General features: G+C 41.2%; 2 protein-coding genes across 16 annotated transcripts; both read left to right on the top strand.

The window, feature by feature from the left end:
- The first annotated feature begins 26,111 nt into the window (after positions 1-26,111).
- On the top strand, positions 26,112-129,266 carry col13a1 (collagen, type XIII, alpha 1). Of its 14 annotated transcripts, none has more exons than XM_040033816.1 (38): positions 26,112-28,788; positions 37,342-37,411; positions 65,985-65,992; positions 70,785-70,811; positions 73,072-73,107; positions 76,605-76,631; positions 83,299-83,349; positions 84,352-84,387; positions 84,800-84,826; positions 84,997-85,017; positions 87,151-87,177; positions 87,286-87,312; positions 87,822-87,848; positions 90,662-90,724; positions 91,500-91,592; positions 91,839-91,880; positions 91,974-91,991; positions 92,290-92,316; positions 92,697-92,732; positions 93,613-93,639; positions 97,361-97,447; positions 97,698-97,733; positions 97,811-97,864; positions 97,956-97,979; positions 98,050-98,103; positions 99,667-99,711; positions 99,895-100,029; positions 100,236-100,277; positions 100,370-100,411; positions 104,827-104,853; positions 104,995-105,081; positions 111,514-111,549; positions 115,146-115,199; positions 115,289-115,342; positions 115,996-116,031; positions 118,369-118,455; positions 123,544-123,582; positions 128,918-129,266. In XM_040033816.1, the coding sequence occupies exons 1-38, from the start codon at positions 28,504-28,506 to the stop codon at positions 128,948-128,950; spliced, it is 1,947 nt and encodes a 648-aa protein (XP_039889750.1). In that variant the 5' UTR covers positions 26,112-28,503; the 3' UTR covers positions 128,951-129,266. The 14 variants fall into 14 exon arrangements, with proteins under 14 accessions (XP_039889750.1, XP_039889755.1, XP_039889760.1 ...); XM_040033817.1 differs by lacking the exon at positions 118,369-118,455 and adding an exon at positions 119,544-119,621 and having other exon boundaries at positions 26,260-28,788; positions 84,991-85,017; XM_040033825.1 differs by lacking the exons at positions 118,369-118,455; positions 128,918-129,266 and adding exons at positions 119,544-119,621; positions 123,685-127,704 and having other exon boundaries at positions 26,262-28,788; positions 84,991-85,017.
- Positions 129,267-132,800: 3,534 nt separating this feature from the next.
- calhm3 (calcium homeostasis modulator 3) lies at positions 132,801-140,183 on the top strand. 2 transcript variants are annotated; one of them, XM_040034186.1, is made up of 5 exons: positions 132,801-134,644; positions 134,741-135,163; positions 135,521-135,648; positions 135,736-135,863; positions 138,313-140,183. In XM_040034186.1, exons 2-5 carry the CDS (start codon positions 134,877-134,879, stop codon positions 138,754-138,756), a joined length of 987 nt encoding a protein of 328 aa, XP_039890120.1. In that variant the 5' UTR covers positions 132,801-134,644; positions 134,741-134,876; the 3' UTR covers positions 138,757-140,183. The 2 variants fall into 2 exon arrangements, with proteins under 2 accessions (XP_039890120.1, XP_039890121.1); XM_040034187.1 differs by lacking the exon at positions 132,801-134,644 and having other exon boundaries at positions 134,646-135,163.
- Positions 140,184-144,179: the final 3,996 nt, after the last annotated feature.

The following is a 144,179-nucleotide window of genomic DNA, read 5'->3' as shown; positions in this document are numbered from 1 at the left end:
GATGACTGGGGAACTATGAGTGATCCAACACAAAAATGATTTCATTTACAAAGTCACCAATAAATATACAGACATATAAAAAATAATGTTTTAGAAGACTTAATGAAGTCCTTTTGTTTCCAGCAACTTGTACAACCCCACATCAGAAAAAGTTGGGATGGTATGTTAAATTAAAATCAAACTGAAAACAGCACTTTGTTAAACTATCTTTGACCTGTATTACATTGAAAAAACATACAACAGCTGCCAGGGACCTGGGTCTGGGCGACCCAAGGTCCATGAGCAGTTACGGACTCATATAATATATAATGTATGTTTGCTGCGCTGTGCTGCTGTGTTCACCATGCTTGTATGTATAGGCAAGTGGGTGTGTCTGTGGTTGTGTCCCAATCCAGCGACCGCACGCTTCAGAGTATGCGCAGTTCGCGAAGTACGAGAAGTGTGGAAGTGAGAGGCTTGTGAAATGGGACGGTCTGGCCTTTGTTGCACTGCTCAGGTTGCCCAGCAACCATGATACTAACGACGAGGAACGTTTCATACAGCTTTGTTTGACAGAAATGAAGCATTTTTGTTCATTCATTTTTGTCATGACATCACTTTGATTAGTTGAGTATCTGAGGCTGAGACCACCGGACTGTAAAACATGATTATTGGGCTTGAAGCTGGAGAACAGGCGACTGGACTGACTGGACTGGGGAGGCTAATGGCTGAGCAGAGGACTGGGTTAGTGAAGGAGACAAAGTTGCAGCCTTTGCTAGCAAACCTGGTGCTTGAGCTGGAAATACAGTGGGGCAAAAAAGTATTTAGTCAGCCACCGATTGTGCAAGTTCCCCCACTTAAAATGATGACAGAGGTCAGTAATTTGCACCAGAGGTACACTTCAACTGTGAGAGACAGAATGTGAAAAAAAAATCCATGAATTCACATGGTAGGATTTGTAAGGAATTTATTCGTAAATTAGGGTGGAAAATAAGTATTTGGTCACCTCAAACAAGGAAAATCTCTGGCTCTCACAGACCTGTAACGTCTTCTGTAAGAAGCTTTTCTGTCCCCCACTCGTTACCTGTATGAATGGCACCTGTTTGAACTCATCATCTGTATAAAAGACACCTGTCCACAGCCTCAAACAGTCAGACTCCAAACTCCGCCATGGCCAAGACCAAAGAGCTTTCGAAGGACACCAGGAAAAGTATTGTAGACCTGCACCAGACTGGGAAGAGTGAATCTACAATAGGCAAGCAGCTTGGTGTGAAAAAAATCAACTGTGGGAGCAATCATCAGAAAATGGAAGACATACAAGACCACTGATAATCTCCCTCGATCTGGGGCTCCACGCAAGATCTCATCCCGTGGGGTCAAAATGATCATGAGAACGGTGAGCAAAGATCCCAGAACCACACGGGGGGACCTGGTGAATGACCTGCAGAGAGCTGGGACCAAAGTAACAAAGGTCACCATCAGTAACACACTACAACGGCAGGGAATCAAATCCCGCAGTGCCAGACGTGTTCCGCTGCTGAAGCCAGTGCATGTCCAGGCCCGTCTGAAGTTTGCCAGAGAGCACATGGATGATACAGCAGAGGATTGGGAGAATGTCATGTGGTCAGATGAAACCAAAGTAGAACTTTTTGGTATAAACTCAACTCGTCGTGTTTGGAGGAAGAAGAATACTGAGTTGCATCCCAAGAACACCATACCTACTGTGAAGCATGGGGGTGGAAACATCATGCTATGGGGCTGTTTTTCTGCCAAGGGGACAGGACGACTGATCCGTGTTAAGGACAGAATGAATGGGGCCATGTATCGTGAGATTTTGAGCCAAAACCTCCTTCCATCAGTGAGAACTTTGAAGATGAAACGAGGCTGGGTCTTCCAACATGACAATGATCCAAAACACACCGCCCCGGCAACAAAGGAGTGGCTCCGTAAGAAGCATTTGAAAGTCCTGGAGTGGCCTAGCCAGTCTCCAGACCTCAACCCCATAGAAAATCTGTGGCGGGAGTTGAAAGTCTGTGTTGCTCGGCGACAGCCCCAAAATATCACTGCTCTCGAGAAGATCTGCATGGAGGAATGGGCCAAAATACCAGCTACTGTGTGTGCAAACCTGGTAAAGACCTATAGTAAACGTTTGACCTCTGTTATTGCCAACAAAGGTTATGTTACAAAGTATTGAGTTGTATTTTTGTTATTGACCAAATACTTATTTTCCACCCTAATTTACGAATAAATTCTTTACAAATCCTACCATGTGCATTCATGGATTTTTTTTTCACATTCTGTCTCTCACAGTTGAAGTGTACCTCTGGTGCAAATTACTGACCTCTGTCATCATTTTAGGTGGGGGGACTTGCACAATCGGTGGCTGACTAAATACTTTTTTGCCCCACTGTAGGTTGACTAGCCTAACCAGAGATAATGCTAGGCCATGGAAAGCTGGATCAAGAGGTGGATAAGGTGGTAGACTGACAGGTGAACAGGCTAGCTCTTCCGAGCCTCCAGAGCATGAGGACAATGGTTGGAGAGCCTCAGCTGAGCGTCTAGGGGGGTTGGGTTGGATTCTGGTTGCGCCCACCCTGGGTGCTGTGACAGGCATGGGAGGTGGCTGGACACCAGTCAGCCCCACCCGAGGAACAGGAACAGGTGTGGGGGTAGACTGGGTCACAGCTGCCCTCGTCCTGGGAGCTGGCACGGGGGGGTGCTACAGGGACAGGCTGAGCCTTAGCTGCCTTCACCTGAGAAGGTGAAACAGGTGAAGGGGAAGGCCGAATCTGAGCCGCCCTGCTAGCAGGAAATGGCTGAGTAATGGGTGAGGAAATAATGAGTGAATGGGAGAAATTATCAGGTTTAGCGGTGATAGTGTCTTTAGCAGTGGCCTGTGATGGTGGAACAGTCTCTTCGGAGGCAGGATGGTGAGTATTACTAGGGTAGTCTAGAATATAATCACAGTAAACAGTCTTTGGTTTAGGAGAATGGTGAACAGTCTCTGACTTGCAGTGTGGAGAAAGAAAAAAGTCAGTTTCGCTCACCATCGGATGCTGCTGCTCCAAGCAGGAAGAGCGATGGTGGCGCAAGCCTTACTTCGTCGTCGTGGAAACAGCTGAGCCGCTGAGCGCGGGAGCCTCCGTTGAGCTGAGGTGGGAGGCAGAGCCGCTGTGCCAGGGCGAAGTCGGGAGGCTGGTGAGTGAAGCTGCTGGCTGGAGGGCGAGCGAGGAGCGGAGCGGCGAGAGAGCGAGCGGCCGAAGCTTGGCCAGTGACGCCCACTCTCTGCGGCGAAAGCTCCGAAGCAGGTGAGGCAGCAGGTGGAGGACCACAACATCTCTGAGGCCCACCCAGAGCCAGACGAGACCCCTCAAAAATGTGCTCCCTCTCTGAGAAGAGCTGCTCTTTCCACCGGAGCTTCTCCGCCCATAGGGAGAGCGCTGCCTCCTGCCGCTCAAAAAGGTCAGAGTCCGCTGGGTCGTATGCGTGTCTTCGCGGCACGGGTCGTGTCATTCTGTCAGGGGTTGTGTGGAGGTGAGGAAGAGATTACCCAAACGCAGGACTCACGGTGCAGGGTGATGATGATTTATTGGAACGAATGGATAGACAGAGCAGGAACGAAAGGATTGACTGACTGAAAGACTGAATGGCTGGCTGAACTGAACACAGGCGGGAACGACAACATAACATCAATGACACGACAGTGAACGAGTGGAAACTGTCATGGTCCTGAGCCTGCCGACTCAGTGTTTTGTGTTTCCTTATGCTTTTGTTCATTCCGAGTATGTATTCTATTGCGATTTGCCATTTGTTAGATTTCTGTTTTTTGCCTGCCTGCTCCCACTTCTCTGTGTTCCCTCCGTCTGTCTATGGTGTCACACTGTCTGCTTGTGAATCTGTCTGTTTAGTTCTGTGTCTTGTCTGGTTCTGTGTCTGTGAGTTTCCTGTTTTATTGTGAAGGTCTCTGTCTGATGTGAGTGTGTTCAGTTTACGTTTCCCCTGTCCCGTCAGCTCTGATTTCTCCCAGCTGTGTTGCCCTCCTGTCTCTCATCCCCTGATTACCGGTGTGTGTATTTAAGCCCTGTGTGTTCTCCTGCCTGTTGCCGGTTTGTCTGCGTTACACTGTGGTCCTCGGTGTCCTGCTCTTCGTCTGCCGCTCATCCCTTTGTCGTATGCTCCCAGGTCTGTTATTTTAGTTCTCCCAGTTTAGGTGTCTTCAGTTATTTGTCATGCCCCACTGCTTGTTTGCCACTACACCTTGTAAATAAACTTCACTAGCATTTTCATCCACTGCTTGCATCTTGGGTCCTCCTTCCTCCACACCACACGGCTCGCCTTCCCAGCCGTGACAGAAACTGAAGACTTAAATACACAGACTGAGGATGATAATGCGAGACCGGTGAGTACGCAGCTGAACATAATCTGGCTAATGACCCATGAGACGAGCTGACGCAGGAAAAACAGGAAGTGAGAACAAGTGAAAAATATACTGAACATGAATGAACAGACCCCGGAACCCAGACACTGTGGGGTCAAAGTTTGCAGAACTACAAACACAGCTGGAATCCACAGCTGTGCGTGTTCATGGAGCTGCATGTTCACCTGCTGGACATCACTACCTGACACGTTTAACTGTCTTCAGAACATTGCAGAGGCCTTATTGACAGTGTTTGGCCCTAATATCTGTGTGAGCAGGTTCTCTCTCACATGAGTCCTCAGGTAGCTTCTGAATGCTGGACACTCGGAGACCTGTGTCTCTGAGTGGGAGACCAGAGATCACATTAACATGTGCGTCTCTGTATTAACAAACATGCCATGTTGGCCCAGTTTATTTTTCTTATCATTGTTGGGAGGAGACCATAAATAGCATTTGTATTTTCTGTTGTACAGTTCATTTGCTGTTATGGATAAAAAAGTCTTTTTTTGTTTCTAAATAGCTGATAACTATTTGCTGATAGCTGCCAACATCTGCGAACAAATATAATTCTGTAAAGTTGATCTATATAGTGAGTAACTGTTCATATAGAGCGTTATTAGATTTATTGCTAATGCAGTCATATTGCACATTGACTTTTAGAAATTTTAGATGGCACACATCATCAGAAAGGTTGCCGACCCCTGCTCTAAACTCATTTGTCACCCCGGAGTTGTTCAAACAATCTCCTTATGATCTTACTTACAAAGTGTTTTGGAATTTGATCTACCTTGGCAAGCTACTAAAACTCCTTTGTATCTTGTGTAGTTTTAATGATTAGTTTTACTGTCTGTGCATGTTTATTTACTGTGTTGCCACCATGTGTTTTTGCAACACTTCTTGCCTTCCTGATATTTGTGGAGACTGTATGACTAAAAGATCTCCAAGTGGAAAACCTATGCAATCTCTCAACTCTATAACAATTGTGCTAAAGGTTGTTGCTTCAGGAAGAACCTCTGGATCCATATCATGATGTACCAGCAGGCTTCAGTCTGAGAACAGACATGGCAGTCAGTGCAGTCTGACATTTGGATAAAAATGATGGTCCAGTAAACCACTTGGTGCTTTAGAGAGGTGCAGCAGTTGCTGGTTCAAGTTCCATGGTCTACTGGTTTTTCTTCATTGCTAATGTCTGGTTGAGAAGACTTTCTCAAATATGTTTTCCTGTTTGACACATTCAGTTTATGTCAAGGCACATGCCTCCATGACGTATTGTATTTGTAACCCAGTACTATTTTATGTCTTTATGGTACACCACAGAATGAATGTCAATATCCATTTCATCAACTCTGCTATCTCAGTTGCCAAGACCCCTACACAAAGATGAAGGCAGGGCACAGTATGAGATGGGTGTGAAGAAACTTTTGTCTTTGCCGTAACTAATCCCACATGGCTCTCTCCTGTTGCAGTGTTCAAACAGCAGCACGGCCTATGATTGATGCATTTGAAAAAAACTCATAACTCTCTGTGGTGTGCCTATGTAGACAAAGAAACCGGAGCATATGGTTTTGGAATCAGGAGCTTTTCTAAGTATTCTCCAGTTTCTCCAGAGTTTCCAGTGTTCGTGTCTCAGTGATGGTATTAGTTTGCCCCAGTCATACTGTTCAGTAGAGAGTTTCTTCCTCCCACTGTGACTGGCATTATAAAACCTAAGGGGTCAAACAAACTGTTAACTTCAGAAAAAATGCTTCCCTTGGTCAAAGACTTATTTACAACAAAGAAGCTGAAGTATTCTGTCTCAAGGTCCCAAATTAGATCTCATTTGAAGAAGTAATGATTCCACTTCTATATACAGTTTAACTGGGTCCACTTTGTTCTTGTTTGTGGGGCTGTTTGGGCCAGCTCCTTCAACACTTAAAATCTCTGTCCTTTTAACAGATTCAAGAAATGATATCTCCATTTTACTGATCTCTTCATTTTAGGGCTGACGGTGTTGCTGCCTATGACCAGAGATCAGCAGTAATGTGTTACAAGTAACGCGATTACTTTTTTCGAGTAACGAGTAATGTAAGGAATTACTATTGCAAAAAAGTAATTAGATGTTACTTTCCCGTAAGCACACTGCCTTACTGCATTCCTAAACTGAGATTTTGTCTGTGAGAGTGTCTCATGAGTGACAATGACATAAGCACGTGCGACGTTTGTCGTAACAGACGTGTGCAGATCAATAATGGATACTATGGAGTGCGGGAGAGAGTATGACCATGAAACGCTTAGAGGGTGGAAGCACTCACTTTACTTCAAGTTTGATTCTGTAAAAAGCAGTGTTGGGTGTAACACGTTACTAAGTAACGCATTACTGTAATTAAATTACTTTTCCACTGAAAGTAGAGTAACTGATTACTGTTCATTTTTAGGTATTTTAGTTACAGTTACTTACAATGTACTTGCGTTACATTGTAAAATAATTAAACTCGCTGAATATCATTATTTAATTTCAATAATTTATCTTCTAAAGGTAGAAGTAAACTCTGCCGCTTTAACATCGCTGTAGTGCAGCTGCGCGTCTTTCGTGCCAGTTTGCTGCACAGTCGTCGGACTCGGCTGAAGCGAGTGGCTGTTTTATGAAATGGAAATATTCCCGTCTCTTCACTTTTCTGAAACAAGCAGACACATTACAGTAATATGTAAGCTATGTGCTGGGGAGAAAAAACTATCGGCTGCTGTTAATAGCAGGAGTAATCTACTGAAGCACCTGACACGAGAGCATAGACGAACACTTCTGAGCGATCCTTGTTCATCATCCATGGATAACAGCGCGGCAACTCCTCCAAAACCTGATTTTACTTCAGCAGCACAGAAAGCGTCTGAAGGTGAGCTTAAAAAATGATTGCAGGCTACATTGTGGAAGAGATGCTACCGCTGCATACTGTAGAGTCTCCGGCTTTTAAAAAATGTATTTATTATTTAAAGAGTTTAATTTTTATTGTTTGTCCACTCAAGGTTTATAGGGATTTTAAAAAGTATTTAGTTAAATTACTTATTGAGTAATTAAGTTACTTTTCAGACACAGTAATTAGATAAGTATTTTAAATACAATATTGAGTTAAGTAATTAGTAATTAGTAATTAATTACTTTTTAAAAGTAACTTACCCAACACTGGTAAAAAGTGACAAAAACATTAGCGTCTGCCGTATGGGAAGAACCCCCCCCCCCCCCCCAACATCTGAACGTGAAATTCACAGAGAAACCCCCGGATCCACTGACATGACTGCTGTGGGCAAACCTCCACCCGCCCCACTCCTGCTAAACAGGTGACAATAGATTTATGAATAACAGGACTCAGTGCCACTGAGTCTTTGATTTTATTTATTTCTGTTGTGTTTTACTTGCATCTATTTGAAAGAGTGAGTGCAAACACAAAAATTATTTGATTTTATATGCTGGAATATACAAAAAAATAGGTTTAAATGTTAAACACATTTCTGCAAATCAAAGACTGTTGAATATATATTTTTTTCTTGATGCAATGTGCATAAAGTTAAAAGATTAAAATGAATAAAACAAGTTTTAAAAAGAGACTTTTTCATTTGATTCAATTTTATATGATGGATGAGCTACTTACTTTTTAAAATAAGTAATCAGTAAAATAATGGAATTACCTTTTTGAAGAAGTATTCAGTAAATAGTTACTAATTAGTTTTTTCAAGTAACTTGACCAACACTGCCTGACACAGGAAAAACTTGAGTCATTACAAATTTTGACTTCCTAAGCTCAACAAAATTAAAAACGAGGACAGGACACTGAATTATCTCTTGAATAACTCTTGAACTCGTTTCTCCTGAAGATGGTATGAAAGCTTTTCCAGAATTGGACTGACTCTGTGAAAGATGTGAAAGGCCTGGGAGATGTTTTAGCAACACGAAGTTCTAGTAGAGTCCCAAATTCTCTGAAATGCTGATTATCTCTGTCTATCACCTTTGGAAAATCTTTACTTTTTTAAAATTAAAAGTACGTGTTCAATAATTTGTTGATCATCAGCAGACCAGAACTGACCATTCTTTTCATATCAGATATTTTGTCTGATGTAAATGGACTGATTCTTATACAGCACTTTTCTACTCTACCTGGTCACACCCATTCTCACAAGCACTGACTCTAAACTGAGTGCTGTCTAACGACATTCACACTCCGATGGATGCATCGGAGAGCAACTTGGGGTTAGTATCTTGCCCAAGGATACTTGGCATGCAGACTGGAAGAGCCAGGGATCGAACCATCAACCTTCCAGTCAGTAGCTCCACCTCCTGAGCTACAGCCACCTGAAGTGTCAGCATTACTGCTCCTTACAGGTCTGGGTGTCAATACCTCAGACTGAGGATGGTGAACTTGATCATTTACTGACTATCCTCCATACAGGTGTCAATACTAATCACTGCTTTCTAACTGTTGTCTGCATGTTGTCCAGCTGGGACTGCTGTAGGTGCACACTTTCATGTGTGGATACTTACCAAGCTTGAGCCTCAGCTATTGTGGCTGGAGCTGCTTCTGCTGCTTTCTGTGATTTGAGTATGTGTAGCTCCGTATCCAGATCTGCTGTCTTTTTAAACTGATCGCCTTGTTGCTTCAGGATGTTTTCATCCTGCTTGGCAAAGGATACTTGGGCAAGGTCAGCTTCTCTCCGTGCTCTGCCAACAGCAGTAGATGATGTTGTAAGATGGCTGTAGTGTAAAGAACTACTCATTTTCATCATTTTGTCCATCATTTCTCTTACAAATCTCACTATGACTGATGAGAATGGTGTCTTTTTTCTATTCTGCTGTCAGGTAACAAGTATTTGTTAACGGATCTCTGAAAACCTGGCCCCAGCCAGCACTGAAGGAACCAAAGATTCTGGTGGTGGAGAGTAGCTGCTGATCATCTTCTACCGTTGCTCCATTGAAAGTGTGCTGACATACTGTATCTGTCTGGTTCTCCAGCTGCACCATGGCATACAAAAAGGCAATTCAGAAGTTTCATTAATATGGCCTAAAAAAATCATTGGACATCCTCTTCCCTCCCTAACTGATCTGTACAGCACTCGCTGTCTCAAAAGGGCACGCAGCATCTTACTGGACTGTACACACCCTGGACACCAGGTGTTTAAGCTGCTGCCATCTGGCAGGAGATTCAGGCTGCTGAGGTCCGGGACAAACCGACTCAAGGACAGCGTTTACAACAGGGCAATAGCCCTAATCAATGCTAAAAGCTGACCTGATTGGAGAGCAGCAAAGAGGGCTGATGCGAAGAACCGGCATTACTGGAATGTGTATGATCAGCTGGACATGCCAGAAGGGGTCAACATGGTTTATCGCCTGTCCAAAGCATGCAACTGATCCACGCAAGACATTGGCCACGTTATGCAAGTTAGGGAGCAGACAGCCAGGTCCTCAGTGACCCGACAGCCCTCCTGAAACGTTGGTCCAAATATTTTGCTGGCATCTCCAATCAGGAATTCCCACACCCGCCAATCCAAAGCCCATCCCCGGCCCAGTACCCATGATCACGACCATGGAAGTGTGGAAGGCAGAAGATGAAGAACAGAAAGGCAACGGGACCAGACGAGCTACCAGCCCCTCTGTCAAACCATCACCAAGACTCTATCTTGTTACTCTGAGATCTGCTGGTTGTTTTCCCTGCCTTGTTGCCAGTGTCCCGTTCAGTCTGATGGGCGGTGTCTCCTCTTGTGCCACCGGCCGCCTGCCAGATTCCCTGATGGGCTCTTTCTTCGCCCCTCCTGGAGTCCTTTCCAGCTACACAATGAGTGGCTTCTTCTCCTTCATCAATGCAAGCCTTTGGGCTTGCCTTCAGAGGGTCACCTTTGCAACCAAAGGCCACTTGCCAAATCACCAAAATCACAGACTCACCTGGCCTTTCGAGAGCTACTTTCATCACCGACCCCGAGAAGTTCTCTGTCGATGCTGATGGCCTCCATCCAAGCCAACTGAGGGTCTTCGTCGCCACCATTTGCACTCCAGGGGTGGGGCTGTTTTATCTTCAAGTATATTATTTCATAATGCTTCTGAGTTTGGTTCTTAGGTGTCTCTTTGTTTTGCCTATCTGTTAGTCATTTCCTGTTTTATTTAAGGGACGTTTTGCCTCGTGTGCTTTGTATTCAGTTCTACTTCCCCTCTCTAATTATATGTGATTAGTTTCAGCTGTCCTCCCACCTGTTGCCTCTTCCCTCTTGTGTATATATCGTCTCAGTCCTCACTTGCCCTTTGGTGTATCCTCCCACATGCTTATGTCTCTCCTCACTGTACGTTTCCTGTAAGATGCATTTTAGTTGCCTTGTTGGGGGGTTTTTTTTGTACTCAGTTTCGGTTAATAAAGCCACTTTTTAGTTTATGCCCCTTGACCCTGATTCTTGCATTCATGCAAGTTTATATTAGCCATATATACTTATAGTAAAATTACTTATATAGTATTTAACATACTGTTCTGCAAGTTGACTTTCATATTTTAATATACTTAAGTTTGAGAACTAACAACTATGAGGTCACACATATTAATCTTTGCGCTGTAAGATTAATAATCGCTATTACAAACGTCTCAGCAGACTGATGAACAGTAGTTGGGGGATAGAAAAGCTGAGGCTTTTATATAAGTTTTGTACTCTCCGTAAATATTAACAACCTATCAAACCTATAATTGTATGGGTTAAGTTTAGTGTGAATGCTATTAGACTTGACTGTCTCTCAATAAATCATCGCCTCCTGCAGGGGTATCCAAACCAGAAATTTCAGGAACTCTGCTGCAAATAACTTCCAACCAAACGTCTCTTTGTAAAACGCTCCAGCCAAACATCTATAAATACCCTGTCCAGCCCCTGTGTTTGACGCCAAGCCTCCAAGTTTAATCAATAGTCAATTTTTGAAGTTGCAAAGTAAGCCTACATTATCCAGCGAGGGTTTACATTTGAGAAAATGAGGGGGGAAATAGTTGAAATTAGTTACTTTAACTTTGCATTTGAACTAGTTAGGTTTTTAAGCCTCTTTAAATTTCATTCGTGTTTGTCTCATCTCAAAAACTCACCTGTGTTAGTCAGGTATTTTCTGTATGAATTTCAAAATGACTAAATATGTGGTTTCTAGAGTAGAGAGTCTTAGTGAAGGGCAGTTTAAATACAAAGGGGAACAAGTTACATGTCTTCTAACATAGCCAGTGTTCACATTACAGGGAGGGATAGCAGAAAAGATAACAGTTTCTAGTTTCAAGTATCTGCTGTTTCTGCTGGACTACTGAGTAGCATATTCAGTGAGTCCAAAGAGATTAGGTATTTCACTTGGTTTCATTTATATCCCCCAGTCAGGCATTTGCTCTCCTAGCCTCCAGCAGCTGGTAGGGCAGACAGTGTTGCAGGGTTAGGCTGTCCCGCTTCTTTTAACACTCTCTAGCATCATCTCAAGTGTTCGGCTGCACTAACATTCCCAGGATCCCTCAAGGGACATTCCCTCTAAGCTGACATGAGAACACTAAATTTGCCAGAGGACTCACAAAGTTACTCCTACTTAAAGATGTAATGAAAAAAAAAAAAACTCCTCAGAAGTCTTACATTGATACCCCATAGCAGCAAAATGCTCCCAAGAGTTATCAAATACACTCACCGTAGGTTTTGAGGATTCAGGTGTTTCATCACTTATCTGCGGCCCACACATGGGCCAGCGCAGGACCACCAGTGTGACTGGCCTTGTGCTGGCCCATGTGTGGGCCACCTCTGGCAAACCAGATCTGGGCCATTCTTTGCGGTATGTGGGCCATGTGTAAGCACCCTGTGTGGGCCAGATCTGGGCCATACCAATTTTGCTATGTGGTATGCAGCAGGACAATGTTTTTTTTTTTTTTTTGTGTCGATTAAAAAAATATCACAGTAAAATCATCAATCATAATCACAATCAATCATAATAATCAATTAAAAATGTCTCAGTTTGGGGTTTTGTTCAGGAGTGGAGGAAAGTTCATGTTGGAGATGTTGTTAGAGGCCTGTACTATAAAAGCATGATTTTGTCTTATCCAGGTAACTCCCACTAGGTTTTCTATACCAAGGAGGAGGTCCACTTCTTACAATCACTATGGTAATTTATGCTGCAGACCACACTGCTCTACAGCAGGTTAGGTTTCAGATTAGATCAACAGGTAGGAAATTACTTATAATTAATAATAATTAATTATAAAAAAACTATTTTTGTTCTGTAAGCATTAAAATAAGATCCTAAAAACAGGATAGATAACCTGTATTTGCTGACCTTATATCAAATTTGTATGTAGACAAATATGTTTTAATTCTGTTTTAAGTATAATCTTTATTCTTAAACCCCACATTCCCGTCTGTCAGCTGGAACATCATTTTTTAAAGTGCAGTACAAAGTCTCTGCTGGGGGAGAGACTAAATGAAGCACAAGCTGTGACACTCAGATGTGTGTGTGTGTGTATTAATCTGGTGATGATGTTTCTTTTACTGGAATTGAAGCTCCTAGAACACATTAAGAATACCTTTAAAGACCACTCAAAGTAATTTCATTTTGTTCTTCAGATAAACAAAAGCAGTTTTCATGTCGTCTTTGTGAGGCTACAACACAGCATGCTTTCATGTTCAAATAATCCTCAGAGAACCTGCAGTTGTGTTTTTTCAAATCAGTAATGACTGAACCGCAAATAGTGACATGTAATAAATTTAGACAGATTTCTAGAAATGAGAGCTGCTCCATCCAAAGTGGGATGTAATCTCTCCTAATAAGATCAAGGTTGTCCGCACAAAGTTTCCCGATGATCTATAAAGCCCGCATCATTTTTTTTGACACCACTCAGACGGGCAAATAATGATGTATTAATCAGTGACTCGACTAGGAGCTAAGCTAATTCAATTCAATTCAAACTGTATTTGTATAGCACATTTAAAAACAGCAGAGTTGATCAAAGTGCTTCACAATTGGTTAAAAACAAGAGAAAACAATATAGAAACAAATATAGATAAATTAGAAACAAATACAGATAAATGAGAAGATAATGTATTAACAATTTAAAAACATCATAAAACAGGCCTGATAGTACTCATACTGAACTCGAATTAAAAGCCAAAGTAAAAAAAAGTGAGTTTCAAGATGCGATTTAAGCTAGAGAATCACTCAAAGCAGAATGGGTAAATACTGTTTGACTTTGAGTAGTGGGAAATTCAGCGGAGAGTGATGTGGATAATGCATTTGAAGATTACACTATGTTAATATGTTGTTATAGCAAGGGTTTTAATTCAGTTAATTAAATAGAAAATACAATACAGCATTGAGAACCAAATTAAAAGTGTCCTGAATCTAAGTGAGTTACAGGCAGGTGCATTTCACAGGTATTTATTTAAAGACCTTTGCTGAACTCTTCCTGTTGAGTAGCTGCACTCGGGGATCATGTTTCTGAGGAAGAAGACTCAACTGACATGTGAAGACCACATCCTGCCAAGACCACTGCTTTCATGTCAATGGGCGGGACTTAACTTCGCTACTTTAACTTTGTGTAACAGTTTCTCTTGGTCACCAGTGTCAGACCTCATTAACAGTGTAGACGTAATGATAAAAACAGTTTGTATACATTTTCCTTTTTTGTTTTTAGAACTGCTAATTCATAACGGTAAAACAAATACAACCAGGCAACATTTTAATTTTGTTTAGGTTTTTCTTAAAAAAGGAAAATTAAAGGAAATTAAAAGTTTTAATGGTCAAACTATGGTCTGACCTGTTGAGTCAAATTCTCTCTACTCGGCTGATTTTTAAAAAAAGCTCACAACCTTTTTGATTCTCATGTAAAAAAAAAAAACTCCCCTATACCTTCTTCATAGTCCCTTAACAATATAACTAGGCTTACATATTTTATAGACCAAGATTACTTCTCAAAGTGTCATTTGGAAGGTTAGTTATGTAGTTCACGTGTGGTTGGAACTGAATCATTTTAGCTGGTTCAGAGCAGGTTCAGAGCGGGCCAAACCCCAACCACTGGTGCTGCAGCCAGTACCCCGTGGTCAAGACTGAAAAAAGTGTTTGCAAACTTAATGAGTAGGACCCGATTCCAGCAGCAATTTCCATGATGTGTCTCAAAATAGATCTCAGTCAAATGGGCTCACTCATAGTGATTTGGTCAGTGAAACCATGAAACTGTGGTTTATTCATCCTTCCAGAAATACCATGTGCAATAACTTCTCATTAATGATAATGACAAACGATAGATGGGTGGGGCTGTTTTCACTCTAGTTTTCTTTGTGGATTAGTCTCAGAAATCTAGGGTAGATTAAGGCTCGTAAACATCATCAGCTACTAGTCCCCAAACACTGAATATGTGTTCTGTTTATCTGATTTGTACAAAAATGTGTTACAGGCAGGATGGTCTGCCCATGCCTTCTTATTAACCTACCTACAGAGCTCATTCCCATCTGTAATCACATGTTCTGTGTCCACCAAAACAAACATATGCTGGATATACACTACCGTACAAACGTCTTGAGCCACCGCTCATTTATTCATACTTTGTTACTATAAACTTCCCACTTTTAGGAAAGTGGGAAGTGTCTCAGGGAAGCTTTCTTCTAATTTCTGTAGGCAGGTCTCTAAAAGTCTTAAAGGACACTACAACAGCCAGTCTTCTTTTGATTTTGGCTGACTTTGTTCCTTCTACAGTGCAGATATTTTAGGAATATGCTTTCCCCATGAATCTGTTGCAGCTGAGTTTTTGGTCCACTTCTTTGGCTCTGCTTTTTCTTGAGCATACCTTCTTGACAGCCACCCTACCATTTCTAGCTTGCATGAACAGTAAATGGATTCACTGAAGGGTCGGACACATATCCTGGGTCCTGTGCCAGCTTTTTGAAATACTGATTTTCTTTCCTATTTATAAAAGGATGGGCTGTGGCACTCCTGCAAGCACCGTCATTATATGTACTGCAAATTAAAACTTTTTGCCGCTCATCTGGAGTTATGTTTAGATTAATGGAAGTCTGAAAATCAATTTATCAAATAACTGACTGAGAAACAGCATCCACATGTCATCTCTACACACACATTGTTTTTGCCTTCATAGTGACTGACAAAGGACAACATGCAGTAACATGAAGAGCCGTGGACCAACTGTGAAAAATTCTGATGTGGAAGTGAGCAGTAAGTTGTTAACATGTTGCTAACAAATACACTGTTCATTTCAATGGCACGCTTTTACAGCAGATGAATCACACACACAGTTTTAGCTTCTCTCTGCAGTGTCCATATGCCTCTCCTTCTGTCTGCATGATCTTGTTTTTCCTCTTTTCATTAAAAAGGTCTTTGCTCAACATGTTCCTTTAACAGCAAAACCTCAAGCTAGCTGGTTCTAATTTGTCATCACTTACACATTATTATCCCAACCAGCTTCTGATCTCATAAGATTACACAGAGTGGGATGAAGAAGAGGGTGGAGGGGTTGTACTGGGAGGCAGAAGACATCAAAAGCATAATAAGCACTTCGCTTGCTATGCATGTGGTAACACTTAGTGAGACGGCCACATGTTTGCTAAGTCATCCCTTAAAAGGCTAAGCCAAGTTCATGGAGTTTGTTGTACAAATCAGCTGTTAAAGAAGCAATCAAGGGCACGGACACTTTACTAACATGTAATAGCAAACAGCAGAAAGTACAATACAGCAGACCACAAACCTTTACAGGGCAATCAGAAGGACAGCAGCCACGAAGCACTGCCAGCCTGTCTGGGAACAGACATTAATAACATATATATCATATGTTAATAACATATATATCACTGTTTCCCAGCCTTTTGGAGCCATGGCACATATTTCACATTAGAAACAACAATGTCACAAACAGCATATTGATCATTTTCCCTGAGCAGACTTAGCTGTTTGTCCCCAGTATAGTTTTGTTGCTTTCTTCTCATGCTATAGCATACCCTATAGGGCCTTCACCTGGGTCGGAGTTTTCTCCAGGACCAGGTCACACTGACTGCTTTTCAAATATTTATCTATTGCTATTACGCACTGCATCGTCTCACAGCATGATGATTATGTCATTTCTTCTTCTGTTTTACTGGCAGTTGGCAACCCATTTAATTAGAACAGGTACAGTGGGGCAAAAAAGTATTTAGTCAGCCACCGATTGTGCAAGTTCCCCCACCTAAAATGATGACAGAGGTCAGTAATTTGCACCAGAGGTACACTTCAACTGTGAGAGACAGAATGTGAAAAAAAAATCCATGAATTCACATGGTAGGATTTGTAAAGAATTTATTCGTAAATTAGGGTGGAAAATAAGTATTTGGTCACCTCAAACAATGAAAATCTCTGGCTCTCACAGACCTGTAACGTCTTCTGTAAGAAGCTTTTCTGTCCCCCACTCGTTACCTGTATGAATGGCACCTGTTTGAACTCATCATCTGTATAAAAGACACCTGTCCACAGCCTCAAACAGTCAGACTCCAAACTCCGCCATGGCCAAGACCAAAGAGCTTTCGAAGGACACCAGGAAAAGTATTGTAGACCTGCACCAGACTGGGAAGAGTGAATCTACAATAGGCAAGCAGCTTGGTGTGAAAAAATCAACTGTGGGAGCAATCATCAGAAAATGGAAGACATACAAGACCACTGATAATCTCCCTCGATCTGGGGCTCCACGCAAGATCTCATCCCGTGGGGTCAAAATGATCATGAGAACGGTGAGCAAAGATCCCAGAACCACACGGGGGGACCTGGTGAATGACCTGCAGAGAGCTGGGACCAAAGTAACAAAGGTCACCATCAGTAACACACTACAACGGCAGGGAATCAAATCCCGCAGTGCCAGACGTGTTCCGCTGCTGAAGCCAGTGCATGTCCAGGCCCGTCTGAAGTTTGCCAGAGAGCACATGGATGATACAGCAGAGGATTGGGAGAATGTCATGTGGTCAGATGAAACCAAAGTAGAACTTTTTGGTATAAACTCAACTCGTCGTGTTTGGAGGAAGAAGAATACTGAGTTGCATCCCAAGAACACCATACCTACTGTGAAGCATGGGGGTGGAAACATCATGCTATGGGGCTGTTTTTCTGCCAAGGGGACAGGACGACTGATCCGTGTTAAGGACAGAATGAATGGGGCCATGTATCGTGAGATTTTGAGCCAAAACCTCCTTCCATCAGTGAGAACTTTGAAGATGAAACGAGGCTGGGTCTTCCAACATGACAATGATCCAAAACACAACCGCCCGGGCAACAAAGGAGTGGCTCCGCAAGAAGCATTTGAAAGTCCTGGAGTGGCCTAGCCAGTCTCCAGACCTCAACCCCATAGAAAATCTGTGGCGGGAGTTGAAAGTCCGTGTTGCTCGGCGACAGCCCCAAAACATCACTGCTCTCGAGAAGATCTGCATGGAGGAATGGGCCAAAATACCAGCTACTGTGTGTGCAAACCTGGTACAGACCTATAGTAAACGTTTGACCTCTGTTATTGCCAACAAAGGTTATGTTACAAAGTATTGAGTTGTATTTTTGTTATTGACCAAATACTTATTTTCCACCCTGATTTACGAATAAATTCTTTACAAATCCTACCATGTGGATTCATGGATTTTTTTTCACATTCTGTCTCTCACAGTTGAAGTGTACCTCTGGTGCAAATTACAGACCTCTGTCATCATTTTAGGTGGGGGAACTTGCACAATCGGTGGCTGACTAAATACTTTTTTGCCCCACTGTATGTGACCTTTTCTCTGAGCTTGCAGAAGCCGTTCATCTGTTCTGCTGCTTTGCATAATATTTCCATTTTCCTCTGCGCTGCTGCCAATAGTGGCTATCTGAAGCAAACAACAATGAAGCAAAAATTGCTTTGTCTTTAATCAGTTGCTCACAGGTTCTTGCATTTTCCATTATGCACAAAGGTTAACAGTTTTTTTCGTTGTTGTTTTGTCTCTTTTGTGAAACATTACATAAACATTTAAAGCATTTCAAAAACAATTTGACTTAAAAAGTGAACTGATTGCAATGAATTTAATGGTGAAGTAAAAACTTGCTGTACGATTTGCAAGCCTTCAAAGGATCAACAGACTGCTCTTATTTTAGTGCTTTAATTAAAAAAATATTTCTTTCATCTAATAAAGCTCCACCTTTTCACCCTGCATGAAATGTGAAGGCCATAGTACTGACATGACGCATTTTTTTGTTAAATTTAACAGCACATACTGATTTTCTTTCCTATTTATAAAAGGATGGGCTGTGGCACTCCTGCAAGCACCGTCATTATAGTACTGCAAATTAAAACTTTTTGCCGCTCATCTGGAGTTATGTTAGATTAATGGAAGTCTGAAAATCAATTTATCAAATAACTGACTGAGAAAACAGCATCCACATGTCATCTCTACACACACATTGTTTTTGCCTTCATAGTGACTGACAAAGGACAACATGCAGTAACATGAAGAGCCGTGGACCAACTGTGAAAAATTCTGATGTGGAAGTGAGCAGTAAGTTGTTAACATGTTGCTAACAAATACACTGTTCATTTCAATGGCACGCTTTACAGCAGATGAATCACACACACAGTTTTAGCTTCTCTCTGCAGTGTCCATATGCCTCTCCTTCTGTCTGCATGATCTTGTTTTCCTCTTTTCATTAAAAAGGTCTTTGCTCAACATGTTCCTTTAACAGCAAAACCTCAAGCTAGCTGGTTCTAATTTGTCATCACCTTACACATTATTATCCCAACCAGCTTCTGATCTCATAAGATTACACAGAGTGGGATGAAGAAGAGAGGTGGAGGGGTTGTACTGGGAGGCAGAAGACATCAAACGCATAATAAGCACTTCGCTTGCTATGCATGTGGTAACACTTAGTGAGACGGCCACCTGTTTGCTAAGTCATCCCTTAAAAGGCTAAGCCAAGTTCATGGAGTTTTGTTGTACAAATCAGCTGTTTAAAGAAGCAATCAAGGGCACGGACACTTTACTAACATGTAATAGCAACAGCAGAAAGTACAATACAGCAGACCACAAAACCTTTACAGGGCAATCAGAAGGGACAGCAGCCACGAAGCACGGCCAGCCTGTCTGGGACACAGACATAATAACATATATATCATATGTTAATAACATATATATCACTGTTTCCCAGCCTTTTGGAGCCATGGCACATATTTCACATTAGAAACAACAATGTCACAAACAGCATATTGATCATTTTCCCTGAGCAGACTTAGCTGTTTGTCCCCAGTATAGTTTTGTTGCTTTCTTCTCATGCTATAGCATACCCTATAGGGCCTTCACCTGGGTCGGAGTTTTCTCCAGGACCAGGTCACACTGACTGCTTTTCAAATATTTATCTATTGCTATTACGCGCTGCATCGTCTCACAGCATGATGATTATGTCATTTCTTCTTCTGTTTTACTGGCAGTTGGCAACCCATTTAATTAGAACAGGTACAGTGGGGCAAAAAAGTATTTAGTCAGCCACCGATTGTGCAAGTTCCCCCACTTAAAATGATGACAGAGGTCAGTAATTTGCACCAGAGGTACACTTCAACTGTGAGAGACAGAATGTGAAAAAAAAATCCATGAATTCACATGGTAGGATTTGTAAAGAATTTATTCGTAAATTAGGGTGGAAAATAAGTATTTGGTCACCTCAAACAAGGAAAATCTCTGGCTCTCACAGACCTGTAACATCTTCTGTAAGAAGCTTTTCTGTCCCCCACTTGTTACCTGTATGAATGGCACCTGTTTGAACTCATCATCTGTATAAAAGACACCTGTCCACAGCCTCAAACAGTCAGACTCCAAACTCCGCCATGGCCAAGACCAAAGAGCTTTCGAAGGACACCAGGAAAAGTATTGTAGACCTGCACCAGACTGGGAAGAGTGAATCTACAATAGGCAAGCAGCTTGGTGTGGAAAAAATCAACTGTGGGAGCAATCATCAGAAAATGGAAGACATACAAGACCACTGATAATCTCCCTCGATCTGGGGCTCCACGCAAGATCTCATCCCGTGGGGTCAAAATGATCATGAGAACGGTGAGCAAAGATCCCAGAACCACACGGGGGGACCTGGTGAATGACCTGCAGAGAGCTGGGACCAAAGTAACAAAGGTCACCATCAGTAACACACTACAACGGCAGGGAATCAAATCCCGCAGTGCCAGACGTGTTCCGCTGCTGAAGCCAGTGCATGTCCAGGCCCGTCTGAAGTTTGCCAGAGAGCACATGGATGATACAGCAGAGGATTGGGAGAATGTCATGTGGTCAGATGAAACCAAAGTAGAACTTTGTGGTATAAACTCAACTCGTCGTGTTTGGAGGAAGAAGAATACTGAGTTGCATCCCAAGAACACCATACCTACTGTGAAGCATGGGGGTGGAAACATCATGCTATGGGGCTGTTTTTCTGCCAAGGGGACAGGACGACTGATCCGTGTTAAGGACAGAATGAATGGGGCCATGTATCGTGAGATTTTGAGCCAAAACCTCCTTCCATCAGTGAGAACTTTGAAGATGAAACGAGGCTGGGTCTTCCAACATGACAATGATCCAAAACACACCGCCCGGGCAACAAAGGAGTGGCTCCGCAAGAAGCATTTGAAAGTCCTGGAGTGGCCTAGCCAGTCTCCAGACCTCAACCCCATAGAAAATCTGTGGCGGGAGTTGAAAGTCCGTGTTGCTCGGCGACAGCCCCAAAACATCACTGCTCTCGAGAAGATCTGCATGGAGGAATGGGCCAAAATACCAGCTACTGTGTGTGCAAACCTGGTACAGACCTATAGTAAACGTTTGACCTCTGTTATTGCCAACAAAGGTTATGTTACAAAGTATTGAGTTGTATTTTTGTTATTGACCAAATACTTATTTTCCACCCTGATTTACGAATAAATTCTTTACAAATCCTACCATGTGGATTCATGGATTTTTTTTCACATTCTGTCTCTCACAGTTGAAGTGTACCTCTGGTGCAAATTACAGACCTCTGTCATCATTTTAGGTGGGGGAACTTGCACAATCGGTGGCTGACTAAATACTTTTTTGCCCCACTGTATGTGACCTTTTCTCTGAGCTTGCAGAAGCCGTTCATCTGTTCTGCTGCTTTGCAGTAATATTTCCATTTTCCTCTGCCGCTGCTGCCATAGTGGCTATCTGAAGCAAACAACAATGAAGCAAAATTGCTTTGTCTTTAATCAGTTGCTCACAGGTTCTTGCATTTCCATTATGCACAAAGGTTAACAGTTTTTTCGTTGTTGTTTTTGTCTCTTTTGTGAAACATTACATAAACATTTAAAGCATTTCAAAAACAATTTGACTTAAAAGTGAACTTATTGCAATGAATTTACTGGTGAATTAAAAACTTGCTGTACTATTTGCAAGCCTTCAAAGGATCAACAGACTGCTCTTATTTTAGTGCTTTAATTAAAAAAATATTTCTTTCATCTAATAAAAGCTCCACCTTTTCACCCTGCATGAAATGTGAAGGCCATAGTACTGACATGACGACAGTTATCACTCAGTGGCACCCAACAGTTCATGAGCTAACACAGCCTTCACCAACTTTTTTCACTACTGCAGACGGTAGCTGAGACAGACTACTAAACTTTAAAACTCAAGCCAAATTGTTATTCAGAGGTGTCAGAATGATTTCATTATTTTAATTAAGTGCTGCTAATTGTATACAGACATTATAATAAAATATAATCTTTTAACGTCAAGGGGAAGGAGGCTGAACAAAGTTCTTTGTTTGCTATGTTTGAAAAAGTCTTTTGAAAGGCAGAAATCTTGTTTTAGACACTTTGATGATGAACAGTTTGGGTTGTTGTTCTCACCATTTCGAAGATGCTGGCAGGTCAAAATGTTGAGTGTCTCTTAAACTTGCATGGAGGAACAAATACCACTGTGTTTAGAAGAGCCATAGCTTTCACTTTATTATAGTTTAATGAATTTTCAACTGACTAAAATGGTTTTGCCATAATGAAAGTATGTGTGCAGGGACTGAGTGGGTCCTAGCTTTCCTCGGCACCAGTGCTTGCTTTGCATTTTGGCTGTAGCTCAGGAGGTAGAGCAGGTCATCTAATCAAAGGTTAGTGGTTTGCATCTTTGGCTAGTTGCTCATTCCCTTTACCAAATCTAAAAATGGAACATACCAAAGAAAGCAGTCGCTCTCCTTTTATCCCACACAGCGCTGTCATAAAGCTCCTCGTCTGTCAATTAATATGTGCATACATCCTTTACATGACTGGTAGCTGTCTCCACTGTGTGAGTATTTCTGTTTCCTGCTAACAGTGACTGAATTAGACGGACAAAGCTGAGCAGCATTTTTTCTGGTGGTTTGCCCACGTGCATTGCAGCCTTTCATGGCAAACCGATGGGAGAAGTGTGATGTAGAGAAGAGTGTGAAAATGTTGTTAATAACTTCCTTTTTATCAAGGAAAGCTCTGATAATGATGGAGAGGAGAAGGCAGTTCTGACATGTCCTGTCTAATAAACAGGCTGACCAGGTCGCCACATGTATTTTTACATTCCCTGTAAAGAACTTTGTAATAGATTCCTGACTTTAACAGTACTATATAAATAAATGTTACGTTTTTACTTTACTAGGTGCAGGCTCACCGAGCACTTTCAGATTAGCATCTATGAAACATGTAAACTGCTTTGCCAACAGTCCTTTTTCATTCAGAGTGGAAGAAACTACAAGCAGAGGAACAACCTTTGAGGTAGGCTCGAGCGGGGCAACAGTCTTTAAAAACTGGGGCCATTTCTCAATATGCATACTCGTGTGTACTTGTGTGTACCTGCACTATAGTGGACTTGTGATACATCATCATTTATAGACAAAGTACTAACCTTCTTCACTGTTTTGTTTGTGTGTACTGACCATGTAAGATCCTCAGCCAGATGTACACCAAGGAACCGGAAGCTGCTCACTCTCTCCACAGCAGCGCCGTTGATGGTGATGGGGGTGTGTACTTCTCTGCACCTCCGGAAGTCCACTATCAACTCCTTTGTCTTTGCGACACTGAGGGTGAGATGGTTGTCTTGACACCAGTGGGTCAGGGCGCTGACCTCCTCCCTATAAGCCGTCTCATCACCGTTGGTGATAAGACCCACCACTGTAGTGTCGTCCGCAAACTTCACAATGATGTTGGAGCTGTTAGTGGCCGTGCAGTCGTAGGTGTAGAGTGAGTATAGGAGAGGGCTCAGTACACACCCCTGTGGAGCACCAGTGTTCAGTGTGATGGGGGATGAGGTGATGCTGCCCAGTCTGACCACTTGGCGTCTGTCAGACAGGAAGCTAAGGATCCAGCTGCAGAGGGAGCTGCTCAGTTCTAGATCCTGCAGTTTCCTGTCCAGCTTCGAGGGAACGATGGTATTGAATGCTGAGCTGTAATCTACAAACAGCATCCTCACATACGTGTCTCTCTTCTCCAGGTGTGACAGGGCAGTGTGTAGTGTCAGGGCTATGGCATCATCAGTGGACCTGTTGTGGCGGTATGTGAACTGTAGAGGGTCCAGTGAGTCGGGTAGTGCAGAGCAGATGAAGTCCCTGACCAGCTTCTCGAAGCATTTGCTTACGATGGGGGTCAGGGCTACAGGTCGCCAGTCGTTCAGTGAGGAGATGGTGGAGGATTTGGGTACAGGGACGATGGTGGCCATTTTGAAGCAGGCTGGGACTACAGACAGAGAGAGGGAAAGGTTGAAGATGTGCGTGAACACTCCAGCCAGCTGAGCCGCGCATGACTTGAGGACGCGGCCGGGAATCCCGTCCGGACCAGTAGCTTTGCGTGCGTTCACCTTCCTGAAGCACTTCTGCACATCCTCCTCAGACACAGTGTGCGCACTGACGTCATCCGCGGTGCGCACACTGTCCGGTCTCATGGTGTTCGCTGTGTCGAATCTAGCGTAGAATACGTTTAGATCCTCACACAGATCCTCACACACAATAAGCAGCGTGAGCTGTGCATACATATATGCTATTTTTAATAAGAGAGATTAAGTTTGTGTTTCTGTCATGTAGTTATGGTACTTGACTGTGTGAAGCTTATTAGACATTATGACAGAGATCATATGTAAAAGCCAATTTTAACAGTGCTTAAAATACATTTTCAAATTTTTTTCTTCTTAAAGAAATCTACAACATCATGTGTAACTTTAATTTAATTAGGGTTAAATTAAGGGCAGTAAAAACTCTGAAGCCGTGATGTCATCGAGTACGCTTGAATGTAGAATGATCGCGATGCGTTCTCGGGAATTTCAGAGTCCCGTGTAAACTTATAAAGTACAGACTAGCAAGAAGGCAAGTACTTGTGTTTAGCTTTTCAGAGTTGCTAGGTCAGGTATTTGGCCAGCAGGTTCAGAATGAAGCACACAATGAGCAGTTTCAATATGAAGTACACGTAGAAAAAGTTCAGGTTGTATTAAAGAAGCAACAAAAAACTCAGTCAATAACTTTACAAGCTGGTAACCAAAAAACTCTGTTTCACATTTCATATGCTGAAAAACACAAGGATTAGTGTTTGAACAAGCAAGTTGGGGAGAAAAGCAAATTCCGTCTTACTCACTGAGGAGGATGTCATAGAGGTGTCTGAAAAGGGCTGGGAAAATCATCAAAGACCCCAGTCACCCATCACATGGACTCTTCACCCTCCTGCCCTCTGGGAGGCGCCACAGGAGCCTCCGGACTAAGACCACCAGGTACCGGAACAGCTTCTTCCCCACAGCTGTCAGACTCCTGAACTCTGCCTCCTGACATCTGACCCACGTTAACTCATGGACTGGACATACACACACACACACAACCACCTACACACACAATGGACAACTGTACCCTCAAACACACAATAATAACATGGACTGAACCACCACTCACAACCACTAGCACTTTATATAGCCTCTGTAGGAATTATATCTCACTTATCTTAACTGCACTACTGTATAGCTCTGTGTAAATAATCATTCTGTACATTCGATAATTTTTAATCCTACAACTGTTTACAACTTGCATAGTTCACATTTCTGTATAGCTGTATATCTCAGATTCTGTAAAGTTATTTATTTCATATTCTGTAGTTTTTCATATTTATATCCTGTTCATAGCCTGTACATAGCTTGTACTCACTACAGCCTGTACATACTTATAGTTATAGAATATTCACAACATACTTCATACCGTGTACATTATAACATACCATAATAGACCCATTTCTGTAATATACTCACATATCTATACTATTGCTAATATATATTGTAATATATCTATATCACTAAAGCACTTCTGGATGGATGCAAACTGCATTTCGTTGCCCTGTACCTGTGCATGTGCAATGACAATAAAGTTGAATTCTATTCTATTCTATTCTATTGAGACCCGACAAACACGAATGTGGAAACCAGCTTAGGTGGAGGCAGGGATGGAAGCTCTGGCTGGTGCTGCTTCTTTTGTGTTGGATATCCCACCTTCATGAGTAGGACAGTTAAACACTGGCTAGCAGGGAGACAGGTGAGTCTGAGGTGGAGCAGCAAGGAGCTGGCTGATGAGGAGTAGTCGGGCAGAAAGAGTGAGAATTATGAAATTTCAATTCAATTTTATTTATACAGCGTCAAATCACAACAACAGTCACCTCAAAGTGCTTTGTACTGTAAGGTAGACCCTACAATAATACATACAGAGAAAAAAAACAACACTCATATGACCCCAACAAGCAAGCACTTTGGTGACAATGGGAAGGAAAAACTCCCTTTTAACAGGAAGAAACCTGCAGCAGAAAGCCTGCAGACTGCAGAGGTGTGGAGTTCAGGACAGAAGCCGTGAGAGGACAATGACTAGGTCCCTTAGCCATGTGTGCAGCACCTCCAATAGTCTGGGATTCTCTGGGCACATGTCAGAAAGAGTCTTTTGGAGTCTCACATTCTCACAGTGCAGAAACTGCTCCAGCAGGCTGATGTCTGATGATGATGGTCATCATGTAGCTCTGTATTGCAAGCAGGTTGCAGACCCAAATGCAGAACTCAAGACCCAGAAGTGGACCAAAAAACTAGAGGTTCATGAGATAACATGGGAATAGAAACAGGTGGGAACACAACTGAAACTTGTGGTGGAAACAGGACAAATGAAGCAAAAGTAAACACAGCTCCCATGAGACAAATGACTAATAGAATACAGTAGAAAGTAACTAAATGTGGAATCAAAGATGACAACCTGACAAACCACGGGAAACACAGAGGAACCACGATAACTTAAACATGGGATAGAATACAGTCAATGTCATGGTTTCTTGTATTTGGTGTCATTTTGTATTATGGTTTATGTTTAAGCTTCATTTTTCATTCTTGGGTTTATTCTGTGTTTTAGTTTCTTGCCCGTTTAGGTTCCCCTTGTCTCTTTGTTCTCTGTGTCCTTCTCTTGTGCGTGTCTTTGCCTGGGTCTCACAGTGTGTGTCATTTCCTGTTTTATTTTGAAGCTACCTCGTCTCATGTGTGACATTCAGTTTTGCTTCTATCCCATTAGTCAGATTTGTTCCTGGTGTTTCCACCTGCTGCCCATCCTCTCGTTATCCCGTGTATTTAAGTCTTCAGTTTGTCTCTGTTGTCACGTCATCAGTCTTCCTGCCATGTTTCCCCCCTGTGCTGTGTGCTTCATGTTCTGTGGCTTAGTTTCCACACCAGGGGTTTATTGGCCAGTACTTTCAGTTTGTAGCTTTCAGCAATAAAGCTGTTTGAGTTCATGTTCCATCTCTGCATTTTGGTCCGCCCAAAAAGCAGAACCACAATAAGTAAAACCAAGAAGGCCCAAACACTAAACACATGTGAAAACCAACAAATCATCACTATCTAGAATAATTGCTTAACACTGAGAAATTCACATAACTCAACATAAAGTGAAACAAGACAAAACACAGATACTGGAACAGACAAAGCCTTTGAATATGGATATAAAGAGAAACAGTATAACCTAATGATGGCCTCCTTTACTCTTTGGACCTTTTATTATTCTAGCACAAACACCTTTTTTCCCCCAAGTCTGTGTCATTTATCACGAAACACTGAGGGGAGAGTTCCCACATGGCACTGCTTGTCAGTCAATTGTCCAATTACGGTACTGTTGAGCCTCTGAAAATTGTGGACTTTCTATAAAAATGGTGGTTACTCCTAAAGGCTTAATGGTTTGTTTAACCTCTTGAATTAAAGCAGAAACTCTCCACTTAAAAAACCCCAAACAGAAATGATGTTGCTCTTTGAGGGAAAAGAAAGAAATAAAAGTTCATAGATGATATTGTCCTGGCTCATGTTTGGTGTAAACTTGGATTCTGTTGTTATTTAAAGTTGTGGGTTGTGCAGCTTGAACTACTCTTATGTGGACTGTGTCAGAAAACAGTTTGAGAACCACAGGTTTAAAACAGAGTTTCTGTTTTTCTCATAGTTCACAGGCGACTGAGCGGGCACCATGGAGCTTATTGTGAACTGTAAATCACTCCAAACTACTCTAGTGTGTTGCTATATAATCTATCCTGGTGTGGCGAACTTGAATCTGCACAGAACAAGTTCACAGAAGCTAGCAGATCCTCTAAACGAGATCATTGTGGTGCGTTGTTTTGAGCAGCAGTCAGCGGGCACTCAGTATACCCGCTGTGTGACTTTGCGTCCTGGCTTTGCGCACCTAAAAATACCCCTGTCCAAGTACACGGATCAAAGGGGGTAGCAACACTGGCGAATCCCGCCCCGCCATTTAACCTAAAACCTCTCAGAGGAGGAGCATGCAGTGTGAGCAAAGAGCCGGCGACTTCCAGAGTTGTACAGAGGAGCGGGAGACTGGTTCGGGTTACAGGGACTGGCCTGTAGCACATAGTGGGATCGCTCTGAAGTAGCGAATGGGACAAACGGAGCCGAACACAAAGGAGTAAGACAGCGGAAGACTCGGACACGGAATGTTTCGGTTTTGAAGGTTTATGTAATTACTCATATGAGTGCAGCCAGATTGGTAAAGAACGGCAGAGTTTACTCAGTATAAACAGCCTCCTGCAAAGTTACAGATCGGCAGGATTCTTTCTGCGCAACTGTACACCTGATGAGCTTGGGGATTGTTGGGTGCATAGAGCCACACTCACATGTCTGAAATGGAACAGGAAAAGAAGTGGGGAGTCGCTGGTAAACCAGGTGAAAAGAGGCGCGTTGGCTTGAAGCAGCCGCTGTGGAGAGATTTGTCTTGCGTGACGTTTTGCATCGCGGTGTCCGTGCTGTCTGTTGGAGTTTGGATCGTAGTGTTTGTGCGGACGTCGGAGCTGCAGTCCAGGATAGTAAGTCTGGAACAGCAGCGGCTTTCTGCGTGGATGCTGCCCGTGGAACAGGTGGAGCCCGTCATCCTGGGTCGTCTCGACCAGATCCTGGAAGAAGTAAGAGTCGCTTAAAAAGATGAAAAGATTATTTTTTTTTAATGATAAACAGAAATGTTTTTGCGCTGTCCCCCCACCACACACAATTAATTTCTTTTGGAAAATAATTTTAGACGATTCTCTCTACAGCTGGTGATATAAGTGTATTGGTGTTTTCTGGATGCAGAGATCACAGAGGTAATAGTAGAGACTGTCATGATAAAGAATCAGTGAATCTCTCATTTAAGTATAGATATATGTATTTCCAGCGCTCTTATTCAAAGAGATGCTCCATTGCTCTTAAACAAAGCACTGTGGCATCTCCAAAGTACAACATTAAGAAGTTGCACAGGTGTTACATGCGTTTATCTTCTCTGAGATAACAGTGTGAAGGGCTCTCGGTGGCTGTTCACATCTGTTGCTTCTAAAGTTGCCCTCAGCGCTGCCCTCCAATTGATCACAGCTACACCAACAAGCACCTAACAGCCTGCACGGTGTTTAAAGATCCACAGGGAGCCGACTTTCCCTTCCTCTGTTTGCTGTAGCCCGGCTTTTATCCCCCCCACACACACACACTCACTCCTCGACCCCTTTCACTAGGGCCAGCATAATGCATTTAACAGGAGGAAAATGAGCACGTGGTGGTTAGTGCAGAGCTTGCTTGCAGTCTCAGACCTGAAGTCAGTCACTCACCTAAACCCTTATACCTCAGTCAAAGGAGGCAGACTACATGTACAAGTGTCCCGTAGACCAACAGCTACTCAGACAGTATTTTATATTAACCATGTCTGTCAGTGATGGTCATCAGTTAGCACAACAATAGCTGGAATTTAGGCTGTGTGCTTTTCTTGCTAAAGATGGATGTCAGTCTTAGTCCAAATATAGCCCAGGGAGGGTGTCAAATTCTGGAGCCACGGTACTTTTGAAAAGAAATCTTGGGATTACAAAATGACATAGAAAGCCAGTGATTTTACTTGGGTTTATGGCTACTTTGATAGAAACTTTGTATAAATGCAAACGTTTATTTCCTCTGAGCAAATGATAACGTTATTAAATGGTATAAATCTAAAAGTAGTTTATTTCTTTGCAGTGGCAGTTTGAGGTGTAGGGCCTACTAACATATGAGTGAAAACAAAACAAACAATAATAAAAAGACAAAGTGAAGTTTTACGGCCAGTTGGGGCCATTCAAAGGTCCAGTTTCAGTGCCTGTGCCTCCAGGGGGGCCCAGTGGGGGAGGATCTGTTTCCAGACAGGCCCAGGGTGATGTAGCTTGTCTCTTTGTTTAGCACTGTGAGTATAAACTGTCATTATTAATGGGACATGAGCACAGATGTGCCTTTCTATACAGAAAGAGGATGGCAGAGAAATCTGTGGGATTTTCTCCCAGCGCTGTCCAGAATCAGCCACCCTGTTTCCTTCAGTGATGACCGATTCCCTCTGTCGTGGAAAATATGGCCAGGAGTCCTTATTGTTATTCCAGTAAAATCTGGAGTGCAGCACAATCAACTAGTTTACTGAATAATGTTCCAGGTATAGTTTGTTTGCAGTCTTGGGGAGGAAGTTGCATCTTTTTACCTTGACGTTAACACTACATATACTATTGCAATACTCTATATTGCCATAATTATTTACTCGCCCATCTAAATAATTGAATTCAGGTGTTCCGATCAGTCTCCTGGCCACAGATGTGTAAAATCAGGCTTGTCGGCGTACAGACTCGAAGAATCCCAGCGTGCTACTGTGATTGGATGTTACCTTGCAACAGGTCCAGTCATAAAATGTCCTCGCTACTGAATACGTCGAGCTCAGGAGGCAGAACAGGTCAAGTACTAATCAGAAGGTTCGTGGTTTGGCTGCTCCAGCCGCCATGTATCCTTGGGCAAGACGCGAAGCCCATGTTGCTCATGAGATGCATCCATAAGAGTATGAATGTGTGAATGTCAGACAGAGAGGACTGATGTAGACAGAAGTGCTTGTAGGAATTGTAAAAAGCTCTTTGAGTGTAAAACCAGAACCGGCCTGTTTACAGAGACGGCCTCTTTTACTCCTCTTCCAAACCAAAATGTGGCATCTTCCAAAGAGTAACCTTTAACCTTTAGGTGCAAATATACTCTTGTGTGTTGTGCCATGCATTTATAGAGTGGCTGTTTGGTCCGAGCACTCCCAGCTGCACTGTACAGGATGCACTATGTTGTTGCTCCCAAACACTATGCCTGCTACTCTCCACCTTTTAGTTTTAAAACTGCAGAGCTCATACAGTTTATATAATCTACCAGTCAAGACGACAGAAGTTTGCACCGCACCTATTGATCTTTGAAATCAGGTGTTTTTACTTCCTTTGTCAGAAGTGCATAAAACGAAGCCCCCAGCAATCAGTCTGCTCTCCCACAAACAAAGATAAGAGGTATCATCACAAAATGGAAGCGTTTAGGAATCACAGAGTGGCACACCTCAGAGAGTTGCAGAGTAATGAGGTGCCTAATACATAAATTCTGCCTACCCTCTGCTGACTCAGTAGATGCAGACTTTCATAAATGCATCTGTGATGGATGTCCACGGCCAAACGACCGCTGTGGGGTTAATGTGTAGGTCGGCCAGTCTATCTCAAGTCTATCTTATACTCCATCATTCAGCACAATATTCATACAAAATCATTCATACAAAATGTATTAATATTTTTTAGTACTAATCATTATTTTTGACAACCGTCGCTATTAATGTGTTTATGTGCCCATGTAAACACCGTTGGCTGACAGTTTCAGTGCAAATGAAACGCTGCAGCTGAGCAACAAGCTTTGAAACGAGACAAGCAAAAATCCCTCATTTGAACTTTGTCATAAAGTTTAGTTTATGACAAAGAAAATGATTGTTTTCATAACAGTCCGTCAATGAGTCCTGTAATTACATGTAGGGCTGCCACGATTAGTCGACTAGTCACGATTACGTCGACTATCAAAATCGTCGACGACTGATTTAATAGTCGACGCGTCGTTTGAAGCTTTGTAAGATCCTGAAAGACGCAGGAATAAGTAATAAGTAGCAGGATTTAAGAGTGTAATAACGGACTGAAACAGAAGATGGCAGCACTGCATGTACAAGGATGCCAGCTGCTGTTAAACCCGAAGAAGAAGAAGCAGCTGTGTCCCAGAATTCATAGCGCAGCCCAGCTCAGTTGTCAACAATGGCGACAGCTAGTTAGTTTTAATATTACTCTTATTATTCTTTCTGGGTCACAAAATAAACGTTTAACATATTTTCAGGCGAGAATGTAGCTGTGTAAACCTCAAATATCTGCTCAGTTTATCAAGACACCGCATATTTTCAAAAGCGCTCTGACGTTTTCGGAAGCGTCTGTTACCCACTAGCTCCATAGCGAGCCGGAGTTACAGGCTCACTAGAGCCGGTGAGAACACCGGACTCCCGGCAAATCGTTTTCAAACCCACCGCCGTCTTTCGCTACTCAGGTTAAACATGATATATGAGTCACTTAGATAACTTAAAATGTTATTGTTTGGCTTTTTTTAGTATTTTATTTGTTCCTGAGTAAATCGGTTTGGCTGAGATCAAAGTTATAGTTTTTACACAGCTGAATAAACGTCAAGCAGACAGCTGATTATCAGAAGTGTGAGATGCTCGAGAATTTACTCCGGTGTCCTGTTATATTTTAGATAGCAAGGAGTTTATTAAACTTCACCGAAACAATCTGCAAATTTCATTAAAATTTAATAAACTATCATCTTCTCTTTATTTTTAGTTAGCACATACCTTACACACTTAAAGCTGTAAGCTAATGATAGTTATATAAGAGCAGATGCTGCTGGTGCAATAAGCTGTATGTTCAATGGATGCATGATCTGATTAGTTGACTAATCGCAAAAATAATCGGTGACTAGTTGACTATCAAAATAATCGTTTGTGGCAGCCCTAATTACATGTGTTAAAATCAGGGTTGGACACATATTTGAGAAACATATATCTGTTAGACTGTCGCTTTCACAGCACAAAACCTTTGAACCAGAGTATTAAAATGAATCACAAAAGTGATATAATACGCAGTATTATTATTAAGCAGTAGCAATAATGCTATAATGAGTGGTGGCCCCATGATCGGAAGGTCGGGGGTTCGATTTTCCTGAATAGCTACCCTGAGGTACCCCTGAGCAAGGTACCGTCCCTACACACCGCTCCCCGGGCGCCCAATGGCTGCCCACTGCTTCACTGAGTGAGAGGAATTTCCCCACGGGGATCAATAAAGTATACATTATTATTATTATTATTATTATTAATAATGAGTAATCCTAAAACTATAGACGATGTCAGAAACACAGCTGTGGCAGTGAGTAGAGCAGCACCACCTCCTGTTGTTGGAGTGAAAGGCCGATCCAAAGCTACTCTGGCAGAGTCAAAATAAGCTTCATGTTAAGTCCTGCAGGGGTTAAAACCCTGCAAAGGAAATGAGAACACTCTGGCTGTAATTACTAAACTCTAAATGCAACAGTTTTGTTAAACTAGTTGAATTAAAGTTGAGAGCGTGCACTTTACTCTCACTGCGATTGTTGGTAGTGTGCAGAGGCAAGACTACAAAAGCAGACTGTGCAGATACGTGTTAGGATGAATGGAGATGCATTCGAGTGTAGGAGAATATTAATGTCAGGAATTTTAAAGGCAGTGCCTCTGACAGACTCCTGTTTCTGTGACCTTTGACATGGGCAGAGCTGATTGCTGCAGACGAACTGATTCTTCACTCTCTATTATTCCCATTATGTAGCCTAGAAGTTGTGTCTTTAAGTATTGTTGCAGGCTGCCTGGCTCCCTTAAAGCCGCTAAAGATTTCTCCAGTTGTGAGTGGGGTCTGCCAATATCAACCGAATAAATTCCTGTAAGGATTCATGAATAATATAAAGTGGGCTAAGAGAATTTTGAGTGCAGTCCTACAATTGCTTCCACATGATAGTTTTGAAGGACATGAGCGCTAAAGTTTGGTTATTTCATGGCAGTGTGATCTCTCAGTTTCACATGTAACCCTCTACTTAAGGAATAAAGCACTCACAGAATGCCTGCAGGACGCAGTTTACTGACATTGGGCTGCTCTCCAGCCATTATGCTTCTTAAAGTTTGAAACAAAGCACTTATTAGATCATTGAACAGTGAAACTGCTGTAAATTGGACTCAGGCTCCGTCTAACAATGAGGAGTCGTTATAAGCAGTTTTGAACTTCAGCACGCTGAAAGTTTTCACCCTTATATAACAACCTTAGTTATGCTCATGTGACACATTTGCCCGTTTACACGATAACTAAAGTGGACACCAAACTAACAGGCACTACTGAAGCAGTGGTCAGAATCACAGTATCTTCATAACATCCCCTTCAACACCTGTTGCAGGCATCTAAATGCCTTCCTGGCATTCGTCTGCCAGTAACCAACACCAGCGAGACCCAAAGCTGTGATGTCGAGAATGTACTCGGATGGTTGTGTATTTTGTTCAGTGTCAAATGATATAAGCATTTAAAAAAATCAAAGCTTTTCAATAAAGTCTGATTTTCACAACAGTCACAAAACTTTCATTTTTATGATAAAGGTTTTGTGATGCTACCTACCTACCTATCGATGTGAATTCTTTTTGTACACACGATAGCAAAACGAGCAAGCCATGACATGAAAAGGGACCAGTGGCTCATGTCACGTCAGTATTCATGCAAAGCCGGTTGCTGTGTCCACACGGCGTGATTGATAGTCAGAGCCAACCCCCTATCCTTAACTCATCCCAACCCTAAAGCTGGAGTTGCCACAGCTGACTTTGGTGAGGTTTGGTGATGACCAGTGGAAGAAATGCTTCAAATAAAGTCTCTTATGTATGAAAATGCTGCATTGTTACATTTTTCAGAGAAATCCGAGGTAGTTGATCAGAAAAATGTTCTGAAATTTGATGATTTGAGATGAATGACCCTACAGATTCTTTGAAATAACTCACACAAAGTCTCTTGTGAGCAGATGTTGAACTGAGCTGAGCTATCGGGAGCTATTGTGGTGAATTTCCAAACCGAGTGGGTGAATCCACTCAGCACAATTAGCTTAGCTGGTGCACTTGATAAGAACACCACAGCTGTTCTGCAACAGTTCAGCATAATGCATTCATGTAAACTCATAGGACCACTATTAACTGTGCGCCTGGTATTTTCATGCAACCTTTCAATAAGATGAAGTTAGTATATCTCAGCTTGCAAGATGTTTCACAACAATAACCCCAAAATTGTATATAATGTACACTGTGTCTGTTTAAAAAACTAAATAAGGACATTACCACTCCTACCTTCTTCTTTCTGGTCCTGTCTTTCTTACATTTTGCTTCATCTCTGAAGCGACGTTATGTCAAAGTCTTTTGACTTCCTGGGAAACACAACTGCTGTCTTTAAATTAGTGCGCATATTGTGTGACAAACTGCACAATGTTTGTTAAGTTGTTAGAAACTTGCCACTTTAAAAGCATTAAGCTCTTTATCCTCACTCATTCCTATAGTGTTAGCTAGATGCTGAAATACTGTGACCACAACGTACCTGTTCTATAAATGCGCTTCATCTCTGTTCTGTGAATATCGAGCTGTAAATATGATGTTTCCCCCTCTGTCATCTTTTCATAAACCATTTAGGTTTAATTGGATTTAATGTGGGTGTGGTGATTGGCACTGTTGCTAGCTGGTCATGTAGTTACCGGGGTTAGGTTAGCTGGTGACTCTAAATTGTCCGTAGGTATGAATGTGCCAGTGTCTGTCTGTCAGTGTGAGACTGGCCACCTTCCAGGGTGCCTCTCGCCTTCTGTTAGCTGGGACAGTGACCTTGAAATACGGGGGAATAATGACATTTCTCTTTTATGCATCATGTCGTCATAATCAAGTGATCAAGCCTCTGATCAAAGTTTCTTATAATTCTTCCCTCGTAAGGACAGTCTATGGCATGAAGTCAAGCTCAGCACACGCATGCACAAAGAAGCCATCGCGCACACCAGCGCCTGCTTTGCGACTGCTGCAGCTACTTCATGTTCTCGTAGCTCAGCTGAATCTGGCTTGAGTCAGTTTTGACAGACGTTCTTGGAGCTGTTTGCTTGGTTGCTAAATTTTAATGACTTGGGGTTATCTCTGTGCAGCTAACCAGCTGGTTAACCTTCGTTATGTCTGTTGTAGAGTGACGGGGAAATGCCACACAACTTGTCGGTTGTCACTGCTAAGGAGCTTGGAAAATATACTGCTAAAATATTTCCTGTACGATTTTTAATTTTAACTTACTAACTAGTCTCACACCGTTTGTCGTAGAGATGCTGTTCGAGCGGCTCTTTTGTGCGATGAATGCTTCTATTCAGATTTTAAAAATTTTGGACAGTTCCTAAAATATTCCAGGTAAGGTTGTGAATTCAAGTAGAGCATGGATGCTTTTAAGGATCAAGCATGGTAGAACTGTATGCTCTGTGGAATGACACCACAGTAATGTAAAAGCACACTGCGCCACTTTCTTAGGTACACTTGCAGGGTGCTTCAGATTGTGTGTGGGATTTTGTCTGAGGGTGTAGCTGGGTGCACTGGGATGTCTCCTGATAAACCTGCTACATAAGGAACATGTTGTCTGACTTTCTTCCCTGTGCATCTTTGCTGATTTGTTGAAGTTGTGAGTTTTACGAGTTGTCTTTACATGTTTGTCTTTTCTTTTCCGTATGGTTTAGCAGAAATGTTTTCTGCCTGACGTTGCAGGGTCCTGATTACCCCAAGTTTGTGTCCCACAGGGTGGTGGGACTCAAATATTAGGTAGTGTTCTGTGTGTGTGGGATTCTGGTAAACTTCAGTCGTCCTCAGTGCACACAAACTGTACATCTTTGTGTCTTCCCTGGTGAACTTTATATGTCAAGAGTTGATGGGAGCAGTGAAGGATTTTACTTATTGGGTTTTGATTTTTGAAAACAGAACATCTTTCCCAGTGGTTAGGTGCTGTCTGCTTGAAGGAGCCAAGGGTGTCACTTTCCACTTCCTCCATGTAAAAGTTGGCTACAATGGGTTACAAAAGTGTGGTGGTGAGGCAGTGCTGTAACAAATCTGACTGGGGGTACAGCTGGGTCTGTTTTCTAGGGAACTGTCAGTTATCTGATGGTCTCCACTGCTTCAGGTATATAAGTGATGAGACCACATCACTATGGAAGGACACCATCTGGATTCAGCTCAAGTTTGCAGAGCGTCAGTCGAGTGTTTGATGTGATGGGGTGTGCTCCCCATGAGGGGATTTAGGATGTTGGTGATGTGCTTGGAAATGTTGCAGGTGGCTGAGTTAATCCTGCTAACAATAGGTCGACTTATGTTTAGATCTTCGCTATAGAATAAGGTGGTGGTCTGTGGGGCAGTCAATAGCTCCCCCCTCAAGTTGTTGTAGACAGCTGATGACTTTTGTTTTTGTAGAGGCTTTTTTTATCTCATCTTCAGACTTCATAAGAATGGCTGTCACTGAGAACTGCAGTAGTTTCAGTGAGATGTTCAGTTGAGTGAACAACAGTAACCTTCAGTTTAACATTCCTCTGTTCTTTGTCTCACACAGAAGCTTGCAGCGCGACTACCAAAGACGCGGGATGTGAGAGAAGTTTCCCACAGCTGCCTGTGTCCCCCAGGTACGTTCCTCAGTTATTCACTTATCCACCGGTTGCTTACTTTCTGATGGACTTGATTTCATTTGTCACCGTTATTCAACATAAGAAACTGCAGCTTACTGTAGCTTCATAGTTGTTGTTTTGATATTGCTGTTATTGATACTTTTATTCTGCGTTGACAGTGGACATCCAGAATATGACGCTATAACATGTGCTTTCATTAGTTATTAAGAGAAGCTTTTGTTATTCAGCTTCATGGACGTAATGCTGATAACTAGCTGTAAGTAAAACGAGGAGCTGCAGAGTTTCCCAGCTGGGATACAACCTGGACAGGTCACCAGTGTATCGAAGGGCACCTGCAAGCATCACCTTAAAATAAGAGGAGACAGTTATTTGTACAAAGGCTTAAATAACTGCCCACTGTCGAGGGTACAAGGGTAGTACTTTAGAGAGTGATTATCTTGCCTGAAAGTACATTAGCTACTTTATTTCCTGAGAGTGTGGATCTGAACTATTGCCTTGTTTTGAGTAAACAGTAAGGTCTGGTGTGTTTTACTGTGGTACAACTTGTTGTCCATCTGGAACTTTGGTCTTGTGTTCTTCAGCCTAAAGCATCTAAAAACAGGGTTGAAGGTGAACGGTGAAGTGTATTTGGAGCTCAGCGGGCAGCCAGGAACTTTCTATGTTACATCATGCAAACCTATGTGGCATCATTGAAGCACTTTCACATGGAAATGGTTGTGGTAAAAATCCCATACCTGAAACAGTCTAGTTATAAGTTGGACAGGGGGTCATTCTGGTTCTGAGAGCCTTCATGTTGTCAGTTTATTTGTTAGTCAGAGCAGACACACCAGCTGCTTTTTCACTTTTTTCACTTTTTGTGACTGTTTATCAGGAAAACCGACTAATTCAGCCACAACTGTGGCAGAAAAGTGTTTAGAAAAAAAGCACCTTCAGGTTCAGGTTATTCTGAAATTGCCCCATTTATGCATTTATTCCAGCATCTTTGTTTAATCATGTGGGTTTTTAGCACGATTATCTGTAAAAATGGCTGCACTTTCCTTACAGTTCTTGCATTAGTATTGTTCAATCCCTTGAAGGAAAGCTAAACACATCTTGATTGTTTGACTTAAAGTCCAGTGTGGTGGTCTGGAGAAGCATCACTACAAAAACATATGGACTAAACTATAGTTAGTGAGCTTTGAATCCATGTATAGCTGCCACCAGCTCACTGGAAGTCACCCTGTCTATTTTGCTGCATGGATTTTGTGATATATTCACATATATATGTGAATATATCAGCTGATCCAGCACGCTGGTGCTCGTGTTCTCACTAGAACCAAGAAAATAGAGCACATAACTCCAGTTCTAAAGTCATTACACTGGCTCCCTGTAGCTCAGAGAATAGACTTTAAAGTGCTTTTATTAGTGTATAAATCCTTGAATGGGTTAGCACCAGAGTACATTAGAGATCTGCTGTCATGGTACAAACCATCCAGATCAGTCAGGTCCTCCAGCTCTCATTTACTGACCGTCCCCAGAACCAGAACTAAACATGGAGAAGCAGCTTTTAATTTCTATGCTCCTCACATCTGGAACGCACTATCAGGAGAATGCAAAGCTGCAGAGACACTGAACTCTTTTAAGTCTAAAATTAAAACCTACTTATTTAGACTTGCTTATGAGTAACTGATCCTATTATGGCTCTCTACCTGTTTGTTTTTGATTTTTCATATAAGTTATTGTCTTGATTATTGTTTTATCGTAAATGCTTTCTTCTAAATGTTTTTCTTGTATTTTTACCTTTTAAAGTGATTTATGTTCTATTTTATGTGTTTTATTTTAATCATGTAAAGCACCTTGAATTGCCTTGTGCTGAATTGCCTTGCCTTACAAAGCCCCCCCGTGTCCACCCTGCCACTCAGCACCAACCACATATCCACTACATCCAAATGGCTGCCATGATTTGATTATTTTCAGGGCCAACTGAGAGGCAGAACTCGGAGACCTAGATGAAAACAAACAAAAACATATTCTTTAATCCCAAAGGGCTCAATTTTAGGCCCACTGCTCTTTTTACTGCATGTATTGCCTCTGGGTTCCATCCTTAGATGGCATCAGATCTCTTTTCATTGTTACACTGATGGCTGCCAAATGTATTTAGGATGGATCTCCATAAAACCTCTCTTGACATGTCTAGATGACATTAAAGCTTGGTTTTATTTTCATTAACATTTAAAAAGCTCAAAGCCAACAGAGGTGCTGCTGTTTGGACCCAGTGGTCCCTCTGAGTCCTCCTCTGCAGAACCTTGGGACTCCTGGAAGTTTATTTTAAACGGTGATTTTAAATTGGACAGCCAAATTAGAGCAGCAGTGAAGTCCAGTTTTTATCATTTAAGCTGACTGGCAGCAGTGAAATCTTTTCTTTTGAGGCAGCACTTTGAAACAGTGATCCATGCTTTTATTTCTTCTTGTCTGGACGACTGTAACTCACTTTATGTGGGGCTCAGTCAGTTGCTCTCACGTCTGCAGCTGCACGACTGCAAACAGGAACCTGTAAAAGAGAGCATATAACCTGTGCTGGCCTCACTGGCTGCCTGTGTCTTTTAGAGTTCATTTTAAAAATCTTATGATTGTTCTTAAACACTTTCACAATCTTGCCCCAAGGTTCAAGGTTCAAGGTTCTTTATTATTTGTCACATGCATAGTTATACAAGTATAACACACAGTGAAATGTAGCCTGACACGCTCCTCGACATGTGCAAAAAAATTGGGGGGGGGGGGGGTGTAGAGGAAGAAAACATTATATATATATATATATATATATATATATGTGTAGTATATACACTGGGTGAATGTGCAGTAGTAGCAGCAAGCAGGTGAAATCCCACCGTACCTATCTGAGCTTCCTCATCCCTACATCTCTTCGTCATGCTCCTGGAAGTACGAAGATCCAGGAGGAAGTTCAGAGGGGGCGGGGCCTTTTCTATCGTGGCTCCTAAATAATGGAATAACTCGCCCTTGCATGTTAGAGAGGCCCCTTCACTGTCCACTTTTAAAACATGTCTTGAAACACATTTTTATTCTTTGGCTTTTGGCCTCAGTGAGACTTAGTTAATAAGTAATTTAATTACAAGAAAAAGAACTAATTAATTATTTTACTTTTTACTTTAATTTGGCTTTTATTTATATCTTATGTATAAGTTAACTTATGTATAAGTGCCTTATAAATAAATATGATGATAATGATAATCCGAGTACAGTGTTTAAAATTAGTATTGCACACGTAAATATATTTCTAAAGTTAACCTGAAGTTCTCATCAGGTGTTGGTAACAACCCATCCAGTCCACACATGCAAAACATTAAACCATAGATGTCCATAAATTAGGTGATGTGTAATAATGAAATATGACACACAGGAGAAGTATTAAACACAGTTACTGAAATGTATGTAATACCTACAGAAACCAAACACATGGTGAGTGAAGAGCGGTGAGAGGAGAATTACTCCATCATGGGAAGGCCTCAGCAAAACAAGCTGATTTTAACATAACCAAGGGTGGGTCAGAAGTAAGCCAGCAGACTGAGAGCAAAGTGCTTCATTGGGGTGCACTATAAAGGTGTTTAGGATAGCTAGGCATGATTATTCAAGACCTCATATGTGAAAAGAAGGACTTAAAATTAGAATCTGCATATCACAAGGAGCCAATGAAGGCCAGCAGATATCGTCAGACACATTGCTAATGGCTAAATAAGCCTTTTATCCAGAGTCTGAATGTTCAGTGAAAGTCTGGTTTACTCTCCAGGGGAAAATGATCAAGGAAAATTTGCATATTTGAACATCAGAGTGTCTATTAATAACGATCAAGGATAAAAACAACAAAACAGGGAAGGAATTCTGTTTACCGTACTGTTTACAGCTGAGACAAATAATGACCTCATCAGCGTGTCAGAGCACAGTTTAGATAATGGCAAGCCCACAAACAGACTATCCTCACTTATCTTTCTATTTCAGGTTCATTTTTCTGTCTTTAACACCTAATGTGTCATATTTGATACCTGCGCTTTTGTCCGTTTTTGAGACTTCTGCATCATTAGTGTGATCGGCAGTCTGATTTGCTTGATAAATAAAACTATATACGATACATGCCGCCTCCTTGAGAGGCTCCTTTTAGACAATGAAGAGTAGAAGTTACAGAATCCAACACGATAATGATAAAGCATTGGTATGTCACAAGTGTTGGATTCTGTCTTTTTTGTTGTACTCTGTAATTAGTTTTGCAGTAAATTTAGTGTTTCCTATACATAGATCATACCTGGGAGAGCTGTGGCTCAGGTGGTAGAGCGGGTTGTCTACTAAGCGGAAGGTTGATTCCTTAGTCTCCTGTCCAGATACCCGAGTATCGTTGGGCGAGATGGTGAAACCTAAGTTACCCCCAGTGTTCCATCGGCGTGTGAGGTTGTGGGACTTAGAAAACCTTTAGGCATACATACATGTAATAGCTGTATGGATGTCTGTGTGATTGAGAGCTGTTAGAACAGTCGTAGAACAGTCCCTTCTTTCTTATTTTGAAACTGTGAGACAGTCAGAGCACCAACCAGAAACTGAAGCTGGTCCAGAGCTGGTGTCCCAGTGCTGTGGCTCACTGCAGTCCAGAACAGTTTAGTTGGATTCATCTGTGGGATTAGGAACTTATTATTTATCCATTAGTGTTTTTCCTCAAGTGTATATTATATTATCATTTATTTATGTAAAAGTTGATTGGGGATTTTTGTTGTCCTTATTAGTAGTATTGGCAACTTTTAATTATTAATAAAAGGCTTTTATTATGAACATAAAGCTTTCTCCTGACTTTTGGGAACATTGTGATCACTTACAGGTGAAATAATAACACTCATTAACTCTTCATTGTGGCACCTGTTGAAGGTAATATAATAGAGAAGCAGAGAAATGGGCAGGCCTAAGGATCTGAGTGAGTTTGAAAGGCCAGATTGTGATGAATGGGTGAATGAGGAAAGTGCTTTGAGTCAAAAGTGCAAAAGGATGCACAGTGGGCCTGAGGCAATGTGATGTTTTGGGCTACGTTCTGCTGGGAACCCTTGGGTCCTGCCATTACTATTGATGTTAGTTTGATACGTATCATCTACCTGATATTTGTTGCAGACCATGTACACCCTTGAATAACAATGGTTTTACCTGATGGCCGTTGATAATGTGCTCCACCACAAAGCAAAACTGGCCAAGGATTGTTTCGACAAGCACAGCGATGAGTTTGAGGTGTTGCCCTTGAAACTTTCCAGATCTCGATCACATTGAGCATCAGTAGGATGTGTGAGACACAAGCCTGATCCACTGAGGCCCCACCTTGCACCTTACAGGACTGTACAGCTGTTCTGGTAGTAGGTGGTCATAATGTTATGCCTGACAAAGTAATTCAAATTCAACAGTCGTTCAACTGAACAAACTGAATAGAGTTCAAAAGTCCAAAAAGCAGGGACCACCGAGTCATTACACCTTGCTTCTTTTATTTGTTGTTCTTTCAGGAAAATATGCTACATTGTTATGTAATGATATTGAGCTACAGGCAAAGTAAATATACATTGTGCCGCTTGAAATAAGCTTGTAAAGGTCTGTTTAGCAACGATCAGAGGAAGTTTACATCATTATCACATAAACACAACTTGATGACTGCTTGTGTTTCTATATTTGTGAATGAAATCAAGTCATTGTTATGTTTCAGGACAAATAATACACTTTGTATATGTTACACAAGGTTTTCAGGAAGAACAGCCAATTGGGTAAAAAGTTAATCAAGAACTGAATGAACTTTGGCATCAGTTAGACAAGCTGACACAAAAGTGACGATAGCAGTGTACCCCAAAGACGATCACTATTATTATTATTATTATTATTATTATTATTATTAACTCCTTTATTTAAACAAGCTCGTGGAGATGGAAATCTCGTTTTCAAGAGAGACAAAAAACAAAAATCAACAGATGACTACATTAAAAAAACAAGCACCCCTTACACATGACGGCAAAGTAAGAAAAACCATGAAGGGATACTAAAATGTATATTTATTACACGGAAACTATAACACAAGGCTTTGGAATATTTGGCGTGTCACAAACTGTAAACTCTCGTCTTCTGAATGAAGGTCTGCCTACGATGGACACCTTAATTGTTTCCCTTCCTGGTTATATAAACAGTTAATGTCCACGGCTGATCACCTGATACATGTTACAGTTTTGGAGACAACTGTCAATAACAGCTAGACCCTTGCTTTGCACATGCCCACTGTGTGTTCTCCAGCTCTCAGCACTTGGTATTTCTCATGCTTCTTCCTGATGTTACTGTCACATGATCAGTACTTCCTAACGTACTCATGGATCTTTCACTTAGTGTGCAGTCTCAGGGTGCTGGATTTGGGGTGAAACTCTCCATACGTGGTAAGGACCTTCCTTTTCTTGATGTCAGTGGCTTTTATCTTCTCCTTTCGCCATCTTATTATCTCAGCACTGGATCTGATGGCCAGCAGGTCGTAGGTGTTGACTACAAGTGACATTCTGTCATTGCTGTAGATCCTGGTGGTATGGACCAGTGAGTCGATGTCTCATTCACTCCTGACATACTGCTTGATGTAATGCATTTAGGGAGGTGGTTAACTATTGTACCATTCTGTAGTTGGTAACCATTGTCGGTCTGGCTCAGGATTTTCTGGCATGTGCAGAACAGCAGTGGGGACAGAGCATCTCCTTGGTAAATCCCGCACTTGGAGGTAACTTGTGCTCATGTATTGAATCATGTGCCTGTTCACATTAGATGCCTGATTGGAGCTTCTACGTTGGCTATTGGCCGGTAGTTGGATCGGACCGGCCCTTATGCTGGGACCAGGACAGTCTGGCCTTCAGTTGGCATTTCCCGGTGCATCTTGTCCATTAGCAGCTGGTTTGTGCTGCCACTTCGCTCATGGAGTGCAGTTAGCTTCTTTAGCCAGTAGGTGTGAATTACTGGTGCTGTCCGATCCTTTGTCTGCCATTGTCATGGTTACTGGATCCAGTTCAATTCAATGTAGTTGTTTTTTTATATGTTTTCTTCATGGTGCCTTCCAGAAAATGGAACATTTGAAGACTAACAATAAATTGGCTTATAGACTACAATGTAAATTTAAGTTTAAGGTTTTCTTATTTCATGTTCAGTTTTAGTTTTGTTTTTGTATCTGTAGGATTTCTTGATGTCAGCTACTTCCTCTGTCTGTCAGCGTTATCCGTATTTCTATTCCTCATCACATGCTGTTTTCAGTTGCCTCAGGCAGGCGTTGGGATCATAATGGTGTGAGTCTGGTTTCAGCGTACAGCACTGGGACACTTCATATATTGCCTCGAGGTCACTCTTGTTGTGATTTGGCACTGTATCACCAAAACTGAAATGAATTAAATATTTAAAGGAAGGGTGAATTTAAAAAGGACAGATCTGCTGCCATCTACCAGGATGATAAAGATGAAACGAAGTTTCACCAAGACAATGATGCCAAACACAGCCAAGGAAACTCTCAGCTGGTTTCAGAGAAAGAAATTAAAGCTGCTGGGATGGCACCTAAAATCTGTCCACAGCAGAAAAGATATGAAACAGGAAGTGCACCTGAAAACCGTGATGGATATTTTCCACCAACACTTTGGACAATCAGTTTTACTAACTTGGAGATTTGTTTATAACCTGACTACCAGGCTGCCAACTTGGTCCAGACAATGTTTCAAGTACTTCAGTCCAGAACACTGAAGTATGTTTGTGCTGAATAAAGACCGCCAAACACACAAACAGTTCCACCTACTTTTCAGAGACACATGTTATTCCCATGGACTGCAAAGGTGTTTTCCAGATGGTTCTAAAATCAAACCAGCTTGCCGGCCACAGATTTGAGTACTAACGTTATTGTAGGTTGATCTGGTGTTTAGCCAGCATGCTCATTCACATTATCCCATTAGATCTGTTTCTGCTGGCTTTTTGCAACCTTAGAAATTCACAGCTTTACAGTTAATTCATGTTCACACATTTTAGGTTTTTGATAGTGTTAAATATTCCCTGTGTGAATATGACAAGCTCTTTTGCAGCAGTAAATATTAAGTATTAACAGTAGATCATTAATGTTTTACGTCATCCTGTACTTGGTGAGCAGGACTTTCACATCCAGTCTGAGAAACTCTCTGCATTGTGATCTGTTTCATTTGAATTATTGAGGAAATCTTTTGGAAAACATTTCCGAAAATGCCATTTATGCTACAACGTTACCATGCCATCATTGGCCGAGGCATGGACCCTAAAGCACCTGTGAATATACACTCGGTATCTGGGACCAAGATATATAAGCCTCTAACTCTTGTTATACACATTTTCCACCCAGAATGTTCAAGCTTCAGTTTTGACATATTTTGACTTATTTCTACATGTTTCAGTAGCCCACGGTGTTTTCACACCTATACTTTGTTTAGTCTGGTTGATGAGTAAACTTGTAGCTTTTCCCACGATTTGGTTCATTTTCACACAGAGAAAAATCCAAGTGAACCAAATGCATCATATAAAACACTTGAGAATGTTCAGTGGGTTCAGTTGTGTCTAAACTCAGGATGAAGGCGATGGGTTTTGGACTACTGGATAACACAGATGATTCATTTCACAGCTACTTGCTATCCTGTGCAGACCTCTATAATGCCTTCCCGCATTGAGAATACAAAGCATACGTAGCTGTGGGATGTTTGTAACGTACACCATAAATGAAGTTTTGGAACCACCTCCTCCAAACGGTCTGATTGTGATTACTGTGTTCACACCTGCACAAACAAACTGCACCAAATGGGAAAACAAAGCAGGGTTCAGTATAAATGGACTAAATACAGCAGATGTGAAAACACCCCAGGACTTGAAGGCTCTAATTGATTTTTCATAGTTTGTCTTAAAATTAAAAAATGCATACTGTTTAAATAGGCAAATATATAATTGTACTTATTTTAGTTAAATGTAATAGTTCTATACATATATTTGTCATAGGTTTGTGATTCTACACTGATGTTCACAGCTGCTAAAGACACCTGATTGTCTCAAAGCTAATGGATATTTTTAAGCAGATACTCATTATCACAACATAAGGCCTAATCAGCTGTTTCATATCATAATATAAAATAACATGTATTCCATTTTTTTTATGGCCCAGTCAATAAACATTAAATGATCATTATTACTAATTAAATAAGCATTTTTCCAGATGTTTGTGGTGAGACGCTGAGGGGTCGAGGGCTGTTTCCTTGGTAAAAACAGATGAAACCTCAGACTGTGCAGTGACCAACACCGACTTCTTTATCATCAAACTGCCCCATCAGCTCTGCAAAATCATGCTAGTGATCAAGATATGTTTGTTTAGTGGCTATTTACAGGAAACACAAAGCCAGCATTTACATACTGTAAGTTATCAAGACAGTAAGCTATGACACAAACACACATGCTCCCATTTGGTTTAATACAGGCTGTGAGGCCCCTGTAGCTTTAGTCCAGACATCCTGTGGGTATCAGAGTGATTCAGCAAACCCACAGGGAGTATGCTCTTATAATAACAGATGCAGGCTTTCTGCCATCACATTTCCAAAGCACTTTTAGGGATGGAGTTGAGAATTGGCGTTTTTCCCCTTTTAACTGGCTGCAGGAGCACAAAGAGAAGCTAAAACTGCAATAGCTTATTGCTAAGAGTCATGGCAATGTCAGGATTTAGCTTGAAAGTGTGTGTGTGTGTGTGTGTGTGTGTGTGTGTGTGTGTGTGTGTGTGTGTGTGTGTGTGTGTGTGTGTGTGTGTGTGTGTGAGCCAAGTTGACTTCTGGTTCAGCATAACGACTGAACCAGAAGTCAACTTGGTAAAGAACACAAATGTCAACAAATCTGCATGAATATAAGTACGTAGTGTGCTCGGCCTAAGGCCTCCTCATCCCAGAGTTCCTGTAAAAACCTGGGTGGGACCGTCTCCACGTTCTCCGATAAAATGAAATGGATACGAATAATTTCCCATCTGAGAATCTCCTTTTTTGAAAGCAGACATTTCATCTGTGACAAAAGCAGAATTGAGAAATGCTCTTGCAGAAGTCAAAAGTGAACTACAGTGATAAAAAACCGAAATAATAAGCAGTCACCCAGAGAGTCATCAGACGAAAGATGAAAACATGGAGGGGCTAATGAGGAGGTGCAACTTAAGGAACCTTTGAGTACCCAAGAAACCTGCCTCCAGCTATCTCACAGTTGCTCCAGTTGGAAAAAAGGCCACTGATTGACATTTCTCATCAAGTCTCGCCATTGTTTCACAAAATCTTTCTTACCTTGAAGCCAGATAACAAACTTCATATGGAACAAACGGCAGCCAAGCATACTGTAGCAAAGGACCCGACAGCTCCAGGGGTTGTATCGACATCTTGTGTTTTAACGTGTTCACTTTCCAGTGTGCTTCTGCAGTTTTTCAGCTGTGGTTCTCCCAGTGGGCTCTGCACTGCCCCCCCTCCCCCCAGACTGCTGAAAGGGTGAAGATGTGGTCAGAGTGATGGATATTGGCTGTATCTGCCAGCCTTCTCTGGCACCGTCCCCTGAACCCACCGCTTTACCCCTTCCCTGCAGCTGAGCCACTAACCACACCTGCCACAGATTCATAAACATGTGTTGCAGTTACAGAGAATAATAGGTGGCATGTAACTTCCACACTGTATATATTGTTACTGGGACAGTGCTTTGATGAAACCATGGCAGCTGTTAACTGTGATGTCAGTGTACTTAATGTATGAGTCAAAGTGGCAATATATGTCACTGAGAAAATATGTTGATTAGATCTGACTATTCTAAGGTTAGAGTGGGGGAGGTCTTTCTCGTTATTGGACTTTGTTATGGCAACAATATAATAAACTAAGCTGAAGTAAGTGAAATTCTGATATATTAAGTACATAACCCCACGTGACATTTAAAGTTACAGAGTACTAAATGAAGCAGGAATGAGTAGACAGCTGATCACATCACCACATCAGTATTTTCCTTTTTTAATTGGATGTTTTTCTTTGGTTTGGATAAAGCAAGCAACAGGAATATGTGACATTATTTTTTATTTATTTCAAATGTAAACAATTATAAATATTTATTTATTGACCAAGCTGTTATTTCATGGCTTTAGGTATTTAATACTTAGGTATTTTAATGTGGATGTCTATATGGATTGGCCATAAACTGTGTGCTAATGGAGAGTGGTCCATAGTGTAGTGATTTGCCTCAAAGCAAATGGATACATTTGCCGAAGATGCTAAAGATCTTAAGCTGGGCATACACTTCAGTCGCGTTATTCAGCTCCTGCTCAAACTGCACGATTGACTCGCAGGGGTTAGAAGGTCCTAGGTCACGATGCAGGGTCTCACATTAGACGGCCCGATGCTCGGATGCGACCTGAGTGCTCACACTGTGCGTCCATAACATGACGCTTATAACACAAAATCTGTCCCTCTCTCTGTCTTTCACTCACACAGACAGGCACACCACCTCCATCAACTTTGCTAAATTGCTAATTAAAAACATTGGCCAGGCAGCTGCAATTGAGCAGCAATGTCCATCCAATTATTTTCATGGTTGTTGTGGTCGTGATAATTTGGTGAGGCCACATCGAAAAGGCTCAGATGAGCTTGCCAAAGTTCTACAAGCTGTGCCTCCATTGCTTGTGTCACACGCTGCTGCCGTGCTGCTCCGTCTTTTCACTTCCATTTCTGTGTTTGCGCGTGTGCAGTGTGGGAGGCTGCGGTGACGCCCTCACGAGGGGCGACAGGATTTGAAACAGGTTTGATTTTCTTGCGACCAAATGATTGTTGATCCGGAGCTGGTCGTGAGGTGTTAATCGCTTCTCGTTACACCACGTGTACTACACGATGCACGACACACGTTTAAGGCGAAACTTAGGCCGATCCCCAAAACGGTTGCATGACTGAAAAATAGGCTTAAAATGGGACAAAAATCGCACAGTGTATGCCCAGCATTACACAAGTGGATGAAAAGGAAAATTAGATATGAGATCAAACCTTTTCTTTTTGTGCCAGGCCATGAATATAATCCTCTGAGAGTCTTTGGGGATGTTGGAGGAAGGTTTAAGACACAATTAGAGGAACAGTTGTATTTGTCAGTCTGATAACAGAATAATTGTCCATGCACGTCCAGCAGCCTACAGGTGTAATTATGTGCATGCAGGCTGTTGCATCAAGCCACATGTGACTGACAGCATTGTTTAAAAATCAGTTAAAACAATAAGCGTGCAGGGTACCGAAAAGTAAAAAGAAATAACAGAATTCCAACAGCTCATAAAAATAGAGACATTTTCCCCTTTTATGATGCAGTTTTGAAGCTTTTAGATGAGATTTCATTTATATTTGCAGATGTAAAAACTGTTTCAATACCTAATAATACAGTCAAACCCTGTTCTAATACAAATATTCAGTACTGTTATTAATTGTTTATATGTAACATTATGTGAAACATCTTATACTAGTAACTGGTAATTGGGTTTAATAATTACAATAATCTGTTACGCAGTTTATTACACACACGCAATTTGTAGATCTCAACCGAGCAAAGTTTACTACAAACTGTTTGTTCAGATAGAAAATCACATAAATGATGCATTTATATTAAGTGCTGTATTATTTTACTAGAAATAATGTGAAATGATATTAATAATGAGACAAACATGTATTTCTATAGGCATTTAGTAATTATCGTCCCAAGTAACTGAATTGGTGAATATGTTATAAACAACTCGACATCACCACACTGTTTGCTTGGTGCTGTTTGTTTGGTGCCTACTGGCTTTGCTTTTGTTTTGACAACATTTGATATCCTTTTTGGGGTCTTCTGCTGCTGGAATCGACCTTTGACTGCTAGTGGCCAGTAAACACAGACCAGAAAATAGCCCAGGTCATATTTCTACCAGATCCAAGAGAATTAACTTCTGCTAGACTCCCTGGCTGCCGAGGCCTTGTGCAATCTGGACAAAACCATTCTTTCCTGGCTTGGACTCTTAAGCAACACTCATCCAGAACCAGCTATGGTCACCTCTATCCATGATAAGGACCCTGTGCAGGAGCCAACTCTAAAGTTGGTCCACTCTAGAGCCAGCCATGGTTGGGGGATGATGCCATATTCAGCAGAGATGGGTCCCAATGAAAGTCCCTGCTACTGCACCTCAAAGTCAACCAGCTCAGTGCCCGGGTGTGCAAGAGAGCCGGCGCCAGTAGCGGGAGCCACAGCAGCTGAGATTTTTGTGTTTGGCATTTTGTTTTGAGTGGTTAGGGGATAGGCAGCATTCAGCTACTGAGACATGCTCCCACAGGCAAACACAACTGCCACACACACCCTCACACAGTACCACACATAGGTACACGCACATACACTAGTGGAGATCAAACGATCACCTTTTTCACATCGGCGCAGCTGTTTTATACGCAAGCTGTGGGCGTCGCCGTGCTAGCCAGAGTGTCTTAGAGAAGTATCCACACGCCACAACCAAGGGGGGGGGTCGTACCCCGTCAATATGGAGTAACGGAGTCTCAATATGATAGAGAACTCTCAAGTGTGTTCCCAGAATGCTGAGGGTGCCGTCACTTACTGTTGTCCTGTTGTTCTGAACATTGGATATCAAAGATAAAAACACAGACTCACAACCTGTTAAAGTATGCCTGTTAGATGACAGCACTGTTAAAACCCTTATATTTAAAATTATATTGGTTTGTAACGAATTAAACCTGTTGTTAGATTTAAATGACTCCATGGAGAAGAGACACAGAGTAAATTTGACAGATTTGCAGCTTCCTGTTAAACTCATACCAGCACTTCAACAGCAGCAATATGAATCCTTTGAGGCCATGACCATCACAGCTTTACTTGTCATTGATCAGCTTGGAATTAAAGTTATTTAATTCAGACAGAGAAACCTGTAAGAAGCATTTTAAACATAATGAAATAGACTAACTGTCCATGTCCCCTGTTATATTGGTAAATCTTGTTTCAGCATTTAAATTACCCTTCTTGCAGCTCATATTCTGCCAGTTTGTGATACCTGTAAAAACAGAGGGTAGTGTGCTATAAAGCTAACTTCTGTTTCTTAATGAACTGTAAAACAGATTTTATCCAGTCTATAAAAACAAACTCGTTTTCTTCCTTGAAAGGAATCTTTGTTATTTGAACATGAACATGGATCCAGACTGCCTAAGATTTCTCTCAGTATTGCAAAAATGTGGCGCATTCCCACATATAAGCTACTTCTTTGCTTCTTGTTGTCTTGTAAAGACGTTAGCATGTCAGGTCTCTGCTGTGAGTTGAAGAATGTGGCAGGATTTCTATGGCTTTTCCAGAGACTCAGCCCTGAAGCTGACTACTGCAGGTCGGAGCGCTGGAATGAGGGAAGACTGAAGCGTTTTTTGTGAACTGAATGAGGCTCTATTGACGTGCTCATGTTGCATTGTTGTGTAACACTGTGGTACTGGCACAGATTTAACATGTTCAAAATATGACTGGAAACAAAGTTCAGCCAAGTCTTTACAAAGCAAATATTCATGTCAATCTATCTTTCAAGACTTCAGAAAAGCCACCTCTGGTGTGGTCCTCCATGCACCAGTTCATCCATCGAGCTTCCTGTTTTTCTGATCACTAAGTACTAAAGCAAGCTCTAGGAAAAGCTGCAAAAGTTGATTATTCTACCAGAAAAGCCTTGGAACGCATTTCATAGGAGGCAACAGGGAAACATGAACTCTTGCAGAGTTCAGCACACACTCGGCATCTACTGCAGTTACCATAAAAGAATAATTTTGTGTTCCTCTGTCATTGCTGAACTGATATGACAGTGAATGCTTTGTATTACATCTATTTTTGTCTAATTTTATTGTTATTGTTATGAGCATCTCTCCCTCTTGTGGGAGGGTTTTGTATTTGTTCATTTGAATGACATTGAATGATGAGAGGTTTTTATATGGGAGCTAAATCATCTGGGTCAGCTTCCTCCTATAAGACTTTATTGAAGTGGCTTATAAAGGAATAAAATCAGACTTCATGCCATGGTGAGCTGTGTAGCAGGCAGGGCTTGGACCCAAACACAGGACTCAAAGACACAAACTTAAAGCTGCCCCTGCCTGAGCGAAGATTTCTGCCTACTGTAACTTTCCTTTACCGCTGTTGCAAAGTGCTCGGCCATAGTGGGTCGTTTGATTGTTGAGGTTTTTCTCTGTTGTAGGGTCTTTACAATATAAAGTTCCTTTGGGAGGACTGTTGTTCTTAGTTGGCGCTACATGAAGAATATTGAACTGTTACCTCCTGGTATTTTTCCATAGTTCTAAGATGTACATGTTTTATTGTACTGAGTAGGGCGATCGTGGCTCAAGAGTTGGCAGTTCGTCTTGTAATTGGAAGGTTGCCGGTTCGAGCCCCAGCTCGGACAGTCTCGGTCATTGTGTCCTTGGGCAAGACACTTCACCTACCGCCTACTGGTGATGGCCAGAGGGGCCGATGGTGCGATATGGCAGCCTCGCCTCTGTCAGTCTGCCCCAGGGCAGCTGTGGCTACACCTGTAGCTGCCTCCACCAGTGTGTGAATGTGAGAGTGAATGAATAGTGGAATTGTAAAGCGCTTTGAGGGTCTCGAAAAGTGCTTTATATATGCAATCCATTATTATTATTATTATTATTATTATTATTATTATTAGTGTAATATTATTATTTGGCCTTTTTCAACCCTAAAATTAGTCATATCCATCAGCAGCTGGCTCCGCCAGGTAATTCCACACATAATTACACAGTATGATCCCCTCTTCCTTCCTTTCTAATCTCATATGTCTGACGGTTGAGGAAATATTTGGGTTTATTAAGAAATATAAGCCATCTACGTGCCACCTTGACCCATTTCCCACTAGGTTGGCTAAATCCTATTTATCCTCGCTCTCTTGATAACTGACATTATTCACTCTTCCCTAATCTCCGGCTTTTTTCCTCTACCTCTTAAAACAGCTGTGATAATTCCACCTCTTAACAAACTTGACGGAAACCCTTTCAGTCTAAATAATTATAGTCCAAATGCTAATTTACCATCCCAGTCTAGAAAAGCTGCTGCTGTGCAGCTCTATTCTCACCTTACTTCGAGTCATCTATTTGAACACTTGGCAGGAGTGAGACAGCTCTAGTCAACATCACACTGTGGGCTGTTAACCATAGCTGTGCTACGCCTCTGACAGTCTCTCACCGTATCATTGGTATCATTGGTATCATTGGCACGTCACATTATTTAATTCAGTTAATTTCACTTAAGTGTTATTTTTGTACCACTGAAACCCAACACCAGTCACCTCAAGTCGCTGAATACTGGTATAGGTCACGACCCCACAATAATAGAGACCAAGAATCAGACGACCTCCTATCAGCAAGTACTTTGGAGACAGTGGGAAGAAAAAACGTCATTTTAACAGGAAGAAAACTAGTAAAACCAGGCTCAGTGAGGGGAGGGAGACGAAACAGAAGACATGGTGTGGAAGAGAACCAGACATTAATCAAACACAATGTGACTGAAAGGGGCTAACAGAAGAAGAAACAGTCAGCCAGCAGAGTCCCCCAGCAGCCTACACCTACTGCAGCAGACCTGAGGCAGGATTCAGGGTCACCTGATCCAGCCCTAACTATATGCTTTATTAAAAAGGAAAGCTTGAATCCTAATAGATAGTTTCTGCCTCCTGAATCCAAGCTGGGAGCTGGTCCCACAGAAGAGGGGCCTGAAAACTCAAAGTAAGCCAGCATTCTGAGCGTGCTCTGTTGGAGTCGGGCTATCTGGTCTGTAAGATAAGATGAAGCCTGATAATACAAAGGAGGAAGGATTTTGCTTCTGGATTCAACAGGAAGCCAACATATGATCTCAGATCGTAATCAGTCAGTGAAGTTAAATGACTTCAGATCACAGTTGGTCCAGTTCTCAGTGGTGTTCCTGACGGCTCCCTTGGATTTATTTATCTTTCACCTTTCGGTCACATTTTGGGAACCCTGGCATTCATTTTCATTCTCATGCCACTCTGCCTAACCTGACCTTTCCACCTTCTTTTGTCTCCGACTGCTTACGTGAGACTAAATTGTGGCTGTCTGCTAATTTTCTCAAGTTAAACAGAGGTTCTTCTGATAGGAACCCAAAGTGTTCTGGATAAATGGGATCAATTCTCACTCTGCATTCCCAGTTCTCAAATCTGTCCTTCCACCCAGCTAAGAGATGATGTATCAATAATATGACTCAGTCTGCACATTTCCATCTACGTGATATTAGTCGGCTGCACCCTTCACAGCTTACAGTGTTCTTGAACATGCTCTGGTTACATCTCGCATTGATTATTGTAATTCTATCCCCTCTGTCCTACCACATGAACGTCTCCAAAGACTGGTCCAAAATGCAGCCCCTCATGTGATTACCAGAACCTTTCCACAGAACGTATTATTCCTGTCCTCTAACAGCTTTGCTTATTCAGCCTCTTACTTTCACATCTGTCTATAATCTCACACCTCCAAATCACTGATCTTCTCACATACACCTCTCCTTCCTGTACTCCGAGACCCTCCTCCTCTGTTACCTTTATTATACTATGTGAACTTTAGCGAGTTCAGCCGAGTGGCCCCTCGTCGTTGGATCTCTCAGCATTGATCCCTGTCTTTAACATACATCTTTTTAAGCTTGCCTATTCTTTTGATTTTAAATTTATGATGTATTGTCTTTTAATTCTGTGATGGGTTCAACTGGTATTTCATCCATACTGTGCTTTTGTTATTGTAAAGTGTTCTTGAGTGTTTTTCTAGTTAAAATTAGCAAATGGGCAGATTCTCAGCCTTTCAATAAGAGCCTGATTTTTTTTTTTATTATTATCATTCCAGACTTGCAGACAAGCTTTGGGTAACAAGATGGTGATGAAATATCTCCATCATGTTTGATATGTTAGCTGTTCCTGCTGTGGACAACTGCACAAAGTAATACATAGATATTTATTGAATGTTGAATTAGTTCTTAAGCCACATTAGATACAGTAGTTAGGTGGAAGGTTGGAAACAGATTGCTGTATTTATAGTTTTTACATAATAAATTCGGGGTTTTCTCTGTTACAGGGTCTCCACCTTACCGTGTGCACGGCCCTGAGATGGCCATTGTTGTGATTTGGCACTATATAAACTGAATTCAACTGAATTTTCAGGCGAACATCAGTTTAACTGTTTGTGCCCGGTATTTTACATGTGCATGTGAGTTCAGAGGATGTAACATCATCGTTATTATTCAGTATTTATGCCATCGTTTCAGGCAGCACAGTGGTTAGCACTCACAGCATGAAGGTGCTCGACTCCACCATCTTTTTGGGGCCTCCCTGTGTGGAGTTTGCATGTTCGTCCATGTTTGGGTGGGTTCTTTCTGGGGACTCTGGCTTAATTGATGGATATGAAATAATTCAAATAACAAAAAAAGCTAACTGACGAATCAGAACACGTTTTCCTGCTGTTAGGGTTTGATTACAGCAAACACAGAAATGCTAAATTGCACTGTTACACTGGACTGTGTGACTAAAGGACCCGACGTGTACACAATGTTGCAGCGTTGGTGCCGTTTAATTTATAGTGCTCACTTGATCAGACTACTGGTGCAGTTTTCAGCTGTCTTGCTCCCAGCACAACTCTCTCCTCCAGTACCAGCGATCTCCCAAAATATAGGAAGAGCTTGATTAGCCAATCAGCCCCAGCTGTCCTGGCAGCCTCCCTGGCACTGCCCTCTGAACTCACTGCACCAACCTCCTCTGCAGTGGAGCCACAGACCGGCTCTCAGCTACTCTTTCTACAGTTTAATAAAGTTTCTGTTTACTGTCAAAGCCACCGTTGTTGTAGGTCAGACATGTTGTTGTGGGCAGCTGGGCACCACTGTAACACCTATCAGTTACCACCACACCCACAACAGCACACACACAGTTGTGAATTCTTTTTATTTACAGTGCTCGTTACTCTGCACACTGCCACTCTGCACATCCTTTGTCCTCTCGAGATCCCAGCGTGCTACTAAATCAGGAAGGCAAGATTAAACAATTATTACCAGCTGTGCCGGCTTGCCTCCCCGAGCACTGCCCCTGAAGCCAGACACCACCTCCCCCCTGCCGCGGAGCCACAAACCACACCCGCTACAGTTATCTAATAAAATAAGCCCAATAACCAGGCTCTTGTTTTTCTTGTAGCATTAGTGTTATATCATTTTGATTTCCAAGCCCTACGCAAGATTGCAGTGAGTGATTTGGTAGTCCCAGCTTTTCACAACCCTTCTGAAACCTGACAGGAGTCCAGGTTTACAGTGGCCCCCACTTTGTTTTTCTTTTCTTTTTTTAAGAAGTTTGATGTTTTAAGAAAAGGTTTTCTTGTGTATCTACAGAAGATGAAATGCAACCTTTGCTTTGATCTCACTGAAACACGACGACGTGGGAGGGCAGAGGTAGCCAAACTACACTGAACAAAAATATACATGCAACACTTTTGTTTTTGCTCCCATTTTCCATGAGCTAAACTTAAAGATCTGAAACATTTTCTACAAACACAAAGGAGCCATGACTGTCAAATATTGTTCACAAATCTGTCTAAATCTGTGTTAGTGAGAACTTCTCGTTCGCCGAGAAAATCCATCCCACCTCACAGGTGTGCTGATTGGACAGCATGAATATCGCACAGGTGTGCCTGAGACTGCCCACAATAAAAGCCCACTCTGAAATATGCAGTTTGATCACACAGCACAATGCTACAGATGTCGCAGCTTTTGAGGGAGCGTGCCATTGGCATGCTGACTGCAGGAATGTCAACCAGAACTGTTGCCTGTGAAATGAACGTTCATTTCTCTGCCATAAGCCATCTTCAAAGGTGTTTCAGAGAATTTGGCAGTACATCAATCGGCCTCACAATCGCAGACCACATGTAACCACACCAGCCCAGGACCTCCACATCCAGCAAGGTTGACCAGGTGGAGACCAGCCACCCAGACAGCTGCAGCAACAATCGGTTTGCATAACCAAAGAATTTCTGCAAAAACTGTCAGAAACCGTCTCAGGGAAGCTCATCTGCATGCTCGTGGTCCTCATCGGGGTCTGGACCTGACTGCAGTTTGTCACTTTAACCACCTTGAGTGGGCGAATGCTCTCATTTGATGGCGTCTGCCACGTTGGAGAGGTGTTTTGTTGACAGATGTTTTTACTGTGCAGGGCAGATGGCAGACAGCTTGTGGCGTTGTGTGGATGAGCAGTTTGCTGACGTCAGCATTGTGGATTGAGTGGCCCATGGTGGCGGTGGGGTTATCATTTATCCATGACCATAAGCTCATGTTACAGCATGATAATGCACGGCCCCATATTGCAAGGATCTGTACACAATTCCTTGGAAGCTGAAAACATCCCAGTTCTTGCATGGTCAGCATACTCACCAGACATGTTTGGGACGCTCGGCTCGGCGTATACGACAGCGTGTTCCAGTTCCTGCCAATATTCAGCAACTTTGCACAAGTATTGAAGAGGAGTGGACCAACAATCAACAGCCTGATCAACTCTATGCCCAATGCACACCATTTGCCTCACGCAGGCAACACATCTCCATTGGATGTGTTGCACTGTGTGAGCCAAATGGTGGCCACACCAGATACTGACTGGTTTTGCGACATCTGTAGCATTGTGCTGTGTGATCATACTGCATATTTCAGAGTGGGCTTTTATTGTGGGCAGTCTCAGGCACACCTGTGCGATATTCATGCTGTCCAATCAGCACCTTGACATGCCACACCTGTGAGGTGGGATGGATGATCTCGGCGAACGAGAAGTTCTCACTAACACAGATTTAGACAGATTTTTGAACTATATTTGACAGTCATGGCTCCTTTGTGTTTGTAGAAAATGTTTCAGATCTTTAAGTTCAGCTCATGGAAAATGGGAGCAAAAACAAAAGTGTTGCATTTATATTTTTGTTCAGTGTATTTATAAAGTGCACAGAGTTGTGCCAGGGGGGCGTTTTCTCCTCATCGTATGGACTCCAGTTTAATTATTATCCATTCACTTTTCATGACACCATGTAGAATGATCTGTTCCAGTATGTGGAGTTTGCAGTGAAACTCTCTTATATGTTCTTTCTGTTGCACAGTTTGGTTTAGTTTGAATCTGACTGACTGGAGGCAGAATCTCACAGGGAAAGATTGTTTTTCAGTTTTCACGTTCAGAGCAGTGCAGAGTGTCAGGCTGGAGAAAAACCAACATCCCACATATGGTAAAACCGTTGTTAGGGTTTTTCTGCACTCTCTCCCTCCCTGTCTCTGTCTCTATCTTTCTGCCTAAGCTTCTGTTTTAATAGCTTGAATAGTGCAGTCTGTCAGCTACCATTTTTCCTGCCTGGTAACTCAATTTAAAAATGAATTGCTCCTTTAAATCCTCACACCACATCATTGTTAAACTTGGCACAACAATGTCTTATGTTGCATGGGAGACTGAGGTTCCAGACACGTTGGTCCTCAGGCTGTGATATGTGCCACAGCACTGAAAGATATAAAGACAGATATGAGCAGATGGAGCCAGCGTTTTTGGTTGTTCTGTGTTAGCAGAGTTTTCCAGTCAGACTCTTCGGTGTTTTGATCTTGTTGTCCATCCCCAAAGCTACACTAAAAACTAAAGGAGGCTGAGCCTTTATTTTGGCGTCCCCACTGTTTGGACATCTCTGCTTTCCAGTCTTCAGTCTGTGAGCTTAGTGGACTGTTTCAAAAAGCAGCTGAAGACACTTTTTAAACTGGCATTTGAGTAGCATTAGCTTGTATTGTATTGCTTATTTACTTTTCATTGTTTTCATATGATGTGGAGCACTTTGTGATCTGTAGCTTTAAAGGTGCAATAAAAAAGAATTTTCTTACTTCTGAACCTTACTGTAATGTTAATGTTAGCTAATGATTCTCACTGAGTCACTCATTGTTAGTCTAAATATGTGTCCATTATACATTATACCTGCTCGCTTTTCCTGTTAGTGTTACGTGACTCCAACATTATTGACTGATGATAAGTGACTTACGTAAAATTCCAATTTATTATCTCTTATCTCTTATTCAGAACATTTCACAGCTACAGTAAGACTTTTTTGAGGTTATTGAGTTAAAAAATGTTGTTTAATGTGTAATTTTGATTTCTATCAAGATGACGCTCATAGACTGAAACTATTAAAAATATATAGGAGTGCGCACCGGGAGGTAAGAGAGGGCTGCCTCATGCTAGCCGACCACTGCCATCCAGCCTCTTGCTGGTACAGTCTCAGGATGAACTAAGAGCCAGGATTACAGCCCAGCGGGAAATAAGAGAGTGCTGTGCTCTAATTTTCATGGTAACCTGGCTTTCACACAACATGCAGCTGTGACATCAGAGCTACTGGGACACGCCCACCAGTCCTTTGTTCCTTTGCCCTCCAGCCATCCTTTGAGCGTCTTACAGTTTAACGTAGCCGAATCGACATATGGTTGCTGTGCTATCAGAGATGCTAGAATAGCGTAGATTATGTCACCAACGTGTGAACACACCTCCTAACCCTGCCTTACAGGTCAGATGTGGATCACAAGACCCCCAAATGTGTAAGTTCATATCTTTGGATATGCTCTCATCATAGATGACACAGTAGTCTTGGACTGAGACAGGTGAGAAAAAAAAACTTTTGATCTGTCCGCTATTGGTCATCACGATGGAGTAATGTTTTGCCCGCCAGGCTAGAGAGTCGGTCACGTGACCAAACTGTGGTGAAACCAATGACTGTAGAAATGATGGCCGACCTGGCTGCACTTCCTCCCGTTGAAAATTTAAATGAAACCAAAGTTCCTGCTTGAGGGAGCTGCGTTATACTGGCGCCCGCACACCTGCTGGGCGTGACCACGAACACACACCCCTGCCCTTTTTACGTAGTCCACTGCTCCAGTTTTGAGGATGTCGCTTTCATCGTCATTGCTATCACTAAATAAACAGACTGTTTCTGAGCATTGCCAGTTTAAACTGATTAACGTCCATCCCTATTATCTGTGGAGAGAGTTTGCCGTGTTTTTGGCCACTGTTTACGTTCACCTGCGAGTTAACACCACGGCACAACTCAGGAAATTCCAGAATGTCTTCAGCGCATTAGAGACGACTAATCCCGATCCTCTGGTGTCTGCTTATATAACACCTGCCATGTGCTCATCCTATTATTACAGAGTGTATTCAAGCATTAAGAAAGACACTTGTTAACTAAGTCTGTTTACATATTTCTGCTTTACTTTGCAGTGACTCCATGCCTCTTCACCCCATCGCTTTGGGGAACGCCTCCAATCCACACAGGATAGATTTGAATCCACCTTAATGATACGAAAACATGAAAGTGGAAGAATTACGTCCCTATTTCTCTGTATCCAAACATCTGTCTTTGCTTGACTTTCCATTTTCCTCTGTACCACATCCTTTGGTTGGTAACATTGTACAAAGGAAGTGCAAGCTGTATAACACATTGGTTTTCATGACGCAGGGCTGTGGACTCCTGAAGGTTATTTTATAGCAAATGAGGCCCTCTTGGGTTACACTGTGGGAGTTGGGTGCTTCCTGGCCAAAGGTGCTGAGAAAAATCCATTTTCCTTGGACGTTTTGGGTAAAATCTCTTACATCTTTCTGTCTTTCACTGTGTGTGGAAGTTCTTTTGTACATATTTGTTCACATAAACGAGTCAATGACAGTTCATTGTGAGCCTTGTCAGTTTGGTTTTGTCTTTTTAAACTTCTCGTGTCCAGCAGATGTAGCAGCAGAATAATGGTCAGAGTATTGTGTCAAACCTGTCTACACAAAAACTTATTTGTGTCCAGAAGTTTAAATCTGGATCGATGAAAAGATCTTGCTCCCACTCTGTGGTTGGGAGGGAGATTGAATGATGAGTTGGGGGCACTGACATTTTAAAAAGTTGGCTGAGATTAAATCTCTCCTGAATTATGTATTTCATTTGTTTGTGTTTAAGAAACCTACTGAAATGAAATCAAGTTTCCATCTTGAATAACATTTTTATTCTTTTTTCGTACCATTTTTGCTTTTTCTTTCTCTGGCACATATCTGGATTGTCCAAATGGCTCTAAGTTTACAGTGAATCAGGGAAGATTTTCTGGTGGAAGAAATTCCCACCAGCCTGTCAGAGAGGTGTTTATATTAAGGCTTTAAAGCAGTTATGATCATTAATACTTGGGATTATGACAGGCAGATTAGAGATTTTTACTTTATCACAGAAAGCTCATTCTAGGTCCGGCCATGGGCTGTCGAGCAAACTTGATTAGATCCAATCTGAAACATCTATAAGAAGAGAAATAGTAGTAAAAATGTTCTAGACCTCCGTCGTGTTTTGACTTTTGTGGAGTTTTTACACCTATTGGTGATGGTTTATTTTTCCATGATAATTTAGAGACGTTTGAGTCTTTTGAACTAGAAAGTGTTTTTTCTCCTGAATTATGTCATTTAACTCTAGTTTTAGTTTCTCGGGATGCAAATTATATGTTTGTGTGGTGAGGAAGGCCAGGCAGATTCAATTTTTTTTTCTAATTCTAATTTTTGCTTCATTTTTCTTATGAGAACAGTGAGATATTGTTTTGTCCCACGACACTACCTTTCCACCTTCCCAAAGAACACTTGGAGATATTACTGGCAGGTCATTGTTTTCTAAATACAATCCCCAGTTAACAGAGTTCTTGATTTTAAGTAAAGAGGTATTAAATATCTGATGTGACTCACAGAGATAGTTCAGCCATCGTGCACCAGTGTCTAACTACAAGTTTAGTCCAAGCGAGAATGTGAGTGGTGTGCTGGTGTAATCCCTGAGAGTGGGGTGACGTAAACACTGTTGTTTAATAATGTCTGTAGAGTGTCTGTTGCTTTGACTCACTGCTGCACTGAGCCTGTAAATTCCTGGATTAAATACCAGGTTGAGTCTCGTCCTGTTAAAAGCGAGGGTGCCATTTGCTTCACATAATACAATCTGATGGTTACTTCTGTTTTAATGTTTTCCTTACAGACTAGTTACACAGTAACATTTGCTCTGCTTCTTTATCATATTTTCTAGTTTTTTTTTCTTGTCATTTTCACCAAAGCAGGTCATAGGTTTGTTGATTTCTATGTATTATTGTAGGACATATCCCTCACATAATAAACACTTTGAGGGAAGTGTAGTTGTGATTTGATTCAAATGTTCAGGGGTGTATGGGCTGTAGGGATTTCAGAAAAAGGAGCAAAAGAAATGGAGTCGTTTTACTGAGTTAGGCTGACAGACGTTCACTGTTTAGACAACTGCTGCAGAAAATCCTTTAAGCATGAAAGTGAATTAACAAAGCAGAAATGTAAAGATCTGTAAATGTGTAGTTGAGTGATCATTGGTTGGCTGTGAGGGTGATTACACAAACAGGCTTTTCACTTTGTTTCACCTTTGATGTCAGTGGGATTTAGTAACATAGACCAACATCTCCAACAGTACAGTTCATTAGGACCCCAGTTTGTAATGGTTTTAAATCTTGTTATAGCAACGAGTGCATGACACACCAGGTTACCGACCAGTGAAGCTGGTGAAAATAAAGGCAACCAGATGGTGGGAAAGAGCAAAGGAAGTGCCCAACAAAAAATGGCTGCTACTGTGTGGCTTGACGGGAGAAACAGTGGATCTACAGGGTATATCAGGAGTGGAAGTGGGTTTTTGGATCTGGATATTTAGACAACTGAAACTGCACAGGCTATTCTTGGGTCAATATTCTGGGACAGAGAGTCATCATATTACTTGTTATCAAACAACAATAAACTGAGAATAAAGGGATTTTATTAAGGTAAAGTGTTGAATTATGCACATTTTCTCAAACTAAACACCAGGGCGCACTGGGCAATATTTGTAATGGTTTTAAATCTTATTATAGCAGCAAGTCTCAGTATTTTTGCGTAGTTACTTTAAGAACTTGAAAGACTTCCTTTTCAGTAAATGACTGAGTCTAATAAGACAAGGGAAAGGGAAACACCTGTGAATCTGAACGCTGGTGGGCAATATTAGATCGTTATTTCTGACCATAGCTAACCGCCACTGCTTTTACATAAGCATAAACAACAGGTGTTAGCAATAGTTGGGATTAAACCCAGCAGAGGACAAGGCTTGGAATATGATATCAATGCAGTCAAATAAATTCCACTTTTTGTGTGTGTGTGTGTGTGTGTGTGTGTGTGTGTTTGTTTATGACTGTAAACTTTGTTTCATGTTGTGCCCAGAGCTCGTTTGACGGGCGCCACTTCATGTGCTATATTTGAGCCCACTTCCCCAGGCCTTTCAAAGTGCCTTTGGATCAAGGTGCTCTACACTATGTCCCCTGGGTGAGTGGGTCCAGCCAACAGGATGTGATGGCAGGCCAGAATGCAACAAGAATCTTGCCTTCGTGTTTGCTTTCCACACCCTTAAATAGAGAGAGGGAGGTAAAGGGTAACCTTAAAAATGTGGAACACAATCGTAGGAATGACTGGAGCAGCCGTAATTTGACTTTATTACCCAGATCTCATATCATAATAGAAAATCCTCTAAATTTAAAGGGTCTGGGTGTTTACAGTATGCAACAGTTGGCTCTTTGTGGCCCTAAATGATGCAGTTTTAACTGAAGTTAACTTAAAACTAAAGAAAATATTAATCAAATATCATCATATCAAATCGTAGGAATTCAAGTTATGAAATTTCATAAATCAACATTACATGATGTGATGTTGATTTATGAAATATCTCTAATTTTTAAAAAATGTAAAATTATGTCTCTTAAAATACGTTATTCACTTAGCAAATAACAAATTAGCAACATTTATTCTGTCAGACCCCTGTAATAGGAGAAAGTCATAAAGCATTTACGTTATTCACTATTTAGTACAATGTTTAGTTTTAAATGTAGACCTGCTGACGGTGTTTGCTGTGATTTTAGTGAGCTGTCACTGTCTGTTCTGCATCCCTGAAAAGATGCAATTATTTTTCTGACGTAGTCCCTGTAATTAGATGAAGACACACACGCAGGACTTTGTGAAAGCTGTGAGAATATAAAGCTGCCTGTGTGGACCAAACATTCAGTGTGAAATGAGAGTGGTGTACTGTGATGCCATGCGAAGGATAGAGTAAGACTTTTTAAATTGCTGTAATGCCTTAGCTTTGGGGTGGCTACCAGTCTGCATGCTGTGTTGCCACAATGGTAACAGAAAATAGTGGGGAACCTTTTAAACAACATCTTCTTATGCGAGCTTCAAACTGTAAACTGGTGTGACTTAATGTCATCATTTCCTCAACATAAACAGTATATTTTAGACCCTAAACTGTCTGTTTCCATTGTATTTAATTCGTATGGATTTGAATTTCACTGACAGCAGGCACCCAAGTATGGATGGAGTAGTCTGAGGAGCACATCGATTGAATAATAGTGAGGATTTGCATTTCACAGAGAGTTTTCCTCATCTTGCTGTGGCTCTCATGACGACGTCTTCAGTGACCCGTGTCTGGTTTTGGTCGTAACTTTCTGTTGAATGATCCCAGGCTCTTTCTACATAATTCGATTTTTGTGAAAGGCCTGTTTTATGGCTGTTTGAAAGCTGACAGGCTGTGATGCGAGTTTATTAACTTGGCACAATCTGAAAGGGTTGAATTTTCGTAATAATTTTACCATGTGTGGACAATGAGAAATTCACTTGATGTTTGAGTATTTTATATTACATGCACTAGGTTTCCGTAAACAGGGTTAGAGACCCTAAAGAAATGCTATTTTTGACCAATCAATCTTATTTGCATTGCCAAAAGATTTTTTAAATTTATCTATTGATTACCGATTGGTATAACTCATCCGCTTTGTTTAGAAGAAAACGGTGACGTGTGATCGGACCAAAATCTTCTGAATGTTTACATGAAGCATTTGATTTCTTGTTAATCTGGTTACTTGTGTACAGATTAAAGTGTTCATGTGCCACTGCTGTAACTAGACAGAAAACAACTCAATAATTGGCGTCTTGTGGTGTTGAAAAGTGACAAGAAGTTATGTTTGATTATCTCATAGAAAAATCAGTTACATTATTTTGGAGTTTTTAACAAGCATTTGTTTCATTTTATGTCAGAAACATGCCAGACAATAAAAAGTGTAACTAAAAGCCTGGTTCCTACTGTTGTGGTGAACTACGTAGAGCCTGTGATGTAGCCTACACAAGGAGCTAATGCCATTGTCACCATGTATACCTTAGCGTGTGAACAGTGACATTTAGTCACATCTTGTATGCATGCTGAGGATTATGGCACAGATTTAACACTGAAGTGTGAATCCACTGCAGAAAGATATTTTTACTTGAGTTACCTTGAGTCTTCCATGAAAAGTGCATTGTTGCTCCACTGCTCATACTCAACTCTAAGAAACGTATTTTGGTTGCACACCATTGTTGGGTTAACTGGAATCTTTGTCATGGTTGCATAAAAACTTAGCACTCTCTCTTTCTCCCTCTGTCTTGCAGGACCTCCAGTAAGTACACCAGATGCTGTGTGACCTCCACATGATGAAGTGACTCAAAGTGATTATTTTTACATTTTGGTGACAAGTAGATGAAACGGACAATCCCCTGGAACACATCTGCTGACAGTAAAGCTTGACTGGATACGGTGGTAATCTGTAGTTTCATTGTGTAACTTCTGCCTGTCCACATACTTTAACAGTACTGATGATAAAGGAGCTTAGACCTGTGGCCCTTGGCAGGTCTGTGCAGGAAAAGCTGAATGCAGGCAAATAGTTGAAACTGAAGCTTTGATTAAAAGGAAAACTCGTATGTTTTAGATAAAGAAGTATTTTAGCACCCACAGAGAAATTAGAGCTTTACAAAGTCATGAAAAACATGACTCCAAACAAGGAAAGAAGACTGAAATATTGCAAAACCACAACACAGGAAATGTATAACACAATTAGCCACCGGCATAGGTTCCAGTACCAACATGACTTTGAACTGGATAAGCAGATGAAGATGGATGGATGTAATAATTACTGCTTCCAGCTTTAGCAACATCTTCAGCTACTTCTGTTGATGTTACTTTTCCCCACTGTTCATACATTCAGTAGCTTTCACTGCAGAGAACTGAAGCATAAACTGCACACGAGGTTAGTTTAGTGTCAAACGCTGAGACACCAAACAGAAGACAGTAATCGATTTCATGAGTTTTATTGTAAACACAAGAGTAACAATGAAAAGGCGGGGGTGTGTGTAGACTGGGACGTGGGCATGATGTGCAGGATCACTGACTTGAGACACTTCAACAGAGGCAGAGAGTAGTTAGATTTTGGGATGAAGAGTGAGAACCAGAGGAATATTGGAGTTAATGGCTTAATTGTAAGGCATTAACACCGCTGATTATTGATCGGTGAACACAGAAGAGCTACCTCGTCAGGACTCTGCAGTCTATTTACACCTACAGGCCAGTGGACACTCTTTCAATGATGAGGATGTACACATCCTGGACAGGGAGGAACGCTGGTTTGGAGTCAAGGAGGCCATTTACGTGAAAAGGGAAAGACAATCTCTGAATGGAGGAGGGGCCTAAGGGTCCATCTGTCACCATCTTACAATGCTGTGATTGCAGCCATTGCTCAACTCTCTGTCAATGGTACTCATGACCATTGATCAGTGGTCATGGCAATTTGAATATTAATGATCAAGGAACTGACCTCACAGCCCATTGTTCAATTAGTGGGCTGGTTTCAGTCCTTATGCAAATGTCCTGTTTATAAGGTTGGCAACCTGCAGAAGTCACTTAGATGGGTGACAAAACGCTACGTCCAGATGAACAGAATCATTGTTATTGGGATTTCCTTACCTGGATGATTGAGCATGCATCAAAACATACTAATAGGAAGGTTGGCTGCTCCCGTCTGCAAGCATTCATGTGCAAGATACTGAACCTTGACTTGTTGCCAATGGATTCAATTGTTAATACAGTCCTGGTCAAAAGTTCAAGATCAGTTGAAAAATGATTCATATTTTTAATGTTTGGATCTTAACAAGGTTCCAAGTAGAACTTCAACATGCAACAAGAAGAAATGGGAGTGAAACAGGCTGTTTTACAGCAGATCAAAAGTTTAGGACCACATGCTTTAAAAGGCCAAATCTGTGCAAGAATGTGGATTTGTTGTCATTTTCTGTCAGGTAGTCACACTATCATGACGTTCTGATGGCAAACAAATGTTCCCTTTTTGAATGTCGGGTTGTTGAACTGCAAAAGCAGGGTCTCTCTCAGCGCACCATCGCTGCTGAGATGGGAAGTAAGACAGTCATTTGGAATTTCTTAAATGATCCTGAGGGTTATGGAACAAAAAAGTCAAGAGGAAGACCCAAAAAAATCTCACCAGCACAGAGCCGAGGATCCAACTGGCTCTCCGTCAAGACACTGGACAATCCTCAACCCAAATTAAGGGCGTTTCTGGTGCCAACTGTGGCCCATAACTATCAGATGGCATCTGAGACTTGAAGGGCCTCAAAAACAAAAAACGTCTTCAAAGGCCTCGTCTCCTTGAACGCTGCAGAACTCACCGTTTGGACTTTGTAAGAGAGCACCAAACATGGGACATTGAAAGGTAGAAGAAAGTTTTATTGTCTAATGAGAACAAATGTAACCTTGATGGTTCTGATGGCTTCCAACGTTACTGGCATGACAAGCAGATCCCATCTGAGATGTTCTCTATGCTCCACAGTGGAGGGGATGCCATAATTTCCTTCAGTTGAGCAATGGAGCTTCAGGAGGTGCAGGGGCATCAAGTAGCTGCTGGCTATGTCCAGATGTTGCAAAGAGCATCACTCATGACTGAGGGCCCTCATCTGTGTGGTAACGACTGGTTTTATCAACATAACAACGCTACAGTATGCAATGCAGCGACGAGGGCTCAGACCTCTACATTTGAAAAACCACACAGTCACAAGACTCAGCTGTCCATCTGCATCTAAAGGACAAAGGTCACTCTTTGAAAATGCCAGTGTTCACAATTTGGACAGAGAAGACAGATGGTTTGAAAGAGGAGTGAAAGAAGTCATCTATGTCCACTGTGAACGATCATCTTTGAACAGAGGGCGGGGCTTACGACACCAGCCGCCTGCCATCTATAATCTAATTTTTAGATCCTTTCGCAGATGCCTTAGCGTCCACTCAGATCTTGTGTCTGCTGATCTTAAAAATTCAAATGATAGGGTGAGGCAAGGTCTCACAATGGTTTCACCTGAAACCTCTGCTAATAATACTCCACGCCCTTTTCACATCTTGGCTCATGTGATAAAGCACATGATCAATAGTGGGTCAACAACCCTGATTAGGGCCAACTCCCACTAAGGCTAATAATCTGGGGCTAACCATCATTTGGTTTTAGAACTGAAGAAGCTTCTCGGATAAGAGTTGAAATGTCTTCAAGAAACTTAAAGAAGTCCAGTTGCTTTCTTTCCAAGCTCCTTAGATCACTATGACCTGGATGACTGAGAACCTTCACAGACATCCTTAACCAACCAATCTTCATACACTCTCGACAATATCTGTATCAGCTTCCTCATAAGAAAAATGAAAGGACTTTAGTATTGTATCATTTCAGTTTGGTAATTTCATGATTAGTATTGTTCTGTTCAACCCTGTTGATTTTGGACTAGCTACAGATTGTTTTGGTTCTGACTCTTTAATGGTGTTTTTCCACATTAATTGTGTTTTATAGCACTTTTAATTACACTCTCTAAACTCACAGTGGTTCGATAATAATACTCTGAAGGCCCTAATGGGACTAATGGCTTTTTAAGAAAAAGCATGTTTCATGCCCCAATATTTAAGGAACCCAGGAGAGACTTGTAGTGGTATACAGTGTTCCCTCATTTATCGTGGGAGTTACGTTCTAAAAATAACCCGTGACAGGGGAAATCTGCGAAGTAGCCAACTTTATTTTTTACAATTATTATAGATGTTTTAAGGCTGTAAAACCCCTCACTACAGGCAAAAACATTTTCACACTTTTATCTCTTGTTTAAACACTCTAAAAGTTGAAACCTTTGTAGAAAAGTCCAGTATTATAGGATGAAAGCAAAGATCAAACCCTGTTTTCAGGTCCAGAACATGAGAATAGAGCAGCTGCCAGAGAATTCAACATTTAAGAATCAATGGTATGGACGTAGAGGAAGGAGAATGAGTTGAGTAAAGGTTGACTTTTCTGACAGTTTTGCTTCGCTTAACAATAATAATAATGGATTGCATTTATATAGTGCTTTATGAGACCCTCAAAGCACTTTACATTTCCACTATTCATTCACGCTCACATTCACACATTGGTGGAGGCAGCTACAGTTGTAGCCACAGCTGCCCTGGGGCAGACTGACAGAGGCGAGGCTGTCATATCGCGCCATCGGCCCCTCTGGCCATCACCAGTAGGCGGCAGGTGAAGTGTCTTGCCCAAGGACACAACAACCAAGACAGACAGAGCTGGGGATCGAACCAGCCATAGCTGATGATAGATGATACTTTTTACTCTCAATATTTAAGCCACTTAAAATTCCTAATGCAAACTGGTCTTTCAAATCAATTATCAAATCCAACAAGTGTTCTTCCATCCAGAGTTACTAATGTGAGGGGAACAGCGTCTCCTGTCCTCTTGTTTGTCACACAGAAAAAATTTTCCACTTTTGACTTCCAGCTAATTTGTTTTGTATTCTTTCTTTATTGGAGCTGTTCAAAAGCCTTGATTTGAGTTCCGTTCCCTTTGTGAAAGCAAAACACACTTGACTTTTTAAAAATTTGCTCCCTCTTGTTCTTAGTCCCAGCCCATAAATAAAAGCCATTGTATTCTAGTTCCTTGTGATTTGTTTTTAATGGAAGTCACTATGCTGGAAACCTCCATTGTAGCTTGGATTAGCTGAATAACAAGATGAGCAAGGGCAGTCAAGGAGATCTCAGAGGGCTTTGTTTTGCAGAAGCATGAAAACTACAAGTTCTTCCAAAAACAACCCTTGCATGAGGCTATGTGGTGAAAACTGTTGTTTTACATTAAAACTTATGTTCAAACAGTTAAACTTTTTTTTTTAATTCATTGAATGTTGTGATGTCAGTGCATCAGCAGGATACTTTGTGCTGTCAGTGAACAGGCCAAAATAAACGATTCCCTTGCCGTAAGGTAGTAAACAGCCCCTCCAGTCATTACTACTGATTTTATTCTGGCCTGATTAAGTGCAGGTGTCTTTCATTATGTTAATTTTGTCTGTAAAATGTACTCTTCTTGTCATACTAATTTTGTCTCGTGCTTTTTTCAGGGTCCTCCTGGACGAGCAGGCTTTCCGGTAACTTTTGTTTTAACCTGTCTCTTTGTGTGTCCTCATGCATAGTATTGATGTGCGAGTGGTGGAGTATTAACATCTCAGCTGCTAGTTCAGAATGAAATGTGCAAATTACTACTTGTTGTTGCTTGTTGATTTTCTCACAGTTTAATGAAACTTTAATGAAAATCAAGATAATAACACACCGTTATCTTAATAGTCTTTAAATAGTCTTTAAAGGACTGTTTCCCAGAAATCAGGATTTGAAAAGGTTAGACTACCAACTTGTGCACATCCTTACACAACCTGGAATACAAATACACCAGTATAGATGTACTATTGCAGTGAACTTTGCAGTTTTTATCACTTATATGATGAAAAGTTTCAGAGATGTCAGTACAGCAGTTGAATAGCACACACACCCTAACAGTATCCATTTGTAACACTGTGCTGTGATTGCGCACCTGTCCAGCTCTTGGTCTTTTTGATTAAAACGTCCATTCTCCAGCGCAAAGCTTAGTTTTAATGTGTCATACACATATGGAAGTATGTACATGCAAGCATGTGTTTTCTGTTAGTATATATGCAAGTGTGAGTGTGTATGTAGCTGACTAGGAAAGGCAGAAACAGGGTGTACATGACCGTTGCAGCAATCACATTTCCCTCTTTGCAAAAAATGAATTCAGAATCAGAAATGGTAAATGGCCTGTATTTATATAGCGCTTTACTAGTCCCTAAGGACCCCAAAGCGCTTTACATATCCAGTCATCCACCCATTCACACACTGGTGATGGCAAGCTACATTGTAGCCACAGCCACCCTGGGGCGCACTGACAGAGGCGAGGCTGCCGGACACTGGCGCCACCTGGCCCTCTGACCACCACCAGTAGGCAACGGGTGAAGTGTCTTGCCCAAGGACACAACGACCGAGACTGTCCGAGCCGGGGCTCGAACCGGCAACCTTCCGATTACAAGGCGAACTCCCAACTCTTGAGCCACGATCGCTGAAAGGGTTTTATTGCCAAATGTTGACCAGGTTTACAACATTAGGAAATTGCTGCGGTGTTTCAGTGCAAACATACTGTCATAAATTACGCTTAAATAGACATGAAAATAAAAATAAGAATAAGATAAGAATAAGAATTAAGAATAAGAATTGGATGAGATTTTACCAAACACCCAATTCACCTCACTTTACTATAATGAATGTTGTACTCTGTGGTTCCAGCAAATAATCATGTTGGGCACTTTAAAGACTCCAGGTCCAGATTAAACTAAATGCAGTTTTGGCGGTGCCAGATTCTCCCCAAAGCCCTGATTTAAATCGGGACCTTGAACAGGAATTATTAACAAGCATTATTGCATTGAATAGTTGCAGAATCATGCTGTCAGCTCACAACTAAGTCAGAGAAACATTTTTTTTTTTTTTGTTAAAGTTGGGTAAATTAAAAAACCCCAAACACCTACGTTAGACTGCAAAAGGCAACAGTGTGTCTTTATGTCATTGGATGAACATTTAGTAAATATAAACTACACTATCATCTTGGAACAATCAGACTTTATACTATACACATGTAAAAATAGATTTAGGAATCAAAGCCCTGATCTGAAGCTAAAACCTGGCTAATCACCCAATCATGACTTCCTATCTCAGGTGGTTTTCAACCTGCTGCCCTTACCGTAACACTGTCTGGAGATATAAGATGGAAAAGTGTAACAAAGTAACAGGGCTACTAATAACTTTCTTCTAATGACATAAGAAATTACTGCAACTTTCTTCCATCGTCTTTCATCTTGAACTTTGCAGTGTTGAATGAGGCATGATTATTTGATAATTATGTGATTGTTTTTCACAGTGATCTTCTTTCTGCTCCCATAATTTGGGCATGGCATGTTGAATTGGTTATTCTGAATAACAAAAATGATCATCTTCCTTAAAGGAATACCATGACATTAAAAACTTTAAAAGCTTTTGTAGCAGTAATGCTAGCTGTGTTTCCATACGACTCCTTGCTACTAACTGATGTCAGAACAAAGCATTTAAGCTCTTTTAAATTTGTTATTCTCTTTTCTAGTTTTGGCTTCCATTAGGATATAAATGTGCTAACATTCGTCTCACTAACATGAACCAACCGTTGTTTCTATAACGCATCAGTGAAAAAATGAGATTAGCGTAGTTCCTTGCAAATGAGAGAGTTGCAGAGACGATAAGTCTGAATGCCATGGTATCCCTATAGAACATCTGATTGACTCCTGTTCCTTCTTAATTTGCATTGGACATTAGGGTGGCAAAGGAAGTATGGGAATTCCTGGGAGAATGGTGAGTGAATTGGGTTCATGCATCACCAGCACTAGTGATAGTTACATTCAAAAGCTCTTACAACACAAATGCAAAAGGATTAATGTTACAGGATTAGATTACAGTTATTTTGAACAGTATGCATTAATACAGAAGTAAATGATCAGTACTGTGATAACAAAGCTTTCTTGAAGTTCCTTTGCTAGCATTTTGAATTACAAGCCACCCAGGGTGGAAGAAACATTCAAATCCTTTGTCTAAATAGGAGTACTGATAGCGTAATGAAAACACACTAACTTAACTCCGTGCTGCCTTGAGCTTGGCCTCTAGTCTCCTTCTCCATGGAGGGTACGGCTCCTTGCGGCTGTTTGTCTTATAGCTAAGCATCTCAGTCATCACTGCTGTCGTGGTGTTGATTAGCTGTTTGGTTACCATAATAGTCGAAGGAGGGATTTTCCGTAATGCTGCATTCACATCTTTGAGGAAACGTTCAGAGGGGACTTCATGTAGTCTTGGTAATCAACCATGGAAGGTCCAGGTTTCAAGCTCAGCCATGATCCCATCTCTCAGATTAGCTGCTCATGCATTCGCACTGAGTTTGGTACCCAATCTTAGAGTGTGGGGATGATGATATCTCCCCCTGACCTCAGGTTCTGCCTCCCTGTTGCTGTTTTACCTCATCAATTTCAAGTTGTGATAGCAGTTGTTTCTTCCAGATGTTGGAACACTGAGAAACTAGTTTTGCCATTAGTCGAGACGTTGGGTGTGGAGAATTCCATAGTAAAGTAAAACTTTATTTATATAGCACCTTTCAAGATAAAAATCACAAAGTGCTTCACAGAAGCTAAAACCTAAAAATAAAAATCAACCAAAAGCAAGTTTAAAAAGATGAGTTTTTAGCTGTTTTTTAAAAGCGACCACTGAGTCCACACATCTCAGGCTCAAAGGGAGAGAGTTCCACAATCTGGGGGCCACAGTTACAAAAGCTTTGTCGCCTTTTGTTTTCAGCCTCGTGTGCTGGACAGCAAGCAAGCCCTGGTCACATGACCTCAGGGACCTGCTGGGAATGTATGGATGTAAAAGTTCACTTATATATGTTGGTGCTTGTCCATGCAGAGCCCTGAAAGTCAAGGTCAAAACCTTAAACTGGATTCTGAATTTAACTGGGAGCCAGTGCAGCTGAATCAGCAGGGGTGTGACATGGGAAAACTTGGAGGACTTGGTCAGAAGCTTTGCAGCAGCGTTCTGAACAACTTGCAGACGCTCCAAAGAGGCTTTACATAAACAAGTAAACAAAGAATTACAATAGTCCAGACGAGATGAAACAAATGCATGAATGACAATTTCTAATTCGGAGCGCGATACAATGGGACTCAGCTTAGCAATGTTTCTCAAGTGAGAAAAACAGGAGCGAACCAGAGATTTTACATGGGCATCCAAAGTCAGAGCTGAGTCAATACTAACACCAAGGCTCCTGATAGACGGTTTTGCAAACGTAGCAAGTGGACCCAAGTTTTCCATAAGACTAGGTACATAAGTCCCATATCCTCTGCATGTAACCCCTTCTGCTTAGATTGCTTGCGTGATAGCTTTCCAACAGCCCTGTGTTCTTGCACCGCATTATTGGAAAACTGTGCAGAAAATATCAAAAGTAAAAATAATTATTATGCAGAAAACTGTTTCCCATCATTGTTAGCTGGATTCACTTTACAGCATATATTTAAGGTTGAACTCATTCTGTTTAATGGTCACCATCATATTCTATAAATGGTGCGGTGGGTGTTCTGTGACGACCACATATCTATGAAAAGTTGTTCGTAAGATCAGAAACACAGGTCTGCATCCTGATTTTTCAAAAAGTCAATTAAAAGTAAGATAAATCAATCAGCTGAATTAAAATGGTTGAATAGTGTGTGACAGAGTTAACAGGGGGATTCAAATATGAGTAAAAAAGTGAAAGTGGCGTGTTGGCAAACAGCTGGTTAAGCCCATCACATTCAGTCATTCTCATAGATGCTAATCTGACCCTGCACCTGCTCAACTTGCATGAGTTATTAGACTTTTATTAGAATGGTCAGAGTTGCTGTCCCCTCTCCATCATGGTCAAAAGTTTACTTGCTTATATAATAAAGGAGTTAAATAACTTTTTCACGCTCCATCCTCTCTTTATCACACATGTTGGCCAAGGTAATTAACAAGAGGACACTCATCTGTTACAAAGCTAAATCACTGAAGCTGGTTTGCTTCCTAATGCTAGCTGTGTTTCCATACGACTCCTGGCTACTAACTGATGTCAGAACAGTGAAAGCAGACCACTGTGTTCTCCCCTCATGTCACCATTAAAGGCCAGAGGTTTATCCACATTTGCAAACCACCAGAAACCAATTGCTGGTCTCTCAGCTTGCCCAGCTCCAGTCGCTGTTAACGGGAGATGGACAAACCATCAGCGACAGAGGCAACTACACTTTGCTATGAGATGAAATAAGCTTTCAGTGCAAATTATAACTTAATACACAATAATATAATAGTATAACTTAGTAGAAAAGTAGCATAGTAGCAGCAATACTATAATGTAGCAGAAATGATATGATTTAGCAGAAATACTACATGATAGTAGCCAACAGCAGCCTCAAGGCAGTAATGTAAAGGATGGATGCACATATTAATTGACAGGAGTTTTATGACAGCGCTGTCTGAGATTGTTTATTTGTAGATTTGACAGGGAAAGCAGACAGTGATGGAATGTATTACATTACTTTGAATGCAAGCTGTGCAATCACTTCACCCTGGAAAATAATACAAAATGGAAAAAACTAAGTGTATACACACACACACACACACACACACACACACACACACACACACACACACACACACACAAAATACAACACCCGTTATTGTCGTAGTACATGAACAATGAAATTATTGTGGGTGCTTCATACCAACTGTGCCAGAATAAGATCTAAATAGTTGATATAAACGGTTGGAATAATTAGCAAACAGGAGTAATATATACAGTCAATGGGGATAAATGCAAAACAAGACAAATTCATGCAGAAATAAGAGAAAGGCCTGTCAAGAGGCTGTTTGTGAGTTTGGAGGTGTGGGACCTCCAAACTCACAAACCCGAGGGCAGCGGGTCAAACAGGTGGTGGGCGCGGTGTAGTGCTCACCTGTGATGCTCCTGTTTTCCTGAGAGAGGAGCTGGCGATGGCTTCCAGGGGTGGAAGAGGGCAGACAGTGATTTTGGGGCAGTGTTAATTACCCTTCCTGTTCTCAGGAAAGCCATATATATCACCTTCCTCCATTTGATTTACATATACAGTAGTTCCCTTTAGCTCTTTCACCATCACCACCTCCGTCACTAGTCCTAAAGATGCTGCATGTCCCGAGCCCTCTCCATGTATCTAACACTGGTTCCTCTCCCTCTCTCTCTCGCTCTCTCTCTCCCTTCTTGTGTCTCTCCCCCCTCTACACACCTACTTGCATGTGACTGTGTCTGCTGTGTCTGATCCCAGGGCTTAAAAGGACACGCAGGGGAGAAGGTAAGTTTAGGAACACATGCCATTAGATGGTCCATATACAAATGTAGTTATTTAGCACAGTTAAAAAAATAACTTGATTAAACTTTAACTAAATGTTGGAGCTTAATCCTGAAATTCTATTTTTACTTTTGACTTCTTTGACTTTGCTCATCTGTGATTAACACGGCCCGATTGCAGTGAAATATAAATAGACTTGGCTAAGGTGTGACTCAATGGGTGGTGGAAGTAGTGGTTAGAGGTGCATAACTGTGCACTTCATTGTATGAACAGGGATGGGATTTGGATCTCTATTTTTCAACAGCATGTGGGTCTGTAAATGGTTTCCCACCCCGGTTAGGTCACCTGAAGTCTTTACACTCTGAAACACCAAAGTAACAATTTGTTACGCAGGCATCTGAAAAGTCTAATTTAAGACTCCTAAGTCTGTCCCCCAACTGGGGAGACCTTTACACAGGCAACGGCAGAGTACATGACAAAATTCTAGGGTGCTAAATTAGCTCACTTGGTAGAACAGGTGATCCGTGTCCACGAGGGTCAATGCAGCAGTCTGAGTTTGTTCTCTGCTCCTGAATGCTGTATTCTGTACTATGATGGACACTACACAATTTATTTAAAATGCTGTTCACTCAGCAGAAGTAGAAGATTTAATAGTTATTACCCAAAATATTTATATTATTATGTTATTTATATTATATTGGAGAAGAGAAGAACAAATGCCAGACTGGTGACCATTATTCCAACTGCTATAAGTCTGTAGGGTTAAACACACATTAAACACACAGTCTCTAAAGAGGGAGAGTGTCAACAAGCAAAATCTTCCAATCTGTCAGATGCATATACAAATACAGATTTGTTCTCATCACTCTGAATTCTTGGCTGAAATGTGTAACAAAGGGGAAAAGCAACAACACATACCAGAGAGTCAAATGTGGTTGTTAGCCAATACATTTTTTAAATAGTCAGTCATTAAAAAATAATTTTAGCCTTGGATTGCCTTACAAAAATTTTAACCTGATCATCAGGATCCATAAAGTGCGGAGGAGCAGACAATGTGGCTACTTTATGGATCACAGTGCAAAATATTTATCTTTGTAGGCTGAGAATATGCTTCAGTAGGTAATGATCTGTGTTTTGTCTCTTCCCGTAGCTGTCAGGACAAACAGAATGAAGGAATACCAAAATTATACATGCAGACATTACTGCATGTAATCTCTTAAAGCCACAGCTGATGGAGAGTGATCTTTGTGGGATAAAAAAAAAGTTTATTTAGGATGAAATAAGATCCATATTCTATTTGTCTGCTTGTGAACAACAATTGGTTTTGTTTTCTCCGAGTGGGTCCTGGTTTTGGTTGAAATTCAAACCCTAACCTGTGACTTCTCATCTGTACAAATGAAATTCTCTGACTTACCAAAGCGGGAGCACACCAAGGAAGCAACAGACAACAACCTCAAATTAAACGAACCCTCTTTTTCAATCATTACTTTTACCTTCTGGTAAAACGTGAAGTACCCTCTGAAGATTTACTAGAAGATGTAAACACAGCACTAAGGACGATACCAACTGCGACCATCCAATCAGCTAATCAACACCACGGTAGCAGTGGTCTGTAAGATGCTTGGTTACAAGATGAAAAGCCACATGGAGCTGTTTCCTCCATGGAGAAGGAGACTAGAGGCCAAGATCAAGGTAGCATGGAGAGAAGTTAGCAAACTTTTGAAGCTACAGAAAGGTGTAATAAAGAAAAGGTACCTAAGAAGTACAGAGTCCTTGGAAACTGCCAAGGAAAGACTCACAGCCTTGTCCAGCCACTTGAAGAGGTACACTAGAGAGCTAGAAGGCAGGGGGGAGAAACCAGGTCGACTCCACAGAACAATCTAAGGTGTACTCTCAGTGGCAGGGAACAATATGAGAACAGCACCACCAAGGCTGGAGACGGAGCAATACTGGAAGAGCATATGGGAGAAGGACCCAATCTATAACGACAATCCACAGTGGCTAGTGAATCTAAGAGACCACAGTAAACTCCCTGAATAGTCCAGTAGGGACCACAGTGGCAGACATCCAAGAAAGGGTATGAAAAGTTGGACAGCATTAGACCCTGACATGATTCATGACTACTGGCTGAAGAAGCTGCCGGTACTCCATGAGCCACTGGGAGCACAAATGAACCAGCTGCTAGTTTATGAGAGACACGCAGAAGGGACCAGTTCCATCCAACTCCCGACCAATAACCTGCCTATGAACTGCACAAGATCCACAGGACAATAAGAGCCTTCATCAGTAATGCAATGGGGATTCGGTGAACAACACTAGAGGTAGGGCTGGCCCAAAATTCATATCTCGATATTCCTTAGCTGGATGGTGATATACGATATATATCTCAATATTTTTTAAAACCATAAAGTAAGAACAAAAAGAGAGTTTTTAGTCAAAGCTGTGTCCCAGATCTCACACAGGCACTTTTATTAACGTACAGCGTAGATGTAAATAAAAAGAATTACTCTGAAATAAATTATCATTTTTTATTAAATAATAATGCTCCATAAATAAAATAAAACAATGTTGTTTTTGTGCATAACAAAATGCTCACAATTGTGCAGTCAAGATGTAAACTAAAAAGACACTGAGCATAATAACAAAGACAGATTTGCAGCTGCTCTGTTCCCAAGTTCTACTGCGTGACTGAGTTTGAAATCCTCTTTGTAACCATGTCTCTTAATAAGTACCATTTGTGGTCCTTACGCACACAATGCGGTAATATTACATTGAAGCCCATGCGTATCACTCCGCGAGGCTCCTGACTACGGTAGCCGTAATGCTCCAACAATCCATCAAGCGGTGCGGCTTTGTAGCTTAGCAAAGTCGTCCTAAAACATTTTTTGACAGATTGCTGAGCGCCGTGTACCACAGAAAATCGGTTCGCGGTCAGTAAGCACAACCAGAATTCATACATAAGGTGCACCGTCGAGTTTTGAGACAATGAAAGGATTTTAGATGGCGTCAACACGTTAGCCCAGTTAGCTCGTTAACCCGTTGACGCCGTCCAGCCCCACGCACGGGGTGATCCGCGGTAACTCGTTAACGGAGATTTGCCGTGTTAATGCAGTTATGGCGTTAACATCATTTTAACGAGATCACTGCTACCAGCACTAAAATAGCAATGTCCAAATGTTTAGTTTTTACCGACCAGCTCCTCTTTGATAGTTGGCGTGTCCATCTTGTCGTTGCCTGCAGGTGAAGCGATGGGCGAGGGGGAGTTGTGTTCAGTGAAGGAGAGAGGCGAGGCAGAGTAACGTTGTGTAGAGACAAAAGTGGACGAAAGAGAGGCATTATAACGTAACATAGACTATATCGATATAAACAATATTGTCACATCTCATATCTCGTATAAAAATATATCGATGTATTTAAAAACTCAATATGTTGCCCAGTCCTAACTAGAGGCCAACACCACAAGTAAACATCAATTGAGGGATCTACCAAGGAGATGCTCTGTCTCCACTGCTGTTCTGCATAGACATGGACCCCTTTGGTGAGATCATTGATAAGACTGGCTACGGATACAAACTATGGAATGGAGCAGTTGTCATACATTAAGCTGTTTGCCAAGAGTGAACAAGACATCGATTCACTGATCCACACCACCAGGATGTACAGCAGCGACATCGGAATGTTGTTCGGACTGGAGAAGTGTAGACAGATGGTAACGAAAAGAGGGAAGGGGATTGCACTACCAGAAGGCAACACTGCAGACATAGAGGACAGCTACAACTACCTGGGAATGACACAGGCAAATGGCAACCATGAAGAGGTCACTAGAAAAGCTGTAACCACCAAGTACCTGCAGAGGGTCAGGCAAGTCCTGAAGAGTCAGCTGAACGGTAAGAACAAGATCCGGGCCATCAACACCTACGCCCTGCCCGTGATCAGGTACCCTGCTGGGGCAATAAGCTGGCTAAAGGAGGAGATAGAGGCCACTGACATCAAGACCCTCGTCTTGATTCTTCTATCTCCTCCTGACCATACGTAGAGAGTTTCACCCAAAATCCAGCACCCTGAGGCTGTACGCTAAGTGAAAGGAAGGAGGCCGGGGCCTAGTGAGCGTCAGAGCCACTGTCCAGGATGAGACAACAAACATCCACGAGTATATCAGGAAGACTGCCCCGGCTAACTGCGTGCTCAGTGAATACCTCAGGCAGCACAAACCCGAGGAAGAGGAGGCGCCTCTCTGCCATGGAAGGACAGGCCCCTGCATGGTATGTACCACCGGCAGATAGAGGAGGTGGCTGACATCCAGAAATCCTACCAGTGGCTGGATTGAAAGACAGCATGGAAGCACTAATCATGGCAGCACGGGAACAAGCTCTGAGCACAAGATCCATAGAGGCTGGGGTCTATCACACCAGGAAAGACCCCAGGTGCAGGCTGTGTAAAGATGCTCCTGAGACAATCCAGCACATAACAGCAGGGTGTAAGATGCTAGCAGGCAGGGCATACATGGAACGCCATAACCAAGTGGCCGGCATAGTGTACAGGAACATCTGTGCTGAGTGTGGCCTGGAAGTCCTGAGGTCAAAATGGGAGACGCCCCCAAGGAAGGTGGCGAACAACTGAGTTAAGATCCTGTGGGACTTCCAGATACAGACGGACAAAATGGTGATGGCTAACCAACCGGACATAGTGGTGGTAGACGGAGGAAGACGTATGTGATAGTGATCGATGTAGCGGTTCCGAGTGACAGCAAAATCAAGAAGAATGAACACGAGAAGCTGGAGAAATACCAAGGGCTCAGAGAAGAGCTGGAGAAGGTGTGGAGGGTGAAGGTAACGGTGGTCCAAGTGGTAATCGCAGCGCTCGGCGCAGTGAATCCCAAGGTAGGCGAGTGGCTCCAGCAGATCCCAGGAGCAACATCCAAGTTCTCTGTCTAGAAGAGCGCACTCCTAGGAACAGCCAAGATACTACGCTTGAAGGATAGACCGCCGCAGGATGTAAAGTGTTTTCTAATATGTTAAAAAGTTGAGCTACAACAGTAATTATCTAGAGCTATCTGTAAAACACATGCATGTCTCTGGACTATGGGGGGAAGCCGGAGTACCCGGGGAGAACCCACGCAAACACGGGGAGAACATGCAAACTCCACACAGAAAGACCCCGGCCTGATGGTGGAATTGAACTCAGGACCTTCTTGCTGTGAGGCAACAGTGCTTCCCACCGTGCCATCGTGCTGCCCATTGATATAACTGATATCAGTGGGCATTATATTGATATAATTATTCAACACAAAAAAGTTCAATCAGTTTTTGATTTAGCCATCGGGAATGCGTACGATTGGCAACCATTTTATATTTATATGTCCCATGTCATTGAACAGTTTTGTGGCACATAGAGAGTGAACCCAGATGCAGGACTCAGCAGACAGAATTAAACTCAAAATCACAGCTTTATTTAGCTTCCAACTACTCAGAGCCCCTCCTAGATGGCCAATCTCCTTGCCCCATCTCCAAGGGAGAGGCCAGCCACCCTTCGTAGGAAGCTCATTTCCACCGCTTGTGTCTGCAGTCTCGTTCTTTGTTTACCTCAGTGACCTAACCCTCGGAGATAGACGAGTTGTCCCTGTCGTCCCCAGACTCTCCGTCCTCCATGGAAGACGGGCTAGTGGGATTAAGGAGATCCTCAGCAGCGCTTCACTCACACATGAATGTAAACATTTCTTAAAACCAAAGGAGCAAATAAAGAGTGCAGAATAAAAACACTGGATCAAAGACCCAGGACCATGACAGTGACAGTAATCCCACACTGCAAATGCTTTTCTAAATAGAAAAAAAACACAATGGAACATGATCAGTGGCAGAGTGACAGAGAACGGAACAAAAAGCAGCAAAAGAACCAGAACCAGAGTTAAGCAATGTGTGGAGAACTATTCCTGAATGCTATTCAAAGAAATTAGAAGGAAGAAGGTTGTCCAAGAGACAGTAGTTCAATACGTAATTGCAAGTATCTCCCATTTTCCTAGCAAAATATGAAGAAACAAGAGGTTGCGCTTCATGCATTACTGCACATTTTAATAACACTCTTCCATTAAGTCTAATCATTTATAGAACCCTTAACCTCCTAGGACCTGGCGTCCACATATGTGGACATCACATTTTGGGTTATTTAGACCAAAATACTCAATTTTGCTCTGCAAGGGCCTGATATCCACTTACAAGGACATTATACTGCTACTGTTCTATCGAAATTTAAAATGAAAATCCTCATATGTGGCTCTCATTTTTGTTAGAAACAAAAATTAGGTAAAAAAAAAAATCTGCTAATTCTTTGTTTTTACATTCATCAGGTCCCAATCAGCCCAAATATCAAAGAGAAATTAAAAATGCATGCCGTGGAAGAGTTCGGGTCTTAGGAGGTTAAACAAGGATCAGGAGTTAGTTCAGTAGCCACTGGTGTTTACCCACTATCACCAAATTTAAACCAGCTTAGAATTTAAACCCCAAGTAACCAGACATTGGTGTCACATCAGCTTTACATTTCTTTAAACATTTAAACATTGTATGTGATGAATTGCTGTAGCCATTTACCTTTTTGTTGAATCCCTCTGATAATATTTATAGATGTGAGTGCTAGAGGAAGGAATCCCTTTTCCTGTCTTTCTGTCTGTTCATAGGGAGCACCAGGTGAGCCTGGCCTGTCTATCATTGGACCAAGAGGACCTCCTGTAAGTGTCTCTCCCTAGAACTACGAACCCTTTTACCTTTAATCACGTCTGCTTGTCTATGCAGCAAACATCTTTATTAGCTACCACTGTTGTAGAACTCATCACATCAGTTTTGTGGACACCAACAGACTTTTCAGCTCTATTAATTAAATTAGACAATTCCTTACTTTTCAGGTTTCTGGAGTACTGAGCACGGATTTATGTGGCTCGGCCAAATTGTCTTTATTCAAGACTGAGTCACTGCTCCATGACAGAATATTGTTATATAATTGCAGAGTGCATGTGTAAACGATTGCATTGGAAGTTAAGTTAGACTGGATCACTAGTCATCGTTATTTTATCAGGGAACAAAGCTGGATGCTCCATCCTTGTCCAGCTGGGCTCACGGCTAGTTATCCAGTCATACTGGTTTCTCTTGTTTTGACCAAAATTCTCAGGTGACAACACGAGTTGAATGTTTCTCCCCGTTTATAGTTTACAGGAGGGCAACTAGCCAGCCTAAGCATCTGTTTTTCTTAGTGTTCATTATTATAGTCTATCCTTTTGTATGCCCACTTTTCCTGTATTGTAATAGGCATTTCTAATAAATAACAGGCTGCAGAAGAGACTCTGCACAGGAGAATCCAAGAAGAGTCAGTCGCAAACACATTACAGTTGTGAACAAAAAACAGAGCGCTGAGGAAAACAGGAGGTTATGCAACCCGAGGCAAAACAAATGCTTCAGCATCTTTAGCATTTTGTCATGTCACTGGGTTGGATGAATATGTGGTACATTTTGAAGCTTCACAGTCATTGCTGGCCTGAGGGGAGACAGAACATTTTTCAGTATCTGATTTCCTCGTGTACACAGAAGGAAATCGCACACAGTGTATTCACCATTTACAAAATACGTAAAAATAGCGGAACCGTTCTACTCTCAACTACACTTTTCCAGACTTTATGTCAGACTGTCAGATGCATATTAAACACTCTCATGGTTTTCTCTTTTTTTCATCTCTTTAGGGACAACCTGGTACAAGAGGATTTCCAGGATTTCCAGTAAGCTATAACCACCTGTTTGCCAGGGTTGTTTTTAGGCTATAATACTTCATGAATTAGCTGGTGATTGATGATTTTACTCATATAAAATATGTAAAAACATTTTCTGCACTCCTTTAGATAAAATGGAACATCAAACCAAAATATTACCATCTTCTCATGATTAGATTGCCACTTTGTGAGTGCTGCTCAGCACAGTAAACACAGACCAATAACTGTTTTAACTAGTAGCATACTGGTAACAGCACCTTCCTTCTACTACCACCAGCACTGCCATCTGTATGTCTGAGCAAGATACACAGTCTTTATTTAATTGCCAGTGTATTTCCTAAAAGTTAGAAATTGCATCTTTGTGAGTCAGGGACTATAACACAATCTAAATGTTGTACTGTCTTCTCCTCTCCTCTCCCAGGGTCCAATTGGGTTAGATGGCAAGCCTGTGAGTACCATTAAGTTCCTTTTGTAAACTGGAAGAACTGAATAATTTAGTTCCTTCACTGGTCATTAATAAAAATTCTACCAGCCATCATCATCTTTATTATTATTTTTTAGTTTAGTGATGTTATATGTTTGGATTGATTTAATTGTTTTGCCTCCACAAAGGGACAGAGTGGACCAAAGGGAGACATGGTAAGTCATAAACATAAATAGTGCCAATCAAGCACTCGTTATAATATAACATGAAAAGTACACAAACAGAACAAAAACAAAATCTTGTCCCGTAACTACCTGGTACTTCTCTATTTCCCGTGCTTCTTATTGCTTGTTGCTGTCTGCTGGGACAGACACATCTGTCCCTGCATTCTTCTGCTCCTTGTCAACCTCCACTATATGTTGGCTTGACTGTGTGGAACTCGACACCCTGTTGTTCTTAACCACCTTTGGTGGTGTCTCCTAATGGGGCTTAGGGACTGGAAGTCCATATGCAGTCCCATCCTACAACTATCCTGCAACAAGGTCTGCAACCCTGGGCCTGTCAGCTGTAGTAGACTCTTGCCTCTACGGATCTGGTGTTTAGGATCTGTTCTTGTGCTGTCGTCCTCTGTGCTGTCCTTTAGCCACCGTTAGCTCTCTCCCAGCCGATCGTCCCGAGCAGTTGGGTAGGAACAGGAACCGTATCCGGAACAAAAGTCCATCACCAACCTGCCAAGGGAAAACTCTGGCTACTAGCAATTCTGTTTTTAGAAATATGACACAGGGTTATGTCAGTCAAAGGTTTTAAGGTTAATACTGAACTGGTGTGTAACTTTGCAAAAAATGTCAAACTCTGTAGTTTTCTTTGTTTCCCTCCCCCAATTGGACGGGGGGGGGGGGGGGGGGTGTCATGCAAATGGCCTGATTTTTGTATGACGCTTTTCTACTATATCTGAGCACTTGAAGTGCTTTACACAACCTGCCTCATTCACCCATTTACACAAGCACGTTTTTCTATAATTTTTATATGTAAGTGTTTTCAATCTGTCATTCACACACTCTCTGATTGTTGCATCAAGTCAAGTCAGCTTTATTTATATAGCACATTTAAAAGACATCAAGTGTGGGCCAAAGTGCTGAACAGAGGGATAATATAATCAAATAAAACAGAATTAAAATAGATAAGATAAACAACATCAGAGAGCAAATTGGGGTTAGTGTCTTGGCCGAGGATATTTGGCATGCAGACAGGAGCAGCCAGTTTTCTCCTTAAAAACGATGTAGGTTTCATAGACAATTGTGAAACTATCTGGGAATGTTAGGGGAAACAACATTCTTCCCACTTTGTATGGCTGGACAAAGTTGGACTGAAAAACAGCACAGAAACACTAATCATGGCAGCACAGGAACAAGCTTTAAGCACAAGATTGATAGAGGCTGGGGTCTACCAGGTTCAGGCTGCACAGACTGTTCCCTGAGATATTCCAGCACACAGCAAAATAGTGCAAGATGCTAGCTGGCAGGTTATACGTGCCATGAGCAAGTGGCTGTCGTAGTACACGGGGAGATCTGTGATGATTATGGCCTGGAAGTCCCAAGGTCGTATCCAATTATCCAGTGGGATATGGCCTTTAGGATGGTTGAAAATGACCCAGCTAAGATCCAGTGGGACTTTCAGATACAGACAGGCCAAGTTCAAGCAGAGGAAGACAGCTGTAGTGTTAGATGTAGCTATACCAAGTGATAGCGACATCGGGAAGAAGGAAGATGTGAAGATTAAAAAATACCAAGAGCTGAGAGAAAAGATGTGGAGTGGTCCCTGTGGTAATCAGAGCACTCAGGGCAGTGATGGCAAAAATAGAAGAGTGGCTAAAGCAGATCCCAGGAATGGCAGTCGCAGGAACCTAGTCCTAGGAACACCAAAGATACTGCCCAGGACCCTCAAGATCCTAAGTCTCTGGTAGAGAACCCAAGTTTAAAAGACAGAGACCCCCCACAGGGCAAGTGGAGCAGCCCTGTGCAACAAAGTTGTTCTTTAACAAATTAAAAACACAATGAATATAAAGTTGGGATAGACTGGATGGATGGATTTGTGCCCCTCTTCCTGAGTTCTTTAATAAACCAGTTGCTGAGATCTGACAGCTACTTGTGCAGGTCACATCCAGGCCTTAGTGGGAAGTTAACCTGAGTGGGTTCGTTCCTAACAAGAAGTTAGAACAGTCCATTTTTCAGTTTGATTGATTATTCTGAGAAAATGATTTTCACTCATGTTAAGTCTTTCACACCTTGCAGCAGCTAATCAATGCCTAGGTCATATTTAAGACAAAGTGTTTTCCTGGTGTCTTTCAGGGACAGCGTGGTCCTAAAGGACACCCAGTAAGTATCTGAGACCTGATGTCAGTCCTCTGATTACGCACTGCTCAGCTCTTTGCTACCTTTGTAACCAACTCCTCTTTTCTTTACTTGTGTTCTTTTGCTGTCCAGGGGGAACCTGGACCTAAAGGGGAGAAGGTGAGATTTTTATTTTTCATGTTTTTCTTTTATTATGGCTGGTGAGTGTACTACCCTTTATTTGATGAAAGAAGTACTCACACCATTTAATTAAAGCATCAGAAGCATAGATTGTATATAAAAGATGGGCCACTGATTTCTGGAGTCCACATTTGAAAGAGTAAATGTCTGCTTATGGCTTCCATCATGTTGTTTTTTAGAATCAGGGCAAGATAGCACAGTGCTTATCAGCTTTAACTAGCATATCTCTACAGTGTGTGGTAGCAGTAATGTAAGCAGTGTGTCAGCCTCAGAGGGCAACATTATGACACCATCAAGGTGTATGCTATCACATTTGGGAAAACTCTTCTTGAGCTACAGAACTCAACACAGTTTCCATAGACTAAACTACACTCACCGTGTGAAAGGGCTAGGGTTAGGGTTATGGCTCTTTATGCCATTCAGATCAGTTTCATTTTTCTGATACTCTAACGATCTCTTTCTAATTCAACTTTTTTCGTTTATTCAAGGGTATCTGTGGCGATTACACACATCGGGTAAGGAAACATTTGTGCTAAACTAATTCTTTGCTGGTTCTCTTTCAGAAGAAGTCAAAGTTTAACATATTGAGTGTGTTATTATTATGTTCTTTTTTTAAGATTAACTAATAGAGTTGTTAACGATGACAAAAATAGATGAATGATAGGTAGCACATGTGGAACTGCAGTTCTTTGGCCCTCTGTCTCTGCAGTTCAGGTAGCTGAGGGAAAACAGGGTCCCTACCAGCAGCATGCTATACAGACAGATGTGTATGATTGCCAGGAAAAAGAGTGTGCTATGTAATGGAGATTTGTCTGATAAATTAGCCTATTTTTAGCTAGTCTTTAAGTTTTTAAGAAACCCCTGCAGCAGTCTGGAGGGGCATTCCTACGGTATAAACACAGTCCAGGCCGCAGTCTTAAGGAATTGCTGTTTGTGGAGTTCAGATGTTAATTTAGTCTTAGTAATAATAGACAGGCAACAATGTCTTGTCAAATACTTTGTTTCCAATATTTACAGGTGAAGATGGCTCTAATACGCCACTGCCTTTTCAGTTATTCACCTAGCTCAGCAGAGAGTCAAGCTCCGCCTACCTCTATGCTTTTAGGAGGGTCAGGTTGAGGTGGTAAATCTGCATTGCTCTGCCTTTGTCAATTTGCACAACCTCATAATCAACATCCACCACTACCATCACCTCAAAGGGCCTTGGGCATTTGAGTAATTTGAAGTTGGATGAAGGGACTGATGCAAGTGGATTTTCTCTGAGAATTATCTGGTTCTAGTTGTTTATTGAACAACTACCATTCAGAGTTTGGAAATGGCTGCAATCACAGCTTTGTAAGATGATGACAGATGTAACCTCAGAGATGGTCTTTCCCTTTTCACGTAAATGGCCTCCTTGATTCTGCCCTCAAGCCAGCGTTCCTCCCTGTCCAGGATGTGAACATGCTCATCATTGAAAGAGTGTCCACTGGCCTGTAGGTAAATAGACTGCAGAGTCCTGGCCTGATGAGGTGGCTCTTCTGTGTTGTAGCCAGAGGTTGTTTGGTTTCTCCGATGTATAAATCCTGGCAATCCTCCTGCACTTAACAGCGTACACTATGTTACTTTGTTTGTGTCGGGGGACCCGATCCTTGGGGTGGACCAGTTTTTGGTGCAGCGTGTTTTGGTGTTTAAAAGCCACAGAGACCCGGTGTTTAGAGAAAATGCATCTCAGCTCTTCCGATACTAAAGATTCGATTATGTAAGCTGGGCGAATGTTGACCTCAGTTCTGTATGTAACTTTCTGTTTGATTTGATAATGAAATGGTTTGTTGCCTAAAATGACAATTTCCATGGTGTGTAGGGCCTCTTTGTGCAGGATCTTCCTCTGAAAACCCTGGCTGCATTACGATCAAGTCATACTCTGTTGAAGGTTTGTGGGTGTCTCTGAACACCCTGTTTGATAACCCTCACTGGGTGCTGCGAGGTCATGCCACAAAGAGAGCCAGTGCCCACGAACAAAGGCACTCGTCAACCTTCTGCTTTCCACCCAGAGAAAAGAATAAAGATTCATTAATCAGGATCAGCTTAATGCATTTCCTTTTGGTGACACAAAACCTTTACTGAGTATTTACTTGATGCTTTTTTTAAAAACTCCAAGTACTCTTTGCTACAAGTCACAGTCACACATTCAGTCAAGTTTTATTTTGTCAACGTAAGATATCAAAAATCCTTTAAGGAGCCTTAAATTTCCACTTGTCAGCATGTTCATTGTTTGTCCTTTAGTTTTGCATTTCTGATACTTTTTCATTTTTATGCATCTCAACATAAAGACAAATATTCCCCACAGGAAAGACCATTTTTATCTGATTCATTCTTAATATTAGCAGCAGGTGACTTATATCCATGTAAAGCTGTTCTCAGTTGTGGTGGATCACTGTAATGGTTGGAGACAAAGCAGCAGACTTGCCTACTTTTACTCTTCCCTCACCTTTGCTTATAATCTGCTGTATGTATTTCCATAGAACTTCTAAGTGAGCTTCTGAATAAAGAGCGTGATTGGTTACATAGCAAAACAGGCATCGTCTAACTGAAGTCAATCAAATGTAACATTGGATACGTGTTAAGACAGAGAAGACTGGCCAGGAATTATTTTGGGTTTACTTTATTGATAAAGGTGCTTTCGTTTTAGTGGCATCATAAAGTTTGTGGAAATATGTACGCTTTGTAAAAAGTAGGCACGTTTCATGCACTTGGGAAAACAAAGCTCTCATCACAGGTTTACTTGTACTGACCTTTTATCTGATCGCACTGGTCATCTCAACAGAAGCGACGTATTGTACAGCCCTGTGTTGGACAGTTGGCCACAGTAAGTCTGAATATGTACTGTAACTCTACTGCTGTACTCTCTTTGTGGCAAGACAGGCTCCTTCCTCTGCTCCACTGCAATCTACGGGCCTGAGTAACAGTTAATGGGGATGCTGATCCACAACAAATCCTGCACAGCAAACAGAAAGGCTCTCTGCTGGCATCTAAGAAGCAAAACAAAATTCAGCATATAATTTAGAGCATATCAGTGCATGGACCATCCCCTTTGCAGCTTCAGGCCTATAGTTTGCTTTACTGGGGCCTCTTTTTTAGATTTCCTTTCTTCAGCCTTATTTCCTTTTTTCTAATTTGACTTCCCATTTCCTTTCACCCTCATTTCTTTTTCCCTCTACATCCCTCCCCCTCTATCCGTCTTTCTCCTCTTCTACCCTGTTTCCTTTCTTTGGCCTCCTGGTGACCTTTGCCCTGTGACCTTTTTGCATCGCTGGCCACCTGTGCTTTGTGACTTCCCCCCCAGCAGATGTTGCCCATCACCGTGCGCAACATGCCCTCAATAAGCCCTCTAATATTAAAACGCCTCAAGGTACAATTGTGTATGTCCCCTGCTTGCCACCCAACTTCTCTTCCTTCCCACAGCTTCTCTCTGCTGCCATCCATGTGTGTGTGTGTGTGTGTGTGTGTGTGTGTATATATGTATATGTGTATATATATGTATATATATGAAGGTGTGCATAAAGCTGGACAACAATGGTACAAATATTGTATTGTATAGCTTGCGTAGCATTGAATTAAGATAAGATGATGGTTAATTAAATGTCTCTGTATGATGGTCTCTAGAGTCACAAGTAAAATGGTGTTCTTGAAGGTTTTCATATTTTACACCAGCCTCAATCATGTGATTGGTTTTCAGAGCTTTTGGATACTTGGGGTTTTTTGACCTCATTGACAGGGAGGGCATTCACATCATTGAATAAGAAAGGCACTATTTCTATTCACTGTCTTCTTGATCCACACTGGTAACTGTGGACAGCAGTCCAGAAAATGAAACCTGTGTGATTGTGTTATTGCTAAATGACTCTTTGGTCACTTTTGGAGCATCTATTGACCATATGCTTGCATATCCTGTCAGCTGAGGGTCACAGGTCAAGCATGTAGAAACTGGGTATTAATTGAAAAAAGTCATTGTTCTCCAGCATAATAACTGCTCGCCCTGTTCCTTAGCTTACCTTGCTCTCTCCAATACCACAGCACTTGCTCCCCACCCTTTATTGAATTGATTGCAGTGTAGTGTGAGGTTGTTTGGACATGGCTGGTGTGGCTCACTGTAGAATGACAGGTTTTAACTCAAACTCTCTTAGCAGGGCGAGCCTGGAATACAGGGGCCTGCGGGACCTCCGGGGCCACCCGGTCCACCGGGAACACCGGGATCGGATGGGACCAATGGCCCACCGGTGAGTCTTAATCTGAGTTTACCTCTTTATATATTCTCTGGTGTCACGCACCATGGTGTCAAATTTAAATTTAACAGACTTTTCCATCTCAGACAAGATTTAAGAGACTCACTAGTATAAAGGTTCACTTTATATGAATGTATTTACTGTTATGCTCTCACTAGAGGGAGGGGCATAATGTCATTGTTCACAAGATTATGACATGGCTCGTATAGTCTTTGTAAAACAAAGTTTTATGTCACACAGGGTAAACCTGGGGAGCCAGGCAAACCTGGAAAAGACCCAAGGGTAAGCATTAGTGTTGTGACTCGTCATGTTTTTCTAGAGCCTTCACATTATTAATTCATGCAACATTAACGTTCTTCTTCCTTCTTTATGCAGCTCTTGCCTGGACTAAAGGTGAAAAAACATTCTTTCTAATACAAAGTGCAAAATAAAAACAGCATCACTGTAGCCCGCCGTGATGAATTTAGAGTTGTAGGAGTCAAACAGGCCACATGACACCAAGTCAGAAAGTTTTCAGTGTGCCTGATGCAAACGCTCCACGTGATGCATTAATTGTTATGGATTGTTTGAAAGCAGGAATGTGAACTGTGAGCTCAGATGTGACGCAGAGATGTGAAATGCTTACTGCGGTAAATCAAAGCTGAATGTATAGATGCTTTATACATATACACTTATTGTTTTATGTCTTCAGGGTGAGCCAGGTGTGCCAGGGCAAAAGGTGAGCTCCCTTCTGTGTTTTACATTTAAAAAGTATTATTTCAACTATGCTGCTGTGAAATGCATATTCCAGTAGACACATTTTTCCTTATGAACGGAAAGAAATGACCACTTATTTACTAATGATGGACGTATGTATCGTGTAGCTTTGAATACCTGCGTACGATCAAAGCAGAAAGATTAAGGAAGTAGTATTTTATTTATTTTTATGTTCATAATGAACTCTTATATTTTTACTTTAAAAGGGAAATAAAGAAATAGGGCTCAGTTTTAATAGGTTTCGAGACACCACTTTGATCATCTGTTGGCTGTTACTGTGCTTTCAGTGTTTATTAGTGTTATTATTTTGGTGTTTGTATGTGTGTCTGTTTGTCTCCACAGGGGGATCGAGGTGATGTTGGCCCAGCAGGCCCAAAGGTATTTACCTTCTGCTTTATGTTTGACCCAAAGCATCAGGAGAAACTCTCCAACACACTCTAAGCTTTTAAGATCATCCTCTAAGGTTTGAGGACAGTTTGCAGGATACAGTAGCTTGCTCCAAGAGATCTAATCTCCTGATGACAAGTGCCTTTAAACCCTATCACTGGTGACAATATTACTATTTATTTATTTATACTGTTTATTATTTACGGTTGCGGATGCTGTGTTTTTCCTTGCTAGTCTTTTCTCTCTCTCTTTCCTTCTGTTAACTCTCTTCCCATTTTCTCTTTCTTTCTCTTTCCTGTGCTCCGGTCCTGTCCGTTCTCAGTGTAATAACTCAAAATAAAATAAATAAATAAATATTAATAATAATAATAAAGGTCCAATAAAATATGTCAATCAAGTGGACCAGTAAAGCTGTACTGGTTTACATGGGAAAATAAATCCTTCAGACTGTCCTTGTCCTTCACACAATGATTCTGATTGCTCTAATGTGGACAGGACATACAAAAAACAACAAAGACAATATTATTATTAGTTTGTGTCTTTGTCCAAACTGTATAATCGAATAAACAGTTGTAGATTTTAATGTCTCTGCCATCTGGATATGAACAGTTATAGCAACGAATTCACAATATAAATCTATAAGATGTGATTTTGCCCAAGAGCTCAAACGTTGGCACTTGTGAAAATAAGCTGCTGCTCTCCTTCTGTGCAGATTATTGTAAATGTTCCATCTTATCTGTTTTCTGCCATGAGCCCATCAGCTCACTGACATGAAACATTACTCACTGAAAGGACTACAAAATATCGTGTGCGCCATCTAGTGGAGAGTATAATTATTGTTAAATTTACAGCATTGTTATCTGCTTCACAGGGAGTTGGGGGAGACCAAGGAAATAAGGTAAGAGGAAGTAAAATAAGGCACCTTTTGTTTTTTCTGAACTACTCACTTTAGTAAAGTAAAGCTGAGTTCAAAGCTGAAGAGCCCGACACAGACTTCTCTTCATAGTTTCTGGCCTTAATTCCACGAGAGGATTTAATTCAGTTCCATAGTTTAAGCAGCTAACAAGAGGAGGCTGTAGCTCTACTTCTGTCAGCTCCCCGTCTCCCTGTGGTCTGTTTCCCCTTGGATGAAGTGGACTGTCTGCTTGCTTGAGCTAATGTTTCCATGCACTGTGTGGGGAGGTGAAAGAGTGAGGGCGTTCCCAGAGAGAGGAGAGAGAATGAAAAATAAAAGCCAAGCAGGGAGCTTGTGTGTGTGTGGCATTTTAAGGATTATTTATTCATGCCAAGATGGCAGATGTCACTGCTGGAGTCTGGGTGATAGGAACATGCTTTAAATGTATGAATCAGTAGAAACAGGCTTCAAATCCTTCTGCTGTCTGTCTCTGAACACACGAAACTGGAACTTACCTGGATGCACTTATGTCTTAGATGCTTGTCATGTCTTAGAGGCTTTACCACAGAATAATTAAATATGAAGACATTTATTGTCTTGTTTTTCTACATGGTGGACTCTGCTTCCTCTGTCAGCACTGCAGCAGTCCCAGCAGACCTGGGCTCACAGTACATCTCTGTACTGGCCACATTAGGATGGCAGGGTATGTTTTCTCCATTAGGGGCCTCAGACAGATGGTGGCAGGAGGAAGGTTAAACTTGTATAGCATTTTGTATCCACAGGGAGCAGCAATCTGTGAAGGCTTTTACTCTTTAATAAAGAGAAAGTGATTTCACAGGCTGAACCTTCAGTGCCCAGAAATAGTTGCACAAGGAAGAATAATCTATGAACTTAGGGGAAATTGGTCCTATAATCTCAGAGAAAACTCCTGAAACTCCCAGCAGGAAGCTCGGGTCTAATGACACACAGGGAACAGACACATCCAACACCTCCATCAGTCATTGTTGCAAAATACTAACATAGGTGATGTTTCTGAAAGCAGCTCTTATTAAAATTGTCTGTTCTGCTCCCATATTTTAAATACAATAGCAGTAAGATACTGGATTTCATGACCAGGAGAAGTGTGTGCCCACATTTCCTTCACTGCAAATGAGGAGGAACAATTAAATAGCCGGAGGAAATGATGAAGAATAAGATAAGAATAAGCAGGAGGGAGATAGACATTATTTCACACAAGTCATTCTGTTATCCAATCCAATGTCTGACTTTATGAAGACATTTTAGTTGCTTAGTTGAACTTTACACATTGTTGACGGTTCATCTGCTCATGATTCGCAGCAGGAAGGACTTGCAAAGGATAGAAACGGACTAGAGGTGGCTAGAACAATAGTAAAGTAAACTGTGCAAATCTAATTGAAAAGACATTTAAAAGTTGCTAGAATACGAGGTATTCAGTGTGACATGGTGACTGCACATATACTTTCATGTCCTGTTTATAAGATTGGGGGAAACCTGCAGTCAGCTGAGACTGAAGAAGTCACCTGGATGATGACAAAACGTTTCTCCCACAAAACGCTACGTCCAGATGAACAGAATCAACTTTTGGAGATGCACATATGCTGTTAGAATATCTTTCAGATGAAACTTTTCAGTGGCGTTTTTCTTGTTTCTGTGTCTCTGTGACACATTGAATAGGTGTTGAAGCAGATACTGTCACTCATTGGTGCACACATGGAATTTGTAAGCGGTTATGGAAACTCTGGCAGTAGGTGTATCTCCTTGTGCTTCTTGACTGTCAGGACACTGGGCTGCAACACAAACACAATGAAAGCAATACTGCAGTGTCATCACTGGCTGATTACGGTCTCTTCAGTGTAAGAGTTGCCGATAGGTCTTAAAGGTATCCGTATGTGTAATTTGTTTTTGTAATGGAAACTTTGTCAGTGCACATATATCTACACACACTGTAGGTCACAGTGAAAAGAAGTGTTAAAATGCTAACTTTGTGAACATTGGACAAACCTTTGAGTTTACTAATGGGACACTTTGGGATCATCTCAAGTGAACTCTTGTGTTTTGAACCACCACATCCCAGGTTGTCCTGTAAAAGTCCAGCAGCCATTTCTAGAGGAACTCTGCTCACTGTACCTTCTCAGGCAGAGCGATCTTTGCTGGGCTTTTTTGACCAGTCTGGAGGTGCTGAAGGTCCATGTCATATCACTGTAAGAACAAGAAGCACTCGGAGAGCACAACCTCCATTACAGCAGCAATTAGTCAATGAAATTTTAAAAAGTTATTAGATCTTTAAAACAGCTAAACACAGGCATTGCATTTTCTGCAGAAGACTCATATCTGCACAGCTGAAGTGTTTCAGTCCAACTTTGACTCAAGATCAAGAGGGGCAGCGATCATGATTAGCAACAGTAAACAATTTACGGTTTATAATGTAAAGGCTGATTCAACTGGGTGATGTGTGATTGTGGCTGGAAAACGATGCTTCTTTGCACCTAACTAAGACCTTGGAAGACAACCTCGATCAGTTCCATCCTCTGGTCAGACCACATCTGAACCCCCTTCACTTCACTTACCAGCCCCACTCAGAGTTGTGGAGCTGATCAACCTTATCTACATTTTCATGGTTTTTTTTGACATTTTCATCAATTTTCATCAGGCCGACCCTGCTGGATAAAAAGCTGACCGTGGTTATCAGCCTGCTTCCTTGGGGGTTGTGGTCCAAGGTGACTTGGGCCTCTTTGTCATGGGGAGGGGAGGGGGTTCTTGGGCACTTTGGCCAATCTCGGGTCACGCTGACATGGTCAGCCTCCGGCAGGTTGGGCTGCCCCTTGCCTCTGATTCTCTGGGGCTCTTGTCTTTTGGCTGTGAGGGCTCAGTTGGGGGCCTTCATTCTTCTTCTGGGGTGCAAACAGTTCTTATAGATATGTGGCCTTGGGTCTTGAGTACTTTGGGGAGCTGTAGATGGCCCAGGTCTCCTACGTCTTTCTCTACCTCCTTCTGGCCCCTGGGGTGCGCCCTTGTCATGTCTCATCCTCATTACCAAGGATATGTTGTGATGAACACTCACAGACACTTTCTGAAAGTTTTGTTAACATGATAACTCGAGAACTAGGCAGCGTAGGATTTTTACATTCAAACCGTAGGTGCATCCACTAAAACTCTCAGATGAGTTTGAATCCCTGTGACACCTTTTCTGAACATCACCTAGAATCTACCACGAGGCGGCCACTATTGTTTTTTTCACTCTTTGTGGTTCATAGTGGTTTTGTTTATTTATGGTGGTTTTGTCATCTTTCTGTCATCATAGCTTGTTAGTAACTCACCCATTTCAGTGTGTCAGTGAATATATCCGTTCCAAGATGGCTGTCTTTCCGTGCTGCTGGATTTTGCTCCCTCTTTGACAGAATGTGTAGTCTTAATGATTGTTTTCATGAAACTGGCTAATTCTACCAATCATTTCTATCAACCTTCATATTGCCACTATTTGTTCAATTCATGAAACAGTAAATGTTTAACTGTTAGAAGCCACGGACAGAACGGTTAGACAACAATGTCCCCCAGGGCCACTTACCAGCTTACTATGTATTTATTTGCTCTGGAACTGCTGACAGTATTCTTCAGTGGACTGATTATTCTTGATTTTCATGCAGATAAAATTGGAGATAACAGTGTATGCCATTGGTTAAGACCTTTTCTATATGTATGACAGGGAGAGAAAGGAGAGCTGAACACTGGAGCCCCGGGAATTAAAGGAGAGCCTGGTTCACCAGGACTGCCGGGACTAAGAGGACCCAGAGTGAGTGAAATACAATGCCATGAAACAGCAATGCAATTATTACTTAAAAAATGCTTAAGTAACTCTAACTCTGTGAAGTTACTGCATAATATTAGAATATTTTTATTATAGGGTGACAAAGGATCCCAGGGAGAAAAAGTAGGATAAGAGCACTAGAAATTAATTTTGAAAGGGCCTTTATTCAGAAAAATATGAATCCTATAGCATATTTATGCCTAACCAAAGTCTTATGTCTTACATCAACTAATAGGGGGAAGCAGGTCTTCAAGGCCCAGCTGGCCCAAGGGTAAGTTCTGGATGAAATAAAAGTTTTTATTAACATGTGTCCACTGAGTTGACAAATGGCACATCTGCACCTTCTAGGGTCTGCCAGGCCCGACTGGGGAGCCAGGAAGGGCTGAAATCCAGTATGAAAATGTATGTCGCTTCATATGAGTTTCACTTTCTCAGCTACAAAGAAAGTAACACATTAAATAAAGCATTAGTAACATTTAATATTTCTTCACAGGATATCCGCAACATCCCCCTGATGGTGAGTATTTTCTAGATTGTATTGCACAAAATGCAAACATATCTCATGACTGAATCTCTCATCCTTATAGGGCCCTCCTGGATTACCTGGACCTCCAGGGACACCTGGAATCCCTGGAGCCAAGGTAGGAGAGTATTTTAGAATAACACAATGCCAGATGATGCTTGCACGCTGTATAACTAAACATGCATACTTTTGTCATCATTCACAATGAATATATGGTAATGTGCATATTTTACACTCCCCTATGGTTTCAGTTTTTTGTTCTGTGGTCTACACAGGCTGGGGTTTGGTGATAAATTATTTTTCTCTGCTTGTCCATCAGGTGGATAACTAAAAATCTTGTGTAGTAAATTTGACATTGGCAATGACAATTTATTAATGTGCTACATTATTGTGTTACTGTGTGAGAATGTTGCAAGACATTTTTATTAGTGACCATAAATGTCTTTTATTTGATCTATCTTCTAGCCTTGACACTCTGCCCTCTGTTCATGCATAGCACTCACAACTTATTACTGACTCTGTGGTGGAAGAATCTGTAGAATTGTTTGCTAATAATCTGGCTGAGACTGATGGTATAAAACTGGGTGCAGCTTCCTTCATTTCAGATTGTACCGGCCAAAGTGGCATCTCTCAAATCTCCTCCTCGGATCACTGAATCTATCTGCAGTTTTAGGTGACGTTGCTGTAGAGCTGAGCAGCTGTGGAAAGCCAGAAAACTTGAGGCACATAAGGGTTATTAAAAGGAAAAAATTCCTTTTAATAAAAAATAAAATGATAAAAAATGTGAGAGTAGGAAAAAGAGATCCTAAGGTTTTCTTTGATACACAGAATAGCATTGTTTGTCTCCAGTCTTTTCAGATAAGGATTGTAACAACTTTTTAAAATTTTTCCAAGAATTGGATAAATTGGACCATCTTAACACAATTAATGGCTGGATGGCAAACAATTTTCTGCAGCTTAATACAGACAACAGAGCATTAAGGCCCAAATCAGACAACGTTTGGTGTCTTTCTCATCCACTGTAAAAGCTGCTGCTCGGACACTTGGGTTCATCTTTGACTTTTGATGCCCAAATCAAGTCTGCGAGCCGTTGTTTCTTTCTTCACATAAGAAATATCACTAAACTCAGGACTTTTGTCTCTAGAGGTGAATTGGAGATGTTTGTTCATGCCTTCATCTCCTCCAGATTAGACTATTGTTATTAGGACATGTGACATGTAAATGGACTCCTTCTTATATAGCCCTTCCCTATTCTACCTGAGCACTGACAATGCCTCATTCACCCACTCATACAAGCAGTTTTTTCCTATTCTGTTTCTACATAACTGCTAATATTCGCACACATTCATACTCCAGTTGAGGTTAGTATCCTGCCCAAGGATATTTGACATGCAGACTGGAAATGAACCACCAAACTTCCAATCAGCAGATGACCTGCTCTACCTGCAGCCAACCCAATGTGACATTTTACATAATAGCATGAATGTCTAGTCTGGTATTGCTTAAAAATGTTGATTTGCAGATAGAGCTGCAAGAGTCTGCATTAAAACAAACAAACAGGCTGTGTTAAAAGAGGTTTATTTTTCAGTCATAATAACATTGGTGTGGATGTGCAGTTATTGTAAACGAAGACAATTGTCTGGTTTGCCTAGTTGGTAATGCGACCTTGGTTTGTCCTTAGGGTGAAGTTGGTCTACCAGGTCCACCAGGACTGGATGGAGAGAAGGTAATATTATGTTATCTCCATGTTATTACTCAGGTCTGATTTTATGAGGTTCCTAAAATCCAAGAGTGTGGGTGATAATTACACTTAACCGTCACTGATTTGATATAACACACATTTAATTCATGCAGATTTCTGTTGTTTACATTTAATAAAGTGGAGCAACTTATGATCCTCTATTTTCAGGGACCTCGAGGGAAGCCTGGAGAACCTGGTCTCCTGGGCCCGGCAGGTCCTGAAGGTCCCAGAGGAGAGGGAGGTGTCATGGGCTTTCCAGGACCCAAAGGCACCAAGGGTGACATGGGTCCATCTGGATCACCTGTAAGTGACTACGTTAACCACACAACTGTCTGTGAAGTTGGATGGCTGGTTAGATGGCTGTGAGGTAGTGAAATGCTGTGCTCCAAGTGCTGTATCAAATCGCACAAGTGTAGTATGAAATCACAGATGTCCTGTAATAGTTTTGTAAAATATGGAAATATATCACGAACCCTTTGTCCCTGTGTCTTTCCCACATATTGTTACAGGGTCCAAAAGGTGAACCTGGAGATGGAGGAAGGTTAGAATCGGTAAGGATTATTTATAAACTGAGTTTTATAATTTTCTGCTTGTCAGTGCCTTATAAGTACTACTTTTAAAACTGTGTATACCCTGCCTTTAGATCTATGGTCCTCCAGGACCCCCAGGACCAGCTGGCCCAGCAGTAAGTCAGATATGCCGCATAACTCTTATCTTTAAAAACAAAAGCAATGCATAACTGTAAAGGTGTTTCATGTGACACACTAACCGTGTTTTTAAATGATAAATAGGATGCTTACCTCCTGTCCTTATTGTCTTTATACCCAGTTTGAGCACTAAAAGCATGTTTTTCGTTCACCCAATCACACACACATTCACACAGTGCTTATCTATGTCTAAGCAATTTATTTAGCATTTACATGCACATTCACATGGATACACTGTGGACAAATTGGGGTTCAGTATTTTACCCAAGAATACTGTGAAAGATGACTCAAAGAGCCGGGGATTGAGTAGCAAACTTCCTCTACAACCTCAGTATGATCTAATGAGCCTTCTAATACGGTCAAATACATAAACAAGCAATACCATCAAAACCACCTGCTTAATATTGATGATTGGTGTAAAGTTTGGGACGAAGTTGGAGCCACAGACTGGAGCATTACTGCAGGGCCTCAAACAGTGCCCTGTGGTTTGAAATCTAAACTCCCCAAATTCCACCAACATGTTAAGTGTCCTAGCAGGGGGGACAGGAAGCTGGGCCATGTGTACATGGTCTTACGTTTATTTTGCCCTGTGGTCAGTCAGGCCCCACACCTGCTTGTAACAAGCTGTACGTGGATGCTACATGTGAAATTAGCATGACTCCCTTTAAACATCAAGTTCAACGTGTGGCTTGAAGGCCAAAACGGCAGATAGTTCCTGTGCTATGGGATGCACTAATCAGCATTTATTTACAGCTGCCAGAAGGGCGTTGAGTATAGCACAAACATGTGAGGACACATCTCTTTACCTGCCTTACAGGCCAAATCACACTAATCTCCACAACAATCCAGGCTCTCAGAGATGGCTAATTTAAACTCCAGGAATGGTTAACCTGACGCTGGAAAAACACTCTTTCAACTTTACTGTTTTGACATGACGTTAATGTGACAAATTAGTACTACTGGAACCTTTCTAGTCATACACAGTGAAAGCCCAAGTCAACCAAGCATAAGATTTAGGTGTGGTAGTTTATTTAAGATAGCTATGCGACACTTACCTTTGCTTTAATGATGAACACTTTCTTGTTCTTCAGCTTCCACCAGTGTTGGTCAAGTTACTTGAAAAAAGTAATTAGTTACTAATTACTGATTACTTCTCCAAAAAAGTAATCCCTTAACATGGCAGTAACACTGCCCATCTCTGGCTTCCACATAGCAATATTATTTACCCATCCAAATTGAAAATAGACGTAGAAGTCCATAGTTTGAAAGGTTGCATCCTGGCATCAGCGTAAGGTCAGTGATTTTCTACAACAGGGGTCGGCAACCCTGGGCACGCGTGCCACATCTGGCATGCGAAGGGTTAACTGATGGCACGACCATAGCTGGACTGGCAATCGGGCATACCAGACATTTGCCTGGTGGGTCGATGGTGATTTTTCGTTTTTATGGGCCGATGTCTTTTTCTTTTTTTTGTAACGGCATAAACAATGAAAGGTGGTGGATTGGCCAGATGCTGGTTGATGTGTAAAAATAACTCAGTTGTTTGGTTGTGGCTATGGCGGAGCTTCCACAGAGGCCAGCAGGTGGATGAGAGAAAGGGGAGGCAGGAGGAGGAGAGACCGGAAGTGGCCGCCGGTCCGAGTGTCAGGTGAACTGAACTTCAGGTAAGAAGTTATGACCTGCAGTCTATCTGGGTCAGATATAAACCAAGTTTAGGTGGAGTTTATTTTCGTTATGCTGACTTTTTACCGTCAGTTACAATAACTCGTACTGCGTACTAGCTAGCATGACGGAGTTTCTATACAGCTGGATGGGTGCTATGATGTTAGTGAGAGTGAACTTATTTGTAAGGTTAGTTAGTAGAGTTTCCAACTGACCTGTAAAAAACGGAATCGTCCCGCATTCAGAGAAAATATTACGCGTTTCGTATTGAGCTGAAAAGGAACACAGTTTGTACTTCAGCTAGAATGGAAAAAGACACAACGCTGGAGTTATTCTGCATCTTTACGCTGCAGCTGCCTCTTCTCCTCTCATTCTCTCCCCCTCCCTCTCCTGTTGCTACTTCAATCATGAAACTGATCAATGATCAGCTGATTGGCTTTTCTCTCTTGTTTGTTTATCTCCCACTTTGCGCCAGAAACAGGAAACCAGCCGATGTTGCGCTAAACAACAGCAGCACGTTTAAGCTTGATCAGCTGTTGTTAGAATGTATTTAATATTACTTTCTAGTATCAGCTGATGTTTGCTGGAGCCACAGCTGTAAAGCTGCTGGTCATGATGTCGGTTTGGATATGTGGTGAGAGGGAAACATGAAGATGAAACCAGGAGATGTCCTTACTGAATCATCAGAGCTGAACAGTGATGGAGAAACAGGTTTACCTTTTAGGTGACATGAATGAGTTGAAGTTATGAACTGTTTCTGAGAGACAAATAACACCAGGATCCTTTTCTAAGTAGCTGACAGCTGGTAACTGTGCAGGGGCGGGTCTAGCAAAGTGTTGCCAGGGGGGCAGGTAGGGCATTAACAGGTAGAGGGGGGCTCAAAGAAATACTTTTCTTTCTTATTCTCATTTAAAATGTCTCACTTTTAATAAATAATTATCTGAATCTTACAACCAAAGTTTTTATCTGACGTAAAATGTATAGAAATCATACATATACCAACAAGACTGTACATCACTGTCACAACAGCGTCTGTTTTCATTCAAAGGCTTTATGGCTTTAAGACCTGGGGGGCCGGTCTCCAGTCAAAATGCAGATTTTTTGTCCCAGTCCAGCCTTGGGCACGACACGCAGTGAACTAATCTGAGCAGGTGCATTAAAAAATAAATGGCCGGGCCAGCGGTGCACATCGCAAATTAGCTCGCATACACACATTAGTTGTGCCGCTTCTTAATGTCGGTATCTTAGCTAACAACCCCAACTACCAGATTCAACTTGTAATTGGCTAAAAGTAACTACCGGTGAGAGGGACGTTGTTAGCTGGCAGTTTTTTTCAAGCAATGTTTAAATTTCCACATTCTGACACTTCAAATGCTTCAGCAGCTGTCCGCTCAGCGCAGCATCAGCACCACGGAAATACACGGATACATCCGAAGACTCGAGACTGATCAAACCAGAAAGCTTTAAAGAGCAGCTGGGTTTATCTTGCATTAACTGGCTGATTTAATGCCAGTTAATGCGACATCGAAATGCAGCTGATTGAACTGAAAAGCTCGACACTGTGGGGTCAGTTTGCAGAAGTTTGCAGAACTATGAACGCAGCTGGAATCCACAGCTGTGCGTGTTCATGGAGCTGCATGTTCACCTGCTGGACATCACTACCTGACAAGTTTAACTGTCTTCAGAACATTGTAGAGGCCTTATTGACAGTATTTGGCTCTACATGTCTGTGTGAGCAGATTTTCTCTCACATGAGTCCTCAGGTAGCCTCTGAATGCTGGACACTCAGAGACCTGTGTCTCTGAGTGGGAGACCAGAGATCACATTAACATGTGTGTCTCTGTATTAACAAACATGCCATATTGACTTAGTTTATTTTTCTTATCATTGTTGGGAGGAGACCATAAATAGCATTTGTATTTTCTGTTGTACAGTTCATTTGCTGTTATGGATAAAAAGTCTTTTTTTGTTTCTAAATAGCTGATAACTATTCGCTGACAGCTGCAAACATCTGCGAACAAATATAATTCTGTAAAGTTGATCTATATAGTGAGTAACTGTTCATATAGAGCGTTATTAAATTCATTGCTAATGCAGTCATATGGCACAATGACCTCTGAGGGAATTTTAGAGGCACTCATCATCAGAAAGGTTGCCGACCCCTGTTCTACAAGATGCACATAGATGTCACTGAACTGGAGCTCTGGGAGAGACATTGGCACTTTTAGGTATTTTAGGTATTTACATAAAGCTGCCAGAGCAAAATATGGATCACAAGTCCCTAAAATTCATTGTTTCTCTTCATATGTTTGTTTTTCGAGTAGTTGCTTGATATAGGCGAGAAAAATACTTTTCCTACAGCACCACCTACTGTCCACTTCTGACCATATTTTGCATGCCAGGGTAGTGAGTCAGTCATGTGACTGAAAACTCTGGATAGGTCTATGCTGCTGGGGACTTCCCATGATGCACTTGGTGTTTCTTCTTCACTCACCTTTATTTCACTCACCATGTCTTTATACATAACTCTGAATTTAATCATTACTTATTTTAAAGCTTAAAGGGAGCTTTTCCTTCCTACTGTCGCCATTGGGGTCGTTTGATTGTTCTCTCTGTTTTATTGGAGGGTCATTACCTTTCAATATGAAGCACTTTAGTATGACTGTTGTTGTGAGTGGCAGTATATAAATAAAAGTGAATTGAAATAAATTCCACTGTTTTGTTCCTCTAGGGACCACAAGGACCATCGGGGCCTAAGGTGAGAACAAACTATGATATTACCCACTTTATACGGTTATTAAATTTGCCTCTAGTTATATGTTGTCAATATCATATCATATCATTGATTTTATGTAGGAAAGTGTAAGGATTGTATTGTATCTCTTACCTTTTAACTCAGGGAGAGCCAGGAATTGGAATCCGAGGAGAAAAGGGAGCGACGGGTCAGAAAGGCGACAAGGGAGACAGAGGCCATCTTGGACTTCCTGTAAGTTCACTGGACATTCTGTCTGTTCATAATAACCAACATTCAAAATACATCTTAGCTGTCTCATATTGAAAATTGATGCAAATGATGTTTGAGTTGATTTGTAATGGGATAATCTGAAAATGAATTTTTGGGTTGTTATTCTTTCACACTGGTTTGCACTCACATTAAAATAATCATCAGTTTTAGGTCAAACTTTTACATCAAACTACCAAAACTCTTGAACCACTGGCATAATCAAAAAAATTCAATGGTTTCTTCAACTCTGTGCTTTTTCAGTGATATCATTACAGTCATTACAGTAATGCCAGGTTGGCCACGACAATCTCTACAAACAACACAGAAAACAACAAAAAACAGTTAAAAAAAACCCTCAAACTGTTAGATAAAAAAACGTCGTCACACTCACTTTCTCTTCTCTCAACCAACTTTTGGCTGCTGTGACCCTATGCCTTGAATTACTGTAATCATCCTAATATCACTGAAATGAGTCACTGCGTTCAGGAACCATTGAAATTCTTACAATTTAGCTGCTGGTTCAGGAGTTACAGAAAATACAGATGTTAAAAAAATGTTGCAAAACACCAGAGAAAGGTTCAAAGGCTTTAGAGGGCTGACGACACCATTTCAGTTGCTCTCAGTCACTTATAGATTGAGGAATTGAGTTTTTCACATGATAGCAAGATGTTGTTGCATTATCATTAATCGTGAAATTATTGGCTCTATCAAGGTCCCAAGGATTTGCTTTGTAAGTTGAATTTTGGATTCCTGCTTTTATTTCTCTGATAATAATAAGCTGTAGCTCTTATTTCTTTTTTATCCTAGTGATTATTTTTAGACAGTGAGATAATGTTGAACTTTAAGTCCTGGTATGATTTTAATACTTTTTATATTTTTAGAACCAGTTTTTTCTTATATTTAAATATTTTTGCTGTCTTTGCCTTAATGCCTTAATTTAGTTTTTCCTTGTCTCTTTTTGTCTTGATGCTAATTATCTTCTGTTTACTTCTTGTTTTATTTTTAAGGCTAGTTTTCTGTTGTCTCATTTTAGATTTCTCTTCTCTTTATCGTCCTTTTTTCCTCTTCCTGTTAGTGATCTGTTAGTTTTTGTTGTTGTTGCCTGTGTTTGAGTCTGATTCTAGAAAGCAGGTTCAGCAAACAGAGTCTAACAACTGACTTTTCAGTTCTAAAATAGGTTAATCATACTTACTTAAATCAACTGTGAGTATGTTCACCTTGAATATGTGTGTGAGTACAAGAAAAAGCCATTTTCAGAGGAGCACCAGTACCAGGAGTCTCCGTAGTATCGTGTAGTAACTGAGGCTGGACTCAGTCAGTGTGGCCTGGTCCAGCACTTCCATATTAACAAAACAGTAGAAGACAAAAGCGTATTACTTAAAGCTTGAATTTTAACAGATAGAGCTGAACATTTTTATTTCAGCTTTAACTTAACAAGGACAAAATGCAGTTAATAAAAACAGAAGATAAAAATATGGATCAAACATGTACCTGCGTATTAGTCAGACCAACCAACACTGGTTTAAGTGAAGTTCAGTGGAGCCTGCTGAGGTCCTTGGCTTTAACTGAGACATTATAATACAGCGCGTGAAATAAGCATTGAATATAAAGGTGCTATTGACATGAAATTCCCACCAGATTTAGTAGCAACCCATTCAATTGACACATCCAAAACAACTCAAACCATAAATGTTCATAAATTCTGTGTACTAATCAAAAAGGAGTGTTATGGAAGTTTAGTGCATTAAATAAAAGAGGTGACACTGCTCAGTTTCCATTTGAGCGCTTTATTCTTGCAAGAAGGAATTCAGCCAGCACGAGGCAATTGTGGGGTTGTAGTGAGGATACAAACTGACCCTCCTTATAAAGGGTCCTCCCCCATTTTTACTACTACTCTTCTGTAAGGCAGAAACACGTCACTTTACACAGGTCACCTACAGTTCAACAGCATATATGAAACAGATAAATTAAACCAGCTAAATTTCTTGTCCAGAGACAGGAAGTAGGACAAGTTGAAGTTTAAAGGGCTGTAAAACCAGATACCACCAGGTGATCCGGGCGTTGGCATCTTTCATGCGGTGAAGCCATTGCAGCGGGGCGTGGTCTGAGCAGAGGGTGTATGAGCGCCCCAGCAGGTAATAACAAAGAGAGTTGACCATCGAGGCGTCAGTCTGGAGGATAAAGGGGGGGGAGTCAGGACTGTGAGCAGCGGCTCCCCACAGAGAGCCTTTTTTACCTGCACAAACTCCACCTGCCACGACTCCGTCCACTGGACCAGGTCTGAAGCACCCATTCGGGTGAGCTCAATTAAGGGGAAGGTCAGGTCTGCAAACCCAGGCACGAACCAGTGGTAGTACCCTGTCAGCCCCAAGAACTGTCTCACTTCCTTTTTGATCTTGGCAATTGCTGCTGTTTTTTCCATCTGTGGACACACCTTCCTGCCCCCAAGTGCTACCCTAGATACTGTATCTCCCTCCGTCCAACTGCACACTTCTTTGGGTTGGCCATGAGCCCCACCTGCCTCAGGGACTCCAGGACTGCAGCCACCCGCTGCACATGCTCCGACTAGGTGTCACTATGGATGATAACATCATCCAAGTAGGCGGCAGCATTATAGCGTGCAGCCACAGCACCCAGTCCATGAGGCTCTGGAAGGTGGCCTGGGCTCCGAACAAGCCGAACAGAAGGGTGACGACGAACTGGTACAAACCGTGCGGAGTGGAGAAGGCCGTTTTTTCCTTGGACTCTGCAGATAAGGGAATCTGCCAATAGCCCTTGGCTGAATCCAGTTTTGTGAAAAAGCGGGCCGTGCCCAACCAGACCAGGAGCTCATTGAAACGGGCATGGGGTAAACATCAAAGCATGACACCTCACTCACTTTGCAATAGTCACACACAGAACGGGATAGACCCATCCTTCTTCATGACCAGAACGACAGGGCTACACCACGCTGTTTGACTCTTCTATTACTCCCATCCACAGCATCTCAGCCAAATACCTCTGAACAATTTGACTTTTATGTTCAGGTAGCCTGTATGGCAGTGAATGTGCCATCATGCCAGGTTGTGTATGAAAATGGTGCTCGATGAGACTCATATGGCCGAGCGGGGGGGAGAACACATCTGCAACAATCCGCCAACATCCGCTCTCTAGGTCTGTGCGACATGGTTATCACAATGGAGGGAGGCAGGCATGGTGGTATTTGGTACCTCTGGCCCCAGCTCGTCTCTGTCACCAGGCTCACCAGAGAAGCGGCTGCAGTCTCTCTCCATGCTTTGAAGAGGTTGAGGTGATATATGGACCCTCCATTGTCCGACCATATCACTTCATAGTCGACGTCCCCCACTCGCCGTGGGACCACCAAGGGCCCTTGCTACTTGGCAAGTAATTTTGAGCTGGAGAAGGGAAGCAATACAAGCACTTTATCTCCCTGTTAAAATTGCCTGATTCTAGCCCCTCTGTTGTACAGATGTTAACATCACGCAAATTCTCCCATGACAACCTCCCAAAAGTGTGTTTTGCTCACAAATCCAGAACATACTGAATCTCATTTTTCATTGGACTCAGACCTTCCTCCAGTTTTCTTTAATAAGGTTGAACACCCCTTGCAGCTTCCTGAAAATCCCTTGGTGGAAGCCTGGGGCACCTCCCACACTGCAAACAACAGAGGGTCTAACCAGCGATCTCAATTATGTTCATCCTCGTGAATGAGCTTCCGAGTCATGGACTTTAAAGTCTTATTCAGCCGCTCCACCACTCCTTCAGTCTGAGGGTGGTAGACATTTAGGGTGCGAGACATGAACGATGAGCCCTTGTCAGTCAATATCTCTTTCGGGATGCCAACACGGGAGATGATCTGCAACAGCGCCTGCGCAGCGGCACTGCTTCTGGGTATTGCGTTACATAATCCACCTGACTAAATACAAAGTGATAGCTGCGTCACTACGTGGTGACGCAAACTAGAGGAAAAACCTTTTTTCCTGATAGCTCTCTGTTATACTCTTGATCTGCATGGGCCCCCAACCCCTATACAGGAAGTCTGTTTCAGCTCTTGGCCCTATGAGTCTTACCCAATAGGTATGCAGAGGTCAACTGCTAACCTGGATAAGAAGAAAAATGAGTAGCCTTGCAGATCAAATACTGTCAGTCCCATCGGTTTACGGTAGCTCCCCTATTGATCATGGCACTTGTAATTTCTGAGGAAAGGGCCCAAGGGAAGATTATTTTAACAGGCTAGGGTAAACTGTAAAAGCTATTTGCACTGATCAAAATCAGTACTCAGACTTTTACCTTTACTGTCTAACAAAGAGTTAAAAAGTGAAGGTCCACAATTTAGACTTTAATTGCCAGAAAGCAAAAGCAAAGGCAAATAGTAATAATCATAAAACACTTGAACTATATGTAAACTATATGTATCTAATTAACCTGCTCTGAGCTAATGCTGATTTTGTTCTTATCTTTGGTGGGGAGAGCTTGGAGAAAGGAAGAGCACAACCTAAAGATCCACTTATCCCCATGTTCTGAGTTGATGGTAATCACCCTACAGGAAAGCAGCTGGGGATTCAGTGGGAGTAAGATGAACCAAACTCCTTCTGAATGAACCATCACAGCAAAATTGAGCAGATGAAAAGCCAAAAAGTACAAAACCAGTTTGCATGTTCACAGTTCAGGCTGTGGCTTTCCACTGTGTGAACTTCTCATCTCATAGAAGACAAAAGGGAAGAACCCCAAATCGCCCCTCACTTTTATACTGCTCACCCTTTCTCCCCATTCGCCCACTGGACATCACATCTGAAGTGACATCTAACCTCACCCCCGGGGACATCCAATGACATTATTAACGTCTAATCGCCCAATGTCCACCCACACGTTATCATGCTCTCTCTATCTGACTTACAAGATTTAAACTTTCAACTTTAAAACCACTTCATTACATTTTCATCTTTCATCTGTCATTCTTAACATAGAAAATGCATTTACACACTCAGTCACATATCAATACAATTCACTTTGTTTCATTTAGCTTATGTATTTCTACTTCAGTTAGATTTGTGTTTAGCACATTTTCACATGAACATTCATTGTAACATCATCTCAGTGAGGCCTGAATCATTGTTATTCTATTTTCTGATTCATTATACTGGTTAACTTAAACATATTTACAACTAATTAACAATCAGTAAAACCACTTATAAATGATGGTTCCGTGTTTGACAGTTACAATCTTTTTTCTCTCCTTCTCCTCTTACCTCTTACATGAATCCCATCATGCTTTCTCTTTCTCTGTGACCTTTTACACAGATAAACTAGGGCAAAGGTTGAATCATTCATTACTATGATTTACTCATCCACATACTGTACTTCATTCTACATTTCTATGGATTCATTTACATGCTTCATTGTAGCCTCTATATGCTTTCCTATATATAATTCTAGATGTTTTATTCCACTTTTTGTTTAAAGTGTGGTGAGGACATATCCTGATTAACAATGACTCCAAGATTTCCAAGAGTTAAATAGGAGAAAATTCACAAACAGGACCTGAAAAATATATGAGGCCCTTCAGCTGACCCACTTTTTACTATTGTGTCATCAAAAATGTTCTTGGTGGAAAGGTGGTTGACAAGAAACCATCCTTAAACAGGAGGAAATAGCTGGAGTCTGTATGTATCAATAGTAAAAGGTTTCATGGACTGATGAATCCAGATTGTACATTTTTGGTTCAAATTGTTCTATATTAGGAGACACACACACACACACACACACACACACACACACACACACACACACACACAGATAAGCAGAAGAGATGTGTGAATCTAACAACAATTTATGACTGTGTGTAAAGCTCTGCTTCAACACTGGCTGAGTGTTCTCCTTTCTAACTTTGCAGTGTCTTTATGTTGCAGTGTAAATGCCTTGAGCCAAGTGGCATCACAGCTTTAATGAATATAATATAATATAATTGAATTAAATTTAATTTTTAATTATAATCTTTCTAAAATGGACCATGTTGCTGTAAATCTTCGGCTTTACAAAGAATTTATGGTTTATGTCACACTCAATAAGTTGCATTTATAGCCAGTGCTCATGTCAGTATAGAAGTAAATTTTATTTTTAAAATGGTAAAATATGCCTTTGATATAATCACAGTGAAATTTAGAACAGCCATCACTGCGAGGAAAAACATGATGCCATCACCCACTATGACCAAATCACTCACTCTTCCGCTTCATCACTTTCATCGCTCATCTGTTGTGATCATCTGAATATGTTTTTGAAGTCACTTGAGTCGCTGCTTCACTCACGCCTCCTTCCCCCATCTCCCCATCCAACTCTGACTACCCTCCCCATCTACCTACCACCTCGTCCCCTCATCATCTCTGCTCTCTAACTGTGTACAACACTATACAGGGGGCTCATGGGTTAGACGGCAGACCAGGTGCAGTGGTGAGTGGTGCAAGTCACATTCCAATCCCTTTCTCTTTCTCCTCTTCTTCCTCCCTTCTACTCCCAACTATTGCCTGCTTGATGTCCTTAATGCCTGCTTGTTGTATACTGTATGCTTGCTTTGTTGCTACCCATGCTTGTCTTAATATTTTTCATTCTAAAGAAACTCTGTGAGGACAGGAGTGCACAGAGTTGGGTTTGGAGGATACAGTGGCACTGAGAACGTATTATCTATATGGTGATATATGGGAAGTAATTATTTGATCCCCTGCTGAATTTCTAATTTTGCTCACACAAATAAATGAACAGTCTCTTTTATTAAGACAATAAACAATAAACATATATATGTAGCTAGATATATATGACTAATGATAGATAGTGCTGTGATTGGATGTTAATCTTCCTGCAGACCACATGACCATAAAATATGGCAGATGCCACCACAGAGTTACAGAAGGTCTTCGGGAGTTCCCTTGCAATCCAAAAGACTGGAGTCTTCAGATACAGCCTACTTTGTCAGTTTATTGGTCAGGTCAACACCCAAGTACTCATAAGAGTCCACTGTCTCAATCTTAATTCCCTGGATGTTCATTGCTATAGGTGTAAGATGTTTCTGCCTGCGAAGGCCCATCTCCAGCACAAACTGGAGGTGGTTTTCCCAGTGTTGAATAGACAGTTTTGCTGCATCAGCCAAAACAGTCCCCATCAGTTCTCTTTACTCTCAGTCATCAGAGAATTCTTGCTGGAAGTAATTGTCCGAGTTTTAAGAGACATCTGTGCTGTATTGGGTGTGTGGGGTGCCTGTACAGACACACATGTCTGAAATCCTACGTACTGATGGACGCTGGTGAGATAGTTCAGGATCCATGTAGTGAGATGATGGTCCACACCTGTATACTCCAGCTAGTCTCTGCGAGTGTGGTCAGGGCAGGAGTGGTGTTCAAAGCACTGGAGAAATCAAAGAACATGATTCTCACAGGTTTCCCAGCCCTTTCCAGGTGAGCAAGTCGGTTGTCGGTTTCTTCCTCTTGAAAGGGAGTTTTTCCTTCCCACTGTTGCCAAAATGTTTGTTCACAGGGTGTCATCTGATGGTTGGGGTGACTCTGTGTAGGGTCTTGCATTATTAAGCATGCTGAGTCGAGTGTTGTTGTGATTTGGTGCTATATAAATAGCACCAAACCAAGGGCAGCACGGTGGCACGGTGGTTAGCACTGTTGCCGCACAGCAAGAAGGTCCTGAGTTCAATTCCAACATCAGGCCGGGGTCTGTCTGTGTGGAGTTTGCATGTTCTCCCCGTGTTTGCGTGGGTTCCCTCCGGGTACTCCGGCTTCCTCCCACCATCCAAAGACATGCAGCTTGTGGGGATAGGTTGATTGGATAATCCAAATTGTCACTAGGTGTGAATGTGCGAATGAATGTGAGTGCGAATGGTTGTCTGTCCCTGTGTGTTGGCCCTGCGACAGACTGGCGACCTGTCCAGGGTGTACCCTGCCTCTCGCCCTATGACAGCTGAGATGGGCTCCAGCGCCCCCCGCGACCCTGAAAAGGATAAGCGAATGGATGGATGGATGGATACCAAGCTTCTTGTTGATGTTCTTGTAGCTAATTCCAGCTTTTGTCTTTTCCCTAACGTCCTTTGAGAGCTTTGGTTTTGCCCATCATGGTGGAGAGGTTGATTCTGTGGACAGGTGTGGTTTCTACACATAAAGAGTTAAGATCAAAAGAGAATGAATGATTTATTGGAGTCAGAATTCAAATCAAATCATTTTATAATTTTGATGTAATGTGTTTTCTTCTGCATTTTTGGTTAATATTCGGTCTCTCTCCATTAAAATGAAACTACCATCATAATTAGAGGCTGTCCATTTCTATGTAAGTTAGCAGGTGTACAAATGTACAAAGTAGGGGATCAATTATTTATTTCCACCAACATAGTAAGATAGCGAGTTACTATAACTAAAAAGTTTTCTTCGTACTTTGTGTTGATAGTAAATTTCCCCTTAAATGGTGGTGTACATGTACAGCAGCAGAATTGAGTGTGTGCATTGTGACCATGAAAACTTGCAAATCTTCTCTGCCAAACAACTTAGTCTGCTGTTGAGCTTCTGGTACCCCGGGTGAAAGTCTGCTACCTGATTATTACTTGTCAATGACAAAACTGATCATTGACAATCATCCATCTATTTTGAGTATTACCAACAAAAATTACCTAGAACTGTTTGGTTACAATGACTCACCATCTTAGTATGTTCATCACAATTTTCCAAAAACATATCAATATTCTTTGTGTTCGTTTGCGTTTTAATTCTTTACACAATCAGCAATAAACCCTTAAAATTTTAACCCAACTTCACCCAATTCAAAACAGGCTTATTACAGATTCCTGGTTTCCTTCCTTTTAGTTTGCAAGTTTTTATGTTCAACATGTCTGCCTGCTTTCCTAGAGACATGAAATATGTATATTTCCTTATCAATTACTGTCCATCAAATCTCATAACCTCTGTTTTCACTCTGGTTTTTTTATTCAAAAAAAGATTTGAATAATGGCTTGTCTACAGGCAGTTGTGTAAGTTTCCAGAGTTGACAAAAGAAATTAGCCTGTGCATAAAGATGGACATACAAATGAAACTAATTTAGGCAATAGATGTTCAAATTTCTTTCAAAGTAAATTATCTATAGGAGGTAAGCTCTTTAACTGTATTACCATTATAAAAAGAAATAAAAACTTGTTATTCAGTTTGTTTCTTGTAAAAAGGGAAACTCATCAATGACTCCTGCTAAGCTGATTAGGTATGAAGAAATTTCAATTATTTTTTTCCCTATTTTAATTAAACTCCCTCAACTACTTTTCTAAGTATCAGTAACCTGAAAATTTAAACCATAAATCCATACGGTTATGAGATATAACCACATCTCATACAGGCCCAGCCACCACAAGCACCTGAGAGATCTTGGAATTTGAAGCTGTTTATGTGTTATGGCAAGTTGTTTTCCAGATCGTCTTAACTATTCCAAACTATTCAGTGTCTTGTAAGCGATTGCCAACAAAACAACTTGCCAGCTCGTATAGAATGCCATTATAGTGTCAGTACTCCAACTCTGATCATACCTTAACAGTTTCCTGCTTCCTGGCCCTCCTAGTACCAACGTCAGGCTGCAAAGCTGCCATTGCTGGAAAGTATGCAAATAAGCATGCAGAGATACCTGTGCTGCATGTTTAAATATCATGTAATACACGTGGACAGCTGCATTACAGACAGGGGTGCACATGCTGGATATGCCTAAGATGCAAGATCTTCCTCTCCAATCTTGATTCATACTTAGACAGAAGGCTGCAACCTTGACATTTTATTCATTTTCCCTCGTTTAATACAGTTTGGACAGTAGTTCAACAAGCTTGGTATATGCTACAATTACCAGCAGAAAATTACCTTGTAGAAATGTTCTGTTATGTCAGATTTGTGAAGGAACTGGTTTAAATGCTCCAAGATACATTGTACCAGAAAGCTTGTTGATTTACTGATTTGAGGCATTTGATGATCCTGACTATTCTGTTTGTAGATCCTACTATTTACTTTCCTTAACATGTTTTAAAGGGTCTAGTAGGACCTGCAGGTGTGCCAGGGCCAGCAGGACCAAAGGGAGAGACAGTGAGTAACTTTTTTTTTTTATTCTAAAAGATGCATCGAGTTTAAGATCAGGCGGCATGTACAGGTGATTGTTTCTGTCACAACTACAGGGTGAAAAGGGTGATCCTGGAATTCCAGGACCAACAGGGCCGCAAGGCATCCCCGTAAGTCCGTGTGTGTGTGTGTGTGTGTGTGTGTGTGTGTGTGTGTGTGTGTGTGTGCGTGTGTGTGTGAGTGTGTGTGTGAGTGTGTGTGTGAGTGTGTGTTCGGGGGGGTTAACATTGGTAACATTTTAATTTGCATTTGCATCCTTCACAGCAATATGATTTACACATCAAAGGGTAGGGAGGTGAACTGTGCTGGTGAAAGATAAGATCAAGTACTATCCATACAGTACAATCCTAAAGAAGGCCATTTGTTCCTGCTATCAATGACACTGCAAGAGTTCAAGAAACAATTCATGCCAATGTTTGCATTTGTTACGCTTCAAACTCATGCGGCAGCTACACACTGCTGTCACAAACACATCTACTGGGGTTTCAGTTTTGTGTGGGACGATGCTTCAGTTTCATTTTCACTCACTGTTTGGTTAAATGTAAAGCTGTTTCAAAGCTGTTTAGTAAAGATATGGAAAAATGTTTGTGTGTATTAAAAGCGTATGGAATGAGTTTATTCCATATTAACACAGTGGCATCACTTTTTTATGGAGAGTACTGTATTTGGCAAAATAACAACAGTGATAAAAACATGTGTCCTTATTCCCCAAATGCAGTCATAAGGCACAGTCCCCAATGTGACATCTGATTTCTTTTTACAGGGATTAATAGGACCACAGGGACTCAAGGGAAATCAGGTAACATACTGTCTGCAGTGTTTGGCCTATTATAAAAATAAAGTAACTAACGTGATTGTGGCTGATCATCTGTGCACACACACATGTGTAATTTCATTTATTAAGTAGTTTATGTTGGTAAATATTATTACCACAGTTGGCATTTACATCCACAAAATTGTTGTTGAAATTTCTTTCTGAGAAACTCTGACAATGTTCTTTCTAATATATACAGATAATATCTGAATTTCAATAAATAAATGTTCTCTTTGGTATTATGCATAAAAGTAAAGATCAGTGAGTCATAGTTTAGGCAAATTGTTTGGTTTGCAGTGGATTTGTTTTGAACCCAATGGTCACTTGGAGGCATCTCGATGTCAGGCTTACTGTTAAAACAGTCATAATCAATTTTAGTTCCAGTGCTAATGTTAAACTATTCTAACAATATCCTCAGTGACATCCTCTAAAGCACCTTTGTTTTTAGTGGAACTAAAGATAAAAAACTGTTTTATGAATTAAAACATCATTGTGTGCTGGCCACATACCCACCCCTCAGAGAATGCCTGTTTCCTTCCCATTAACCTGTGACAATTAATATTTCCACTTCCATTTTGTTTTATCTTTGTGGGCTCTTTCAGCACATTCAACTGGCCACACTTCCAGTGTACACATACAGAAACCCAAACAATCCACCTAAATGTGAATATCCAGTTGAAAGTGTTGAAGCTGTGAGATTGTGTTGCTGTTTTTACTTTTTCCTATCTTCCTTTGTTTCCGCAGGTCTTCCTATCCCCTTTTCCTTCCCTTCACCTTGCTCTGTGGCCTGCAGCTCTTTTTATTGCTGGGATTGCCCTCTCTCCCTCTCACAAATTTTGGCCTTCTGTTCCTCCTCCTCCTGCATCCTAATGTAGTCTTGGGTTCCTTCTCTTACACTTACCTCTTAACTAGTCCTACTTAACAGTTGCTCTTCCTTGCAAGCATCCTTTAAGTCCCTCCAGCCCCTGAACCTTTAACCTGTAACTCGTCAGTGTTCTCTCATCACTGTAAAATGTGTCTACTCATTAGATGCTAGCACAACAAGATTTTCGCATTTCTGGGTTCATCTTTGTTTTTTAAACAGCTTGTACAAATCTAACTGTGATCAGTCTAAACCTTACACCAAATATTACCAGTGTCTTTACTGCAGGTGCTAAAAAAATACTACATCTGAAATAAACTGCTAAAAGCCCAAGCACTGGGTTTAATGGTATCCAGATGAGACGACAGAAACAAAAAAGACTGCAGCAAAAGTCATTTTCTGCTTAAAGTTACAGCATGAAACTCTTATCTCTTAATCCCTGCCTGTAGGAGCAGACACAGGTGACACAAACATTGACCTGAAGGTCCTTCTTTACCTTAGAATCAAAGTAAAGACTTTTAAGGCCTTAAATGCCTTGAAGCAGCTTGATTTAAATTGGAGCTACATAAAACTGAATTGACCTGAACTGAATCCACTTGATGAAGTCACGTAATCATTTTGAAATAGCTGCATGCCAAAGTAGCACATATAATGCAATTAAATAATGAAGACAATGGATTGATGTTCTTTATTTTGATATATATGTTAATATTGAGAAAGCATCAATCTGTTATTCTTGGTCTAACAGGGTGATAGGTTTGTTTGTTAAAAATGGTGCAGGTTTTAAGTTTAACCAAATACTTTTCCCCCTCCTGGTGTTAGATTGCTTTTTAACACCTAAATGTAGACTTCAGTTTGTAAATTTAGTCGATTTTTCCCGTAAAAGACAAAATTATTTATCAGGAATTGTCCACGATGCAAGAAAATAAACTATGCATCAAAATCCAACAGTTTCTTGACCCATCATGTTACTGTGACAAGTTTAAATGTCACTGTAGGCTGTAGTTCAGGAGTTAGAGCAGATCATCTACTACATCTACATCTGGGCAAGACACTAACGCCAAGTTGCTCTCTAATGCATCCTTGAGGGTAAGAATGTGTGTGAATGTTAGCTAGAAAGCACTTCAGTAGAAAAAAGTGCTTGTGTGAATGAGCCAAGCTGTGTAAGCTGTACGTGCACTGTTTCGTAGTGTGCATGTTGTCCCTGGTAGGAAACCTGCTCACCAACTGCAATGGCTTACTTTTTCCTGTTTCCTTCTACTCCCTCCCACTCTCCAGTGAATTTAGATCGCTAAATCATACAAAGAAAACTAGTGAATTAAAATGACGCTAAAATTTCTCATATCATCTGTTGCATATGTCAAAAAACAGCTATTGAAATCTTACAAACAAAAGCATTTGCTTCTACTGTGGTGTAGTAAGGAGGATTAAATTTGTTCTTTTTAATACACTGTTTGCAGGGAGAGAGGGGCAAGAAAGGCAACAGGGGGGCCAAAGGGGATAAGGGAGACCAAGGAGCACCTGGATTAGATGCCCCCTGTCCATTGGTATGTCAGTAGTTCTGTGTTTAGCCATGAGGCAAAGGGAAGAAGCAGCAAGTTACTCTCAGGACATGTCAGTTGGACAGCTTCCTTTTGCCTCATTTAATGTTTCTAATCAACCTCAGAGTGGTTTTGGTCCAGTGGTCCAGCTGTAGGTTATTTTGACAACACGACTAGAATCAATATACATCCTCAAATCCCTCATCCATTCAAAAAACCAAAGGAGGAAGTGTAGGACATTATAATAATATCACACTATCACACCATGCGCAACTATCACTGCTGGTAATAATCATTTTCATAATCATAGTCATAATAATATATCTGTATCTTTCAAGTGGCATACTAAGGAGCAGTAATACTACATAAATGATAAATTAGGCATTACTAATACCTTAGTAATGCTTAATAGTGTGACATTATTATAAAGTACTACTGAAAAAGAAAGACATTCATGAGAACAAAGATGCTTGAGACTGGATCACAGCTATGATTGAGGAACTTTTCTTCCAGGTCCCAGACAGACAGGAAACAGGCAGCCACAGAGACACCAAAGTATTCCCACTCCACGCTGAGCTTTCTTCCTGCACCTTCACCTCTGCAGCTTTGTAGTAAAGAAAGTTAGACAGTTCAGCATAGACTAGCTATAGGCAAGAGCTTCTAATACTAAATCAAAATCAATAGCATACCTACTGTCAGATTTCTCTCTGGTGTTATTTTATCCATTATGTCCATCAGCACTGTTGGCTCTGTTCTTCCAGCCATGGTGCACTGGTTGTTTTGAACAAGCAAAGCAATCAAAGACTGGGGAAGATGCTGATGGTCTGCTCTACTTGTACCAGTCAGATACTCTTAGTGAAATGTTAGAGAACATTAACCTCTGCATTAGAATCAGAGAAACCATTTCCTTGCAAGTCCATATCAGTGAGCCCGGTTCCTGTCAGTCTCAGGTTTCCTGCATGTTTAGGAAACTGAAGTCAGTGACATCGTGGAGAAACATCGAGATCTTCCTGCCATTAAGCAGTGGAGGGAAAACACTCTTCTGCTGCACGAGCTGCAAAACTCTTTTTTTAAATGGCTGATTTCACAAACAGGGTTTCCGAGGCATTAAAGGGGAAAAAGGTGAACCGGGCTTGCCAGGCCTGGACGGGCTGGATGCCCCTTGCCCTGTGGTATGGTGCTCTTTCTTTCCCTTTACTAGCATGCCTTTAGCTACCCTTAACCACACTCCTCTTTATGGATCCTACAGTGCATCGCTGTAAACAACAATATGCACTTTTGCATGATAGTTTAAATTTATTGTAATCAACTCACTGCTTCCTCTACAATATGGTGAGACAACATAACATAATCAAGCGTGATTATAACGACTAAAAACCTTCGAAACATAACATCACGTACAATTGTGACTAATACACCAACCTCGGATCTAAAACCTTCACAGTGTTATTTTCAAATATAGTAATGCCTTTAGTCATGGTTTCTTACACTGTTTCTTGCATGGGGCACTATTCTTCCCTATCTACAAGGCAATAGACTACCACAGGGAGTGAAAACCAGCCACAGGGGCCAGTAGCCACCATGTGCTATTTCCAAGCCCGGATACATGGGCAGGGTTGCATCAGAAGGGCATCCATTCTTTATGATCCACAAACATGTGGATTTAGTGTGTCCGCTACACAGGAGACTTGTTGATGGAATATAATCCTGGCTTAATTTTCATTTTCTAAAATATTTAAAAGTAGAATGGGAGGCAAAGCCTTCAAATTTCAGACCCCTCTTCTGTGGAACCAGCTCCCAGATTGGATTCGGGAGACAGAGAGGATATAGTAAGGGCTTTCTTACACTGCAATGGGTCTAGGCTACTTCCCATGATGCATGGAGTGTTTCAGTGTTTCTTGTTATCTCACCTTTTTCACTCTCTATGTGCTCACACACCGCTCTCCATCTAATTATTAGTTCTTATTAATCTCTGGCTGTCTTTCCCATCGTGTCTTATTTCTTTCCTGTCACCCCCAACTGATCCCGGCAGATGGCCGCCCCTCCCTGAGCCTGGTTCTACTGAAGGTTTCTTCCTGTTAAAACGGAGTTTTTCCTTCCCACTGTCATCAAGTTCTTTCTAAAAGGGGGTTGTTTGATATTTGGGGTTTTCTATTATTGTAGGGTCTCTATCTTACAACACTAAGTCCCTTGGGGTGACTGCTGGTGATGAGGTTCAGAACTGAATTGAATTAAATACAGGATAGTATTCAAGGGATAGGTTCAAGGTAGGGGTGAGATCATCAGTGATTGGCTCTGAGCCGCTTGTTATTTGCAGTGGTGATGGAAAGGTTGACAGGTGAGCAGGCAGGAGTCTGTCTCTGACTGTGATGATTGTAGACATGATCTACAGTGAGAGGAAGGATTTATTCACTGGAGGGAAAATACATGAATTCTCTAGTACTAAGTTGAAGTCCATGTATGTGAATGAGGGGAGACGGGTGAAAAAGAGTAAAGAAAAGAGATTTGCTAATCTGTTTACTTAATGTAGTCATGAATCTGTTAATCTGTAAAGCAAACTGATTAGGTCTTCTTGATTGCCTTTCCACAGGTAAGGCTTAGACTTTATTATAAAATCTACAGGGTGAGCCAGTTATATGGATACACCGTAATAACATGGGAATGGTTGGTGATATTAAAGTCCTGTTTGTGGCACATTAGTATATGTGAGGGGGCAAACTCCTCAAGATGGGTGGTGACCATGGTGGCCATTTAGAAGTCGGCCATCTTGAATACAGCTTTTGTTTTTTCAATAGGAAGAGGGCCATGTGACACATCAAACTTATTGGTAATGTCACAAGAAAAACAATGGTGTGCTTGGTTTCAACGTAACTTTATTCTTTCATGAGTTATTTACAAGTTTCTGACCACTTATAAAATGTGTTCAATGTGCTGCCCATTGTGTTGGATTGTCAATGCAACCCTCTTCTCCCACTCTTCACACACTGATAGCAACACCGCAGGAGAAATGCCAGCACAGGCATCCAGTATCCGTAGTTTCAGGTGCTGCACATCTCGTATCTTCACACCATAGACAATTGCCTTCAGATGATCCCAAAGATAAAAGTCTAAGGGGGTCAGATCGGGAGTCCTTGGGGGCCATTTAACTGGCCCACAATCACCAATCCACTTTCCAGGAAACTGTTCATCTAGGAATGCTCGGACCTGGCACCCATAATGTGGTGGTGCACCATGTTGCTGGAAAAACTCAGGGAACGTGCCAGCTTCAGTGCATAAAGAGGGAAACACATCATCATGTAGCAATTTCAAATATCCAGTGGCCTTGAGGTTTCCATTGATGAAGAATGGACCCACTATCGTTGTGCCCCATATACCACACCAAACCATCACTTTTGTTGGTCCAACAGTCTTGGAGGGATCCATCCAATGTGGGTTAGTGTCAGACCAATAGTGGTGGTTTTGTTTGTTAACTTCACCATTCACATAAAAGTTTGCCTCATCACTGAACAAAATCTTCTGCGTGCACTGAGGGTCCTGTTCCAATCTTTGTTTTGCCCATTCTGCAAATTCTGTGCGCCGATCTGGGTCATCGTCGTTGAGATGCTGCAGCAGCTGGAGTTTGTAAGGGTGCCATTTGTGAGTAGCTAATATCTGCCGAAGGGACGTTCGACTAATGCCACTCTCCAGTGACATGCGGTGAGTGCTGCGCTGTGGGCTCTTGCTGAATGAAGCTAGGACAGCCACTGATGTTTCTTCATTAGTTTCCTTGCGTCCACATTTTGGCAAATCCAACACTGAACCAGTTTCACGAAACTTAGCAAGCAGTTTGCTAGCTGTAGCATGGGAGATGGGTGGTCTCGTAGGGTGTCTTGTATTGAAATCTGCTGCAATGACCTCGTTACTGCGTTCACCAGATATCAACCCAATTTCGATCCGCTCCTCACGTGTTAACCTCTTCGACATGTCAATGGCTGTGAACAAAGAGAAACTTGTAAATAACTCATGAAAGAATAAAGTTACGTTGAAACCAAGCACACCACTGTTTTTATTGTGACATTACCAATAAGTTTGATGTGTCACATGACCCTCTTCCTATTGGAAAAACAAGTTGTATCCAAGATGGCCGACTTCTAAATGGCCACCATGGTCACCACCCATCTTGAGGAGTTTGCCCCCTCACATATACTAATGTGCCACAAACAGGACTTTAATATCACCAACCATTCCCATGTTATTACGGTGTATCCATATAACTGGCCCACCCTGTATTATTCCTTTCACAGACTGACAACTGAAAAGGCTCAGTCTGAATCACAGCAGCCCGTGTGTTAAAGCAAATATATCTCTAAGTATAGAGGCACCTAAAATTCTTGGTTTTCCTTTTTGTGAAGGAGACATCAAAGTTTTATCTGTCACATACTTTTGGAAAAAAAATTGGGAATCGGTGAAATATTAGGTATGTCCCAATTCATAGGCCGCATCCTTCTGAGGCCGCATTTGTAGGCCTATTACGTCACAGCGACACGACAAGAGCTGTCCAAATTCGGCCCACGAAGACCGCAAAAGGCCAGGTCCTCTGAAGGATGCGGCCTATGAATTGGGACATAGCTGTTGACTTTACCTGCTTATTGTAGCAAAAGTCTGTAAATGCCATAATATGCATGGTTGTTGCTATGGTGATAGTGTTTTTCTGTACAACTTGCAACAGCTGTAGTCCCAGATTTCATCCTGAAAGGACACACAAATGTAATTTCACCAATGAAAACTGCAGAAATAAATACTGTTTGTACCATGTCAACATATCTCAGGTTGCTTCCGCTCTTCCAGCTGTATTTGTTTCATTAGCATTGATACAAACTCAGTGCTGACATTTATAATTCTTCACAGAATAGCTATTGTTCAGGTTTAAACTATTTAGATGTAATTATAGAGTCGTTTTCAGGCCTGAAGGAATGTACAAAATCTGCATGAGTTGCACTTGTAGAATGCTGGGTGGTCAAAATGTGTTTTTATTTTCATATAATTGTAAAATGATTCAATATACTGTCCATTGTTGCTTCTAATATTGTCTCTTTTTTACTCTACATGTTCCAGGGAGATGATGGTTTACCTGTACCTGGATGTTGGAATAAAGTACGTTTGTCACAGCATTGTGTTTTTGCCTGACATGCTAACTTCATGGGGAACATTGTGTGACCTAACAACTAACATTTTGCCTTTTGTTTTTCCTTGCAGTGACGATAACTTTGGAATGGCTTGTGTGATGTACATAGGATATTTATTTTTTTTACTTTTACTATTCTATTATACATGGAAAAAATAAATATATATGGCAATTTTGTACATATTGTTTATTTTAATAAATATGACGGTGTGTATGTAATGTTTTTTATATATCTATGCATTGTTTTATATGATTGGCTAAGAAAAATGATAATGTGGCTGAATTTGCATTTTGTGAAGAGAATAATGCTCTTTAACTTATTGCATTATCTTTTGCTCTGTTGTGATAGACCATGCTGCACTGGGATGTGGGGCTGGCAACATTTCTAATTTAGCCTTGGAAAGTCTTGGTTGAACTCTCCTCTGACAAAGTGTTGAAAACTATAATAATGAGAGCAAGCGCTGCATATAGACTAGTTTAAATTTTACTATATGTTCACACAGGGACAGGAAGCTATTTTAAATGTGCACTTTGAATTTTAGACTGTTGTGCTCATATTAAACCGAAGAACATGAAGACATAAGAGATCAATCTCATGTTTGTCCAGTAACTACTATACTGCAGTGTCACATATTCACTTCCAGCTTTCCTAGGCATGCTGACCACCACAACTCACACTGTAGGGGATACAGTGTGAGTAGATACAAGCTGAAAAAATGATAAATAACTCTAAATATGTTTTATATTTTAGATCCCACCCCTTGCCTCGCTGAAAGCCCTGCATACCCTTGGCCCTTGGCTCAATGAACTTCATGATGTAGTCACCTGAAATGGTTTCACTTCACAGGTGTGCCTTGTCAGGGTTCATTTGTGGAATTTCTTGCCTTCCTTATGAGGTTGGGACCATCGGTTGTGTTGTGCAGAAATCAGGTTGGTGCATGGCTGACAGCTCTATTTGACAGAACCAATCAGTTAAGTAAAGAGAAACAACAGTCCATCATTACTTTAAGAACTGAAGGTCAGTCAGTCCGGAACATTGCTAAGACTCTGCAGTCGCAAAAACCATCAAGTACTATGATGAAACTGGCTCACATGAGGACCGCCCCAGGAAAGGCAGACCAAGAGTCCCCTCTACTGCTCGGGAAAGAAACACAAGGAATGGACATTAGACCAGTGGAAATCTGTGCTTTTGTCTGATGAGTCCAAATTCAGGCACAATGAACCCGCATGGCTACCACAGCATCCTGCAGTGACATGCCATCCCATCATTTATTCTCTAACAGGACAATGACCCCAAACACAACTCTAGGCTGTGTCAGAGCTATTTGACCAATAAGGAGAGTGATGGAGTGCTGCACCAGATGGCCTGGCCTCCACAGTCACCTGACCTAAACCCAGTGGAGATGGTTTGGAATGAGATGGAGCGCAGAGTGAAGGCAAAAGGACCAACTAGAGCTCAGCATCTCTGGGAACTCCTTCAAGACTGTTGGGAAACCATTTCAGGTGACGACCTCATGAAGCTCATGGAGAGAACGCCAAGAGTGAGCAAAGCAGTAGTCAAAGCAAAGCGTGGCTGTTAGGAAGAATCTACAATATAAAAAAAAGTTTTATTTAATACTATTTTGTTTACTATATAATTCCATATTATGTAGTAAACACAAAGGAGAGTGTAACTACCATGATGTCAGCCGTGAGTTTTGACTCTGGGGATACTGTATTTGGAGTGTAAAATTATCAGCTAATCCTAGCAAGTTTTGGTGGGAAGCTGCATTTCGTGTCAGCAGTGTGCTGGCTTTTAGTGCTAAGTAAAGAACATCAATAAAATAGAATTTCACTCACCAAAACAGAAACAACAACTCTTGTAATATGTAACAAGCCATACTGTTTGTTAGAACAAGCTGCTTCACTTGTTTTTTGCTGTGTAGGATCTTAGTACCATTAGCAAGAATGCAATGCAGCTGCCATATATTTTATTAACTGTATGTTTCAAATCAAATTCTCTGCTGTCCTGCATATTATACATGTAGTTTCATATAGTTTAGAAGTGAGCTAAATGAGAGAGAAGCTGTGTATGGGACAATTAACCTGCAGAAGTTGACTCATGTTATCAGAAGTTTAACATTTTTAGAAGTTTAAAAAAGGGTGTACTCTAAAAGTATTATGTTATTAAATCGAGAAAATAGCTGTTCTGTCTCTTGCATACATACTGCTACAGTATGAAAAAGTATTTGACCTCTTTGTGATATTTATTTATGTATTTATTTTCATATTTGTCTGTAGACGTGATCAGCCACAGTTGTCTGTATCAGCACACAAATCAAAGCAGCAACAGCCATTTGGATAAGCCTTATTTATGTAAATTGAAGTTTTTGTAACTGGCTCTAAGCTGTAAAATTGGTCATTTTAACAGTCGTTTTGTGGGGAATGATAAACCTTTAAGTCACAGTTTTTTGGCCGGTCTGTGTTGCCGTTCCTATTCAGCTGAAGAGGTCGCCCATTGCATTATATCCAGACCAAACTTTGCAAAGTGATGAGTTCATCAGTTAGGAGATCTAAACGTAGAGTGCTGTTAAACTGTTTTTAAGTTATCCAGTATTGCAAAGTGCTTTTAACACTTATGTCAAGAAAGAGGGCATCAACCAAGATTTTGTAACAATTTTAATTCCAAGAAGATTGATCCTGTAAACTAAATGTCCAATTGCACAACAGGAAAGTAACAGCTCTGTGTTGCTGCTTTGTGTTATTCCTCTACGTTTAGTTCATTCTAAATAGTTTTGTCAAATTCTCCTGTTTTATGACCCTTGGGTTCGGTATCCTAGTGCCGTTTTTTTTCTAGTATTCACCCCAAACATTGCCACTCTCATTTAAGGCTGCTGCTGCTGCAATCTCCTCATAGTCTCATCCTGTTATGAAGAAAGCTGTAACCTTATTGGACAATGTACATCCTTTTTTTTTATTATCCACAAACACTTTTTGTAACAGCTGTTCTCATTAACCTCATTAACAACAGTGAGCGGATGAAATGAATCCATTATATGCTGCTGCTCTTTGACAAAGCTTTGTGTGTGTTGTGCTCTGCCTTTGATGTTGCCATTAGAGATTATTGTTGGATCCTTCCCAGCAAATATTCATTGTGTCATTTTGCTGCACCTAAATTAACTTAGTCACCAGTTAGCCTTGTTTTTGCTCTGATATTTATCATGCATACTTGTGCTCAGATATTTAAAATATTTATTTTGTTCAGTGACAGTCATAATTAAGTTTACATTTATAATGATTTGGACTAAAAATAATTTAAGTGTACCCATTAGTTACAGAGTATCACAATCCAAATGGTAGACCCTGTTTAATCTGCGCTCTAGAGGATTGCATTGTTTTATGTTGTGAGGCTGTTGTTATGTCATTAACTTCAGTGCAATCCAGGTTTGAAGAGGTTTAAAACTGTATGTTAATAAAATACATGGCATTTTTTACTCAAATTCTATGCTGTCCTACATATTATAAATGTAGATTAGTATAGTTATCATCACAGACGGTAAAGAACCAGCCGCTGCACTTGTTTTTCCTGTAATGTTTGACACAGGTTAAAGGTAGCCCTTTGCCAGTAAAATAGGGAAAACTGCGTGAGCAAAAAAACAAACGGTATACTCTAAAAGTATTCAATTATTCAATCCAAAAAATTAGCTTTTCTACACTCTTACATACACAGTACTGTGAACAAGTATTTGCATCAAGGTATATTTTGTATAGAACTACAAATGTTTATGTCATCAAGTGTTTGCATTGACATGAGTCATATTTAATGCACGTTGGGCTCAGTGCAGATATACACTAAATTGCCAAAAGTATTTGCTCCACTGCCTACACACACATATATATGACCTTGAGTGACATCCTGTTTGTGGCGGGTGGGATTTGTGGTGTGGCTGCGGGGGAGACTGATACACTCGAGCTCAATCAGGTCATCATGCCTCCTCTGCATAAAAGACAAATGAACTGGGTCCTGACGTTGTTGTTGTGCAGCTGCAAAATTGCAGCCGAGTGTACAGAGAACAAGCAACCAGAATAAAAGAGTGTGTGAAAAGTGTTAAGATGTGGTCGAGTTCGTTGTTCCCATGCCACAACATTTTTAATCCATAGGGTTTAATATGATGCTTGCTAGCTTCTGCAGCTAAACAGCTTCAACTCTTCTGGGAAGGCTTTCCACAAGGATAAGATGTGTGTTTATATGAGTTTGTGATCATTCTACACAGAAGTGCATGTGTGAGATCAGACACTGACATTACAGTCTTGCATTTGAGTTCACTGTCTCTGCTGTAATTCATCCCAGTGTTGTTCCATCGGCTTGAGGTCAGGACTTACTTTGTAAACTGGTGTGCAGTCATGTTGAAACAAGAAGGGGCCATCTCCCAACAATTCCCACAAAGTTAGGAGAATTAAATTGTCCAGAATCTTTTGGTATACAGTGGTTCCTCGTTTATCGCGGGAGTTACATTCTTAAAACAACCCGCCATAGGTGAAATCCGCGAAGTAGCCAACTTTATTTTTTACAATTATTATAGATGTTTTAAGGCTGTAAAACCCCTCACTACACACTTTATACACTTTTTCTCAGACAGGCATGAACATTTTCACGCTTTCACTCTTCTTTAAACACTCTCAAAGTTCAAACCTTCGTAGAGAAGTAAGTCCAGTATTATAGAATGAAACCAAAGATCCAACCCTGTTTTCAGGTCCAACTACAAAGAAAGGAAATACAATCTATGTTTGTTTTCAACAGTGTCTTGCAAACAAGTTCAGGACACTAGGTAACACTGTAATATGCCCGGCGACTAACAGCATGATTCCTCTGTAATTAAAAGGAATTTCCGTGTATTTTATTTGAAATTACAATGTAATTATATTTATATACACATAGAGTTAGACCTCTACAATAAGTAGGGAGCAAGTCAGGCTTTTATGGGAAACAAATAATTATACTATAAGTACATTTATTTAGTGCTTAGGAAATTGTGCAGTACTTAAAATTACTTAAGTATGAAATAAATATAATCTAGCAGCTAAATCTAGCCTAATTTTGAGATATTTTACAGGAAATGAGACAAAAATTATACTGTAAGTACTAAAACTATAGGAGAAATGTATATATGTATATATTGACTATTTAGCCACTTTTATGGCTGGAGTAAATCAGAACTTTAGCAGCAGGAAGTAGGGAAGAGATGTCCAGTACATAAGTTCAGTCGAAATGTTAATATTTCTGCTGCTCTGTTATTTTTATTAAAACTGTGCTCATGTTTAAAGGGTCAACATCCTTTCCAACTGGCAAAGAAGTAGCACTACTGCAGATGATCTCCCACAAGCCACCAAAAGGAAAACTTTGGATATAGTGTTTGCAGTTTTTACCCAGTTGGCTTTTCAACTTTTTCCTGCAGGCTGGGCACAGGGCTAGTAGTGTCAGAGACTCTAGTGGCTATGCTCTGCTGAACACAGTAACCTCAAAAAGACTGGATAGTAGAACATTTGCTCCATGGTGTAGTTCGTCATTGAAGTGTTTCTGACAGAACAGCAATGCGACTATCACAACCACAGAGAGCTAGAGGTCGAGACTTTACCTGCTGATCTGTTCCACTGACTGATCTATTTATCACCTAAAAAAAGCATGGTCACTTGCAATGTGTTGTGTTTGATTTGAAATCATTACCGTAACTGTGATAAAGAATTCAGAGCAGCTCACAGAGCAGATATATGCCATGTGTTTCCATGAAAAACCAAAATGCAAAGGGAGACCCACTTGATGATTCCTTACTGATACTAGTTGACACACTGCCTTTTTAAAAAGAAAATCCCTTTAACTGCAGCTATGACCATTTTTGAATGATTGTGCTGTATGTATGATGTGTGATACCAGCATCGCACATCATGTTTGTTCTCATATATGATATTTTTTACTTTTTTGTATGAACGCCATGTTCACTGCTGTATATGTATGTATTGTACAAGATGAGAATTTAATGTATAAATGTACGTAGCGTGTAAATGGAGTGCATGAATTAAACATCTTTTAAGTAGTGAATACGCATCACAGTTCTGAAAGGGTGGTATTCATATCTTGACTAATGATTTCTTGAGAAATGTATAATTTGTAAAATACTTTGACCTATTGTTTACCAGAATTACATAATTTTAACATTTGCATCTTCCATATGTCCAGCCCCGTCACTTATTCTGGCTCAGAAAAGTCACATTTGTTACCCATTATATTGAATTGTAATTAATCTTTTTCCATCTAAAAACAACACAGCTTAAATCTTTTTGCTCATTTGTTACTGTACATTGAGATAGCATAAAATGACTTGTCAGCATTTCACCTTCCTGTTATTGTAGTTCAGATGTACAGAAGCATTCCATGTCATCCTGACAGCTGCCATGTAAACAGACTCGGGTCAAAGTCGTATTTTATTTTATGGGGATTTTTCAGTTTTGGAGTTCATTAGTAAAAGAATTATGTTTGATTTTTTCATTGGGTACAAGTGCACCTGGAAAATTATATAGTTATATTTATTAAAATTTAAAACGAAATTATGAATCACGTAGCTTCAATCAATATTATTTTAAACATAAATCATAAGTGTCAACACTACGGAAGCGTAGAGCTGCCATCCAGGCAAAAGAAAATTCGAGCTATATGACATTATAACATGAAAACTTTATCGTATATACTCACATTTGAACAACATAATATCACATATTAAAACATACATAATTATCACGTTATAACAAAAATGATAACTATATAAATTTTATATTGTAATAATGTGATAATATCTTGTTCAAATGTGAAAAGTATATTGTTAGAACAATAAACTTTTCACGTTATAATGTGATATGGCTCTATTTTTCTTTTGCCTGGCTGGCAGCTCTATGCTTCTATGTAATGCAGCTTCAAAAAAAAAAAACAATACTAGTAAAGAAAAGTCTTGTACCACATTTATTTCTTTTCTGACAGTGCTGTCTATGAAATAATGTTGTTTCATTTAAATGGGTTAAATATTGTGTTTGTTTTCTTTGGTTGTCAAATAATGTTGTTTATTAGCTAATCATATGCTGTTTTGTTTATTTGATTTTTTTTTTTTTTTTGAATTGGTGTTTTATTTATTTAACTGTTTGTCTATTAGATCTGGATCTTTTGTCTAAAACTGCAAAAATGGACTTGGTGGAGGATGCAATCTCCAAATAACCTTCTGGTTGTGCAATGTATATTGTGTATTATATAATCATTTTATATGTTTAGTTGCATCATTGGTTTATCTGCTTATAAATCTAATTACATTTGTCCCTTAGCTGTGCTTATTAAGGTTTTGTAGACATGCAGCCCCTATCCACATGATGCCCCAGTTATACAGGCCTTTGTACCAGTCACTGACCCCCCGACAACCACCTGTTGCTAGGGAAAATGTGTAATGCCCAACTAGTTTGCAAAACCAGTGGACTTATCTACAAGCTCTGGTTAGCTACTTTCCTAGCTGTAGTGAAACTATGAAGAGGGCAACACAAACAGGAAAGTTGTACCTCCACCCAGTAAGACAACAGTTTTCAGAAACCACTGCCAACCAGTCAGGAAACAAACATTTTCCTCTGGTAATTTGTGACTTTATCAAATCCAGTATCCAGCAGGAACTCTTTGGCAATATGTGCATTACTTAAGATGATACACTTCAATAACCTGATCACTTAAGCTGCAGTGTCCTGAGTTCTCAGCCATAAGGCAGAAGATATAATTGTTTGATGATTTGTTTAAAAGTACTTGTTCTAATTTATGTTACAGTTTTCAGCTGTGTTTTCTTTCAACTTGCTTTCAATATGTTTCCCCTTTTTTGTGCTGTAACAGATTTTGTATCTAAAAAATATTTAGCGCTTTCTGTTTTAAGCCTCTACATTTCTGTTTTTTGATTTTATCTGATTTTTTGTTTGCATGGTTTATTCAAAGTACCAATTTATTACTGATACGTTGTTGCAACAAAAGGCTAATGACTAATCTTATTGCAGGAATTTGTTTTATGCAACATAAGAACAATGTGAACATATACAATACAGGTTTTGATTAACCATCTGTAAGTTCTTCTAGAAAAGCTGAAAAGTAGTACTTTACATGATAAGTGCACAATGCAATTGTTGGCAAAGCTCTAACCCAGCAACATGTGTATGTAACATCTATGTGGTTGCTGGAGTCGATATAAAAGCCATTACAAGAACTCCAGGAAGCTTAGAGAAATTCACAGAATCCAAGTATTTCACAAAGGTGATCCAAGACATTGAGGTAGAGGTATTCATACTAAAAGTTTAAAGTTCTTTGATAATGACAATTCCCCACAGAGCTCTTTACATCAAGCCCTCACACATTCTGCGGTGGGTTTTTTCTTGCTGTCTATTTAAATTAATATATATTAATAGCTATTTTAAATGAATTGGTGCATAAACAGTTAATTTACTTTACTTCAAAGTATAATTCTTGATATATAATTTCTTTGATTTGAAAGTTTGAGACAGAGAGGAGGTGGGCATTAAATGTAGAATTTGCATGCTACTGTTTAGCCTGTTTATTTTTTTCTTATTTTGGTAATAGATCATTAGATGTACTGTCCATTTAATATTTTTCCCCAGCAAAGTTAAAAGATATGTGTCTGTGCTACCATGACACTAACCTGAATTGTGTCATGGTAGAAATTTCCGTGACACACAGCAATTTGTTAATTTAGGGTGGAGTCAGAAGAGAATGTTGATTTTGCTTTTGTTTTCCAGAGGAATGTTTTTCATTTTTATAATCCTAAAAATGGCAGCTGTTGTCACTGATTGACACAGATTCACTGTTCAATTCAGCGTCGAAGCAATTTGTCACTGACTCAGAATAAAGAATTTTACTTTAAATAGAATTATGTGTGTCTATGTATGGAGTCAACTTCTCTGCAGTAATAATTCAATTTTCAATTCAATTTATTTAGACAGCGCCAAACAGTCGCCTCAAGGTGCTTTATATTGTAAGGTAGACCCTACAATAATGCATACAGAGGAAAACTCAACAATCATATGACCCCCTATGAGCAACACTTTGGTGACAGTGGGAAGGAAAAACTCCCTTTTAACAGGAAGAAACCTCCGGCAGAACCAGGCTCAGGGAGGGGCGGGGCCATCTGCTGCAACCGGTTGGGGAGAGAAAGAAGACAGGATAGAAGACTTGTGCAGAGAGAGCGAATGTCAAGTGACAGCGCCACCCAAAGGAAAGGAATATAACTGATAGGCAGGCTAGCAAACATAATAACGTGGTCTAGGAATCCATAGAGTGGAAGGGATGGTGGGAGAAGAGATCAAAGGAAATTTCTGACAATGAAAGACCTTTTTAGATGAATGAGTTGAACCCACTGATCGGTTGGCTCGACTCTGAACTGAAGCTCTGACAGTGATGCATGCATGGATTTTAAGACTTGTGGTGATGGCTTGACGACTCGTAAAAGCTTATATGAGCTTGTCTTGGAGTAGAGGATGGAGAGGGAATGCCTGGCTGGTTAATTTACTTTGGGTAAGGTAGCGATAACTACTGTGCCAGTTTCTGAAATGTACAGCGGTGACAGTAAGCAGAACTGAAATACTGATTAGAAGACAACTGCTTGCCATAAAAATAACCCCCAACACCGGCAGAGAGGCAAGCAGAATTCCACCGAACATCGAAGAAGATGATAATGCTATGTTGGATGCTGTCAGAACCACAAGTCTGCTTGGATTGCTGTCTCGAATAACTGCATTTAGATGATGCTAGTGAGAGCACTTGAGAACTGAAGGGACACCTTGAGGAATTAGGCCTATTTGCGAGTTCAAATGTCTTAAAAGGAGCAATAAAGGACAAAACCTGGTATCCAAACAATGACCAAAGAATCAGAAACAGACTTAATGAGGGGGGTCTAATGGTCTAACATCCTTCAGTGGGCCCTATTCTCACTGCCCACCACTATAGAGACCAACAGGTCTTTGCCATAGAGTACCAGAATTGACAGGTCCACCACTGGCACTCTGTGTTGATTCACCCTATCTATCTATCTATCTATCTATCTATCTCTCTCTCTCTCTCTCTCTCTCTCTCTCTCTCTCTCAACCAGACATTCTGATGAACTCACATCTTGGTCATCCTTAGATTTACCAGTTGACTATTTAAGCTGGAGGAAATTTCAGCTATGTATACATTCTTCCACAACCCTCAGACTGACAGGCAAAATAATTCAGTTTCTGGCTGCATTTATCAGTGTCACCAACACTATTTACAGTCTGTCTGACCACTTAGACATTTGTCTCATCCTTGGGCTATTCTGAACTTTCCGATTCAACTCAATTCTGTTTTATTTATATAGCACCAACATTCACAACAGTTGCCTCAAGGTGCTTTATACTGACTAATTCAGATTTAGCCTCTCCTCCACCAAGTACAATTCAAGCTGCCTGCTTGAATACTGAAAAATCAAAAAATAAATAAACATACAAACAAACAAAAAAAAACTAGCCACAATTTGCCTCCTTCTTGACTTGTATATTACAACATATAAAAGCACATTTGGAATCAAATCCACATTCTAGCTACTGCTGTAGGACAGGTAAGTATCACCTTTTTTTAATTCCTTAAGTTCTGTAGAATGACAGACTGTTTTTACAGTGTACATTAGACCACAATATTATGGTTCATGTATTGTGCACTGCCATGCTTTGAAATCCAGTTTTAGACCTGGAATAAAAGAAGCTGTGGCTTCTTTTATTTCTCTGTTCACCGTTGACAATTGTGAGTGCTGCTTTAAGAGTATAGCAGGGTGTGTCCACACAGCTTTGTTACCCGCTCAGGCAACCCAGTATCACGTGGTCTCAGCCTCTCCCTGGTTCACTGCCAGGCTCCCTTTCACTACAGCTTCACTAAAGCTTGAGTGGTTAATACTCAGACTGCTCAAACTATAGATTTATGCCTTTTCTTTAAAAGCACTGACATATTGTGAGGTAAGTGAACTGCTAAGTGTTTTGTTTTTTACAGAATATAAAATATTTTGTATGGCTTTAAATTATCACTGGAAATTTCTTCTTGTTTCCTGGCAGACTAAGCACGGTTTAGTTCATTCCTGCCTGAGGTGTTCAGTTTCTATTCCTGCCTGTAGCCTTTTAAAAAAGCAGCAGTTGGCTGATATTGCTGTTTTTACATCAACCTTGAACAAACCTACAATTTATTTAAGTTATGGAGCGCCTGAAGTTAGTCTTGCAGTACTTCCAGTCCAACTCCGAGTCCATCTCCAATGGAATTTGTATCATCCTCGCCCTGGTTAGTGTCAAGCTTTACACCAGCTTCGACTTTAACTGCCCGTGCCTCCCTCAGTACAACAAACTTTACTCTCTGGGAGTGATGATAGTCCCGCCTATTATACTGTTCTTCCTGGGAATCCTTGTCAACCGGCATACAGGTGTCATGATGGACGAGTGGATGAGACCCATTGGGAACAGATCCAAAAATCCTGCTGTTGTCAAGTAAGTCAAGAATTTGCTATCTAACAGAAGCACACAGACAGGCTGCTGTTGCTATTATATGTAACTGCACAGTAAATGAAATGAAATGAAAGTAATGATTAGTACTAATTAAGCTCAGTGAAATCTGTAGTGTGCTGCATCACCTCTTCTTTTGATAGGTCTAGAGTGCAGGCAGAGCAGTTTATCAACTAGACTTTTTTTTTTACTATGGGATTTATTCCATAGTTCCATAATTTATTATTTATTTATTTCAGCATTAATGTGACCTTGTAGATGCAAGTCCCAAATCCAGATCCTTTTGTATTACACACCAAAGAAATGGACACTGTTCACATCTTTTCCTATTTTGTTTTGCAGGTACTTGTTCTCAGCCATGATCCAGAGGGCCCTGCTGGCACCAATGGTGTGGATCCTGGTCACTTTGCTAGATGGAAAGATCTTTATCTGTGCTTTCAGTGTGAGTGTAGACCCTGCACTCTTCTCAGGTAAACACATGCTAAACTATCCTTCTGTTAAATACCATCTTTTTAGTCTCACAACAGTTTTGGATGATATAAAGTTTGTTTCGACAGGTATGCCTAATAACACAGGTCTGGATGTTCTGAAGATCATGGCCAAAGTACCCTGTAAGGAGGACGTTATCTTCAGGAATAGTTCTTTCCGTAAAGCGGTTTCTCGTTATGTTCGCTGCCATTCACAGGTAAGTTCTCAGCCACATAAACAGTCCCTTCTCCCTGGGCCACACGGGAATTATTATTTTTCAATGAACATTTGCTATTATTTAAAACCGACCTCCTATTAGTCTGTGAAGGATTTTACAGAAAGATGGATTGATCTGACCAAGTGTCAACCAATAAAGCAATTAGAATCTCGACTTTTTACATAGGAAATGTATTATTTACTTCAAAAAATTACAAACCCAGGGTATCTATTATCGCTGAAAAAGGAGGCCTTTAACAATAAAATACTGTAAAAGCTTGATTTATTGGATCAATGGCAAGAATATTAGATCTGTAACAAATAACAGACATCTGCAACACTCACATCACATTAGCTCTGACACGAGCCCTGTCAGCAGTGAGGTGTTACCCAACAGCAAGAAGGGCTTGGATATGAACCTGAATAACTCAGCCGGAGCCCTTCTATGTTGAGCACCTGTGTGGGTTCCTCCCAGGTCACCAAAGACATGTTTGTTGAGTTAACTGGCAATTCTAAATTGGCCATAGGTGTGAAAGACTGCTTATTTCATTCTGCTGGCTGTGTGAGGGAACGGCAACCTGTCAGGGTGTGCAGGAACAGTTAACAAAAATGTATACAGGAAATTGTCAATTCAATTTATTTATACAGCGCCAAATCACAACTACAGGTGCCTCAAGGTGCTTTATATTGTAAGGTAGACCCTACAACAATACATACAGAGAAAAACTCAACAATCATATGACCCTCTATGAGCAGTTTGTCATATTTGGTGACAGTGGGAAGGAAAAACTTCCTTTTAACAGGAAGAAACCTCCAGCAGAACCAGGCTCAGGGAGGGGCGGGGCCATCTGCTGCAACCGGTTGGGGTGAGAGAAGGGAGACAGGAAATAGCTTAGACAATGTTAAAAGCTTGTGAAAACATAGTGAATGCAATGAACTCATTATTTAGACATCCCATGTGCACCTAAAGTTTTAATGTTTGTTTTGTAATATCTACTCTGAACTTAAATCTAACAACAAAAACAGATAATAAAAACTTACACTTATAATGAAATGAATGACTAAACTAAAGCTACAATAACCGGCAATCCCGAAACAATCTGCTAAATTAATGAAAAACAAAAATTCAAAAATTCTAATGAAAACAATAGAACTTTGTTTTTAATGCTTTTTCAACAGCAGCATTAAGAATGAGAGCTGGAAAAGCTGCAGAGCTTATTCTGTGCAAACAAATAACAGTCCTTTCAGGAAACTTATTCTTTGACTTACCAACCATAGCTTAGTAACAGTCTTTAAAAGACACATTTTGTCCTCTGAATTTTGAAACTAAAAAACACCTTCACAACATTTTTGCTCAAAGCAAAGACTCATCAACCAATAAGCGACAAATTAGGGGAACCCAACCGAGGGATTAATAAAGTTTTATCTAATGTGATCTAAATGAACCCTTTAAGACCTACCATAGAACCAAGTGATATTTTTACATGGTGTGGTGCCATTTTTGGGAGCATTTCAAGTTGCTATACATCAATACAACAATTATAGCCCAGATTTTAATAATATGTATTCATTAAGTGCATAGTAATTACATAAATTGCAAAAAAGTGCAATAAACTACAAAAAAATTGAAAATCATTTTTGCTTTTTTAACATATATTTCTAGTTAGAGAAATTTAAGAGGGTTATCCCTCAAAACTGTAAATGCAAAAAAGTTGCACAAAATAGTTTCCTACCACAGGAAATTTATTTTGAGTGTCTTCATAGTTTTATTTTTGAAATACACCAATTTTTATACACTGTAGGAAAAACGAAAATAAATATTATACTGCAAATTTGCAAAAAAGCAGCATATGCATCAAAATAAACTATTTCCATCAGTGCAATATGAGTCCTAAGCATCCCAGAAACGACACAGAAAATCATAAAGTCAAACATAACTTTTAAAAAGACCAGTATAGGCCCTGAGGGTAAAAAAGACTACATTTCCGCGAAAATGACGTCACTTCCGGTTTCGGGCAGGTAATGGCGGACATGCAAAAGTTCGCGCTGACTTCTATTCCAACGTAGGAAGTGTTATGAACAGCTGATCGAATCGGCAAAGCGTGTTTCTGGAATATTATGTTTTTGTTCCTGCAAGCGCTTTTTATGCAGTTTTTTTCAAAGCTTTATTTGGAAGGAAACTGTGACCTAGGACAAGCTGATGGCATAAGATGTAAGTACAACTCCTCCGGTTTCATATGCAAAAAAATTTATTGCGCTAGCTTACGTGGTTGCAGAGCTATTGGGATTTAAAAATAGTTACGTAAAACAGAGCGTGCCCGCTCTGACCGGCTCTAAAGGGTTAAACATTAAAGCACCTGCACTGGCTCTCTGTGGCCTTGTCACAGTCACTGCTCTGCTTACTGACAGTTTTCTTCGCTTTCCATGATTTGCTTTCTTATCCTGTCTAGGCGATTGGTTGGTCCATCCTCTTGTTCCTGATTGTACTGGGAGCACTGGGACGCCTCATCAAGCCCTGTTTTGATGACCATGCCACCTTCCTGCAGACACGCTACTGGAGCAACTATCTTGACGTGGAGCAGAAGCTCTTCGACGAGACCTGCGTCCTACATGCCCGAGACTTCGCCCGAAAGTGTGTGGTGCAGTTCTTTGAGGACGTCAGGGAGGACTCTCTACGTCTTCCACACCCGGTCTTCATCAGCAAATTCAGAGAGGAGTGCGATGATGAAGAAGAACAGCTTCATGGGATAACAAAACAGGAGCAAGTGGACCAGCTGCTAAACAAGTGGTATTACGGTAAACCTGAACTGGATGTGTCTAGGATTGCATACAGGCCCAGACCATGTGTTACCTGGGAGAACCATGAAGGGAAGACATTATACTCTGATGTGTAGTCCACATGTCCACTTAATTTGAGAGCCTTCTGCAACATCACGAACACCATCTTCAATTCAGCAGAGGATTCTGACAAAGGTTTCAAAACCGGAAGACTGGACCATAACATTTCAGTCAGTGATGTATGTATGTATGTATGTATGTATGTATGTATGTATGTATGTATATATATATATATATATATATATATATGCAGAGATTTACCGACTACTTCTGCTAAAAGATGGCCACTTCTTTCAGAATCTGTCTTTGTCATTTCATCCACTGACTTCTGCTCAGTGACCTTAATCCTAGATGCTGTGACAGGACCTGGAGACTTATCAACTAAAGTTCTGGCAATCAGACACTTGACAATTTTCAACAGATGCTCATATTAAACGTTTCAAATAATGACAAAGAAGTGTGTAAACATGTGTGAGGGAATTGGATAAGGCCTGAAAGAGCAGATAGTGTTAAATTAGATCAGCTGTAAATGCTCTCTTGAGTTGTTTCTTCATGAAGGTCATTTCACTGGCAGGTTACCAATGACACTCTGAGCATTGGAAATGGTCTAGCAGCAGTTAGTCAGTTAGGGACTTGACTTATATTGGCAAAGTTTATAGTTATGGCTGGAAATTGTCTAATATGAATTCTGTTCATACTAGGGAGCATTCAAAAGTTTGTTTGTTTCCCCATCAGCTTCGTTATAAGCAATGACATTGTTTCCAAGGTTCTTGGTCTAATTTTCCTGTTATTATCTGGTCTACTGACTATTTGGTAAGATTCGTCTAACATGTTGGCTAACAAAGCAGCATTCAGTTCCATTCAATCCCCACAACTGATTCATTTACACACCAACCTGTATAAAATGGCTGTTTCAGAGGAAGAGTAAAAACAGGCAGTATGCAAAAGAGAAAGAACACATGAAGAATGGACCACTACTATAATGGAGTTCAGTAATAAAGCTAAAAACAGCTAAATTAAAATATGTCTCTTTCAAGAGTCAAAGTGGAAGAATTATGGTGTGGTGTATTATTTTTACCTTTGACCACTGACTATTTAGTGTTTGTTAGTAATAACTAACAAAACCACAAAAATGTTTGTTTCCAAGTCAAGTCCAGGATCAAATGGACAAATCTGTTATAACTTGATGTTTTTGATTTGGAAAAGAGTGATAAAATGGTTTGTCTTCATATGAAACATGTTGCAAGAGTCATTTGAATTTGTTGGGTGTTGGCTGACAAGCTTTGCATAGGAAACATGGAGCTCACCCACAGATTGATTAAAAGATGCAAATAGACACTTGGCAGCAAACAAGCACTAAAAAAGACCTCTTTTTCAAGTTTCCCCATCTAGTTGCATTAATACATTCTTTTAACCCTTTAAGACCTACCATAGAACCAAGTCCGCCAGAGCTTATATTATATTTTTACATGTTGTAGAGCCATTTTTGGGAGCATTTCAAGTTGCTATACATCAATACAACCATTACAGCCTAAATTTTAATAACATGTATGCATTAAGTGCATAGTAATTACATAAATTGCAAAAAAGTGCAATAAACTGCAAAAAAATTTAAAATCGTTTTTGCTTTTTTAACATATATTTCTAGTTAGAGAAATTTAAGAGGCTTATCCCTGAAAACTGTAAATGCAAAAAACGTTGCACAAAATAGTTTCCCACCACAGGAAATTTATTTTAAGTGTCTTCATAGTTTTATTTTTGAAATACACCAATTTTTATACACTGTAGGAAAAATTAAAATAAATATTATACTGAAAATTTGCAAAAAAGCAGCATATGCATCAAAATAAACTATTTCTAGCAGTGCAATAAGAGTCCTAAGCATCCCAGAAACGACACAGAAAGCCATAAAGTCAAACATAACTTTTAAAAAGACCAGTATAGGCCCTGAGGCCTCATGATCAACAACAGCTGGTGTGATTATGCGAACGTGCACCCGGTCAAATCCTTCTGCTCACCGGACCTGGAGTACCTGATGATTAAGTGCCGGCCATTCTGGCTACCGAGGGAATTTACAGACTCACACTGTGAGGTCTGTAGTGCAAAATTTGAATTTCATTGCTTTTTAATTTCTCTCTCTCTCTCTCTCTCTCTCTCTGTCTGTCACACACACACACACACACACACACACACACACACACCAAAGCACACAGACAGAAGCTGGTCAACTGCTGTGCAACTGGGATTGAACAAGAGGTGCTCCCTCTGCTGGCTCAATGCGGTACAAAGTGTCTGAAGGAGTTAAACCGCAGAAATTATCATCTTGTGACAATCAATTGCATCTTTGGTCCACAGGATGGCGCCTAGCTGGCAAGTCCTGTACATTGCATATTAAAAGTTGTTGCAAGTGCACTCACATGTATTTTTTGTGTAAAAGAGACACACACACACACACACACACACACACACACACACACACACCAAAGCACACAGACTCACACTGTGAGGTCTGTAGTGCAAAATTTGAATTTCATTGCTTTTTAATTTCTCTCTCTCTCTCTCTCTCTCTCTCTCTCTCTCTCTCTGTGTCTGTCTGTCTCTCTGTCTGTCACACACACACACACACACACACAGACACCAAAGCACACACACACACACACACACAGACACTGTGAGGTCTGCAGTGCAACTGGGATTTAACAAGAGGGGCTCCCTCTGCTGCAATTGCATCTGTGGTCCACCGGAGGGCGACCAGCTGGGATGTCCTGTGCTTTGCATATTAAAGTTTTTGCAAGCGCATTGACATGTGTTTTTTGTGTAAAAGAGAGAGAGAGAGAGAGAGACACACACACACACTCACCACACTCAGCGGCTCAGGGATGAGGGAAAAACAACAGAAATCAGGAGAGATTTTCAGTGTCAGGAGAGGGCCTGTGATGCTGGGCCATTGTGTAAGATTGGAATGTGTACCTGTGGCTGGTGTGTGCTCCTTAAAGGTGCCGGGAGGAGGAGGCGTGGGTGGCTGGGCTTGGGCTGTGGCTCAGGAACGTCATTTATTCTGCGTGGCGCCGCGTGTGCCCTGTGCAGCTTGGATGTGTGCGGCTGACGCTCTGTGGTTCCTGTTCCTGTCATCTCCTCGTCCAAACATATGGCTTTTCAGGATGCACTGTACAAGGGGAGAGGAAAGGCATCATCGGTTACCACAAATAAAACAGTGTCTTTCTGCCTGTGTCATTCTCTTTGGTTTGTTTGAGCGTTTGTTTCTTAAATACACAGCAAGTGTCACTCTCTCTCTCTCTCTCTCTCTCTCTCTCTCTCTGTCACTCTCACACACACACACACACACACACACACACACACACACACCAAAGCACACACACACAGACACTGTGAGGTCTGCAGTTCAAAATTTGAATCTCAGAGCTTGGTGTTTTTGTCTCCCTCCAGTGGACAAATGCAGGTATGATTAGGGTTTGTTAGGTTTTGTTAGGTTAGGTTAGGTTAAGGGGTTTTAGCCAGAGCTTGACGGAATAAAATGGAATAGCTGGGAAAGTAAGTGTCGTAGAGGGATGGAAGTGGTGTCTACGGGGGGGTTTTGGGGTGCTCCGGACGCCCTGGTGAAGACCCCATGTCGATAGCACCAACGGTTCTGGACTTGGTGTAAATGGGTCAAAATTTGACGGAATAAAATGGAATAGCTGGGAAAGTAAGTGTCGTAGAGGGATGAAAGTGGTGTCTACGGGGGGGTTTTGGGGTGCTCCGGACGCCCTGGTGAAGACCCCATGTCGATAGCAGCAACGGTTCTGGACTTAGGGCAAATCGGTCCAAAATTTGACGGAATAAATAGGTCAAAGTGGCAGATAGGAGTGTCCGATCGGGCTCATTCCACCACCACTGTACTGAGCAGGCCCTGCCGGGTCGTTAGATACCCAACATGGCAGGGATCAGTGACCCAACATGTGACGGAATATTTTGGTCAGGTGACCAAACATAGTCATGTGACCTATCGGCGGATGCGGAATCGTACCGAGATGCCAATTATGCGATCCGTATCTGTCCTAGCGACGGGTGAGGGCAGATACGGTAGCTGGGACCAGAACCAGAAAGGCAGTGAGTGCAGGGGGCTGCCTTTTAGGCTCCTATCCCAAGGGTAAAGCGTACCCTGGTGGCCAGTCAGGGTATGATTCGCTGCTGGCTGCCAGCAGAGGTCACCATTCGACATGCCCTTCAGTATCATGGTTTGGTGTGTTGTAGGTTGTTCAGAGGCATGATGGGCGATATATGCAAATGATGGAACGGAGCCTACTTCCTTGTTCCCATGATGCTTTGTTGTTCTGTCATCTCTATAAATGGGCTAGCTTAGCATTGGGCTAGCTTAGCATTAGCATTTTTGCTAACTTTTCTGAGGTGCTTCCTGAAGTAAAGGGAAGTGAGTCCCTACTGTTTCCTGGTGTGTTAGCTTAGCATTGGGCTAGCTTAGCATTAGCATTTTCGCTAACTAGGGTTAGGGTTAGGGGTTAGGGGAAGATAAAGTTGGGAGACCGGTCCCCGAAGGGGGCCGGGCTCCAATGCACTGTCCATACCTGCTCCCATCCCGGGCGGCAAGGTCCCCCAGGGCTTTTCCCTCTTTATTATAATCCTTATTTTATTGTATTATCTTTCTATTGTCTCATTAAATTGACATTATTGTATATTTTAATTATTTTTACGGTAATATTTAAAGGACACATCATCAGTAGTGGACCCTGGAATCATCGGATGTTTCGGCCATTATCACTAGACATCCTCCTCCAAGGAAGGCCCTCCCAAGGTTGATCACGCCTTGGAGTGTGTCATCAATTAAATAAGATAATAGTAATTAATTAATGCCTTTCTGGGCTTTAATTTTTTAAAAAGTTTCCAAGAGGCCCTATTTGGGTTCATGGCAATCTAACGTATGTCCGTGACTTTGAGAATTTCACTCAAGAGCCACCCCGGGCGGTCTGCGCTTGGGGGGACGAAGGCAGTGTCCAAAGGTCGCCTGCGAATGCCCCAGCCGCGGAGACGTGCAGGTCTCCGATTGATTGCATGTCTGCGCTTGGGGGGACGAAGGCAGTGCCTGAAGGCCGCCTGCGACTACCCCAGCCACGGAGACGTGGAGGTCTCCGATTGATTGCATGATCCATATGTCCTGCTTAACTCACAATTATTAGCTTTTAGCTTCTGCAAGTTTAAAGTACTAATATCATCAGGTTCAATCGCATTTTAGAGAGCTAATGAGGCCCTATTTGGGTTCATGGAAATTTAACGTATGTCCGTGACTTTGAAAATTTCACTCATTAACTCACAATTATTGACTTTTAGCTTCTGCAAGTTTAGAGTATTAATATCATCTCATAAATGCTTCTCCTTCAGTCGTTTCCTATATTTGTCATCATGTATTCTCACATACCTGCACCTTGTACTTCGAATGAGGTTTCCTCCCTGGTCTGTCTGCCAC

The sequence above is a fragment of the Simochromis diagramma genome, unplaced genomic scaffold (assembly GCF_900408965.1).
Source record: "Simochromis diagramma unplaced genomic scaffold, fSimDia1.1 OVJJ01000176.1, whole genome shotgun sequence".
NCBI classification, from domain to species: Eukaryota; Metazoa; Chordata; class Actinopteri; order Cichliformes; family Cichlidae; genus Simochromis; species Simochromis diagramma.
This window is presented reverse-complemented; position numbering and strand designations above follow the sequence as displayed.

Excerpts from the sequence above, each read along its gene's own strand:
- col13a1 (XM_040033814.1), top strand. The coding sequence starts at position 28,504 with ATGTCTGAAATGGAACAGGAAAAGAAGTGGGGAGTCGCTGGTAAACCA. Across the intron at positions 92,317-92,696 it reads CAGGTGTGCCAGGGCAAAAG|GGGGATCGAGGTGATGTTGG; the intron begins GTGAGCTCCCTT and ends TTGTCTCCACAG. Across the intron at positions 92,733-93,612 it reads TTGGCCCAGCAGGCCCAAAG|GGAGTTGGGGGAGACCAAGG; the intron begins GTATTTACCTTC and ends TCTGCTTCACAG.
- calhm3 (XM_040034186.1), top strand. The coding sequence starts at position 134,877 with ATGGAGCGCCTGAAGTTAGTCTTGCAGTACTTCCAGTCCAACTCCGAG. Across the intron at positions 135,164-135,520 it reads AAAAATCCTGCTGTTGTCAA|GTACTTGTTCTCAGCCATGA; the intron begins GTAAGTCAAGAA and ends TTTGTTTTGCAG. Across the intron at positions 135,649-135,735 it reads AGACCCTGCACTCTTCTCAG|GTATGCCTAATAACACAGGT; the intron begins GTAAACACATGC and ends TTGTTTCGACAG.